General features: G+C 53.1%; 8 protein-coding genes across 17 annotated transcripts in view; 3 read left to right on the top strand and 5 right to left on the bottom strand.

The window, feature by feature from the left end:
- Positions 1–9,753, bottom strand: part of SLC39A11 (solute carrier family 39 member 11) — a 181,716-nt gene extending 171,963 nt beyond the window's left edge. For 2 of the 3 annotated variants that reach the window (XM_079798371.1, XM_079798373.1), the window contains exons 1-3: positions 9,649–9,753; positions 7,091–7,209; positions 1,910–1,948 (exon numbers count right to left, since the gene is read on the bottom strand). In XM_079798371.1, coding sequence (XP_079654497.1) covers positions 1,910–1,948; positions 7,091–7,198 — 147 coding nt within the window. In that variant the 5' untranslated portion in view covers positions 7,199–7,209; positions 9,649–9,753. Of the gene's footprint in view, positions 1–1,909; positions 1,949–7,090; positions 7,210–9,054; positions 9,173–9,648 lie in introns of those variants that run through there. The other variant, XM_079798372.1, reaches the window with a different exon arrangement.
- A 34,682-nt stretch (positions 9,754–44,435) lies between these two features.
- On the top strand, positions 44,436–45,545 carry SSTR2 (somatostatin receptor 2; the record flags this gene model as incomplete). The annotated part of the gene is made up of 1 exon (XM_079798141.1): positions 44,436–45,545. The coding sequence occupies one exon, from the start codon at positions 44,436–44,438 to the stop codon at positions 45,543–45,545; it is 1,110 nt and encodes a 369-aa protein (XP_079654267.1).
- Positions 45,546–55,711: 10,166 nt separating this feature from the next.
- Positions 55,712–67,510, top strand: COG1 (component of oligomeric golgi complex 1). The gene is made up of 14 exons (XM_079798363.1): positions 55,712–56,063; positions 58,748–58,989; positions 59,133–59,314; positions 59,429–59,599; positions 60,470–60,626; positions 61,161–61,371; positions 61,682–62,473; positions 62,952–63,098; positions 63,554–63,715; positions 64,523–64,650; positions 65,122–65,230; positions 65,575–65,684; positions 65,762–65,840; positions 66,877–67,510. The coding sequence occupies exons 1-14, from the start codon at positions 55,749–55,751 to the stop codon at positions 67,009–67,011; spliced, it is 2,940 nt and encodes a 979-aa protein (XP_079654489.1). The 5' UTR covers positions 55,712–55,748; the 3' UTR covers positions 67,012–67,510.
- A 152-nt stretch (positions 67,511–67,662) lies between these two features.
- VCF1 (VCP nuclear cofactor family member 1) lies at positions 67,663–84,953 on the bottom strand. 3 transcript variants are annotated; one of them, XM_079798364.1, is made up of 4 exons: positions 84,706–84,953; positions 80,458–80,557; positions 70,957–71,016; positions 67,663–68,303 (listed from the first exon to the last, which is right to left on the bottom strand). In XM_079798364.1, the coding sequence occupies exons 1-4, from the start codon at positions 84,924–84,926 to the stop codon at positions 68,064–68,066; spliced, it is 621 nt and encodes a 206-aa protein (XP_079654490.1). In that variant the 5' UTR covers positions 84,927–84,953; the 3' UTR covers positions 67,663–68,063. The 3 variants fall into 3 exon arrangements, with proteins under 3 accessions (XP_079654490.1, XP_079654491.1, XP_079654492.1); XM_079798365.1 differs by lacking the exon at positions 70,957–71,016; XM_079798366.1 differs by lacking the exons at positions 70,957–71,016; positions 80,458–80,557 and having other exon boundaries at positions 68,063–68,336.
- Positions 84,954–85,037: 84 nt separating this feature from the next.
- Positions 85,038–96,099, top strand: MTNAP1 (mitochondrial nucleoid associated protein 1). 6 transcript variants are annotated; one of them, XM_079797142.1, is made up of 6 exons: positions 85,038–85,167; positions 85,826–85,939; positions 87,544–89,067; positions 94,247–94,354; positions 94,899–95,003; positions 95,772–96,098. In XM_079797142.1, the coding sequence occupies exons 3-6, from the start codon at positions 87,570–87,572 to the stop codon at positions 95,795–95,797; spliced, it is 1,737 nt and encodes a 578-aa protein (XP_079653268.1). In that variant the 5' UTR covers positions 85,038–85,167; positions 85,826–85,939; positions 87,544–87,569; the 3' UTR covers positions 95,798–96,098. The 6 variants fall into 6 exon arrangements, with proteins under 6 accessions (XP_079653268.1, XP_079653266.1, XP_079653270.1 ...); XM_079797140.1 differs by lacking the exon at positions 85,038–85,167 and adding an exon at positions 85,257–85,330; XM_079797144.1 differs by lacking the exon at positions 85,038–85,167 and adding an exon at positions 85,282–85,330 and having other exon boundaries at positions 85,858–85,939; positions 95,772–96,099.
- CPSF4L (cleavage and polyadenylation specific factor 4 like) lies at positions 95,754–107,225 on the bottom strand (the record flags this gene model as incomplete). The annotated part of the gene is given in 9 exon segments (XM_079797146.1): positions 95,754–95,810; positions 95,812–95,841; positions 99,337–99,348; positions 99,351–99,384; positions 101,831–101,924; positions 102,785–102,880; positions 105,728–105,880; positions 106,639–106,689; positions 107,123–107,225. Coding segments are annotated over 9 exon segments (630 nt in total).
- A 10,141-nt stretch (positions 107,226–117,366) lies between these two features.
- Positions 117,367–117,643, bottom strand: LOC307115522 (NADH dehydrogenase [ubiquinone] 1 alpha subcomplex subunit 1-like). The gene has a single exon (XM_079798726.1). The coding sequence runs from the start codon at positions 117,632–117,634 to the stop codon at positions 117,422–117,424; it is 213 nt and encodes a 70-aa protein (XP_079654852.1). The 5' UTR covers positions 117,635–117,643; the 3' UTR covers positions 117,367–117,421.
- A 1,679-nt stretch (positions 117,644–119,322) lies between these two features.
- On the bottom strand, positions 119,323–138,335 carry CDC42EP4 (CDC42 effector protein 4). The gene is made up of 2 exons (XM_079798183.1): positions 138,176–138,335; positions 119,323–122,090 (listed from the first exon to the last, which is right to left on the bottom strand). The coding sequence occupies exon 2, from the start codon at positions 121,984–121,986 to the stop codon at positions 120,922–120,924; it is 1,065 nt and encodes a 354-aa protein (XP_079654309.1). The 5' UTR covers positions 121,987–122,090; positions 138,176–138,335; the 3' UTR covers positions 119,323–120,921.
- Between the last annotated feature and the right edge of the window lie 839 nt (positions 138,336–139,174).

Raw genomic sequence — 139,174 nt, 5'->3', positions numbered from 1 at the left:
AAATGCTAAGTAGTCTTTGCTATAAGAAGACAGTCAGGCATCAATTTATTTCTAGTTTACTCTGTCTTATCCTTTATTTAACGGAAGATGGGGAAAGCAGATGTTTTGTTATAATAATGTCATTTTGTTCTCTGAACTCCTTCCAAGTTACAGCCCCAAATCTCATTGTGGCCGATCATGGACATTGCCTTTAAGGGCCTCTCTGCTAACAATTGGATTAGACGCACATCAAAGGGCAGGACGGCAGCTGAACTGCTCCAGGACCTGCGGGCAGTGATCAGCGACAGCATCCCCCACTTTCTCCTCGCCAGCCCTCGGGGTCCCTGTTTCTGTGTGGAGACCGTGCTACCCAGAGACACGGAAATCAGGCGAGGACGTGTCTTTCTTTTTTTCTTTTTTCTTTTTAAATATTTTATTGATTTTTTACAGAGAGGAAGGGAGAGGAATAGAGAGTTAGAAACATCGATGAGAGAGAAACATCGATCAGCTGCCTCCTGCACACCCCCTACTGGGGATGTGCCCGCAACCAAGGTACATGCCATTGACTGGAATCGAACCTGGGACCCTTGAGTCTGCAGGCCGATGCTCTATCCACTGAGCCAAACTAGTCACGGCGAGGACGTGCCTTTCTTTTGGGAAATGGGAGAGGGCTACTGAGCAAGGGGGCCTGGGAAGGGAGCGCCAGCCGTCAGTCAGGGCCTCTCTGGCCGGGCAGCGCTGAGAAAGAGGACAAAACCGGGAGCCGAGGACCCGGATCGGACTCTGTTAACACTCTGGGGCACCTGTGTAATTCTGGGCGTTTCTCCACGTGCCCTCAACGGAGCTGCTGACTCAGAGGACCTCTGAGGGGGGTGCAGGGGGGGCAGGGGGTATGTTTGCAGATCACAGGACTATTAAAACAGGAGAAAGGGCTACATCCCGATCAACCAAAGGGGAAACCGCAGGTCACACGCCTTGTGATGGGACTCCCACGGCTGGAATACACAGCACCACCATGGCATGCTCAGGCCCGGAAATCGGAATCCCAATTCATCCAGCCTCTAGGTCTCACTCGGGGCTCAGCTCGCAGGAATGTGGGCTGGGTGTCGGATCACAGTAAGGAATTATTGTTAAAGCCTTGGTGACTGTGCTTACAAAAATACAAGGCAGCCTGGACGGCGGGGCTCAGTGGTTGAGTGTGTCGACCTATGAACCAGGAGGTCAGGGTTTGATTCCCAGTCAGGGCACCTGCCTGGGTTGTGGGCTCAATCCCCAGTCTGGGGGGTGCAGGAGGCAGCCGATACATGGTTCTCTCTCATCATGGATGTTTCTCTCTATCTCTCTCCCTCTCCCTTCCTCTATGAAATCAATAAAAATATATTTTTTAAAGAAATACAAGGCATTCTGGGCGTACTGAATTTACAGGTGCTGTTACTTGTCTGGGATTTGCTGTTACAAACTATTCCCACCTCCCAAGAAAGTTGGGGGAAGACAGACGAAATAAGATCACCGAAATGTCAATAATGACTGAAGCTGGCTGGTGGGTACCTGGCGTGCCTCATAGAATTCTCTCCACTTTTCTACATGTTTGAAAATGTCTATGTCAAAAGGTCTTTTGCAGGGGAAGAGGGGGAGAGAAAGAGGAGTTTAATTAGTGCCCACAAAGCCCTGGGCTAGGCCCTTCCTACATGCTATCTTGTTTTACAAGTCCCCGGCCAGCTGCCCAACAAGCTTCTCTCGCTGTCTAAAGAGAGGCGGGGCCCTAAATACACACTGGGAATAAACCGGGTTGGTGATAAGAGGGAGCCCCTAGCACCCGGACTTCAGAGATGCATCCTGGTCACACGGGGAGAGACCGGAACAACCCGTCAGCAGAGAAATGTCAGTAAACGCGCCTCAATTTACATTCCTCCTGTAACGTGCCACTTACCCCTGCAGCGAAGCCAAGACTTCCATCTAGGATCCGCCTCTGCAAATGAAAACAGGACGTTTCAGTTTCTAAGGGATTATTTCTGGGACGACGGGGAACCATAAACCCTAAGAGGGCCACGTGAATCAAGACCGGGCCACACCTGGATCAAGTCCACCGGAATCCGAGCCTTTATAAAATGGGCCAGAAATCAGCTGGGGGAAATGTTTACCCTCCCATCCATCCCACAGCCAATCAGAGTCTTCTCTCAGGGCGGCCCGCTTGCACCGGCCCACGTGCTGCCTCTTTCTGTGAATCATGACTGTGAGCCTTTAGGGAGCCGCTGGCCTCAAAGAGAGAAATTGACAAGCGTTGGCGAGGAGCATGCAGACACGCTGCTGGTGGGGGTACACACTGGCACAGCCGCTGGCAGTGACCACGTGACCCAGCGGTGCCACTCCTGAGTCACTGCCTAACAGAACACGCACTCGAAGTCACCAAGCACGTGTACAGAAACGCTCCTGCCAGCGCTGTTTGTGAGAGCCGGACACTAGAAACTACCCAAGTGGGTACATCATTAGGATATATTCGTACAACAGGATACCATACAGCAACGAGAACACACACAGAATACATATGGATGGAGTGCACCATCAGTCAGGGACAGCCAGGAAACCGGGAAATAAATGGGGTGAAATCAGCCGGACACCAGGAGTACGTACTACGTACCGTATTTTTCCGTGTATAAGACGCCCCCCCCCCCCCACGTTTCCCACCCAAAATTAAGAAATCAATATTTTAAACATGTTGCTGGTTTTCCTCTTAAGGCCTTCTTTTTTGGCATCTTAAGGAGTTGTTCTTCCTGTTTTCTCCACCGTCTGATCATACACTCAGTGGGAGGAGGTCCAAATTGTCTCCGCAGCTCTATTTCCATGCTCTTATGCACAGCTGATTGCATTCAGGTTGAATTTTGCAGAGTAAGACAATCGCTTACAGGTATTTATCTTTTTATTTTTTGACATCTTTATGGGGTCAGAACGCTCCAGTCCCTGTTGCATCTGCACACTCTCCTCCTCCACCTCCAATTACGGCATCAGCTGACGTCAGTAACGATAAGGCTCGTGATTGGAGGAAGCCTGTTTGACAAGGTCTGGGCAGCTACGCACCCGAGCAGCACCCTCCTCGGCTGACTTCTGTGTATAAGACGCCCCTAGATTTTCAGTCTAACGATTTTAGAAAAAAACAGCATCTTATACACGGAAAAAAATACAGCATATGACCACTCCGTTTATATAATGTAGCAAAACCGAGAAAACAACTCTGCAGTTGGAGGCCAGGAGAGGGACTGCCTTTCACTGGAGGTTGGGGTGTAGGTTGTGATGAAAGGGGAACCTTGCCCTAGCCGGTTTGGCTCAATGGATAGAGCATCAGCCCGCAGACTGAAGGGTCCTGGGTTCGATTCGGATCAAGGGCACGTACTTTGGTTGCAGTCTGATCCCCGACCGTTCGAGAGGCAACCAATCAGTGTGTCTCTCTCACATCGATGTTTCTCTCTCGGTGTCTCTCCCTCTCCCTTCCACTCTCTGTAAAAATCAATGAAAAAATATTCTCAGGTGAGGATTAACAAAAAAGAAAAAGGAAAAAGAAAAAAAAGTGGCCTAAATTAGGGATATAATCTACAGCCATGTGAACATGTTACAGGCATGTTGAGGTGTTACTCATCTGACCGGTAAGATTCCCATTAGGACTGGGTAACAAGAGCCGTCAGGTCGGTCATCTCCAGCCACGAGCAGCCTCGTCCCCGCTCTGGGTGACCATGAGGCGGGTGGAAGGCTTGAACCCCAGTGAGCATACAGACGACATTCTTCACTGTAGGCAACTCCATGACACGAACCAAGTTAACCTAACCAACTCATGCAACCAAGCCAGACAGGGCCAATGAAGACGTTAGGGGAAGAGACGTGATAAAGAAGCCAGGGGCACGCATCCTAGCAGCATTCATCTGGATCTTCAAAGGAGAACCATTACACTTCTTTAAGGTCAATAAGCCTGCTATCCCACTTCTAGATATTTACTTCAAGCAACTAGTCACATGTGCTCAAAGATTTGTGTTCATCATAACATTCTTTCTAAAAGCAAGGAAAAAGGGACATAACCTAATGGGCCGGCAGTTGAGGACTGGATAAATGAATTGCAGCACATCTTTATGACGGATACCACACAGCCATTTAAGTAATCCAAATAATGAAAGTCATCAAAAAAAAAAAAAACATTTAGGGATATGAAGAATGCTATGACGTAAATGAGAAAAGCTGGTGGTAAAACATTATATACAATGTGATCCCTATTTCCTTAAAGAAAATAGACACGTATATCACTTATGCATACTCAAATACAACCGAACAAATTTGAGCAAATACGTCTTTTCCTTTCTACGAAGTGTAGGGAGTGGTTATAGGGTTAAGCCTCGGACTGACCTGCTGGCAAAGCCGCAAATAAGTCCCAGCTTAGAGGGCACAGCCCTCTTAGCATAATTAAGCTTGACCTTATTACGCTCCCTAGATCCTTCCTGGGTACCTAATGGGCTGTGCGAGGTGCAGCAAATGCTGCCAAAACAAGTGAAACTCACAAGAACATTGTAACTATGGTGACCACTACCTTGTTTACCTCTGACTATAAAATAAAGGCTCAGCTTGCCGTCTGGATCTGTTCTGTGGTCTCAGCCAGGCACAGAAGATCCACCTAGACCCAGCTTATTCTCTTTGTCTTTTCTTCATCCTTTGCCGCCCCCTCCCTCAGGCTCGCTGAACCCTTGGCTGTGCTGGCACGGCACACGAAGTAGGATTAGAAACTTTCTAAAGTAAGCTTTTAAGCTTTTCTATATTTGACACGTTTTCTAGAATTAAAACATTTTTTTTCTAAGTCCGGAAAACAAATGCTGAGTGAAGCTACACCAATGTTGATAACAGAAGCTGGTGTCTTGAGTGTCTCCTATCTCAAGTGATCCTCACCGCACCCCCATGTCGGTTGAATGAAAACTGGGGTTTGCGCAGGAGCACGGAGCGCACTCTGTGGACGCACACCTATTGCGGCCTTTGTCTCCCCAGGCCGTGCCCCTCCACGCTTCTCACGCACACCTCCTGTGCAGAAGAGTCAGCAGGGCCCACCCGAGCCTGCACCCTCCATCTCCTAACCCTAAGGGTGGGTCACGGTGCCTGTTTTACACACCCAGCGACTTCTGCGGGACACCTGCTTCCTTCTGCAAGTCTGAGATTCTGATAGTAGCGGTGGCCAGTGCCCAATAAGAACCTGAGTCTGCTGGCCAGCATGGCTCAGTGGTTGAGCATCGACCTATGAACCAGGAGTCAGGGTTCAGATTCCTGGTCAGGGCACATGCCCGGGTTGCAGGCTCGATCCCCAGTGCAGGAGGCGTGCAGGAGGCAGCCGATCAATGATTCTCTCACATCATTGATGTTTCTATCTCGCTCTCTTTCTCAGATCAGTAAATATATATATTAAAAGGAACCTGAGTCTCTAATGGGCATCCCTGGCTAGACTCAGCGAAATGGTCCTGGGGAAGGGCCACCGCAGGGCCGGGCAGCAGCAGCCTGTGCACGCAGGTCTCCAGAGTCTGCCTGCCTTTCCCTCGCTGAGCCTGCTGAGTGTCCTTTCCCGGAGCATTAGCTACGGGGACAACTACATGCCGAGTCCTGGGGGTCCTTCTAGTGAGTCAGCGGACGGGTGGGTGGTCTTGGGGGACGGCCTATATGCCTCCGCACCGGGAAAGGTGCAATTCCTCCTCCTGACCAGCTCCCAAGGGGAAGGGGCCCCTCTGGGATGGCTCCCCACTTCTGAAGAGCCCCACGGCGTTGGCCCAGGCCACGCGGGGCTGCGAGGTCCTACTCATCGCAGTGCTGCATTTACCTCGGATCCCGATGGCCAGCTAGACCCAGTGAGAGCATCTCAGGTCTCAGCTTCTCAAAGCAAAAGGAACTGGTAGAGTGACAACCTGGGCTGCTCTGCCCCAGGGGGCCCAGGAGCAGGACCGGGAGGGGTCAGGTAACCTGGTTCCCTGTCCGCTGGCCCCTGGCGGCTCCCATTCCGGGACTGGCTTTCGAATGTTTCACTACCTGTGGACAGTGACCTAGGAGCCAGGCTGTGTGCCGGCCTCAGGCCTCCCTGGGGAGGAAGGAGGTGCGGCGCAGGGGGGGGTCTGATCTTATCGCTGACATCAATACCTGCTGAACTGGTCTCTGACACCACCGTGACTTGCTCGCCAACTTCCCAGACACGGTTTGGTTTCCAGATCGCCTCACAGCGAGTTTAACTAGATCTGAGATCACTGACGCCTTAGCACGCCTACAATTTCGAAGATTGCAGTCATCAAGCGATCTGTGGATGGCTCTGGGCCAGGGGATGGAGGGAGTAGAGGGTTGAAGAAGAGTAAGGAATTCAGGCCCAGGAGGTGGGCATGGGCTGGGGAGGAGAGAGGTGGGGCATGTGGAATTGGGGGGGGGGGGGGCGGGGAGTGGGTTCTGGGTGAGGGTGCAGTGAAAGGGGTATGTGTAGAGGGGTGGGAGTGTAGGAGGGATGGAAGGTAAGGAGAGGGACAGATGTCAAGGTACAGGGGATACAGGGGTGCATGAGTGGGTAGGGGGCATAAGGCTGAGTAAAAACGGGTGGGGGTGGGGTGGACAGGCGTGGGGTCTGTAGGCCCATGGTGAGGCGGCTCGGAGTGTATTTATCCCAAAGGGGGTGGCGGAGGGAATGAGGAGCCCTGGATTTGGAGCAAGAGAGAGCGGGGACAGGCACCCTTCCTCTCCCCACGGTCTCTCCAATCATCCCAGATAACTCAAGGCCACAGGGCAGGGCAGTTACTTCCCCCCCACCCCCGGGGACCCCCCACCTACTGGCCACCTGCCCGAGGCCTGGGAGGAACTGAGGGAGGACAGAAATCGGCCAGGGGCTGCAGGAGGCTGAATCCCTGGCCTCTCACTCCCCCCTCCCGTGAGTCAGCGGGGAGAAGCAAGTGATGCAGGGTCACCTGCTCCCCAGACCTGGGAGGGACAAGGAGGGCGATGAGAGGAGAGAACGAGCATCACCCACAACCTGGAGGCGTGGCCACCCTGCTGTGCGGGCGCAGGCGCTCCAGAGCCTGCTGAGAGTCCCACCAACTCCCAGAACCCACGCAGGACAACTCACCTGCCCGCTAGAGAATATGAACACGAGAGCCGCCCCGGCTGCCGTCAGCCCCCAGGTGAAGAGGGTCCCCAGCAAGGCCTGGAACACGGCGCTGTGGCCTCGGAGCATGCTGGACACGGCTGTGTGCAGAGGAGCGACAGGTCAGTGCCCGCGGTGCCCACGGTCCCTTCTGGTGACTCGCACGTGTTCTGAGCTCTGACCCCCTCCACCTGAGCTGGCATGTCTGGGTTGGTGTATGCACCTGTCCACCACGCATCCCTCCGTGAAATCATCCTACTCTGGAAGGAGAGAAGTGGGGACACCCGAGGAGACCATGAAAGAGGTGACGACCCCGGGAAATAGGTCCCGAGAAGAAGCTCCAAGAATGTGGATTATGAGCTGGAGGAAGGGAGGGTCTGAGGGCAGCCTTCCGCCCATTCTGCCTGCTCCTCCTGCCCCTGCAATCTAATCAAGTTCATGTACTACCATCCAGCTCCCAGGAAGTCTGGGCCCCAGGCGTGGGGTCCGTAGGCCCATGGTTGAGGCGGGTCTGCGTGTACCTTGATTAGGATCATCGGTTCTCTCTTCTCCAAATACAGGTGACTAGCTCAGGTTCCTTCTAGAAAGTCATCCACTAAGCCCTGATCCAACCTTCCACAGCTCCCCATGGGAGCTCCCGTGGCCTGCCAAGGACATACTCCACCGACTGACCTCCAACGAGCCCACCGACAATTCAAGCCTGCGTTGCCATCACCAGTATGCCCTGGATGGGCACCAGCTCAACCGAATTATTGACGGCACCTGGGACAAGCCCCCATGGTCCTGCCCCAAGTCACTCTTCACATGGCTCCTTCCCAGAATCCCTTCTTTCCCAACCTCCAGGCATCGCATCCAGGGTACCCTCTGTTGCCCACCTACTGCCAACTTCGATTCCACACGTGGCGATCCCCTCCACTCCCGTCCCTGCACGCATCTTTGGTGCCTCCTTCACCTTTCCCATCATTAGCTGCCTAAGAACAGGGATGATGCCTTTCCACATTTGGTATCCCTGAACAGAAGGCTCTCTGGCACCCGAAAAACGCTTGCCGAATTATTTACGGCACCTTGGACAAGCTTATCTTGAGAAGGACCCTCCGCTCCGGTTTTTGCTCAGGGAGCCTCCTCTCGACTTGAGCGTGTTGTCAGTCCCAGCTCTGAGGTGACAGGGAACTGCTCGGACTCTCGCTGTGGAAAGTTACAGGCGGAGAAACCCACGTGCTGAAAAGCCCTGTGTTCTGTACACAAACATCGGGGCCCAGCCGCCTCGTCTCAAAGGGCCCATTCAGCTCCTCCTGGTCTGCCAGCTCCCACACGGCTGGGCTCGGCCCCACTGGGCTCGGCTGCCAGGCCCCGCAACCCGGGGCCAAAGACGCCGCCTCTCTCTCTGCTGACCCTGAAAGGAAACCCTGACGGGGGGTGTAAGGGGCCCTTAGGCCACGGGGCTCGGCAGCGTAACCAGGGTTCAAACCCAGGAAGGTGTGGGTCCAGGTGAGCCCAGGTGAGGAAACCGGTGCCAGGAAACCTCTAAGTCAGTCAGCACCTATAGATCCAGGCTGTGTCCCCACAGTCTAAATGGAGCTCAGGCTAGCGACTGCACCACACAAAGAAAAAGAAACTAGAACAACTTCGAGACCCAGAGTTGAGGAAGTGATTCTCCTGCCCTGGGAGGGCCTGGCCAGGCCCACGGAGTCCCAAGGGAACAAAGAGTTTGTTTCTCCAGCAGGTAGACCAGAACACTGGGGACAGGGCGTGTCAGCCCCCGGCCCCTCAAACGCAGCTTCCACAATGGGGCTCAGTCTTCCTGGGAGCTGGATGCTAATACATGAACCTTGATTAGATTGCAAGGGGGGTGGGGGGGGTCTTCTCTGCCCACCCCAACTTGAAAGGTGCCGACACCACCCCATGGGTGTGCACTCCACTACAGTCAGGGTGAGGGTTGGGCTGACCCGGGATTTCTTCCCTTCTCTCCCTCTTGGTGCCCTGCTTCCGAGGGTGGGCTGCAGGATGCTGGCCAGGCTGCAGAGTGGAAAGGGCGCTTCGGGAAGCGCACACACGGGCGGACTCCACGGGGCGGTCCACAGAAATGACTCGGTTTGGGCGGCTGTGACTGTGGGACAGTGCGGTCCGCAGGGCAGCTGACCCCGGGGAACGGGTGGGAAATGCACAACCCCAGAGTCCCGGTCAAGTTCAGGAGGTGCGCTGACCTCCGGGGCCGGTGCAAGGGGCACCGAGCAGCCGGGATCACAGCCACCTGGGCTCCCAGGACTGCGGGGACCCCACCGGCTGCAGGATCCCCGCCGTGAAGCCGGCTGAGGGGGGTCCTGGAGAACCACCGGCCCGGGGAGGCAGGTCCACACCCTCCCGCCGGCCCCCTTCTCCCTCCTCGGCCACCTGCCGAAGCCGCCCGGCTTCCCTGCAGCCCCTCCGGTCCCCAGGGCGCTCCCTTCCAAACTCCGCGGGGCCCTTCCGAGCCCCGCGCGCCGGCCCCGACGGCCCCGGCCCCCGCCCGCGGGCGCCGAAGGAGGGAAAAGCCGACTCACTACGCGGCCCTCTCACGCCCCCACTCCACTGCCATCGGCCCCGCCGCGCTGCTCGCCGGCTCCGCCGCCCAAGTCACTTCCTGCTTCCCTCCCGCACACGTGGCCGCGCCGCCAGGCCCCGCCCCGCCGCCGTGACTGGCAGGTCCCGCCGGAAGAATAGATTCTCTGGTTCACGGCCTCCGGCAGGCTCGGGAACAGATCGGGCGGCTGGAGCAGAGCCCCGAGGCCGAGCGCCAAGAGCATTCTGCAGCACAAGCCACTGCCATCTTGTTGGAAGCCACAGAATCCCAAAGCAACAGGCTCTGGAACATCCCTGACATCACGTGTGTCCCAGCGGAGTCCCATGCCCTGGGGGAGCAGATCAAATGTGTTGGAGAGGGTCTGAGGGGTGGGGGTGGGAGTGGGGGAGAGGGGGACAGTGCGGGGAGGCTGGAATCTCCCACCATCAGCATCATTCTCTAGGTCCCTGGCCCTCAAACCACAGCTCCCAGCAGAGTCACCAGGAGCGATGCCAAAATGAAGAAAGCTAGCCACCGGGCAAGGCTCAGTGGTTGAGCATCGACCTATGAACCAGGAGGTCACAGTTAGATTCCCAGTCAAGGCACCAGTAGGGGACTTGCAGGAGGCAGCCGATCAATGATTCTCTCTCATCATTGATGTTTATCTCTCTCTCTCTCCCTCTCCCTTCCTCTCTGAAATCAATAAAAAAGACATTTAAAAAAGAACAACCACGCAGAAAGCTAGCACCCTGAGAGGCTCCGGTTCTGGAAGTGTGGGTGCGTCCCGAGACTCTCTGTTCCGAACGAGGGTCACTCTGAGAACCAGGGCTCCAGGCCAAGAGCGTTGCTCTCAGAGCCTTCTATAAAAAGGGCACCGCTGCTAGATTTAGCCAAAAATCAAAACGGGATGCTTGGCTAAATTTGCATTCAGATCAACAACAAATAATGTTTTCCTGTCCATGTGTGCTGTGCAGTATTTGGGACATACTGTGCTAAATAACAGGTCATATTTGCTGGTCAGGAGAAATTCGGATTGAGCGTGGCATCCTGTGTTTTCCCTGATGGCCCTCCCAGCGGGTAACGTGGGCAGAAGTATGGCCCCTGATCACAGTGGTCATGACCAGAGGGTCCAATAGAAGCGGGCCTCTTTTGTCCAGTGGTTCACACTGATGATGGCGCCACATCCATATACTGCGTCAGGATGATGGTGTGGGGACCGTCGGGTGCTCTCTGCCCTCAGGAGCCGGTCAGGCCTGGGAGAGAGCCAGACGGGCTGTGCTGGTCAGCTGTGGCTGCCGTGAGAAATTCCTGTTGGGTACAAGCTACCCAGTCTGCGGATTTGGGTACTGCCAGCCCTGGGAGGGACAGACGCAGCAGACACCTGCTGGGGGAGCCGAGGATTTGGGAAGGAGGAATTCCAATTCCTAGTGGGAAGGAGCCACTAGGCAAGGAAGAAAGCAGGGCCCCCTCAGGCATCAGAAACCAGCGGGCCAGGACCTGGGGTTTCCGGTTTTCCAGGGCCCACGAAATGATAATGAATTGAAAACGATAAAAAATATTGGATCTTGGACTAAAAAAAAAAAAAAAAGAAGAAGAAGCTGTAGCAATTTAAATTAATAAATGTTTAACTCAATGCCTATTATACCTTGTTAATTGTTGACTTTGGTATTCATAAAATTTTAATTATGTTCAGAAAACAATCCGAGACTTAGCTTTTCTCACTTCAAGGGAACTCCTTAGTTTGCATAATAACGGCCAAGAAACGCAGCCAATCGTAAATTAAACAAGCTTAGAGCCAAATAATTTCAAAAGCAAAATTATTAAAATCTGATTATTTGTATGGGAGGGGGAAGGACTGGATGGGGCATGAGAGAGTGTTTTAACATGCTGGGTGCACGCCGGGGTGAGATCTCCAAAAGGCAGGGGTTCTTTAGGGGCCTGCCAAGATCCTAAGAGGCCCCAGGGAACACGGGAGGAGGCAGGCTTCCTCTCCCCAGGAACCCACAGAGGGCAGGATGGCGGGGAGGGAAGCCCCCCCAAGTACAGAAGAGAAGGCAGGGAGGTGGCCCCTCAACCATCGATAGTCAAAAAGAGGAGTAGACCTCAAGGCTCTCCAGACCCCCCTCGGACTGAGCTGGGGGACAAGACCAGGACTGGGAATGCGGCTGCTGTAATGAGGTCATCTGAGAAGTCCTGTGTAGTGGATTGAATGGTGGCCCCCCCAAAAGACCCTAACCCCTGATACCTATGGATGTGTCCTTATTTGGGGAAAGGGTCTTTACGGGTGTAATTAGAGATCTCGAGATGGGATCATCCTGGATTAACGCTGCGTCCCTCCCTGGGCTGGCAGTACCTAAGTCCTATGGCACATGGACTTATGAGAAACAGACGGGGAGAAGCAGGACACAGCACAGCAGGCCGTGTGAAGACAGAGGCAGAGATGAAGTGATGGGGCCACAAGGCAAGGAATGATTGGAGCTGCAATAGACAGGGAAGGATTCTCAGAGAGAGAGAGAGACAGAAACAGAGACAGAGACAGAGACAGAGACAGAGACAGAGAGAGGGAGAAGGAAGGCAAGAGGGAGGGAGGAAGCCATCTCTGTGTGCTAACAGGAACTATCTCAACCTAACAGGGAGGCAATTCAGCTCATGAAACCCGACAACCCATGGGCCCGTGCTGCCTGTCACTGCCTGAGCCAACTAAGCAGAGACAAGGTTGAATCGTATCTGAGCGTTGACTCCAATAATGCCGGCAGCACGGGAGAGCAGCAGGTCATCCACAGAAATGTGCCCCACCCTCCCCATAATCCAGCTGCTTGTCTTGGGTAGAAGGACAAAGCTTACGTGGGAAGTAAGAATTACAGGCATGGGGAAGTAAGCAAGGTCTAAAGATTACGGCTACAGGCAATGTGGGCGGGCGGGGTGGGGGGGGGGAGGGAGGCAGGGGTTTGCAAAGGGTGGGTGCCTCCAGGACGTACTGTTTCAGCAACAAGGTTGCTAATCTTTCCATGATGATAGGCAGCTCTGGAAAAAGGAGAAAGGAGGACGGACTGCCTGCATTCGAGGTTAACGCCTGTGTCCTGGGGCGCACAGCTCTCCACCAGGTTAGAATGCGCTTTCTCTAATCAGAACAGAACCATCACCGTGAACAGAGCTCATGGTTCCTATTTCTTATAATTATAGCTAGTCCCCTATTCTATTTCTGCCCCTAATACTTCCATAGGTTGAACTGTATCCCCCACAAAATTCACATGTTAGAGTGTCCTAACCCCCAATACCGCAGAATGAGACCTGCGTGGAGAGGGGTCTTTACGGAGGTGAACAAGTTACAGTGAGGTCATTAGGGTGGTCCCTAATCCAGCACCACCGGTGTCCTTGTAAAAAGGGGAGACGTGGACAGAGACCCGCGTAGAGGGGAAGTGATGAGAAGGGACACAGGGCGAAGACAGCCGCCTCCAAGCCAAGGAGCGGGGCCCGGACAGATCACAGCCTCAGGAGGAACGGACCCTGCCGGCACCCGGAGTGAGGGCTTCCCGCCTCCGGGACTCTGAGCTGGTACATTCCTGTTGGTGAAGCCACTCAGTCTGTGGTATTTTGTTTGGCAGCCTTACCAACGCAATAGAGGGCCGAAGGTCACTGTAGCTTACATCATAAAATGTAGTGCACCGAATAACCTCCAAAAGCTTCCGGTCCAAGGATCTCACATCACAGATGATGCAGAGCGTGGCAGGTGCCGGAGTAGGGCTGGAACCCACACCTCCCACTGGCCCCACTTCTCCCACATGTCACACAGCAGTGAGTCCCTAATCATCCCAAACTGTCGGACAACCGTGAAAATGATTGCTTAAGCAAGGCTGCCGGGAATGGGTCGGAGCACCAACGCTCGCATGAATGTTTTGAGTGCTTTCCGGGCACACCCACCAACAGACGACCAAGGTTCCCATTCCATGTCGTAACGCATCTTTTTTTTTTTTTAAATATATTTTTATTTATTTCAGAGAGGAAGGGAGAGGGAGAGAGAGATAGAAACATCAATGATGAGAGAGAATCACTGATGGGCTGCCTCCTGCACGCCCCACACTGGGGATCGAGCCCACAACCTGGGCATGCGCCCTGACCGGGAATCTAACCGGGGCCTTTTGGTTCATAGGTCAACACTCAACCACTGAGCCACACCAGCCAGGCAACATCTTGAAAACAAGAAGCAGGAATACCACAGGGATTTTCATGACGAAACTACCACTCTTGTAAAATGAGTTGTCATTGAGACTTCGCACAGATTCACACTGATCTTTCACCTAACGCCATCATAATTGGCAAGTCTCCATAGTCTTTCCACGTGGCCAGGAAGCCCCAATGGGGGACCTGCAGGAGAGAATAATACACAAAGCCTCACACTCAAACCATCACTGATCTAATTGAACGGACTGATGGAGTCTCCAAACCGCACGGTGCCCTCTGAGCTTGCTGATGGGGTTGGCCCGTCAAGATGATTTCCCAGGGACGTGCCTAATACGATGACTTAAAAGATGGGGGGAAAGATATTGGTCACTCTAACGCTGCCCAAAAGGATAGTTCAACAAATTACAGAACATAAATGCAGTGGGCTTCACGCAGTGCGTCAAAATGATAAATACCCTTGCAGCATAGGAAATACCAGTATTAACGATATCGTATTTTGTGGAAAAAGCAATAAACAAAATGTCATTTGTTATTACAATGGTAAAAAGTGCATGTTGCAGAAGACTGAAAGGGAATTCTAGAAGCTAAAGCAGTTGAGACACGGGGTGATGAGAGTGTAGAGGTTCCTCCCTTTCTATAATATTATGTCCCTTGCATAATGTTAAAGTATGCTAACGAGGTGTAAAAGAAGGTGAGTATAGAAAACGAGGCTCATTGGGCTGAAAAAGACCTCAAGTCAGTATTGAAACTCCTGACTCTCAGCCCAAGACTCTCAGTTAATAAAAGAAACGCCCACCCTACCCGCTTTGGCTCAGTGACTAGAGTGTCGGCCTACGGACCAAAGGGTTCCAGATTCGATTCCGGTCAGGAGCAGGTACCTTGGTTGCAAGCTCATGCCTGGCCTGAGCCCTGGTTAGGTCTCATGCAGGAGGCAACCAATCAATGTGTTTCTCTCACATTGATATTTCTCTCTGTCTTTCCCTCTCTCTTCCACTCTCCCTAAAAATCAATGGAAAAATATCCTCGGGGGAGGATTAACAAAAAAAGTAAAAAATTAAAAAATAAAAGAGATGCCGTGCTTATATCCAGAGCCACTTGGATGTTTCAAACACCCGGCTCTTTAGAGAGCCAGGTTCCCTTGAAAACGTCCACGATTTGTTCTAATCAATCATCTCCCCAGCATTTGCTGCGCCTCATTAGCTCTTCCACAGGCAGCTGCAGAATGGGGTAGGCAGTGTCCATGTGGCGGGACCAGAGCCCCAAGGAAGGGCCCTGCCTCCGTCCCGCCCCCACGGGCTCCCCCAGGAGCCCCTGGGCCTGCCTGTCACGTCGCTTGCCTCCCAGTTTCAGAGACAGATGGTTGGCGGGGCTTTGGTTCAGACAGGACATCTGAGCCCCGAGATGCCCACAGATGTGTGGGTCCCCATCACCTACCAGAGCGTCTCAAATGCTCCCCAGATACGGTCCGGGAACCACAGGCTCCTCTTCGTCCTGTCAGCCCCAGAAAAATACAAATACAGGGCCCTGGACACCGACCCAGCTGCCGTCAGGGGGACACCTGACAGGTGGACTTTAGAATGTTGTCTCCTGAGGTGCCTGCTGGGGTTGAGAGGACTGTGCCTAGTTCTTCCAGAACCTTCTATAGCCGTGGGGCAGCACTATGACTTGTTGATACTAAAATCTACTTTGTATTCATTTTAACAAGCATCAATTATCTAAAAGTAATCATCTCTCTGCTCACTATAAGTCACCTATTATTATTTCTCTAATAATGATAACATTTCTCCAAAAATAATCGTTTGCGTTTTTTCCAAATAAACTATGTTAAGTAAGAATTAATTCTTGGCCCTGGTCAAGTAGCCCAGTTGGTTAGAGCGTCGACCCCCTATGTCAAGGTTGTGGGTTCGATCCCCAGTCAGGGCGCACACAAGAATCAAGCAATGAATGAATAAATAAGTGGAACAACAGATCAGGGTTTCTCTCTCTCCCCCTTTCCTCTCTCTCTCTCTCTAAAAATCAATCAATAAATAAAAGAATTAATTGTTTTCCCCATTTTTAATCATCAAAGACACGCACAAGTAAGTACCAACCAGAGCTCCCCATCAACACGAGCCGCCAGCTACCGACCCAAGAGGCTGGCACTCCGGCCCAGAGCAAAGAAACTGATTGAATCTGCCTTTGCTTCATTTGTTCTTGGAAACATTAGGAACTGATGAACACAATACCAGGGGGTCCCTCAAGCTCAGGAACCCCAAGCTGGAACTCCCGGCTGCAGGGGGTGGAGAATAAGAGAAACACACAGTCCTCGGCTCTGAGAAACCAGGAAAACAATAATGTCGATACATCACGCAAACCAGGTAACTGTGTGAGTAGCTCCCGACCCTGCCCATTGCTGTTCTAACAGGAACGCACATTAGGTTTTCCAACCTAAAGGGAATTATAACAAATGTGTGCTCTCCCTCTGGTGAGCAGAAAAGACAATAAATATTTGTCAAATAAATGAGCGGTGACCTAGATTTTTTTGAGATTTTACTTTTTTGCAGGGTGCTCTCCCAGGCAAGACCTCTGCCACGTGATCTCACTAAAACCCCTAAACGCAGAAGTCACCAACGAAGTAAGTGCAGCTGCTGCCCCAGGAGGCTGCTGAGACTGGGGTGACCGGGCTGGAGGGGGGTCTGGGGAGGAGCTCGCTCTAAGATGGTCTCTCTTCTAAAGTGCTTATCCATTCTCTTCTCTCAAAGTGGCTTCCCCGTGTTTGAACCCTTGTCGGGCCAGATAGGTGACTACACAATTGGAAACCTGGGCCACTCGGATTCAATGTGGAAGTCTGAGAGGGGAGAGCATTGAGGGCTGGATGAGTGGAGGGGTAGGGAAGGCAGAGAGGAAAGGAGAGGGCTTTCTTGATCGAGAAACTGAGCAAAGGCCCAGGGGCGGAAATTAACCAGGAGTGTTCCGCCAAGCACATGAAAATGGGCCAAGCCATGTTGGGGAAGGTTAGACAGCGACCTCTACCCGGACTCCTCAGCAAACCCCATCTACACAGACCTTCCGTCTAGGCCCTTTACTGTATAAAACCCGGGGCCCTTTAAAGAAAAGATTCATGTATATTCGTCACCCACTGAGAATACCAGCTCCTTAAGAGACATCAGTGGGGGCAAAAGGAGACCTATGTAATACTTTCAACAATAAAGATGTTTTTTAAATGAGTGTAGAAATACCTCAGGCTTTTTGTCTATCCATTACAAAACGTATCTCCTCGAGGGCAAAAACCTGGAGACCTCTACCAGCCAGGAATCCCTGAAAGTTGCAGAGCCAGCACGGCCTGCTCAGAGGAGGGCGTGACCCTGGGGTCCGTGGCTACAGGGAGGGGAGGAGGAAAGTGGGGAGGTGGAGGGACCTTTGGCAAGGATGAGACACACACACAATGTGCCCCACTGTCAGGCCGTGAGGTTTCCTGGCTTCACATCTGCTTCTCTTCCCACAACAGGAGGGAAACAAAAGCACAAAATAAAAAGTCTTCTCCGAGTCCCCGTCGCGATGTGCTCAGAGCCTTCCTCGTGAAAGGCAGCGTGAAAGGCCCAGCCAGGCCTTCCCCGGGGGTGACCAGCCGTCCTGGTTCCAAAAGCCCGAGGGGTTTCCTGAGGTTGACCGGGCTATGCCTGGTTCTTCTAGAACCTTCCACAGCCATGTGGGGAAGCACCATGTGGGGAGGCGTGAGACCAAAGCAGGGCTGTTTTGAGGTTCCACTGGAACGGTCTGGACAAACCAGAATGATTGGTCACTCTCCATCCCATCACACGTGGGAAGGAGAGCTGACCATCCTGCCCAGAGCTTTGCAAAGGGTTCTCGCATTATCCACGTGGAAAAGAATAGTAGGAGCCATAACCCCAGTCCCTCCACAGGCTCAGGAACCCCCCAAGCACCTTGCGACCCGCTCTGCGACCTATGCACTCGCAGCGCATGCATCCCCAGGGGCTCCCGGGTGCTGAGTCTGGCAGAGAAGCAAACTCTCCCCCGACATGATGACCGGAGCCTGCACTGCGCCCACGTCCCCGGGCTAGTCCTCCTACAGGCGAGCGTGAGGAGCACAGGGCCTTCGGATGAAATCCGTCCCTTCGCAGCCTGTGTCTGCACGTGTGCTGCTTCTTGTATTGTTTCCAGATCAGGGGACCCACCCAGAAGTGCCAAGTGGGTGACAGCTTTCATTAGCAAGGACAGCATTGCGCTGCAGGGAGGCTGGGGTGGGGCTGCCGAGACTGTATTGGATTTCTCTCTTCCTTCTCATCTCCAGATCGCCAAATGTTTTAAGTGCTTTCCAGGCACACCCACCAACAGACAACCAAGGTTCCCATTCCATGTCGTAACGCATCTTTTTTTTTTTTTTTAATATATTTTTTATTTATTTCAGAGAGGAAAGGAGAGGGAGAGAGAGATAGAAACATCAATGATGAGAGAGAATCACTGATGGGCTGCCTCCTGCACGCCCCACACTGGGGATCGAGCCCACAACCTGGGCATGTGCCCTCAGTGGGAATCTAACTGGGGCCTCCTGGTTCATAGGTCAACACTCAACCACGGAGCCACACCAGCCAGGCAACATCTTGAAACAAGAAGCAGGAATACCACAGTGATTTTCATGACGAATCTACAACTCCTTTTTTTAAAAAATATATTTTATTGATTTTTTTACAGAGAGGAAGGGAGAGGGATAGAGAGTTAGAAACATCGATCAGCTGCCTCCTGTACACCCCCTACTTGGGATGTGCCCGCAACCAAGGTACATGCCCTTGACTGGAATCGAACCTGGGACCCTTCAGTCTGCAGGCCGACGCTCTATCCACTGAGCCAAACCGAGCAGGGCCGAATCTACCACTCTTGTAAAATGAGTTGTCATTGAGACTTCGCACAGATTCACACTGACCTTTCACCTAACGCCGTCGGAATTGGCAAGTCTCCATAGTCTTTCCACGTGGCCAGGAAGCCCCAATGGGGGACCTGCAGGAGAGAATAATACACAAAGCCTCACACTCAAACAATCACTGATCTAACTGAACGGACTGATGGAGTCTCCAAATCGCACGGTGCCCTCTGAGCTTGCTGATGGGGTTGGCCTGTCAGGGTGATTTCCCAGGGACGTGACTAATACGACGACTTAAATGATGGGGTGGGGCGGGGGGAGTAAGGGGGGCTGTCCTTGCTGACAGGACGCCTACTTAGCAGCACCCCCGGCCTCCTCCCACCTCTCCCAGGTGACAACCATCAAAGTCTCCAGACGCTGCCCAGTGTCTCCCAAGGGGAAAACGGCCCCCGGCTGAGAACCACCATCTCAGCCAAAGAAGAGACACTCTTAAGGCCACAGGGACCGGGGGAGGCATCCGGGCGCTTCTTCCTGCCAGGGCAGGGCGTTCATTAAAGTTTCGAAAACTAGGCCAAGCTGATCCCAGCAGGCTCCTGGAGAGAACCATCTGGGCGACCTCGGGCACACCGCGTCTGAGCGGACGCTTTTCTGTGGATGACACTAATGAGGACAAACGGCCCCTTGGCCTTGAACTCCACCGCCTGCCCCTCCGCATACAGCTGCTCGGCGTTATTTAACCCACAGCGCGCAGGGAAGACCTAGTCCCTTTTTATCAGAAAGCCAGGCTGCAGGGGAAAAAAAAAGACTGGGTCGTTTCTGTAAGGACCACAGAAAGAAACCGTCTGGCTCACTCCGGAGCCCGGGTAGCATGAGGCCTAAGACCAAAGCAGCCGGGGCTGTGGCTGCTCCGTCCCCTACTGTCCCCGTAGCCCCAGGAGGCTTGGGGACTGGGGGGAAGAGGGGGCCCCACTTCCCCCGCCACCAGGCATGTAGAGAAGGTGAACTACTATATTTTGTCGGTGCAGAGCTGCAGGAACCACGCCCCCACCCCCACATCGGCATCTCGGGGATCTGATGCATCCCCCAAGGTTACAGTTGCCACCAGCGAGGTGGCGGGTGGGAAGCATTCATCGCGTGTGAGGCGGGATCGCGCTCCCCCGTGGGAAAAGCAGGGGCGTGAAACTCACAGCGGGCCCTGGGAGGTGGGGAAGGCGCAGAGGGGGCTCTCTTGGCCCGGGAGAGAGAGTCACGGAGAACATGACGGGATAAGCAAGCCGTAGAGCTTGGGCTGTCTGTCTTTTTTTCTTTCTTGATAGTTTACAAAATAATGGTGCATCCTCCCTGGGGTGGATGGAGTCAATGAGACGCCGCCGGCTGCTGTCCTGCGTGGCTTGGGCTCACCGATCTCTCGTGACACAGTGCGAACCCTGTCTTCAGCGAGGAGAGACCGCGGTTAGCCACTCTGCTCCACGCAGCACTGTGCTGCCTGCCCGGCGTGATGAACGGGCCTTCTCTCGGCTTGTTTTCTCCTCCAGGCTCTTCCTCACGACCCCCCAGCAGCTCCATTCCCCAGGCCTCTCCGCATCCCTGTGGCTTCCTCCACATCCCCGCCAACCAGCTGGGGCTTTTCTTGAACGAAAGAGCACCTGCGATAGGAATGGGATACGCTGCCAGGCCAAGGTGGGTACCTGGAGCCCAGCCGCACGCTGCGGGCAGACGCTGGCTCTGAGCCCTGAAAATGAGCTGTGCCGGGGTATCAGGGAGGGCCTGCGAACCCCTCGGTGGTAGCCGGGACCCCAGAGTTCTCCAGTGAGCCCTGAAACCAGAGAGGGCAGTCAGCAGGTCAGCATGCCCCCGTCCCCTCCCCCCCCCGCCCCGACCGTGACGTCTGTGCTGCCAGCCATCAGCCCTCGGACCTTTCACCCAGATATCTCTCCGGAGCCTGTCTGAGCGCCCAGGTCCCTGGCGATCCAACAGGAATTGACTGGACACTAGAATAATCCCTTTATAGCCAGATAAAGACAACCTGGAGGGCTCGGCCGGCGTGGCTCAGTGGTTGAGCATTGATCTATGAACCAGGAGGTCAAGGTTCGATTCCCCATTGGGGCACATGTCTGGGATGCAGGCTCAAACGCCAGTGTGGGGTGTGCAGGAGGCAGCCAGTCAATGATTCTCTCTCATCATTGATGTTTCTCTCTCTCTCTCCCTCCCACTTCCTCTCTTGAAATCAATACATACATAGTTTTTAAAAAAACACACAGAGACAAAGGTGGACACCCCTGGTCTGTTGCCATAACTTCCTTTCTGTGTGTTCTTCCAAAATCCTGCTCAGCAAATGCACACTTTCATCTACACGTCTCCTGGCAGCCGGTTCGCCTGGGACGGAAGTCCAGCGGTTCGGCCGGAACTTGTACTGCTCCTCGGTGACCTCTGGAGGTGACTGCATCCCCATCTCCTGCGCCCACCCCCTCCTTAGCCTGCACTTCCATAGGAAAGGATCAGCAATGAGAGTCACACCCGTTGTCATCCAGCTGCTACCCTCATCCCTCACCTCCATCCCCCAATCCAGAGCCGAGAAGCCAAAGGCAGCCCAGTCAGCCACCCACAGAGCAGGCTCCTCGGAGAGGAGCTGGTGTTGGAGAGGAACAGGACCAGCGTGGCTTCAGGATGATTTTCCCACTGGGCGCAGTGACCTTTTGTGCCGTGTTTGTTTGGTAATGACCTTTAGAGAGCAACCAACGAAAATGAAATGCTTCAAAGGAATAAATTAGATCATGCAGATGCTCCCCGGTGGGAAGGGACGTCCAGGGAATACGGGGGCCCCATAAAAGCAGCCCGGCCCCGGGAGCCACCGTCGAGTGTGCCCATTAGACTAATAATACGTGGATGCGGAGTTCTCGAAAGCCTTTTCAATCCGACCGCTGAGGACCCGGAGCCAGGCCGACCCGGGCAGAAAAGATGATTATCTCCTGAATTGAACCCAAATTACCAGTTGACATTTCATTTTGGTTCCCGTTGGAGCAGAGGTAACCTGCATTACTTGGATGCCCAATGAGTGATTTACAGTGTGGGGTAGGGGGGGGTCCCAAAGGTTTGGGTCAAGCGGCAGCTTGATGAGATCCGCGTCCCAATGAACGACACATCCATGCAAACCAGCCATTTTCAGCGGGTGTGCCCCCAAGGACTGTTAAAACATGCAGCACCTCCATCTCCAGCCCCCCCACCCCCATCTCTGAAGAAGGGGCAGGGGGAGTGAAAATTCCAAGCTCCCAATCAGGGCTTGGTCTTTCTGGAGACCATCCCTGCCCAGGAGTCACCCAGAGTCATCCCATTAGAACCAGAGATGCGCTTGTCACACAGTCACAGGGTTAGGAGGTCTGGGCCAGGAATCGGGGTGGGCGGTGGGGGTGGGGGTGGGGGGCAGAGACCAATCTGTGCATTTTCTATTACCCCGCAGATGGTTAATTTTGCGTTATATTTTTTTACCACGATTTTTAGACCACGTTACAGATGAACGTGTGATTACGTGTCTGTAATCTTTCTTCATTAGTGGCTCCGTGCGAGGGCGGCCGCACCCACGGGAGGCCTGCTGCCTGGTTTGGAGTGGGGGCCGCCCTGCTGGGGAGGCTTTGGGCGGCATGGCCCCCGAGGAGCCGTCCGGGGCTCCATCTCCTGTCCCCAGGAAGCCATCGGCACAGATTGGAAAGCGTTCCATCGCCGGAGGCAGATGCAGGGGGACCATCCACACGGGCTTATGAAACAGGAGTCGTGAACAAGGAAAGGCAACGGGAGCGCTCTGTGCCAAGAACGGGGCTGCACCAAACGTGGCCAAGACGCTATCCAGATGGATTTCCAATCGGAGTGGGGCTCTCCTAGGAGGCCCGGGGACCCCCGGAGGGGCTGCGCGCAGGCACGGGGCTGGCGCCCCTGCCCCGTTCGAACCTTTCCGAGGAAGGGAGGAAGCAGGAGAGCCCTGGGCTCCCGAACTGTCATTCAGGGGGGACACACTAGAGCTCCTGGGCCGAATCCGTTCACCGCCTGCTCTCTGGAAATAAGGTTTTTTTGGAACACAGCCTCAGTCACTCTTTTATGAGCTGCCTGAGGCCATGTTGCTACCATGGGAGAGGCGAATGGTGACAACAATGAGGCCACAAGCTGAAGATGTTTTCTCTCCGCTGTGGGCACACGGCCATGGGCAGAGGAAGTCTGCCGGAGTCAAAGAGCATCCACTGCAGGGGAGGGCAGAGGGCTTTGCTCCGGGCTCCAGGGCCAGGGCCCCTGAGGGCTTCCTTTGTGTTTTTTCTGCTTTTCTACATCCTAGTGCAGCCAGCTCCCGGCTGTGCGTGCCAGGGCACAGGAATCCCAAGCTGCGGATAACGGGAAAGCACTTACAATTGGTTTTCGGTGCTAATAGGCGTCGTCCCTCTCCCTCTGCTTCCCCGAGCAGATTTGCCTTCCTCATCATGCGTGACTCAGGCTGACGCTAGGATGCACCCACACTCCCAGAGCACCCCCTCCCCCCCGCCCACCGGGTGCAAGGCGGCCAGGCCAAGGGGAACTCGGAGATGATCTAAAGCAGGGGCTCCCAACCTCTTTTGGCCACGCCCCACCTAATCATCTCTAAAATCCTGATGTCCCCCCATCCCCGTGACATACAATTCTTTTTTTTTTAAATATATTTTATTGATTTTTTACAGAGAGGAAGAGAGAGGGATAGAGAGTTAGAAACATCGATGAGAGAGAAACATCGATCAGCTGCCTCTTGCACACCCCCCACTGGGGATGTGCCCGCAACCAAGGTACATGCCCCTGACCGGAATCGAACCTGGGACCCTTGAGTCCGCAGGCCGACGCTCTATCCACTGAGCCAAACCGGTTTCGGCGACATACAATTCTTATTATCCAAACAGTGAACTCCTATTCACATAGAGGAAGCCTAAAAGGCCATTAGCTTGGTCTAAACAAGCTTCCAAAGAACATGGCATCCATGAAAGAGAAAAATAAAAGAATACAAGGACAGTTGAAGTACTGAGGGGGAAATCACTAAGAGACTGTTAAAAAAAATAATATGAAGTGATACGAAAAATTAGCAATAAACATATAATAGAGAACTGAAATGCATAAATATGTCACAATATACATTTATATACTGTATGTGAGGCCCCTAGAACCATAAGAAATGCAAAATATTCACTGTTAATAACGCCATTCTCGAATTGTCCCCCTTAAAAATCAAGTTGCCCCCCTGTGGGGCGTGTGCCCCATGTCCGGAACCACTGAGCTAAAGGGAGCTGAACTCCAAGGAGACAGGCTGTGCCCCACTGTGAGGGGACAGAGGGCCTCACTAGCGTCCGAAGGCAAATAAGAGATAGGAGTTGTCCCTGGAACACTCGTCAACTTAGTTAGAGACTCCTGTGAAAGCTGACAAAAATCACGGAGGAGCCCTGACCGGTTTGGCTCAGTGGATAGAGCGTCGGCCTGCGGACTCAGGGGTCCCAGGTTCGATTCTGGTCAAAGGGCATGTACCTTAGTTGTGGCACACCAGTAGGGGGTGTGCGGGAGGCAGCTGATCAATGTTTCTCTCTCATCCATGTTTCTAACTCTCTATCCCTCTCCCTTCCTCTCTGTGAAAAATCAATAAAATATATTTTTAAAAAAAATCACGGAGGAGTTCCCTCCACAAAAATGCAAGCGTATATACATATCCCAACTTTGCATATAAATTCATGGCGTTTGCAATGCCTTGAAACATATGGATAGACAGCAAGTTGCTAACCCTACATCTAGACCAGAGGCTTTAACTGTTCTTTTTTAAAAAATATATATTCTTTTTATTTCAGAGAGGAAGAGAGAGATAGAAACATCAATGATGAGAGAGAATCATGGATCTGCTGCCTGCCTCCTGCACGCCCCCGACTGGGGATCGAACCCGAAACCCGAGCATTGAACCGTGGAATTGAACCGTGACCTCCTGGTTCCTAGGTCGACGCTCAACCACTGTGCCACACCGGCCGGGCTTTAACTGTTTTTTGATGCAGTCAAATAAGATCGCACAGAGAGGCCCAATATTCAAAGTATCTTAAAGCAGGGCTGCTGTCGCTGGCACCCCTCCTTCTGTCACCGTGGCAGCTCCGCGGGCCGTCCTTGCAGAGCCCTGCAGTGGGCTGACAGCTTGGTGGCTGGTGGTCTGACTCTAGACCAGGTTCGATGGACCCCTACCACACTGCCTCTACCTTCCAACAGCCCTTTGACTATGTCTCTAGTAACGCATTTAATACACTGCCTGGTATTTAGCAGCCATGCATGCTGATTTCCTCCCTCGGAAAATAAACTCATCGTATTCCTTGTAACTGCTTGGGGTTGACACAGCTAGTTGTCTTCAGGAATTCCTTCTCCTCTTCATCCCCAACTCTTAGCTGGGAACAAGGCCACCTGGGATAAAGACTACATTTCCCAGGCTCCCTTGCAGCTATGTAAGGTCATGTGACTATGCTCTAACCTGAAAGTGTCCTCAAAGGAGAAAGCAGGCCCTTCTTCTCTGCTTCTTCTCCTTCTGGCAAGAATGCTATGCAATGGCTGTCCCTGTAGCAACCCTCTTGGACCACAAGGGACCTCGGGGATGAAAGCAACAAGACAAGGGACCTCGGAGCTGAAGAGCAAGAAGACAGGAGGAACCTGGGTCACTGACACTATGGAACACAATACCAGCTCTGGACTACTTATAGACTTTTTCTACCTAATTTAAAGCCCCTGTTCTTCTGGGTTTTCTATTGGAGTTTAACTTAATTGTAAGTAAGTCATGGCCTCAGCACCTAGAGCAGTGAGGCTGCACTTCAGAAGGATTCAGGGAATGTGTGCTAAAAGGATCCTTGCTGCATATGTGAACAAGTCCCTGCATTCTATGTTATAGCCTGTAAACCTTGTTGTGGGGTCGAACCCTGGAGTCAAAAATAAGACCACCGGAGGCTGCTGATTGATTAAAAAAGCAGGCAAGGATTTATTGAAACTGGCCAGCACGGCCGCGAGGGCACCACACACAGGTGGCCACCCTCACGACCGCACTGTCCCAGGTGTAGGCAGTCCTTTTAAAGGTCCAAACCACAAAAATTTTCCTTTGTTCTAAATTCTAAATTCTAAAGTCTGGGAACAGCCTGCAGGGGGGTTCCCAGCCCCTGCTGGACATTATTGGAATGTGGCCCTATCTTGGGAAAGCAGGTTTTTACAGAAGCAGACCCAAGCGGACTCAGTAATCTCTAAAGGTTATCTACAGTTTCTACTCCTGGAGCTACTGAGTCAGTGGGAATCGATCTCCTGTAGTCCTGGTCCACAGGCACAGGAAAATTACCTCTGTGAGTCTCCAGGTCTCAGTCTGGAAGCTGAGGTAACCACCCTATTGTCCAAGCAAGCAAGAGTGTACAGAAGCCAGAATAGCAGGGTTAAAATTCAAACAGCAGTTTTTACCTAAGTATGGTTGCTACCATACTTCAAACCTCCCTCGCTAACCTCATGCAAAACCCCAATGACATACATGGTCAAAAAAATGACAAAATCCTTGACCTAAGTGCATCTATATGTCGTTTGATACTTTTGTGAAGAAGGGAAGCGGGGCTGGAAAAAGAATATTTTCTTTTTCTTTGGATATTCCCCAAACACTGAGATTTCAATAGTGTGCGAGGATAAGTTATTAATAAAGTAATATTGGACTAAATGGGTTAGAATTGCAGCGACATAGAAAATCAAAAGACTTCAGCACAAAACTCCTACAATTATGCAAATGAACCACCACTCGGGAAAATGACTAAGTATGAAATTCATTATAAGTAATGTTTTCATCCCAACCTTCATGGCCCTTGGAAACTTTAGATATATGACCCAATTTATTAGCTCAAAAAATAAAAAAAATAAAAAAAGATCCCTCTAGAATACTGTTCCGTGAGTTCCATAAAATGTAATCTTAAATCACTCATAAATTATAAATCATGCAAATATCTTGTATTAATTTTTAAAGCCCCGAAACTCTGAAAATCTCTTTTGATCTTTAATGCATTCCCTGGCCCTGTCATCTTTTTATTGCTTAAAGAAATTATTGGGTTAAAGATATACGCGGTAAACATATGGAAATAAATGGTATCGCCTGTGCATCCATCAGGTTTTAGTTGCGTGTAATAGAAGCTAACTCTGATTTATTTAAATAGAAATACAATTTCCTAAATGGTTATTGAGTCGCTCGCAGAACACTCAGGAGGGACAGAGGAAAACAGCCAGGTACCACCCTATCATTACACCATAGAACCGGCCCGGTGAGGACAGGGGTGCTGCTGCAAGCTGCCTCACCAGCACCCCGGGCTCCTGGACATCATTTCCATAACCACCGCCACAGAACCTTCTGGAACCTGGACATAACCATCGCCGTAGCTGTTACCCTCATAAGAATGGACTCAGCATGCTCCCTGCTTCTGTCTGTCACCGGCTTCTCATCCAAAGCCATGTGTGGGCACATCGTAGGAGGATGGCACCCACGCCCGGTTTTAATGGAGGCTAGGAAACCCCATAGGTTATTCCACACACGAGCTTTGTCTCATAAAGGGAAATCCCCCGCAAAGAAGCCAGTTCCCAGGTGGGCAACCACAGAGAGGAGTATCGGGCACGACTGTCCCATTGCTCTCCCCAGGCGTTAGTAGTTCTGGAACATCCTGGGTGGTTGTATAACACTTTATCTTGTCTATTGATTTCACTCTGTTCTAACTTGTGGTTTCTACTTCTGATTTTTGTCAATCAACTATTTCCAGCTCTGTGCAAGTTAGACGCAGCCGCGAGGTCCACCGGCTCATTAAAATGAATTAGGGTGCATTACAAAGTAACACAGATACCAACATACGACAGGAATACATACTTGGCGACTATAACGACTTGGCAAATGTTTTCCATTGGCAAAGCACGGCCCAACTGTGGAGCAGGAATAATGAGATGAAAGTGGGTTGGAAATTTTTAAAACTCTCTGCATTCTAAAAAAGAAAAATTCAGACTTTGATCTGATTTCTTTCTCTATCTTTATATAGTTTGGGGTGGGGTTTTTCTTCCCTATTGCAAAAGCAATGTGTACATGTTAAAAGTAAGAAAATACAGACAATAAGATGAATATAAAAACACCAGCAATCTCACCGCCCAAGGCCAAACACTGTGAGAGCCAGGCCAGGCCAGTGGCTGTAAGCTCCGGCTCTAGGTTTAAACTGTCCGAGCTCCAACCCCCAGGACCTTCCTCCAATTCCTGGGCCTCTCTAGCCTCCGCTCTCGCATTTGTAAGGAGAGGGTGTTAAGGTCCTTTCCCTCCTCGGGCTATTCATGGGTTACATGAAACAAGCCCTGAGCAGACGCCTGGTGTAACTGAGCTCTGAAACACTGGCTGTTATTCAGAGCTTGGTCCCTGCTTGGATCTAGTTATTTCTAGAAAAATGGCACATCTCACCCACATCAAACCCAGGGGGTCTCCAAATGTAACGACTGCCAGGAGTACACAGGAGGAATTATTTGCAAAAAAAGCACAGGGAATTTTTTAAAAGGGAGGCAGTCATCTAAAGGAAAAGAAACTGAAAAACAAAAACTCCTTTTCAAAATATTTGTAAAATATTGTGAAACTAGAGGCCCGATGCACAAAATTCGTGCAAGAGTGGGCCTCCCTTCCCCCGGCTGCCAGCACCGGCTTCCCTCTGGCACCCGGGACCCGGGCTTCCCTCCAGCCGCTGGCAGGCACCCAGGACCTGGGCTTCCCTCGCAGGCCCGGCTTCATCCGGAAGGTCGTCCGGAAGGATGTCTGGTCTAATTGGCATGTAACGCTTTTTATTATTAGAGATGGTCCACAAGAATGTTCAGTTCAAACAGGTGCCGTGTATGGCACAAACACAACACTTGGCCCAGCCGGTATGGCTCAGTGGTTGAGCATCGACCTATGAACCAGGAGGTTAGGGTTCGATTCCCAGTCAGGGCACATGCCCGGGTTGCGGGCCTGATCCCCAATAGGGGGCGTGCCAGAGGCAGCTGATCAATGATTCTCTCTCATCTTTGATGTTTCTATCTCTCCCTCTCCCTTCCCCTCTGAAATCAATAAAAATATATACTTTTAAAAACCACAAAAATAATAGCCCTCTCAACCCAAGTGTTTTTGACCGTCTCTCCTGCTCAAATTGTGGAGGCCCTGACATTGACCTGCCATAGAAAATGCTCGAAGCGCCCTGGGCACAGCCCGGCTGGGCGAGGAGCTTAGGGCTGACGTCGGATCTGTGGGAAACTCCTCCAGCGTTGCCCAGCGATGCGGCCATCGAGCAGGCTGCCCCTGTGGGTCCTGCCGCTGGCTGCCTGCCCAGCACAAGCTCGGCAAACACGGGCCTGGCACAGATAGACCGTAGGGGATGACCGATGGGTGGGGCAGGGGTGATGCAAACTACTCACCTACGGGAGATGCACCCCGGAGCCCCACGAGCCGACACATGGCTGGCTCGGAAGGCTGTTTGCTGTCTGTACTCCAAGAAGACCACCCTTGTCTGGAAATGGGGGGAGGAGGGGGAGAAGAATGAAAAATAAAGAAAGCTCTGGCCCCAGCCGGGTGGCTCAGCTGGTCGGAGTGTCGTCCCATACACCAAAAAGGCTGCAGGTTCGACTCCCAGTCAGGGCACATACCTAGGATAAGGGTTTGAGCCCTGGTTGGGGTGCATTGGGGAGGCCACTAACCAAGGTTCCTCTCTCGCATTCATGTTTCTCTCCATCTCTCTATAATACCTTAATAAAAAAAATTAAAAAATAAATAAATAAAATAAAATAATAATAATAATAAATTCAAGAGCTCTGATGCCTGGTTTTTCTCCCCTCGGTTCTCTGGCTCCTTTCCCGCCTGGGGCACATTTTCCTGGTGACAGCTGGGCAGGAAGACTGAGCCACCCCACAACGCACCGCCCTCCTCTTCCCGGGACCCCTCCTCCAAACCACCTCTGGACTCTCCCAGGCCCTGGGGGGTGGCGCAGGCGGGGAGGGCAGGTCCTCTTTCAGCTCTGCTTCCAGGACCTATGTCTGTCTGGGGTCTGTCCATCAGCTTCGCGATAACCACAACCTCCCTGGACCTCTGGGAGGACCTCGAGTCTCTCCACGTGGGTTCCCTCAGCGAGGGGGGGAGAGGGATGCGAGCCGGAGCCTAGGAAAGTGGCTCCAATTCCGCATTAATTCGAGGGGAGGCCTGAAGGAAGTCACTGAGCCGGCTGAGTGGGGATGGGATCCGGGCTCTGGCAGGACTATTAAACGTGGGACTTTAAAATGTGGCTTTGCCCACAATGTGGACAAAGCAAGGAGGCTGTTATTCTGCCTCCCATTCTAGTATCTAAACCACGCTGCCCAGCTTCCTGCGGCCCTGTCACTTCTTTTTTAAATTATTTAAAGTTCTCTTTCAGAGAGAGAGGGAGAGGGATAGAGAAATCTTCTTCCTCATCCTTTCAGACCTCGCTCAGGTGGGCACCAGGCCTCTGGTAAAGGCTCCCTGACCCAGCCACTCCGGGCAAAGGCAGAATTCCAATAGCATTTCACACGTTGGTCTGGCTGCCCCACTAGACAGTGAGCTGGCTAAAGGCCCGGGTGCGTTTTTCATCTCCTTATTCCTGGCCAGAAATCTGGTGTCTAGAACTGAGTCAACAGTCAAAAAGTGTTGGTTATATGGATGACTTGGGAGCCAAAAAAAAATTCTCTGAAATTCCCGCTTCTTCCATATGCACCCACACCCACACCCACACCCACACCCACACCCACACCCACGCTACAGGCTGCCATCACCTCCAGACCTAAGAGCCTCTCCACCCACCATGCGAACGAAGCCCTGACGCTGTCCCAGTCCATCTTCCTTCCCATCTCTTCCATCTCCTGCTCCCTCTCTCTCCTGCTACGTATATATGACATGTACCGGCGTTTTAGAGAAACCTCTTTGCAGCCGTCTGCTTTCCCTTAGCCATCGCTTCTTCCTCCTCTCCTCACTCGGCTGCTGAAAGAGCTGCCTGCACTGGCCACCTCCACCACCTCTCCCTCCTCACTGCCTCCCTCCTGAACGCCCTGCCATCTGCCTTCTGCCCACACCACGTCCTGTCCCTGTCCCGAGGCACCAGTGACTTCCTGGATGTGAAATCCAGCACTCACCTTCCAGTCCCCTCTTTCCTGACCCTCCTTCCAGCCCTCCCTCCCCGGAGACTCGCCTCTAGCCACCCAAGACAGCAATCAGCCACAATCCCCGCTGGTTCTTACAGCCCGAGGTGATGGGGACTTCTCTCCCCGGCACTGGAACCCTGGGCTAGGGCCTAGTGTGGGGCTGGGACCCCTTGCTCCTCGCGGGAGGCCTCCTCAGCCAAGATACCCCTCCCGATGAAAACCACACCTCACCTCCGCCCCTCCACCCCTCCACCCAGTCTCAGTGTGCTTTCTTCTTTAATCCTCTAGCTGTAGGACTTCCATCCAGGCGGTTCTGAGTGATGGTTGTTCTGTTGTTGTTGTTTTTTCTTTATTATTATTATTATTATTTTTGTTCTGTGTTTTAGTTGTAATGTTGACATGATTGTAGGAGGATTCAGTTACCGCCTTTACCTATGCCGCAACCTTGGTTCCTCCCCCAGAGGAGATTTTCAGCTCCGTCGGAATTGGGGGATGGGTTTTTGATAGTCACATAGAAAAGTAAGCAAGTTTGTGTGTTTTTTTAAAGAGATAATCATTGACCCTCGCCAGGTAGCTCAGTTGGTTAGAGTGTTGTCCAGATATGTCAAGGTTTGGGGGGTGTTTTGTTTGTTTTGTTTTTTAAATATTTTTATTGATTTCAGAGAGGAAGGGAGAGGGAGAGAGAGACAGAAACATCAATGATGAGAGAGAATCATTGATCGGCTGCCTCCTGCACGCCCCACACTGGCATTGAGCCCGAAACCCAGACATGGGCCCTGACCGGGAATCAAACCATAACCTCCAGGTTCAGTGGTTGAACCTGGAGGTTATGGTTTAATAGAGAAATCTTCTTCCTCATCCTTTCAAACCTCGCTCAGGTGGGCACCAGGCCCCTGGTAAAGGCTGAGCCACGCCAGCCACTGAGCCACGCCAGCCGGGCAAGGTTTCAGGTTTGATCTCAGGTCAGGGCACATACAAGAATCAACCCATGAATGCATAAATAAGTAGAATAACAAATAGATGTCTCTCTCACCCTCTCTCTCAAATCATTTTTTTTTTTAAAGAGGTAATCATTAACTCCAGTGGAAACAAAAGGCTCTGCCAGAAGAAGAGGCCAGCGGAGAATAGTGCTGGGCTCAGCTCTACGTACTATTTACATAGCTGTAATAATGCAACACTGACCGCTGGCCTGACCAAACAGGACGGCAACACTATGGAGCGGGAACGGGGCAGGGAGGTTCACCGTGCAAATGGTGAGTTGGGGATTTGTTCTAGTGGAAAGTGCAAAGAATCTAAAACAGAAAAACCAAGAAATCGAAGAATAAGTGTGTCATTATGAACATGGGAGGTTAAATAAGGAGAAAAAACAGCCACAGGAATGGGCGTGTTTGCCCTTAGGGAATGTATCAGAAATGGAGAAGGGTGCGCCCTCCCCGGTTTGGCTCAGTGGATAGAGCAGCAGCCCACGGACTGATGGGCCACAGGTTCGATTCCGGTCAAGAGCACTTATCTCCATCGAAGGTTCGATCCCCCAGCCCTGGTTGGGGCGCATGCCGGAGGCAACCAATAGATGTGTCTCTCTCACATCCATGTTTCTCTCCCTCTGTCATTCCACCTCCCTTCCACTATCTCTAAAAATCAACAGAAAAACATCCTTGAGTGAGGGCTAACAAGAAAGAAAGAAAGAAAGAAAGAAAGAAAGAAAGAAAGAAAGAAAGAAAGAAAGAAAGAAAGAAAGAGGGAGAATGGTGTATTTTGCTATTTTTCATTAGAAGCTTAGTCCTACTATTTGACTTTTTGGAGATTTTATATATATATATATATATATATAAAATCACTGGATAAAAATTAAAATTAAATTAAAAATAAAAAGATTTCACTGGCCAAACAGCCTTCTACCAGCTTGTACTAAATAAAGATCAGCATGTGTTATCGGCACCTCGTTTACTATCTGGACTTCAAATGACAGAGAATGGTACCCAGTTGAGGACATTTACCAGGCTGAGTGACTGGAGCCCGCCAGGCAGCCTCTGTCCGCTCAGGGCCCAGGGCTGCCCCCTTCCCCACTAAAGAAATGCACCAAGTGCTCAGAGAGATGGGCACCACTAACTGCTTTTTGATGGAGCGCCAGCTTTGTGGCAAGATACCAAACACAGGGACAAAGACCGTTTTAGAGCTGACAGCCCTTCGGAGCCTCTTTGTTGTGTGGGATGTAAGAGGCTAGGAAAGAAACATCTGACATCAGCAAGGTCCACGAGGCACAGCAGATGCAAGTACTGCCCTGCACGTGTCTGGAGCCCTTGCTAAGGATTTAGGACCTGAGGTGGGCATTCTGAGGTCCCTCCCCCTGAGAGGACACTGTCAGAGGTTTTCTCTGTTACCCTCTGTTCGATTATTGGATGGGTGGGTGGATGGATGGATGGATGGGTGGGTGGGTGGATGGATGGATGGATGGGTGGGTGGGTGGGTGGATGGATGGATGGGTGGGTGGATGGATGGATGGGTGGGTGATGGATGGGTGGATGGATAGATGGATGGATGGGTGGGTGGGTGGATGGATGGATGGATGGGTGGGTGGATGGATGGATGGGTGGGTGGATGGATGGGTAGGTGGGTGGATGGGTAGGTGGGTGGATGGATGGATAGATGGATGGATGAATGAAGGTTGCATCCTCCTGTAAGAGCATCAGGTACACACATAATCTTCAGAAGCACGAGCCCATTGTCAGGTGCCTGTTTTCCATTTCTGGCTTGTTTCTTTGTGCCAATAACATCCGAATTTTACATCAAAGTGAGTTCGGGCTGTTTCTAAATAGCCTCACAGATTTCTCACAGCGCTCGAAAGTGCTCATCTTGGAACCCTAAATATGCATTCAGCATCGCCGGTGCCAGATCATTTTTAGAACTCCTCTTTGAAAATTTCACTTTGGAGTCCAAAGCAGAATGTTTAGAATAGACGCATCGGTGCCAAATCATCGTTTTTTAGGGATGAGTCTGATGTTTAGAACCGGCCATATTCTAGTGAGTCATTTAAAATGTGTATATGCTGTGTACACGTAAAAAAAGTGGCATGGAAAAAAATGAAGCTCTGCTGAAATGAGTTTATCATTAAAAGAACCTAAAGTGAGTCCTCCTGCCGTGTCCCTCAGTGATACACAGACCCGCCTCCGTCCCTGCTCCGTCTGGTCCGTTAGGGCCCCACAGTGAGCTTCCCCACTTCTCCTGGGAGCAAACAGACCTCCTGGCCCTGAGTCCAATTATCCAAAAGGGTCCCCCGTTCCAGCAGGCTAGAAACCAGGCCCAGGGTCGTGCCAGGGAGAGAGATTGGGTGGTCTGAAGTGGCAGAGGAAACAGCCGTGGGGCCAATGTGTCCGAGAAGAGGTCAGGCTGCAGGAGAGAGGGGTGGGCGCCAGGGAGGAGGAGGAGGAGGAGGAGGAGGAGGAGAAGGAGGAGGAGGAGGAGGAAGAGGAGGAAGAAGAGGAGGGGGGAGAAGGAGGAGGAAGAGGAGGAGGAGGAAGAGGAGGAGGAGGAGGAAGAGGAGGAGGAGGAGGAGGAGGAAGAGGAGGAAAAGAAGGAGGCGGGGGAGAAGGAGGAGGAAGAGGAGGAAGAGGAGGAGGAAGAGAAAGAGGAGGAAGAGGAGAAAGAGGAGGAAGAGGAGGAGGAGGAGGAAGAGGAGGAAAAGAAGGAGGAGGGGGAGAAGGAGGAGGAAGAGGAGGAGGAAGAGAAAGAGGAGAAAGAGGAGGAAGAGGAGGAGGAGGAAGAGGAGGAGGAGGAGGAGGAGGAGGAGGAGGAGGAGGAGGAGGAGGAGGAGAAACAGCAGCAGCAGCAGCGCTGGGGGCTGTGAGAACAAGGGGAGACACATGAATGACTTGTGGGGCCTGGAGGCCTCCGCTCCCCCTCCCCCGTCCAGCCACCTGCTCTGGGGCGGGTGGGCAGGCATTGCGAAGCTTGGGGGCTGGCAGCCGAACAGCAAACAAAGCCAACAGGCTGGCTCCCACAAGGGAGAAGGCAGAAGCCGCCCCTCCACTCCCACTCGGAAAGCGGCCCATCTCATCGCTGGGGCCTCGCCTGGCCCAACGAAGCCCCTCCTGGCGCTGCGGCTGAAACCGGTATCCACGGCCACGGGTCGCTGCTTCCAGAAAAGAAGGAACTCTGTCCTCTTTACCTTCCAGACAGGCTGTCCCGCTCAGCGACAGCTCACTAGGACCCAGCACACAGCCCAAGACCAGGCACAAGCTCCCTGAGACAGCTCTTCAAGGCCCCCGGAAAGCAATATTAGTAATAATAATGGTATGCACGGCAACGGTTGAGAGGACTCAATGAGACAACCAGCGCCCCCGGCGCAGAACGGATACGTAATACTTTTACAGTCCATCTGGCTGTAAAAACCCCTTTGCAGAACTTGCAGCTGCCCTCAGCCCCCCTCATCCCCCTCATCTCAGCCCAGGAAAGGCTGCGGGAAGCTGCGGCTGCCTCGTTCCCAGTAAGACCACCCTGATCTCCCCGAGGGGCCCAGGAAAAAGTGATGCCAGAGGGGACACACGTCCTACGGAAGGGAGGACAGGCATGCTCTGCCTCTTCATGAAGACTTCCGAGTCAGCTGCAAATGACAGGTCCCGGGCGCTGTGATCAATCTGATTCTATCGGGGCTTCATCCCACCCCCAGAGCGGCGGGAGGATGGGGAGGGAAGAAAAAGGAGGAAAGAAAGGCCGAGGGGTGGGCTGCTGGGCCCCATCCTGCGAGGCCTGGCGCAGAGGCCTGACTGGGTGGTGAGTTCTGTGCGCTCACCCCACCCTGGGGCCAGCGAAGGAACTGCAGCCTCTGTGGAACCCCTGTAAATCAGCTGCCGCTTCTGGATGAACCCCGCTTTCGTTTCTTGGGGGACAGAGGCCCTTCCGCAGCAGAAATTCCTGACGCTCTGCGCCAACATCAGGCCGGCATCGCCATTGGAGAGCCTCTCCTGCGGCTTACGCCTCCCCAGATCCTTCCAAAGGCAACTATGCTAGGTCTCATTAACGATGAGCCATCACTGTGGCCACTGGGGCAGGAGGAAGACGCCGAGGAGAATGACCTGAGCCAGAAGGAGTGATCAGTAGAGAAAGGACGGGTGGGACTCCTCACCAAGGTCCCAGGCTGCTGGGATAAACTGAAAAGAGAGCGAGGAAAGAGCTTAAAACAATGGAAAGGCTGTTCATGGGGACGAGTCCAGATAAATCGGTTTCTTCACTGTAAGACTTCCCAAAATAACAATGTGAGTAATAATAACGTGAGATAAGGGATGTGTGGAACAACCTGCTCCCCACGCACAGAGCAGGTTCTTAAATGCTTCCTGCCAGTGTGATTAGGAAGCCTGGGGGATCTCCGAGGGCAGGAGGCAGCAGGCCGAGTCCCCAGACCCCTCTCCTGAGCGGCTGTGGGTCAGTGCTCCAGGAAGCACTCTGAAAAGATCGAGGAGGGGTGGCCACGTGGGTTCCGACTCCTTGTCAAGGGCGGAGAGACAGGACGGCGGCCAGGAGGAGAGCAGTTGGCCACCGGGCTTCACACTCCCCGGGGCGCTGTCCCTGTGGAAGGCGCAGGTGTCTGCGGCCCCGAAGAGCCGATTCAACCTCGAGGCTGCCCCACCCTTCCGCTGGGTGACCTCTCTGCGCCTGGTGTCTTCGCCTGCAAACTGATGGGATGGGGGCCATAAGCCTGAGCCTTTCTGGCTCCCGGATTCTCTGTTTATGGGCGTTTCTGCGAAAATGGGGAAGGGAAGAGAGACAGGGAATACCATCGAAGCCCTGGTGTCCTCCGACCATGAGCCCTGGCTCTAGACTTGTTTGGGGCGGTTTCCGGAGAGAGTCTAAGGCTGCTCACTCTCTTAGCCAGTGTGCTCCCCGGGGACCCAGGATGCGAACGGAGAAAAACGGTGACGTGGCCAGCCAGACTCCTACCTGCCAGGGGCGGGGGAGAGAGAAGCGAGGGAAGGTCCCACATTAACCTCTCCTGCCTCTGAAGAGACCATCAGATCCGCTACGCCTAATGGCCCCAATTTTTTTTTAAATGTCGAATGACCATATTCCACATTTTCCAAACGCAACGTCAGGACCCACGATGTCGGAAAGGATGCTGCATGCCACCAGCTTCTAGACCTGGTCTCGGAGACAGCACGTGGGACCGGACCTCCTGGTGTTGGTAAAATGCAGATGGTTGGTGGGTGGGCACAGGAGTGTCCCAGGAAGGCCAGGGAGCGTGTTCACGATGCCGGGGACCTTCCCTCCCTCTGCACATCGGTACACCCTTCCCACTGCGATGGCCAGCACCATCCCCGGCATTCCCCAGGAGACTGGCTGCTTGGATTGGCGCTCGCAGTCCCAACCCGGTCCAACCCACGCCTGGCTCTCCGGCTTCCTCCAGGCACCATGGCCAGGCTCGCTTCCAGGAAACCGGTGGCAGCGTAACCATTTCCCGTCTAACTGATAAAGCCGCCGAGAGACCCACTGACCCACTGGGGCTGGGCGCTGCCCCGGCGCCCCCCCCCGGCTGCGAACTCGCCCAGGGCGGCCTGGGAGCAGCGTCTCCCCCGCTCCGGGCTGAGCACCAGCCTGGCCCTTTGTCCTGCTCCTGCTCTTAATTTCCTGCCGTCTATTGCCTCTCTGATAACCGCTGGAAGAGGGAAGGGTGTTATTTAATTGCTTCAAAGATAGCGAACAAGCCAGTGCGGAGGTTATCTGCTCCGCAGCCCCTCGATTTTTCTGGCTCAAGGTTTGGTTACTTAGTTACCAGCTGAGCGGAAGGGAAGGAGAGGCCGAGGCGATGCTGGTGTGGCCGCGCAGACTTCGTCCAGCAGGTGGAGGGACAGTCACAGAAGAGCCCTTAGGAGGCAAGTAGGAAGGGACCGAGGGCGGCTGCTGAGTGCAGGGGCGGCACAGTCAGACCTCCTAAGGCCGTGGTCGGCACACCGCGGCTCGCGAGCCACATGTGGCTCTTGGGCCCCTTGAGTGTGGCTCTTCCACAAAATACCACGGCCTGGGCGAGTCTGTTTTGAAGAAGTGGCGTTAGAAGAAGTTTAAGTTTAAAAAATTTGGCTCTCCAAAGAAATTTCAATCGTTGTGCTGTTGATATTTGGCTCTGTGGGCTAATGAGTTTGCTGACCACTGTCCTAAGGCGTTCTGGGGGAGGGGAGGTCTATGTTACCTGTACAAAATCAACAATTATTCTCATTACCCATGTTCTGTCGTCAAGGTCAAGGCTGTTCAGACCCCATTCGTCCAGCCCTGCAGCAGAGACGGTGAGCGTGAGGTGGCTCGGGCCCACCCACTCTGACTCCTGGTGGCGGCGGGGGGGGGGGGGGGCGGGGGGGTGGGAAGAAGAAGAGGGACGACATCACAGAGAAAGGCTTCGAAGGGGGACTTCACCGTATCGGTTCATCCAAGGTAAAGAGCTTTGTGGGAGGAGGTCACTGAGAAGACGTGACCACCAGGTGACCCGGGAGCTGGACCCAGAGGTCAGAGCCTCCTCCCCGCTCTCTGGTCCTCGGGGTGCATGTTCCACACACTGTTCCCACACTAGGAGCCGCTTCAAGGACTCAGCCTGAGAGCGCATATCCTTCCCCCTCACCCCGGATGGTCACGTAACGGAGCCCCGTGAAGGACTCTATACAAACTTTTAAGATGCCGACCGGTAAGGGTAGAGATTACTAGTCTTAAGGCCGCCCAACACGAGCTTCCGGTGAAGGCTCCCCAGCTCAGAGAACTGCCACCCACCAATCAGAGCCGTCTGTCCTTTCTTCAGTCTCTCCTGGCCCTTCAAGGATGGTGGGCGGGGTTGGGGGAGGGGTTTCAAATTTCACCCGGAGAACTCCTGGGGTTGCAAACCAACACCTCAGAGAGGAACGCCCATGAAAACCCCTGATGTCCACCCCTCGCATGGGGACCCCAGGACACAGTCTGGCCCAGCTGACTGCTCCCTTCCCCAGAGGTCCCCTCCCCCAGTCACTCGCCCATCTGTGGGGCTCACCCTACCTGCTAAAAAGCCTGGGACTGGGACTTCTCACTGGCGAATTGGAAATCAGGGAATAGGATGGGCAGGCGAAGGCAACTCAGCCCACTGAGAAAACTAGCTGGTGTTCGCCTTCTCTGAACGTGACCTCAGGAGTGTGTGTGCGTGTGTGCGTGTGTGCGTGCGTGTGTGTGTGTGTGTGTGTGTGTGTGTCCGTGCCTGTGGAGGGCGGTGAGAACGGAGAGGCTGCGGGATTGATTATGACTTATTAAACTATTGGAACAGAGGCTGAATCATCACAGTCAAAAAATAAACAGCTGCAACTTGATGTGCCATCCCTCCCACTTCTTGCTGGTTTCCCTTTGCTCCCTGGCAGCGGGAGGAGGAGGGGCCTGGCTGGCTGGGACCAGCGGTGCCTGCTGAGGGGACGAGCTGGGTGAAGCCTGAAGCCGGACAGGCTGTGTGAAGGCGGGCCGGGCCGGATGAGCCTGAGCCTCCGCCTGCAACGTGGGAGCCTGAGTGCCTCGCACACCGCGGAGAGGCGCTGGCCACTGCAGGGAGGCGAGCTCCCCCGGGGGACCCAGGTCTCGCTGCCCTTCCCGGGCCTGGCGCCCAGGGCCCAGGGCTGGCCCACAGTAGACACAGCTCTGCAAACTGGGCCGGCTGAGAGGTGCCCAAGCGCCCCTGGGTTTCCCCGGGCGCCACCCCAGCTGCCTGGAACATGCTGGGTGACACAGCACAGATTCTGTGAAACCGGAGGGTAGGGAGTGCGTGTCCCTGCCACGAGCCTTGGGGAGGCCGACTGAAGTCGCTTGACCTTCCCCTCTCACCCTGCATGCGCCCCCCCCCCCCCCGTCCCCCTCCCCAGCCCGCACCCCAGGCCTACGGGCACAGCCCGCCCGCCACCGCCACCGGCAGGATCCTCCACAGGCTCACCCCCGTCCTCCCACAGGACCCGACGGGCGGAGCGAAGCTGCCGTGACGTAAGGGGGGGCGTGGGGAAATGTGCCGAGGGGCTCAGGCTCCGCAGGCCAGTCCCGGCGACACAGCCACCAGCGCCCAGAGCGGAGCGGAGCCTGGAGCAGCGCGCACGGTCTGCGCCCCGCCAGCCGCTCTCCGCGCAGCGAGGCGGGAGCCGGAGCCGGCAGGTGGGGCCGCCCGGTGCGGGGTGCCGGCCGAGCTGCTGCTGCTGCGCTCGGGCACCGGCTGGGCTGGGGACAGCCGCTAGGTGCCAGCAAGCCGAGCTGGCGGATTGCAGGATTGCAGCGGGAAAGCAAAGGTGAGGTTTTCGTGTGTGTGTGTGTGTGTGTGTGTGTGAGAGAGAGAGAGAGAGAGAGAGAGAGAGAGAGAGAGAGAGAGAGAGAGAGAGAGAGAGAGAGAGAGACCCTAGCACTGGGGCAGCAGTGTGCATCTGCGCTGCACGGTAGTGCGCACCTGGATGGCTGGATGGGCCGGAGCGTGGGTCCCAGTGCGCAGCTCCCCGTCCTGGTGCCACTCAGGGGCGGGTTGGGTGGGAATGAACGCCGGCGAGTGTCCCCGGCGTGAGTGCGGGACTGGGGACTGTGAGCGCTGGAACCGACGTGGCTGCACGGCGCATGCCGGTAAGTGTGGCGTGCGCCCTGGTCCAGTCTCCGTCCCCCCCGCCGAGCGTCCAGGTGGTGGGTGCGACGGGACAACTTCCCTGTCAGCCGCCTTTAAAAGGGTCGGAAGGGAGGAGAGCAAGCGAGCGGCAGGGGTGGGGGCACTGCCGGGGCTCCCGTGGGCGTGCACCCCGAGATCCGAGCCCGTGAGGACAGCTGGCAGAGCACAGAGGGGCTTCTCTCTGTGGCTCCTCTCCCGGCCTGGCCGACGCATCCCTGACGGTCTCGGGCCCCTTCCCTGGCGCTCCGGCGGAGAGCGCACCCTGCTCCGCCGCCTCTTCGCAGACAGACCCTGGGGCTTCCAGCATGACCATCTTCAGTCTTCCCCGGTCCCCCTGGAAACAGCGGGGGATCCTTTAGGAAACCGTGGGTCTGAGGGTCAGCGCAGCGGGGGTGAGGGGTGGGGTTGGGGGGGGGGGGGATGGCGGATGATTTTCTGTGCGAGTGCCGGAACCAAGCGAGCGCCGGAACCAACCGGGCTGTCCCGAGACGCGCCTCTCCCCCAGCCCTTGGGCCAGCGCCGCCTGCTTTTCCGGGGCTCCCTGCCCTAGCGTGGCGGGGCAGCACGCACTTGGCGCTTGGGGATAGTCTCTCCCCCTGCGAGGCTCAGGCCCCAGCCAACCCGGGATCCACTGGGGTTTAGCAGGCCCCAAGGGAATTGGGGTGGGGCTGAATGAAGAAACGATATGGGTGAGAAAGAAAAAACTGAAGCACAGTAGAATTGGGGATCACACACACACACACACACACACACACACACACGCTGGTCTCCATCCCAATGGCCAGTTCCTAGGCTGGTAACCACAGCCCCCCCCTGGGAAGGGGAGGGGCGGGCTGAGACCATTCTAACCTGCTCCCCAACAGAGCCAGGACTCAGTGCCAGAGGAAACCAACAGCCAGCCATTTCCAGTGTCTCTGGACGCGTGGGCTGGAAACACCAAAAAGCACCAAATCCAACTTCCTGTGCGTTTCACTGAAGCACAGTGCCAGGGGCTCTGCCTGCCTGGCCCTGGACTCCACCTTCAGTGCCGCAGCCGTCACTCGGAGGCCCCAGGCCGTGGCTTTACTGTCGATGAAGTGAGAGCCTGTGAGTTAAACCCATGTCTTCTTTGAAGGCGCTCTCCCACTCCGGACTGGCTCCCCAGCTCTCTGCCACCTCTCCAAGCTCTGAACCCTGCCCACTGCTCTCTCTCTCACAGGGGAAGAAAGGCTACTTCTCAGCCTATTTCAGAAAAAACAAACAAACAAACAAAAAAACTGCCCCCATACTGAGTGAGACGCCACCCAAAAGGCAGTGGGGGCTGGAGGGCAGCACTCCCTCCCTCGCACGTCTGCACCAGCAGCACCCCTGTCCCAAAGCACCAGGCAGAGGTTCTGCCACCCACACGTCTTCGGTCTGACCCAGACATGGGAGCGTGACCAGGCACGTTAGGCAGACGGGACCCTGGAAAGGCTAGTGATAAATTACGCTCCAATGCCGGCCGCGTACACAGGCGTCTGGGTCTGTAGAATTCAAATACCTGACAAGAAGATTAGAAATGACAGTGGAAATAACCCACGTTTATCGAGGGATAGAAAAACGTGTTCTTCACAGCTTCCCTTTGTAATAGCTGCCAACGGATGCCTTTTACCCAGTGCAGACACTACATCCAAGGTCGTCCCCCCAAGCACTGTGCAGAAGGGTCAGCCACGAAGCCCAGACCAGTTTAGAGAGTTGTGTGGTGGGGAAATGAGCACAGAACTGAGACACAATGCGCCTGGACTGCACAGCAAATCAGAGGCAGGAGTGGACAAGGCCCCCCAACTACTTGTGGCTAAGTCCTCATCAGGAGTCTCCCCAAGAATAAAGGAGGAAGCTTTCTCTCTCTTTTTTTTTTTTTTAAATATTTTTTATTGATTTCTTACAGAGAGGAAGGTAGAGATAGAGAGCTAGCAACATCGATGAGAAACATCGATCAGCTGCCTCTTGCACACCCCCCACTGGGGATGTGCCCACAACCAAGGCACGTGCCCTTGACCGGAATCGAACCCGGGACCTTTCAGTCCGCAGGCTGACGCTCTATCCACTGAGCGAAACTGGTTTCGGCAGCTTTCTCTTAAGTATATATATATATATATATTTTTACTTCAGCGAGGAAGGGAGAGGAGAGAGAGATAGAAACATCAATGATGAGAGAGAACCACTGGTCGGCTGCCTCCTGCACGCCCCCTACTGGAGATGGAGCCCACAACCCAGGCATGTGCCCTGACCGGGAATGGGACAGTCACCTCCTGGTTCATAGGTCGAGGCTCAGCCACTGAGTCATGCCAGCAGGGCAAAGGAGCTATCTTCCGTCTTCACTCAGGCAGGAAAAGTGCCCTGCTCAGTGGAAATGCGTCCACCAAGTGGACTATTCCCACTTAGTGCTAAACAAGACCATCCTTTTACCACCTTCCCGCCCTGTTCATATATTCAGGACCCCACTCGAGCACTCCCCTTCCGAAGCCCCCTCGGAACTCTCCAGGGGCAGAAGGCATTCTTCAGTCCTCTGTTCCTACCTCAATTCAGGTCTCCCCCTGTGTGAGCTGGCTTCTTTCCCCGGCTCCCCGCCTAAATGATCACCTCCTAGAGGCACCAGCCTTGTCTTGTTCAACCCTGGTGTCCAGAATAAAGAAGCCCCCAGTGATGGTTTCTGAATGACTGCAGATAGATTGTTGAATTATGTGATGAGCTATTGCTTTATACCTTAGGCCAAGCCAATGGTTACATTTTCTCAGCTTGGAGAGGGAAAAGGGGAGTAAAAGTGCAGAAGAGGTGGGTATCCTGTGTTCAGATCCCAGCCCCAACCGATTATGGGAGCAAGTCACTTAAACTCTCTAAGTCTCAGTCTCCTCATCTGTAAGATGGAACAAATATCCCCACCTCCAAGGGTGGCTGGGAAGATCGAGGGGGTGTGAATGAGCTGCATCAGTGTTTGGAACCTTCTCTTCAAATCTGAGAATGAACCTAGCTTCTGTTTTTGGCAAATTCTCTGGGGTTTGAGAAGACAAGTATTCTGGAGCATTCCATGGAGGGACTTTAGAAAAGAGTTCTCCTAGGCATAGGGTATTGGAGAAACAAAAATAAACTAAGGCATACATTTTTAAAATAAAAGCCAGCCAGATTTTTATTTGTTTAACACTTAAGACTATACATTGGTTCATGATGGAGGCAGATTTCAATACATTAGAGATAAATGAGATGATAGAGGGGAGGATGGGGGGGAAGATAACAGTTATGGAGCTCCGATTATAAGCCCAGCACAATGCTAGGCGTTTTCACATACATTTCATCATTTAACCTTCATGGCACCCCCATCTTAACAAATGAGAGTTCGAGCAGTTAAGTACAGGGCAGGGGGTCCCATGGGCTCCGTGGTGGAACCCTGGTTTGTTTCACCTCCAAAGTCTGGGATTTTTCCACACTGGGTTTTCAGAATGGAAAAACTCCAAATAAGTCGGCAGGTCCGGGTAGATTTCCTCGTAGGAAAAGGCCAAGAGTGCCAGTGTCTGACCTCTCTGCCTTCTCCCAATTTGGACCAGTTAACTGTTCTTAGGGATCAAAGGACATTCGTTTGCAGCCACATCCATCCCCCACATGTGCGTCACCAAAGATGACAAGATAAACTAGGATGGCTTAACCCCAACTCTTCGTCACTACTGGAAAAACTCAAACATTCTGCACCCCGATGAGACGGCGCTGGTAGCTCTACGTTGATGTGGAAAGATAATGCGCCTTTCAGCTGAAGAGTGTGTCTGCGAGGGTAAACCAGAACTTGGGAAGCGGGTAAGCGTTTACGTGGCCTCTGACTGATGAGCCAATCTTCCCTTTTCCCCTGCAGATGCCACAGTGGACCCTCTGCCTCCAGGACCCATTAAGGTGAGAGTAAGATCTCTGGCTGGTTGGAACGAGCCTAAGACGGCAGGCAGCCATGGATACAGCCTATGGCCTGCTCAACGGCAGCCAACCATTGCTTTCCTCTCAATTCGACCTCAACGGCTCAGTGGCGGCAGCCAACAGCTCCAACCAGACGGAGCCATACTATGATCTGACCAGCAACGCAGTCCTCACGTTCATCTATTTCGTGGTCTGCATCGTTGGCTTGTGTGGCAACACACTGGTCATTTACGTCATCCTCCGCTATGCCAAGATGAAGACCATCACCAACATTTACATCCTCAACCTGGCCATCGCCGATGAGCTCTTCATGCTGGGCCTGCCCTTCTTGGCCATGCAGGTGGCTCTGGTCCACTGGCCCTTTGGCAAGGCCATCTGCCGGGTGGTCATGACCGTGGATGGCATCAATCAGTTCACCAGCATCTTCTGCTTGACGGTCATGAGCATCGACCGGTACCTGGCGGTCGTCCACCCCATCAAGTCGGCCAAGTGGAGGAGACCCCGGACGGCCAAGATGATCAACGTGGCCGTGTGGGGACTCTCCTTGCTGGTCATCTTGCCCATCATGATCTACGCGGGGCTCCGGAGCAACCAGTGGGGAAAGAGCAGCTGCACCATTAACTGGCCGGGCGAATCTGGGGCGTGGTACACGGGGTTCATTATCTACGCCTTCATCTTGGGGTTCCTGGTGCCCCTCACCATCATCTGTCTTTGCTACCTGTTCATCATCATCAAGGTGAAGTCCTCGGGGATCCGCGTGGGCTCCTCCAAGAGGAAGAAGTCGGAGAAGAAGGTCACCCGGATGGTGTCCATCGTGGTGGCGGTCTTCATTTTCTGCTGGCTCCCTTTCTACATCTTCAATGTCTCCTCCGTCTCCGTGGCCATCGATCCCACGCCGGCCCTCAAAGGCATGTTTGACTTTGTGGTGATCCTCACCTATGCCAACAGCTGTGCCAATCCCATCCTGTACGCCTTCCTGTCTGACAACTTCAAAAAGAGCTTCCAGAACGTTCTCTGCTTGGTCAAGGTGACCGGCACGGACGACGGGGAACGGAGTGACAGTAAGCAGGACAAATCCCGGCTGAATGAGACCACGGAGACCCAGAGAACCCTCCTCAATGGAGACCTCCAGACCAGTATCTGAACCGCCCGAAAAATCAATGTACGGCCGAGCTCTGCCAACGGGCACTGGGCTCCCTCCCCCGACCCACTTCCTTCCTGCCCCCCCATCACTCCTGGCTTCTAGAATAGGGAATTGTTCAGTATGAGTCCACTTCAGAGAACAGTGCTTGAGTCAGCTGGTCTGAATGAATGACTTGTATTCAATTGATTGACTCCCTCTTAAAGGGAACATTTCAATGCCAACAGACAATTCAGAGTCTGGACAAGAGGTAAGCAGGCCTTTGAAATGTGGAAGCTCAACAAAGATAGAAAACTGTCTCTGTGTGTTTGTGTGTTTGAGACCCAAACTGTAATCTTGTGTTCTCACATTGATACCTGTATATTCCCATCTGGTTCCTGTACAGACGTGACCTGTATTTCCTGTGTTCATATACGCGAGTAGCAAATTCACATGTGTACAGTACCGATGGACACATTACAACCTGGAACCCGCAGCCATGGACTATCTATGAAGCCAATAAAGTGCAAGCATCAGGGATCGCGCTGGCTTGGGTGGTATGTTCACATGACCATATGTTTTTATAAAAAGATAAAGGAAGATATTTGTGCATTCTTGTTCTTAAATGGCTCCTTAAGCCTCCAGCCTCACAAAAACGTGCCCTGCCCGAGGGCAATGGCTTCATTCACTTCCTATGTCTTAGATCCAAGTAAGAAGGGAACGGGAGAAGGTATCTGAGGACCCAGAACATAAATTCATGTTTCTTCCTCTTAGATATAATCAAAGAATTATTCATTGACCCAAAAGGACTTCAATGATTATGGTCATCAGTCACTGCATTTATAGGCAAGACCTGCTTTGTTATAAGATTGCATTTTTTTCATGTCAAATCGCTTACATTTTTCCTTTTTTTAAAAATATGCTTTTATTGCTTTTTAGAGAGAGAGAGGGGAAGGAAAGGGATAGAGAGATAGAAACATCCATGAGAGAGGAACATCATCGATCGGCTGACTCCTGCACGCCCCCTTCTGGTGATCGAGCTGCAACCCAGGCATGTGCCCTGACAGGGAATCGAACCCGCGACCTCTTGGTTCCTGGATCAATGCCCAACCGCTGAGTCACATCAGCTGGTGCTTACATTTTTCTTAGGGAGCCAAGGAAAAGGAGGGGTGGGGATCACTAACATGAAAGGCAAAAAATAGACTATAATTCTTATAGGGAAGCGATTTTAGTCTCTCCACCATGGAAACAAATGAATGAGAATGAAACAAGACCCCATCTTTACGGGAAACCGAGAAATTGTGGGTTTTGTTTGTTGCTGTTTTTATGCCAGACGTGGCTTCCTAATACAAGGAAATGGAAGTGCCATGCAGCCTCGCCTCCAAGGAGTTTTTTAGGAACTCGATACGAACTCCATACGAAGCTGGGCACAGGGACTCCCAGGCCGGCGAAAGGCCCGAGGACACTGTTTCCCGGGCAGGAACCCAGGCGCCAGCCAAGGAGCAGGCAGCACCGCAGGTGCCAGGGCTGGAGCGAGGCCCTCCTCCAGGTATGGCCACGCCCCCTCCTCGCCCACCGCCCCACAGTCAGCATCTGGCCTTCACTGCCACAGACTCCGCCGTTCCTCAAAGCACTGTCATAGGCACTTCGCACCATCAGTGGCTTCTTTTATTGGGGGGGGGGGGGGAAGGGAGGGGTTGAAATTGTCATTGGGCTCATGTACCAGTGATGAGAAATGAAACAATGCCACGTCATGGGCTGATCCCAGTTGCCAGGGTGTGAAGAAGTATACAGTCAGGTGTGTGTCACGATGCCATCATCTCCGGGCTTCTGTGAAAACCTCCCTCGTGGTGCCGCACGCCCAGATGGCACCCCAAGTAAAAAGGAGCCTTCCTCCCCTCGCCAGGGCTGCTCGGCTGTGCGGGTGACCGAGGACCCCTCTGTGGCCGCGGCTGCTCACGCGCTGCCTCCGTTCCAGCCTCCACATTACTCACACCACCTCTTTCCCAGAAGTACTCGCTGTGGCCTGGAAAAACATGTTCACTAAGACGTTTGAGAGCGAAATCCATGTCAAAATAAAAAGAGATCATTCTGAGACGAGCCTACGGGGGAAACGTGTTACATAAATTTCGTGCGGTGAAATCCCGCACCGCTGCTGCAGGAAGGCCAGCGACAAGTTCAGCTCGGGGTCCCCGGTCCCGAGCCTGTTCCAGGGCGGGGGCGGGAAGGGCTGCGCTGCTTAGAGATCGCGTTGCCCTGTCCTTCGAGAAAGGCCTGCTGAGTGAGCATCAGGCCCGCCTAGAAGAAATCTGCAATGGCTTCCCGCCCCGGCCGCTCCAGTTAGTCGATGCCTGGGGCCTCCGGTGGCCTAAGCAGCGATGACGGTCCCTGGACAGGGAAAGGGGGCGCACTATGGACCCCCAAGGAAGACTGGGTCAGCCCTGGAACAGAAGGAGACACAGGTGCGCCAGGTCCTGACAAAGAAGAGATTACAACGTGGGCAGTAGGGGAGGCCCGAGGGGAAACTGCCCATCTCAAAAGGGGAAGACCATGCTCAGCTCCACACGACTCCCTGTGACGCCACCAGGTACCGCCGCGGAGCAGCGTGTCACTTGGGGACATGCCCCCTACCTGGCAGGTGGTGGTGTACCTGGGAGGGTTCCTGTCCCCAGGCCAGGGAATATGGTCAGTACTGGATGAGCTGGCATTTTTTCTCATGGGTTTTATTTCCTAATGTGAAACCCAAATGGTTCTCGTAGGACATAACACAGGCTTAGCTGCTTTTTAAACATTAATCAGCATCCCACATTCAGGAGAATGGACCGGATGTCTAAATCTCTCAAGTTATCCTTCATTTTCACGGCAGCTGGTGCCATCGAACACACACACACACACACACACACACACACACACACACACGCGCGCGATGCAAGGCACACGTGTGAGGCAACAGAGCCCATGTTTGATTTCAGAGAAGGGAGAGGGAGATAGAGAGACAGAAACATCAATGATGAGAGAGCATCATTGATTGGCTGCCTCCTGCACGCCCCACACCGGGGATCGAGCCCGCAACCCGGGCATGTGCCCTGACCGGGAATCGAGCCGTGACCTTCTGGTTCATAGGTCGATGCTCAACCACTGAGCCATGCTGGCTGGACTCGATCTATCTTTCAAACAGGTTCTCTCATATTTACAGTTAAAATTTGCAACTTAAAAAAAAAAATGCCTTCTCTTTTTGAGAAGTCCACAATGCCCCACCTTTGAACAATGAAAAGGGACACTTGGTTTTCAAAAAATCTGGGTGGGAACTGATGGTGAAGGACACGGCCAGCAGAGGCCCGGGGTCCTGCGGGGGTGACCCAGAGCCAGGCCTCCTTCTCTCCCTCCACCCGACCCCCCTGCGGGTCACTGCGCAGCTCCGGCTCCGTGAGAGGCTCCGGCTCCGGCTCCCAGCTGGAACAGGCCACTCAGGAAGCCTGGCTCCCAGGGCTGCAGGAGGAAATCAGCCGCCAGCCACACACAGAGGCGCCCCAGCAGCCGCCCAGCTCGCCCTGCTCATGCTGAACAAAGTGGCAGCGGACAAGTCAACTCCCAGAGCCGTTCAGAAGCCTCATCCCCGGGAAAAGTCTGCAGGCGAGTGTCCAGGGGCCTGAGAGCCGGCCCGGCTGGAGAGGTCAGAGTGCGCGTGTGCGCAGGTGACGTTTGGAACCCTGTTTAGAGACAGTTTAATGTGCACAGTGCATTTTTGCTGAAAAACATTTACTCGTGATTTCATAGCCTCCCATCACTCTGGTTGTCAGTCACCGATAAACAACAGCGAGTTTTTACAAACAATACATCAATCATTATCCAAGGAGACGGAAAACTCCCTTCTCTCTCCCGCCCTCCCTCCACGCCCACCTCTGCCCCTGTTGAAGGTGGTGGGGGTCGTGGCATGGGAGCCTTCGGGCGCTCTGCCACCCGCCTCCGAAGGCTTGGTGGCGTCTTCTTTCTCCTCCCGTGCCCCGTGGACACCAGGAAACCTGGGACATCCCGTAAAAGCCGCCAGCAGTCCCAGCTGCAAGAACAGTGTCAATTACGTGACGTGATGGATGGCTTTAATATGTCAGGAATAGGTGTGCACGTAACTTGATGTTCTTGTTATTCTCACGGTTCTTGTTAACACGGCATTCCTGCATGCCCAGCGCTCAGAAAACAGCAGCTAAAACGGCTTTTGCTTTCAAATAAGCGGCAACTGACTTTGAGTCTGTTTGTTTCTCTGTCAGCCAATGTACCCTTGCTGTTCTGATTGATTGTATGTACTTGGAAGCAAAATGCAAACATTTCTTTTCAGCGACTTTTTCCTTTTGCAAGTGTCCTGTTTTATAAACCACCTTCTCATGAAGCCCTACACTCAACGGGAGGGACTCAGCCTAAAGCCTGTTCCTGAGGCCAGCTACGTGAACTCGCCTGTGAAAAGACGCCACGTGTTCGGGAAAAGGGGGGAGTCTGAGGTGACATAACCCACACTTCCCAGGTTTCCTGAAACACTGGCCTGGAAACTTAAGAATTTTACAATTTGTTTTAAAATCTAAGCCCTACGAAATGTCTTCTAGGTGTCTTAGCAATCACTGGTTTGGTAGCAAATAACAACAATAATAATAATAATAATAAGCTTAAAAACTGACAGCCACTGGTGAGTTCCATTATGTCCACAGACTGATTTTTTAAAATTTATCTCTTTATTAAAAACTAGAGGCCCGGTGCACAAATTCCTGCATGGGTGGGGTCTGGCCGGCCGGGGGGAGGGGCTGCAGGAGTTTGGCCAGCTGGCCACGCCCGCGATCAGGGCCAATTGGGGCCTGGCCAGGCGGGAGGGCTGGGGGGGGGGCCTCGGAGGTTAGCCAGCCCTGCCCCTGATGGGGGGACCAATCGGAGGTGGGGCCAGCCAGGGGAGGGGAAGGGGTGGTTGGTCGGCTGGCCCCGCCCCCATCGGGCTGGTTGGCTAGCTGCAGTGTGCGTCATAGCGACCAGTCGTTCCGGTCCTTCTGGTTGCTTGGCTTTTATATATATAGATTTTTTTTTTTTTAGTTCAGAGAAGAAGGGACAGGGAGAGAGAGAGAGAAACATCAATGATGAGAATCATTGATCGGCTGCCTCCTGCATACCCCCTACTGGGGACTGAGCCTGCACATGCCCTGACCTGGAATCAAATCGTGACCTTCTGGTTCACAGGTCAACACTCAACCATGAGCCAAACCAGCTAGGGTCGCAGCCCAATTTTTAATGGCCCTGTCTGATTTCTTCCCAATTTTGTAACCTTGATCAAAGAGCACGGCTAAGTCACTGTAAAGCAGATGATGAAACAGTGCTCTGAAAATGCCACAGAGACCTGCCAGGTCTGGCTGACAGCAAAACCGGTCAGAGAAAAATGTCAAGATTTTTCAAATTAGGTCAAAGAAAACAACTATTTTAAAAAATCATCTTCTCATTTTTCCTTCACTCAAAATCAAAACATAACAGAAATGTCCAACTGCTTACAATGGAATCCTAACCACAAATTCGACTGCTAAAATCCAAAAAGAGAATTAGCACACTGTTTGAGTGCTCAGGGTACCAAGCCCTGTTGGAAGCACCTTCTACATGCTTCCTCTCTCTCATTTCAATTCCCACAGGACCTCTATGAAGTAGGTACCGTTGTGATTCCCATTCTACAGATGAGGAAACTGAGGCTGATGGAGCATACGTGTGTCTCTTGCCGAGAACCCACACCTTTGCTACAGAGCACTTCTTTAAAAAAAAATGTTTATTGATTCTAGAGAAAGAGAAAGGGAGAGGGTTAGAGAGATAGAAACATCGTTGAGAGAGAAACATCATCCATCAGCTGCCTCCTGCACACCCCCCACAGGGGATCGAGCCCACAACCCGGGCATGTGCCCTGACCTGGAACTGAACCGGCAGCCTCTTGGTTCCTGGGTTGATGCTCAAACAGCTGAGCTACACTGGCTGGGTCAGAACCATTGGCTTTCAATCAAATATCTTTTGTATCCTCCTGAGCATCCAGCACAGGACTGGTTAACATGTTAAAGACTCGGTCACACGCCAGTCAAGGACATCAAGTTTGGAGTGTGAGCTTCGCGATCACCTCTGTCAGTCAAGGTGTTGAGAAGGTGTGGAGCCCGGACACCCGGTCCCCTCCATCAGCTGCGATGCCTGCCTGGCTATTTGTTGAAGGCAGAGGCTCGGGGTATCTGCAAACAGGTAAGTCAAATAGCCGCCCTTTCTACCACAAATGTCCCCTCCAGGGGACACAGGCTGACAAACACTGCCATAAAGATAAGATGTCAAGACGACTGCATTAGCCTCTCAGTCCCGTCGGCATCCCGGCCGAGAGCAAACACCGAGAGTCTGAATCCTATGGGGCAGCAACATAGAATTCAACCTCCTGTCCAGCCCCGTCTGTCCACTCCTTTATGGACACAGCCTGCCCTTCACCAGATCGACTCTCCCTTTCTTTTCTTCACTCTCTGTCACTTGCTGTCTGATCCCTCTCCTTTTCTTCTTTTCTTCCTTTCTGCTTTCTCCCTTTCCATTTCTCCAGCTCAGGAGAGTTCCATTTTCTATTTTCATGTTCCTAGGTCATTTTGCCTTTCCACGTGTCAGCAATGCCCCGTCCTCACCCCATCCTCACATGTGAGAACACAGGCCTCCCTCCGGCATCACCGGGGCTCAGGGATAAGATTCGGCAGGTCACGGTCCAGAGGGAACAGGGAGGTGCCACTCACGCAGCCGCCTGATTGGAAACCAGGCATTGCCACGGGCGTGGTGTGACGGGGCACTGTCTTCCTGCGTTCAGTGTCCCAACGGTTAGGCAACTGCTGGCCGAAGACCCTTTGCCTTTCCTGGCTCATCTTTTGAGCCGCGACTCTGTGACGGTGTGACATACACGCATGACACCATCCACTCACTTTGCCAATATTTATGGGATCACTGAGTTTGGGAACCAAGGTCTGTGGGGCCCTCTCCCAGATGCTAGACTGCATATCGCATAAAGGAGAGAGAGCATGCAGTGTCTGCCAAAAAAATTAAAAATATCTGTGAAAAACCCTTCTAATTTCAGGCAGCATGCTGGCGTGGCTTTTCTATTTCTATTAAAACGTAAGCAGAAGCCTAGCCCCTCAATGTTCAGAACGAGAGACGAGTTCCCATGGGATGAGCAAAAGTAAGAATGTCAGAATATGTCCCCACTTTTGAAAGACAGCCCTCCAGCATGCAGACACTCGCCTCCCAGGCATGGCCACCCCATGTGCCCTCTGCCCCCAGGCCCCTGGAGAGCCACCCCAGCTTGAGTCCCCAAACTGCCATACCTTTATCTTTTAACATATATTTTTATTGATTTCAGAGAGGAAGGGAGAGATAGAAACATCCAAGAGAAAAAAAAAAAAGACTTTAGTTCTCATCTCTGCCCGTCTGTCCCTAGCACAGCACCCAGGCTGGCTGCTGAAGCTGAGCTCCTCGCCCAATCCTGCTCTGACTGGGAGAGAAGGCAGAAGGCAGAGGACAGGGCTACTGCTGCTAACTTAGAAAGGAGCCGGGAGAGTATCAAGTCAAAGCCCGTTCCTTCGTTCGAGGCAGCTAGATGCTGGGTTCTGCAGGCAGAAGAGCAACAGTGGCATCTACAGGGCAGCAGATGAACTTGGCCGGGGAAGCAGAGAGGAAGGTTAGGGAAAGCACTGCCTTCAGAACACACCCCCACAGTGGAGAATCAGCTGGCGAGCTTGCCTCTTCTCTATGCACCTGCAATGACAGGTGTGTGCGCCCGTGCAAGCCACCGTAAACAAACCCGTAGGTCCCCACACCCTAACTGATGTGTTGGCATTCCTTGCTCTGGCTGTTAGAAAGACATCAGGCAGCCCGGCCAGTGTGGCTCAGTGGTTGAGCATCGACCCATGAACCAAGAGGTCACTGATTCCATTCCCAGTCTCTCATCAATGTTTCTATCTCTCTATCCCTCTCCCTCCCTCTGTCTCTAAAAAACAAAACAACAACAACAAAAAAAACATTTTTTTTTTAAAAGACATCAGACAAACTCATGGAGCTGGAAACTTGGGGAGTGTGTCAGCAAAGTCTCTAGGGCTGGCAACCAAAACTGATTTTTCAAAGAAATGAAATTTGTCATTAAGTTGTTAGACAGCTCGTAGAATCTCTGGGGAAGGTAGGGAACTGGGCTCAGCGGGCAGAGAGGAACAAAGGGAGCTAAACATTCAGAACCCAGTCAAGGCGTGCCACAGGGCGGTTCCGGTGAGGATATCATTGCGTCACCCACAGCTGCCGCCAGCTCTGGAGGCTGGGCCCTGCGGCTGGATGTCTCAGAGAATGGCTGCTGCCGGTGCCCCTCTGCCAACAATGAGATCTGCATTGTCCCTGCTTCGTGGCACCACTGGCTCTCCATTTAAAGTCCCAGGGGGCTGTGTCTGATTGGCCGGTAACAGAGTAGCTCTAAGGGGAAAAGATCTTGCCATACAGAGGCGACTTCCCCAGACACAGACGTTCAGCAGGGCGGCCAAGCACAGATGAGGGTCCCCTACAGAACGGGATGCAGTGACGGCAAATTGCAGATCCATCACCAGGGAGTGTTTGTTGAGTTTGTGAGAAGCTGTGTGACAAAGTAGGAGAGGAATGAGCCAGGAATTCAAAATTCTAGGTCCAAGGGCTGATTCTGTCACTTATTAGCTACGTAACGTGGGCAGGTATAAATAAGCTTTCCGGGTTTTTGTCCTGCAGAGAATAATTATTCCTACCTACCTTGAAGACCAGATCATTCTGTTGAACAGGCTTTGAAAATTATACTATTACTGAGTAAATCCATTTGCCTCTGAGGGTCCCGGGTTATCCATTTGTAAAATGAGAATATTCCCTACATTGTAGGGCTACTGTGAGCTAAAGTAGGATATTATAAAAGAATGGCTTGTTTACAGATTGAAACTATTTTATGTTTGGGGTTTGCATCAAAATAATGGAGGTGATGGGTGAGAGAGGAAGTGGGCAGCAATATAGATAAGACTGACCTTGAGTTATTACACCTAGCTGGTGGGCAGATTATGCCATTCTCTCTACATTAGTATAGAAATCTCCGATAAATGTTTTGTGTGTGTGTGTGTGTGTGTGTTTAATGAAGTGTCTTGGAAATACCTAGAAGAAACAGGCCACACTCTCCAAATTTTATTTTTGTGTCGGTGTCAGGTGACACCTCCGCCATCACCGCCCTCCTGGGCATTTTTTTCTCAGGATTGTGGTCTTCCCTCTCTCCCATTCCCTCCTCCCCGGACAGGTGGATCCAAGGGAAGCCTGTATCAGGGAAACATCTCCAGTGGCAAAACACTAGTTTGGAAACGAAAACGAAAACCCCAAAGAACTAACCAACGTATTCATCAACAATAGAAAAACAACAAAACGAGTGCGCACACACCCCCTTGAGGAGGGCAGCCCGTCCCCGCGCTCCGTCCCGGCAGAGAGCACCCGTGAAGTTCCTCTTTCCAAAGAACAAAGCGGACTCACACGTCTCTTTTCCCAGCGTGGCATTGCCTCTTTCTCTATGCACCTGTAATGACAGGTGTGTGCACCCGTGCAAGCCACTGTAAACAAACTCACACCTCTCCTTTCCCAGCATGGCATTGGGCTCAGGACCACGGAAAGGCATCGCGAAGACACCACCGCAGGCTGCAGCAGGGAGCACCGTATTCGGGCTGCACGCCAGCCGCAGTCCAGGACCAGCGGTCGGCTCTGGGCGTCCCCCCGGCTCCGGAGGGCCCAGGACACCGGGAGCCTGTGGGGTTCCGAGGGAAAGGGACCGATCGAGAGTGCCAGCGCCTGGCCGCAGGGGAAAGACCACTGTCCGGGGTCCTGACAGGCCCGGGAAGGGACGGGAGCACCCTGAGACTTCACCACCGGACGGCGGGTGTTCGATTACGATCTTTAACTCCGACGAGGAAAGGCTCCGCCTGCGCTGGGAAGGGCTTCCGATCGCCGTGAGGCTGGGCCCGCACACAGCCCGTCAGCCTCGGCGATCTGACCTAACCACGTGGTCTCCCTTTTTAAAAACGCCGCGCGGGGCCAACGCCGGTCAGCGCCCGCCGGAAACAGGCCTTGCTGCCAGCGGGGCGGAAGTATTTCCGCCCCCAACCAAGATGGCGCCCGCGGCGGGGCCGCCGGGCGGAAGTGACCTGAGGGGCGGCTGACGGGTCCATCATGGCGGCCGCGGCCACCTCCGCCGCGTTCAAGCGGCTGGATCTGCGTGACCCCGCGGCGCTTTTCGAGACCCACGGAGCGGAGGAGATCCGAGGGCTGGAGCGCCAGGTTCGGGCCGAGATCGAGCACAAGAAAGAGGAGCTGCGGCAGATGGTGGGCGAGCGGTACCGCGACCTGATCGAGGCGGCCGACACCATCGGCCAGATGCGCCGCTGCGCCGAGGGGCTGGTGGACGCCGTGAAGGCCACCGACCAGTACTGCGCGCGTCTCCGCCAGGCGGGCTCGGCCGCGCCCCGGCCGCCGCGGGACCCGCAGGTCAGTCCCGGGCCCCGCAGCCCCCGCGCGCAGCCTCCCGCGGACCCGCCGGCGCGCAGCCTCACCTGCTTTCGGGGGGAGCGTGCGCCACTTCGGGGCTCCTCCGCTCGGGGACGCGGGCGGCAGGCCTCCCGCTGGCTGCTGACCCACCCGCCAGGCCATCTGGCTCCTTCTGCGGGAGCCTCCCGACTTCCGGCCGGGAAGCCCTCGTCTCCTCGTGGGTTCCACGGGCTCCCACGTCCGACGTTAGCGGGAAACGCCAGGGGTCTCCCTGGCCTGACAGCTCGGCTTTCTCCCTGTGTGACATTTCCCGACGTTCTTAGCACAGATTTCTCCACGTTGACATCGTCCCCCCAGTCGTTCATTCCTCCTACCAGCCTTCCCCACCCAGTTCCCCAGAATCACGTCCGCAGTCCCAAGGAGCCAGGTCACCCGTGGCTGGAGGGTCGTGCATCAGACGTGAGGTGGAAGGACGCGGCCCTGAGCACACCCTCAGGTTGGAGCAGCGTTTTGTGTTCTGTGCTTGGAGGACAGTGTTGACTTAGGGACAGTGACAGCTTGAAAAGAAAAGGGCGCGAGGGCGAGAAAGGTCAACAAGGATTTGTTCTTAACCTGGGAGAAGAACCTTACAGCGCCGTGCAAGGAGAAACTGCAAAAGTACCACTTAGCTCCATTTTGGAAGTTTTTAATACCATCCCGGTCTTAGAGGAAGTAGGTCAGTAGGCTGGGCTCCCACAATAGCAGGTTGGGGCGGCCGGTGTAGCTCAGTGGTTGAGCCTCGACCCGTGAACCAGGGGGTCACCCTTCGATTCTGTTTGATTCTGGGTCAGGGCACATGCCTGGGTTGCAGGCTCAACCCAAAGTAGAGGCTTGCAGGAGGCTGCTGATGAATGATTCTTTCTCATCATTGATATTTCTATCCCTCCCTCCCTTCCTCTCTCTGAAATCAATAATTTTAAAAAATGTTAAGAAAATAGGTTGGAAATAGCTGATTTTTGAAATGAGTGACCTCATTCCTCTGTAAGCTGTACACAGAGTACATGTCCCTCCCTACGTGGCCAGCCTCTGTTACAACTGAGCCATGCTTCAAGGTTTATTAGTAAATTAACTTGTACTCTTGCTTGCTTTTAGAAATGTATTTATTTTTATAGTTGCTATATCTGACTTAAACCCACCAAACATTGCCTTTCTTTAGGGCACAAAGAAATGGAAGTCCCCCAGTTCCTGCTCTGCCAGAGCTTACAATCTATCCCAGCTATTAAATCCATGAAAAATTGATAAGAAAAAATGTAAATAATGCACAGTAGCAGTAGAAAACATTTTAGCATTATGGTGATCAGTTCCCAAAATAATTGTGCACATTTACCATAAGAATTCCGAAGGAAGTCGTTTCAGACTCGGTCCTTCCTTCTCAGCAGAGAGAGGCCTTAAGGACAGATGAGGCTTGGAATGTGGGTCTGAAATATGTAAAGACAAAACTGGTAATGAATTTAATTAAAGCAGGGTTCCTCACCCTCGTGCTGTTGACATTTGGGGCCGGGTCATGCTTTGTGGGAGTGGCTGTCCTGTGGAAGTGTAGAAGCATTCCTGGCCTCCATCTGTGAGATGCCAGCAGCACCCTCCCTCTCCCCACTGTGATCATCACAGATGTCTCCAGATACTGCCAGGCGTTCCCTGGGAGATGAAATCGCCCCTCTGCCCCACACATGCAAACCAGCGGATTCAAGGGCCCCTGGAAGAAAGTAGTGGAGGATGGGAACCCTTGACTACCAGGCTGATAGAAGCAGTGAGGAGCCTTTAAAACGAAGCAAAGATAATATCTAAGTAGCTGCTGAAGAAGGCAAACTTGACAGTAAAGGAAAAGGATCGATTGGAGGAGGAGTGAATGAACACAGCACAGGCTAAATGTTTTTGGATGAATCTGAGTGCGAGGTGTTATGATGATGACCTGCATTAGAGTCGTGGAAGTGTAACAGAAACTTAGATGGCAAAGAGATCAAGAGAGCCCATCAGAAGGACATGACTTTGGGGAATTTAGCAGTAGAGTGTGATGTGTGCTAAGATAGGGAGGAGATGGCCAAGATTTTTGTGAGGGAGGTGAATTTAGTTTGAAGTAGACTGATAATGGAAGGGTAGTCACACCTAGCAGGCAGCAGCACAAAAGGCTGGACTGGGATTCAGAGGAGTGACGAGGACTAAAGATAAAGATGTAGTAGTGGTCTGCTTAGAGGTGATGCTTGAGGGAAGAGAATCCTGAAGTGAAAGGACAGACTGACAGGGGTGGATGAGGACTGAGACAAGTGAAGGTTCGGTGGAGGGCTGGTGAATAGAACAGCCAGCAAGGAAGTCCATGATGCACTTGAAGAAGCAGGAGAATGTGTATAAGGCTGAACATCTATCCGTGCCATTGAGGCATCACAGGAGCCGTGGTAACCAGACTGTGCGATGACCAGGGTAAGCGTGCCTCTCCCTGGGCCTGAGCAAAGCTGCAGCCACAGGTAGGAGAAACTGGTGGGATTGCGCAGCACGCCCCTCCAGGAACTCCATCGCACTGCGCTTCGGTGCCTTGCTGAAGGGCACTGCACAGGCTCCTTGAAAGCTGTGAACCCTCAAGTGCCCCCACACTTCAGCCTGCCGAACACGCCCTGCGTGTTTCCTCCTCTGACCCCGTGCCTTCCCTGCAGCCACAGCCATCCCGGGAGAAGTTCTACAGCATGGCTGCCCAGATCAAGCTCCTCCTAGAAATTCCTGAGAAGATCTGGAGCTCAATGGAAGCCTCTCAGCACCTCCACGCCACACAGCTGTACCTGCTCTGCTGCCACCTGCACAGCCTGCTCCAGCTGGATTCTTCCGGCTCCCGCTACAGCCCCGTCCTCTCCCGCTTCCCCATACTCATCCGGCAGGTGGCAGCAGCCAGCCACTTCCGGTAGGTGGACCCAGCGTGATGCTCTCTGGTGAGGGCTGCGCTTCACCACGACAGCTTTGTGGAAGATGTCTTCTTTCCTGGGGCCCCAAGGCTCTTGTCTCAAAATGTGCAAAACCCCCTGGTGACCCTTGTCATCTTTCTAGGACAACCATTCTGCATGAAAGCAAGATGCTGCTCAAGTGCCAGGCTGTGTCGGACCAAGCAGTAGCGGAGGCCCTGTGCTCTATAATGCTCTTAGAAGAGAGTTCTCCTCGCCAAGCCCTGGCAGACTTCCTGTTGGCCAGAAAGGCAGCTATTCAGAAACTTCTCAACCAGCCGCACCATGGTGGGTACCACGGGAATGGGGAAGGATGCGCTGAGGGAGACCGAAGCATGCAGAGCATTTTCTGTTACTAACGTTACTAGAGGGGAGTGTTTAAAGGGATGGTTTCTTCCGTAGGTGCTGGTATCAAGGCTCAGATTTGCTCGTTAGTGGAGTTGCTGGCCACCACTTTGAACCAAGCGCATGCTCTCTTCTACACTTTACCAGAAGGGCTGCTGCCAGACCCATCCCTGCCATGCGGCTTGCTCTTCTCAACTCTGGAGACCATCACAGGCCAGCATCCTACCGGTAAGCTCGTAGCCAACCTTTCTTATCTTCTGGTTCATTCAAATGATGGTTATGGAGCATCTACCATCTGCCAGCTACTATGCTAGGCTCTGGGATACAGCAGTGAACTGGACAAATACGGAACCCACCTTTGTAGAGGTAACAGTCTAGTGGCAGAGGCAGATTTTGAAGTCAAATACACACATACCTGTTTAATATCAATATTGGTCTTTGCTCTGAAGGTGGAGTAGAAGTTGGCTTGGGAGCATTGACATGAGGGACCTCACCAATGTTACCTGGAGAAGTGATATTTAAACTGAAACCTAAAAGTTGAGTAAGACTTAGTCCGGTGAAGAAGGCAGGGAAAAGAGTGCCAGGCAAAGGGAAGAGGATGTGCAAAGGCCCTGAGGCACAGTGAGGGGCCTCCCGGAGTCACACAGCGTGGCCTATGCCCTGCTGGAGGGAGCGGTCACCTCTGAAGAGCTATAACTCACTGATCAGGATGAGTGGCCATCAGTTCTTCCCTCAGATCTTTAAGGGAGGTTGGAGGATGGTGAGAAACAGGAAGCATCACCTTTTTGACAACTTGAGTTCTACTTTGCAAATGTCGTGGACTGCACAGCACCCAGGACTTCTTTCTCTCTTCCCCATCCCATTCCTCGCTTTCCTTGCCTTCTCAGCCAATAGGATGACCGGAGTTGGAGGGAAGCTGCCAGCTCCCTGATGACGGAGCCCTGGACATGTTCTGTGCTTCCCTTTCCCCCCTTTTTCAGGGCTCCAGTCTGCCCTGCCCAGAGGAAGACTAGATGGTCTGTGGAAATTCCTAGGTCCATTGTTTAACATGTTGTTCAGAGGAGGGCCCGGCTCCTTCTCACTTGGCCTTCTCTTTAGAAAAGGGCGTCGGTGTTCTCCAAGAAGAGATGAAGCTCTGCAGCTGGTTCAAGCACCTGCCGGCATCCGTTGTCGAGTTCCGGCCGGCTCTGCGGACCCTCGCACGTCCCATCAGCCAGGAGTACCTAACGGACACGCTGCAGAAGTGGATCCACATGTGAGTAGGCAGAGCTTTCCCGGGGCCGGCAGGCACCACCCTGGCAGCCTCGTGTGTGGCCAAAGGGCCAGTGATGATGAGGGACAAGCCTGACCTCCTGGATGACGCTCTGCACACCGCTCACTAGGTCAGGTCGGCTCCTCACTCGGCCACCTGTCGCCAGCTTCATGGCGGGATAGCCCCTACTGTGGGGAACCAAGAAGGAATCTGTCCTTCAAAATACTACGTAGAGGATTTTAAATTCTCTTTATGTATGAGTTCTGTCACCCTAAACTTTTCTTTAGTTCTTGAAGACACTCTGTAGGGCTCTCGACTTCCTTCCGGATGCCTCAGAGAAGCAAGGGTAGGCCGGTGAAAGGGCCACAGGGTCTCCCCCATTCAGCCAGAAACGCTGTGCTTATGCGTATTTGTAATTGCTCTGAGATAAGTATGTTTATGTATTAGGAGGTTTTCAGATGGAGGCCTGCTCTTTCTCTTAATAAAGGTGTGGAATCACGAATCCAATGAGGCCTAAGGAAAATGGCTGTGTTGCAGGTGCAAGGAAGACATTAAGAACGGGATCACCAACCTGCTCATGTTCGTGAAGAGCATGAAAGGCCTGGCGGGGATCCGGGACGCCATGTGGGAACTCCTTACCCATGAGTCCACCAGTCGCAGCTGGGACGTGGTGTGCCGGCGGCTTCTGGAGAAGCCCCTCTTGTTGTGGGAGGACCTGATGCAGCAGCTGTTCCTTGGCCGATTACAGGTACCGCGGGCAGTCGGTTTTACGGCCAGTCCTGGTGTGATCTGTGACTGTCTGGAGTGTGTTCTTTCCCTGCTGACTTACTTCAGGGAGTCCTAGCATGCCTTCCGGGGGGCTCTTCTGGATCTGCACAGAGACCCCGACTCCGGCGCTGGAAGAGCCCAGGCCTCTGTCAGGTGGTCGGGAACGTGTCTGTGTCCATCAGTGATGACTGTCCTCTGCCAGCGTCATGGCATCTGAGCCTGGAGGACTGCCACTTGGTCCTCTTGTGTTGAGATTTCTGAAAGGAATTGCTCTTCTCGTTCTGTTTCAGACGCTGACAAAAGAGGGCTTTGACTCCATCTCCACGAGCTCCAGGCAGCTCCTCACCTCCGCCTTGCAGGAGCTCGAGGGCAGCACCAGCAAGTCTGCTTCCAACAAGCACATCCACTTTGAGCACAACATGTCTCTCTTCCTCTGGTCTGAGAGTCCCGGTGACCTGCCTTCCGATGCCGCCTGGGTCAGCGTGGCGAGCCGGGGCCCGTTTGGCGGCAGTGGGCTCTCCATGAAAGCTCAAGCTGTCAGCCCTTGTGTACAGAACTTCTGCGCTGCCCTAGACGCTAAACTGAAGGTGAAACTGGATGACCTCCTGGCTTACCTTCCCTCTGACGACTCATCACTGTCCAAGGAGGTCACCCCCGTGCAAGCCAAGAACTGTGCCTTTGACAGGTACGCGGATGCTGGGACTGTGCAGGAGATGCTGCGGACTCACTCGGTGGCCTGCATCAGGCACATCACGGACTGCATCCGGGCAGAGCTGCAGAGCATCGAGGAAGCTGTGCAAGGCCAGCAGGGTGCCCTGGGCCGTGACAAGCTGCATGCGGTCCTCTTCATGGCCAGGCTCTGCCAGTCCCTGGGAGAACTGTGTCCTCACTTGAAGCAGTGCATCCTGGGAAAATCTGGGAGCTCTGAGAAACCAGCAAGGGATTCCAGGGCCCTGAAAAAACAAGGGAAGGGGAAAACGGAGAAAGTCCTACCTACGCAGGCCCAGTGGCAGGAAGTTAAGGAGCTCCTCCTGCAGCAGAGTGTGATGGGCTACCGGGTCTGGAGCTCGGCGGTTGTGCAAGTGAGTACAGGTAGCATGGCCGCGTTCTTTTCTCGCTCCCCACTCCTCGTCTCCCCGTCACTACAGTCCAGTCTTGCCGACCTTGATCTTTTAACAGAAAGGAAATAACAATTCTTACTCCACACAGAGCAAATGTCAAACCTCTTCCATTCATTTTTAGTCTGGACTTAGACAGAAACCCTGGTGATTTTTCCCTTCCATCTAATGAGAAAGACCATCTCTCTGGAGAAGGATCTGTATTTCCTGCTCTTCACCCTAAATATCACATTCCCTATAGTCTCTGCTGTTGTCTTAAGAGCTGACATTTGCAGAGTAATTAGCAACAACATCCCCATTGCCGATACCAGTAATTAGCCAAGAGGAGAGTGACGTTTGCCACTTGCCACCCCACGTGACCTAAGCAGCAGAAACTCTAGAGTCTGAAACAAACTCTGCAGGATCTGAGTGGCCTCTCTGGGCATCTGCCTTTTATTACCAGGTTTTAGCTCATGGATTTGCCCAGTCATTACTTCTAGATGATGCTGGTTCAGTCCTGGCCACGGCCACCAGCTGGGATGAACTAGAAATTCAGGAGGAAGCGGAGTCTGGCAGCAGCATCACATCCAAGATCCGACTCCCCACCCAGGTAAGCCAGGGCCCTGTCAGAGCCGGGCTGACCTGCTCTGGGGAAAGGAAAGAGCTTAGAAAGTCACTAATTGTCAGCTGCGGAGGGTGAGCTGCAAGTATAGTTACCACTTTCTGCAGGGGGTGCGGGAGGCAAAGTGGCCCTGGGGCCAAGTAAAGAGACTGCTCAGAGTCAGTTATGATTCTTCCCTTTCGTAGCACAGGCTCTGCTAATTAGAGAACCACTTACCCTTTAGTGAAAACAGCAACGTACAACAGTGCCACCAGCCAGGTCGACCCAGGCCACCAAGGGAATGACAGCAAATGTCACTCGGATCTGTTAGCTGGTCTGTAAGAGGAGCTGATTGGAGAGGTCAAGGTCTTGGTGTGAAGCCAGGATAGATGGACCCATATTTACTGCATCTCATTTACATAATTGGTGCAAGTTGGCGACTCGGTGCTCCTTTGTTCTTTCAGCCGTCCTGGTATGTGCAGTCCTTCCTGTTCAGCTTGTGCCAGGAAATTAACCGGGTTGGAGGCCATGCCTTGCCCAAGGTGACGCTGCAGGAGATGCTGAAAAACTGTGTGGCTCAAGTAGTAGCTGCCTATGAGAAACTCTCAGAAGGAAAAGAGATGAAGGTAGGTGTTTGAAGTTTTCTCCACTAAACACTGAAATAAACCTTAGCTTTTTCTGGGGTCTGGGCAGCGCACAGCAAGGACTCTGGGTGTTGAGGGTCACTGAGCTCAGGCTATCGAGTTGGTAGTGGCCTACAACTCTGCGAGTGTAATTACACCGCTCTCAGGGGTCAGGCAGGTCTTCATAAAAAGGCAGTCAGTACAGTGGGAGGAGGAAGGCCTCAGAGTAACAAAGACCCCTCCTGACCAGGCACAGTCACACACCGGGGTTTGGGGCGAATCATTTACATCTCAGTTTCCTCGGGATCAAATGTGGTCTCTTAAACTAAACGGCTCTGGGGCTGGGAGGGAGTTGGAAGGATTACAATGCACAGCGTGGGGAGGTATTTAAGAGTCTCTGCCTCCCAGCTTCCTCTCCCCTCTCACCCATGGTCTGGGAAGCATTCTGCCCTCGTGGCATATTCCCATTTCATTAGTAACACTTTTAAGACAGGCCCACCTCCCAATTTGGGAAGAATTCAGGTAAGCCTTCTCTTCTGAGCTTGCTCACAAGGCCTCTCCTTCATGCAAGGGGCGTTTTCCCTTTAAAATGACCATCTCCAGCACCCGAGACCTTTTTTAAGGGCTGGGTCCTCCCTGCGGTTGGGTTTTAAGACCAAGTTTCTAAGCTGTTTGTTGTGAGATTCAAGTGGTCTGAATGTGAAAAGCATCTGCTTCTGAAATAAGCTGGGACTCAGCCAACCCGTGACGCTGTTTCTTCCGTGCATGGAAGTCATCTCCCTTAATGGGCGGCGGGGCATTCGTTTGCAGAGAGAAGGTGCATTCCCAATGACCCAGAACCGGGCACTGCAGCTGCTTTACGACCTGCGCTACCTCAGCACTGTGCTCACAGCCAAGGGTGAAGAGGTGAAAAGTGGCCGCAGCAAGCAGGACTCCAGGTAGCCTCACCCCAGCTCTCCCAATACAGCCTCTGCCAAATGCAAGCAGCCCCTTTTCCCTTTCCCGGGGAGCCACCAGTAGCCGCGCTGCACAGTAGCTGTGCTTGTTTTAGACAGGAAGCTCTCCTGTTGCCAGCAAGATAAACACTGACCACCTGCTGGATAGATTCCATGGCCAGGCGGACTAAGTGGGCTCTCATTCCTCTTCTCGCGAGTCAGCCTACCAACTGCTGGGTATAATTGGAGCCTCCAGTGCCCTCCCTAAACACAGCATGGGAAAAAATGGACTTGACTTAGACATCACATCAGCTCAAAACTCTTGAGGATTATTAAGCACAACAGTTAGTAACAAGTGGTACTGAGCCAGCAATTAAGAATAAATCCAGCTCCAGGATTTCCATAGCATTCAAGTACCAGAAAATGGGTTTTTGTCCTAAAACTGTGGACTCATCATCCTAATCCTTTTTTCAGAATTGAGAAAGTGGCTGACTACTTGGAAGCACTCATTGATCCTTTTGACCTGGATGTGTTCACACCACACCTCAACAGCAACCTCACGCGCCTGGTGCAGCGAACTTCTGTAAGCCAGTCCCTGTGACAGATAAACCCGCTCCAGGAGGCAGGCTGGGAGGGGCAGGGCACGAGCTGAGGTTAGTTATAAAGACTGAGAGAGGATAAGTAAGATCTCACTGCTGAGATCTGACCCCTCTCATGGTAGGTAAGGGTTATTCAGGTTTATCAAGGCCTCAGAAAGGAATAAAGGAGGCATGTGACCGAGATTCTGACAGGTGGTAATTTTTAAGCATTAACACACTGAAAAGAATGTTCCCCAAAATGATGGTGATCACAAAGTATTCACTTACACAGCGGTTTTAACTGGCCAATAAACCCACCATGCTTTTGTACCCCCTTCTTGTCTGTCAGGTTCTGTTTGGACTGGTTACTGGTACAGAGAATCAGTTCACCCCCAGGAGCAGTACATTCAACTCGCAAGAACCCCATAACATACTGCCGCTGGCATCGAGTCAGATCAGGTAACGATTCCACCAGGCTTCTGCTGGCCCCCAGCTTCCTGTTCATGCCACTGAAATGCCTTCGTCTTGTCTTGGAGGTTTGGACTTCTTCCACTGAGCATGACAAGCACTCGAAAGGCCAAATCAACCAGCAGAAGCATCGAATCCAAATCCCAGGTTAGTGCAGAAATCAAGTTCATCCCTATGGATCCTGTCCCATCTCCCACCAAACCACCCAATCGGCTCCCCTTAAAGAATCAATAAAGAACTGAATGACAAAATGCACTAATGCTGCTTTTAATGGCGGCGCAATATAGAAGTACAGGTTTTACTAGCTTGAGCGGATAGGTTTAAAAGGTGCTCATTTACACTATCAAGTAGCCTCATATAGAAACAGGCCTCAGGCTGCCGAGGCTGGAGAAGAGCTGCAGGACAGGAAGGAGGTTGTTCTTGGGTTTTGTAGGATGAGAGTGAACTGCTTACCCGGCACTATCGTTATACTTGTTTGGGGAAAAAATGGTTGTTTTGGTGATGGTTTCATCTTCCATTTCTTTTACTTGGGTGGTAAATAAAAGGAAATTTGCTTTCTTGAGTTTTACATTTTCTTGTTAATACACATTTTGTTTCAGTAGGTTGCCATCCATTAGCCTGCAGGAGGAGTCCTGGGTATTTCTGCATTGTGTTGTATACATGTGTGTTTGAGAGCTCAAATGCTGGCTTCTTATAGCATTTACTTGTTTACTTTATTGCTAGACAAAACATGAGCAATGAATCCTTTCCATATTCCCTGCCACAAACCCATTAAGATCCAAAATCTTTGTCAAACATCTGGTTTTAAAACTTGGGAGATGGTAGTAAAAAAAATTCTTGCACAAAACATCCACTCCATAAGCATTGGCCTGTGCAGTAACTTCCCTCCATAATTCTAAATTTCTACTTCAAGTAACCGACCTTTAAATTCTGTCCATAGTAGAGGAACCACCGCGGAAAGGAGGTGTATATTTACCCTTTCCTACAGTGGTTCCCTTTGCAGTTTAGTCGTCCCCACGTCCTCTTCAATCCCCTGAACTAGAGCTGCCGTGCTTCTCAGGTCTGTGTGTGCTGTGTGCACTCCGAGTGGGGTGGGGCGGGGCGGGGTGGGGCAGGGCGGAGGGTGAGCAGGCAGGAGGATCTGGGTGGACTCTAAGGCACTTTCCTCTCCATGCCATGGCAGGTTGTCCCCCCGGCACTCTCCCGAGCAGATGACCCGACGCATCCCGGCTCCTTATTCAGACAGTTTGTCAGTGAGGACGAAGACTCTACACCTTCATTATTCAAACTTGGTTGGCTCTCTAGTATGACTAAATAACACGGGACATGGCCATCACTCTCTAAATAAATACTACTGCATCATTTCTACTAACGGTGCCTCTGCTCATCCGTTTCTAAGCCACGCTAGTCTGTCCAGTCTCAGTGGTGGAATGTGGCCCCTAGTTACTGGGGGGGGGGGGGGGGTCCACTTCAATTCTAAAGGGAATCCTTGGCCAACAGTCACAGCACTGTGACTTCAGACATCAGTTCAGATAACTTACACTCTGTCAACTTTCAACAACGCTGCAATTCTCGACACTACAGGGTAGAATTATCAATGAGATCACATAAGCTGCCGAGAGAACAAGTTTGTAAGACAAAAAATCATTACATATTTCTTGACTGTCGGAACTGCAATGTTTTCTACCAAATCGGAGATGTAGGCTCTGAGCAATGAGGTGACAGTTATCTGCGTAGACAAGAACCTCAAAGACATTCTCTCTGGAAATACAAATACACAACAGGGAGGAGACAGTTACGGGGGAGGGTGGTTCGCATACACAGCCTCCCTTGGATCTGACTCTCTTTACAAAGGAGAGCACTTCCCACAGCACAGCTACATGCTAAGAGGTAGTATGGCAATTTCAGTGCAAGACTGAATCAAGGTCTATATTTTGGAAAAAATGTATGTTTCTTCATGGAAACTATATACTCTTTACTAGTTTATTGAATTTAAAAAATTGAAGATCCCGCATTTTTAAAAGGCCTTTTTACATAAAGTAGAATTTCTAATTGACAGATTTGGAAATCAATCTGAACTGGACAAACTATGGACTCAACACGCAGATGAGATTTCCTTATACCATTACCTTGACATGGATTGGATACCCACCCTCAAAAGAATCCTATAAAAAATTGCTTCAAAGCCCCTTTAAAATTGCAATAGTGCAGCAAAACCACAAGTAAACAACTGCCTGTTAACCTGTTATTTCAAATATAGACTGAAAAGCCAACAGGCATTTTTTGTGCAATTTTTTAAAACATCGTAAGATGAAATATCAAATCTGCACAGCACTGTCCCTTCACAGAAGGCAAGAAACCGCCAGCCCATCATGTTGGAGGCCGGCCTCGGTGCTGAAGGCTATGAAAGTGGGCCTCCTTCAGGGTCTGGTTGATGTGGAAGTAAAGGCCTTGGCATAGTGCAGACTGCTCGGGTGCGGGCTGAGGGGTGTTGGGGCTGGACCCGGTGACGATGTGGTTCAAGCTGCTTTCTGGCCCACTGGCCCTGTCCGGGCTGTTGATACTGCTGCTGCTGCTGCTGCTGCTCCCGCCACTGTCACTGCTTGAAGACTGGAAAGAAAAAGAAACAGTTTCACGACGAGGCTATTGGTATCTTAAGAACTTCACTGTGGTTTAACAATATTCTTCCTACCTAGTCTGAGAAGTACCAGCATCAAAACATACTGAGTAGCCCGGCTGGTGTGGCTCAGTAGTTGAGTGTCGACCTATGAACCAGGAGGTCACAGTTTGATTCCCAGTCAGGGCACATGCCTGGGTTGCAGGCTCCATCCCCAGTAGGGTGCGTGCAGGAGGCAAACGATCAATGATTCATCATTGATGTTTCTCACTCTCCCTCTCCCTTTCTCTCTGAAATCAATTAAAATATACTTTAAAATATATATTTAAACATATATATATACTGGGCTTGCCCTAGTCAGTTTGGCTGTGGTTAAAGCATTGGCCCACAGACTGAAAGGTCACCGGTTCGATTCCAGTCAAGGACACATACCTCGGTTGCAGGCTTGATCCCTGGCCCCAGTCGGGGCGCACAGGGGAGACAACCAATCAGTATGTCTCTCTCTCTCTGTGTCTCTTCCCTCCCTTCCATTCTCTCTAAAAAATGAATGGAAAAAAAATATCCTTGGGTGAGGATTAATAACAACAATAAAAGTAACATATACTGGGCTTTACAGTTTACAAGTTACGTTCACCTGAGATATTTCATTCTAGCCTCACCACTACCCTGTAATGTCAAGTGGGATTACTGTCCCCATTACACATCCCTAAGTGGCAGGGTCCAGACTGAAGCACAGGCCTTCTACTGCAAACCCCTTCAACTACATCTTAACTCCTTTACATGCCTTCTCTATCTTGTCATTCATTCCAATAATTTCCAATAATCAAGGGAACAAGTTCTCAGCCTGTAAGGCAGGGGTGGGGAATGTCCGGCCCGGAGGCCAAATAAGGCCTGCGAAATCATTTGGTCTGGCCCTGCCCAGGCATCAGGGGTGAGCTAATTAAATGTTTGAACAAATGTAGCAGGCTAATCTTTAAGTTGATGATTTTGTATGACCCTCAAATGATGTTATAAAAATCCAAATGGCCCTTGGCAGAAAAAAGGTTCCCCACCGCTGCTCTAAGGTAAGTATCACTCATTGGTACAGGGTGTAAGAGAGGTATCCTCATAACAAATAAGAGGGCTTCTGGGAACAAGTTAAAATAAAATAAAAACTTGTGACAATTTGTGGTTATCTCAAGGACGTGAATGGTGTTCTCTGAATGCAGAACACACATCCTGAGATTTTAATATATTTCTTGTAAAGTTATATTAGCATTTTTACAGTTCGATGTGTGTGTATATGTGCATGTGCACGAACCTATCTAATATTTTAATGTAACTAACATGACTGGGTGTCTTAGTCTTGAAGAAGCTACTCAGAGATCCCTAACAAGAGTCACTCAGAAATCTCCTTCCACTAGTAGGGTTCTCAAAAGAGAAGGCAATGGTAAGGATCCTTTCAGAACTAGGGTATTACACAATTTTAATGCTGCATTTCTAATAAATGACAATGGCAATCATTTAATTAGCACTCTCCTCTATTTACAACTCAATACAATATTGTACTAGAAGGAATAATACATGAGAAAGTTAGAATTCTAGTAATAAATAATTTGGTGTAAAATTTTTTCTCATTAGCCTTTTGATACACCTAAATTTATATTCCCTTAAAGATATTGGTTTTGAAATGTCTGCTTACAACAATGTAAAATCTACACATAAGAAAAAAGCCTGGAAAGAAATAGCCCGTAGTACTAATGTTAAAATAGAGGGGTTATAGATCTTATTTTTCAACCCTTTACTATAAATTTTTTGCAATGTGGTTATTACATATTTTACATTATCAAAATAAATGTATAAATGTTATTTCAAGATAGATACTTTAAAAGTCACTTTTAAAATACCAAAAGTTACACCTAACAATACATCTATAATAATAAAAGTGTAATATGCTAATTAGACCAGACATCATTCTGGAGGACCTTCTGAACGAAGCCGGGACTGCGAGGGAAGCCCGGGTCCCTGGTGCCTGCTGGCGACCAGAGGGAAGCTGGTGCTGGCAGCCGGGGGAAGGAAGGCCTACTCTTGCACGAATTTCATGCATCGGGCCTCTAGTATATTATAATCCACATGGGTATATAGGAATCACATGAGTCCTTTTAGAGAAATTGCAGTTGTAATTGATGAAGGGCTACTGGGTTAAGGCCTAAGTAACTTTGATTCTACTACTTAGAAATATACACATTTATAAAACATGCCTGAAACAGCAAAGAAAGCATGTTCACTAAATGCATCGTCATTGATAAGGCTTGAACCAAGAGCTGTCATGGTCCATGGGTCACCTGGAGCTACTGAGCATAGGTCACATATCCTATTGCCTGTAGGTAGTAGGAGACAACCTAGCTTTCTTTCTACAATTAAAAAAATTCCATGAAAACATAAATGGGCTGAGTGGCATCAGACGGCAGTGTTAACAGCAACAATTACATTTACTTGAAGACTGAAGAAGTCAAAGCCAATTTAAATTAAGAAACAAGCACCTTGCTTTCCATAGTAGCCTCTCCTGACCTAGACTGTAACAACCTAGAACTGCCGCTGGTACACCTCGTAAGGCCGTGCACATTTAACAAGCAGGGAAGGTACTACACTAGGTAAGAAACCCACCGCGCAGAAAACTTTGTTTCCTCTTAGTCTGTTTTCTTTGTTTTTCGTTACAGGTAGTGTCTGAAAATTAAGGCAAGAACTAGAATCAGTTTCTAGTAAGTCAAGTTTCTGTTTCAAATTATATTTATTTCACAACTTAACAGCAAAGGTGATACTACTCTGAGAAAAGGTAAAAGTTTTTTTTAAATAAACAGGTTAGAAAAGATTTCTGTACAATGACCATTAAAAGGGGGGAGGGGGGACACAAATACACCAGCAATTCCTAGGCCATTTAAAAATTTTTGTAACGTAACTTTATAAAGACACATATAAAAATGTTTAGTGTGCCTGGCCTACATGGCTCAGTGGTTGAGCATCAACCCATGAACCAGGAGGTCACAGCTCGATTTCAGGTCAGCGCACATGCCCAGATTTCAGGCTCAATCCCTGGTGTAGGGCATGCAGGAGGCAGCCAATCAATTATTCTCTCTCATCATTGATGTTTCTATCCCTCTCTCCCTCTCCCTTCCTCTCTGAAATCAATAAAAATATATTTTTTAAAAAGTTTAGTGTGACCTTATTTAATTAAACAGCTAAAGTCTACAAACAACCAAAATGGGTTAACAATAGAGAAACTGGTTAAATTATAAATCCTATATAATAAAAGCCTAATATGCTAAGTGTCTGACTGTTCATTCGACCATTTGACCTGTCGCTATGACGTGCACTGACCACCAGGGGGTAGATGCTCCGACTGGTAGGTTAGCTTGCTGCTGGGATCCAGCCAATCAGGACTGGGCAAGACGGGCTGGACACGCCCTGGAGCCCTCCCACGGTCCCTCCCCAGCCCCGCCGATCAGGACTAAAATGGGCCGGACAGGCCCTGGATGAATCCGTGCACCGGGCCTCTAGTATGTATATAAAGTACAATACATGAATTATAATTCATAACAATGAAATTGTATTCAGCTATTAAAAATTACATATATACACACACATAAACACACCAAGATAGAAAGAAGCCTTCAACATCTTTTTTACAGGTTACAAAACAGTGTATATAGTACGTCAGCTCGTTTTAAAATTATTTTCTTTAACGTAAATATAAATATACTAGAGGCCCAGTGCATGATTGAATCATGCACGTGTAGGGTCCCCTACAAGCTTTCGCTTTTCGCGGTGGAGCTGGGTGCCTGTCCGCTGGTGCACCAGGCCTTTCAGAAGCCTCCGGCTCGGCGGAGGCTTCTGAAAGGCCTGGTGCCGGAGCAGACAGGCACCCAGCTCCCCCACTTTTGATGGTCCGCGGCCGCTGAGGGGGGCTACCCTGCTGTTGAGAGGCGCAGGGGGCGGGACTCCCGCCCCCTGCGCCTCTCAACAGCAGGGTAGCCCCCCTCAGTGGCAGCAGATCCGTGCCTCTCAATGGCCGGATAGGCCACCCCGAGTCCCACCCCCCAGCCTCCCACCGCCCAATTGTGGGCATAGCGGAGTGATGGTAATTTACATGTTACTCTATTATTAGATAGGATACTAAAAATATTCTGGAAGGATATATATGCCAAAATATTTGGAATCTGGACCTTCTATTTTTTTTTTACTATATTTTCTATAACTTCTACAAAAAGAGGTTTATTTTGTGGGAAAAATGATCATGAGTGAGAATATTGCTACAAAATAGAGGTCTTTAGTTAATTCTAAGACTTAAATATATAGATGAGTAGTTCCCAATCTTTTTTTGGCCATGCCCCTCCTGAACATCTCTAAAATCCTGATGGCGACCAACCGCCCTGCCCCCATGACCATAATTCTTCTTATTCAAAAAGTGAACTCCTATTCACATGGAGGAAGCCTAGAAGGCCATTAGCTTGGTCTAAATAAGCTTCCAAAGAACATGGCATCCATGAAAGAGAAAAATAAAAGAACAAAAGGATAGTTGAAGTACTGAGGAAGAAATCACTACGAAATTGTTAAAAAAATAATAATAATAATATGAAGTGATACGAAAAATTAGCAAATAAAGTTTCAAAACATATAATAGAGAACTGAAATGCATAAATGTCACTATATATTTATATACTGTATATGAAGTCCCTAGAACCATAAGAAATGCAAAAAATTCAGTTAATAACTCATCCTCAAATTGTCCCCCTGGGGGTGTCTGGCCCCCGTTGGGAACCACTGATATAGACAGATACTGTCCATAGGATTTCAGAAGGACTGTTTGGCCTCCTTGAGCTACCTAAGAACCTTGACAACAGCCTCAGTTGTATTCACTTGCATTGAGGAAGGCAATGATACCTTCAAATTAATAAGAGTCAGCCCATATAGAACCAAGGTGGGGTCCTTAAGTATCAGATATATACTAGGTTTGTAATAAAAGAAAACACGATAATTTCAAGAGAAATATCAAAATTGCTTTATTCAAAGTAATGTCCATTGCTAGCTACACATTTCCCCCACCTTTAGGTAATTTGTGGATACCGTCCCAATAGAACTTTTCTTGTTTTGAGGCAAACCATTCAGAGACCCAATTTTCCACTTCTTTGTATGTTTTAAAATGCTGCTCAGAAAGTGTGTGTGCCATCAATTGGAACAACTGGTAATCTGACGGAGCAAGGTCTGGTGAATACAGCGGGTGGGTTAATACTTCCCAGGCAAGATCTTTTAACGTGTCTTTAACTGGTTTTGAAGTGTGTGATGGTGCGTCATCATGAAGCAAAATTACTTTGCCGTGTCTTCTGGCACATTCTGGTCATTTCACGATCAAAGCGTGGTTCAAATTGATTATTTGTTGTCAGTAGCGATCAGTATTAATGGTTTCACCTGGTTTTAGATGCTCAATAATACACGACACCTTCCTGATCCCACCAAATGCAGAGCATTGTCTTCTTTCCAAAGCGATATGGCCTTGCAATCAATGTTGATGGTTGACCTGGATCAACCCATGATTTTGTGCATTTGGGATTCTCAAAATAAATCCACTTTTCATCGCCAGTCACAATTTGATGCTAAAAAGACTTTCTTTTGTGCCGTTGAAGCAACGTTTTACTGATGACTTTTCAGTTTCCCATTTGTCTTTCGTTCAGTTGGCGTGGCACCCATTTTCCTTCCTTTAAAATCTTTTGTGCGGCGTCCAACAGGGGCAGGTTTGGTGAGCCTGAGGAGTGGCAGTGAAGGATTAAAGCAGACGGACAAGAGAATACAGCGGGGGCTCGGTGGGACGCTGCTTCTCTGGAGAGACAGCGTCACAGCCTGCAAGCCGAGGCTTTATTTTATAGTCAGAGTACACAAAGCAAAACAAGGGAAGTGGTCAACATGTTTACAATGTTCTTGTGAGTTTCACCTTGTTTTGGCAGCACTTGCTGCACCTCCCACAGCCCATTAGCTACCTAGGAAGGAACTAGGGAGGGCTAGAAGGTTAAGCTTAATTATGCTAGGAGAGCTCTGCCTTCCAAGCTGGGACTTGTTTCTGGTCCTACCACAGGTCAGTCCCAGGCCTGACCCTATAGCCGCTCCCTACAATCTTTCCCATTGCTTGTTAACAATCGGAAATGGTTTGCTGAGCAACGTTTAATCTTTCTGCAAGTTGTTTTTTGAGTTTGACACACATCTTCATCCAATAATGCTTGTAATTGTTGGTCTTCAAACTTTTTCGGTTGACCTGGACGTTCTTTTGTCTTTCACATTGAAAGCATCACTTTTAAAGCGTTTAAACAAGCGTTCACAAATATCTTGAGATGGAGCATGTTCACCATAAGCTTCCCGAAGTATTCAGCAGCACTTTTCTTCAAAATAATGAATTAAAACTTTCCGCAAATGCTCTTCTTTTTGGCACAAAATTCGACAGTTTTAAGTGTAAAAATATCTATGATGTTAACACCTTCAGAAAACTTGACATATGAAGTTTTGAAGCTTGTTGTCAATACAAAAAAATAGTATACATATCAAATCGCATATATATCAACATATGTGTAACTCCGTCTACTGAAAAAAATCCGCATTAGTAACGGGTACACCTAGTACCACTGTCTTACAAGGTAAAAATGCATCTCTTTCAAGATCCTTTGGCTCTATTTTCTGCCAATTCAAGTCTTCTCGCTCTCCAAGAGGCTTTCTCAAGTACGAGTGTTTTTCAAATGGATGGTGAAACCCTTTGGTGGGGAGCAACCAGCACAGAAAAAGAAAACAGTGCAACAGGGGGAGGGAAATTGTGAAACTTTTTTTCGATTATTCACAAATATATTTGGTATTTACTGGGCCACACAATTAAGCATTTCTATGGGACAGGGTCAAAAATGTTTGAAAGTCATTGTAAGCGGTCTTATTAACACTTAGCCATCAAAGTGTTCGACTTGATGGGATCAAGACCATTTACTTTTAACCCTAAAGGCATAAAATGAAATTTTAACTCTATCAGTGCTTTAAGATATACAGAGATAAATCGTCTTATTAAAAAAAACCACACTTGAAATAGGAAAAAAAAAATTGTATTTCCCCCACTGAGTGGCACTTTTTCGTATCAAATCCTTGGGGTAGGAGGCGGGGGGCACTACTCGACAGCATGGCTTTGAGAACTGGTACGGTTTGTACCTCGTTACTATTCCTGCTTTGAAAGGCGTGAACACATTCTGTACTGAAAGAGTCCAGAAACTTTGGGGCTGAGAAAGATTCATCAACTAGGATCCCTGTTCCCAGGCTCCTGACTCCTTACAGACCATTTATCCAAATCCACGGTTACAAAGTGCATTTCTTTTCTCTGAATTTTCAATTTGGGCTGAGTGCTGACTCTGACCGGGTTATTTTCAATGACAACTTTGTATTACAAATCAAAAGACAGTAAGGTCCTGATCTGTGAAATAAAAACCCCTTGCAAATCCAGGTATACAAGCACAAAGTTAAGTTTATGAAGATTCTGATCGAGAGTCTCTCTTTCTAAATACACAAAGGCAGCTCACAAGAACCCTGTGGCGAGGAACTGTGTGAAAAGGGAGGATTCTAAAACCTATTGTGCACCCTGGTAACTGCAGATAAGACCCAGAAGAATGCAGTCCATGTTAGAATCACCTGTAGGCTTTTGAAAACATGCCAGGGCCCCACCTCGGGAGGCAGTGCACTGGGGCTCCCTGGTCATTTATTTACTAAGCTTCATCAAGAATGTGGTGACAATACAGCCTCTGCTAAGGATAGTACACAGCCACTGTAGCGACAGGAAATCTAGCAACAGGTGTGTACGAGGGAGCGAGGAGAGAGGCTCCTTAAAATGGATGGTGTCTGAACTGGGCCTAGAGGAGGAAGAATCTTTTTATAAGGAGGGGGTGACAAAATGGGAGAAGAAGCAAAATCAGGCGTGTTCTGGGGAGGAAAGGCTGAAGGTGGGGTGTTGGCTGCACCACTCCAGGAAGCATTAGTGAGACAAAATATACATGAGAGGTCATGGCTAGGTTATAGGTGTCCCAGTCTGCGGGAACAGTTTCTAAGCATGTAAGATGTGTTCAGATCTGCACTTAGGAGTGAGGAAGCTAGGGATCTATTGAGATGAACGAGGTCATGGAGATCAAGCAGGGGCCAACTGGTAAGTTTTCTAGAACATCAAGCAGGAGAGCAGGCCTGCATGAGGACCGTGGCAATGTCAATGAAGGGGTATGTGTCGTACCCCAGAGGGAGATGGAAGGGACACAGGAAGGAAATAGAGACATCCAAGTTGACACCAACCACTCAGGACAATGCCTGCCAAATACAGTTGATCCTTGAACATGAGGGTTAGGGGTGCTGACCCCCTGCACAGTTAAAAATCTGCATATAACTTTTGACTCCCCCAAAACTTAACCACTAATAGCCCACTGTTGACCTGAAGACCAATAACATAAACAGCCGATTAACACATATATTGTATTATTGTATATTAAATTATACTAGAGGCTCGGTGCACGAAATTAGTGCACTGGGGGGGGGGGGCAGTGTCCTTCAGCCTGGCCTGCGCCCTCTCGCAGTCCGGAGCCCTCAGGGGATGTCAGACTGAGGGCTAAGCCAGCCGTGACCCCAGCTTCTGGCTGAGCGGTGCTCTCATTGGAGCGCACTGACCACCAGGGGACAGCTCCTGCGCTGAGCGTCTGCCCCTGATGGTCAGTGCGTGTCATAGCGACTGGTAGTTCCGTCATTCGGTCGATTTGCACATTAGCCTTTTATTATATAGGATTATTTTATATTATATATTATATTCTGTAATCCTATAGGGTAAGCTAAAGAAAGGATATTAAAAATTATAAGGCAAACACATTTACAGTACTGTACATATTTACTTTAAAAAAAGAACACATACTAGTAAATGGACCCACATAGTTCAAACCCGTGCTGTTCGAGGGAATGTCGCTACCATTGTATAGGACTCAAGAGGAAGACACAAAGTGATAAATCATTTCACTTCTTGCTCATCAAGAGAAAAACATGCCTAACTTAGCCACTGCTAACATGATTCATACAGAATGGCTTTACAGAAAAATTTTATTCCTATAGTAATAATATATATCTCAATTTGAAAAATAGCATCCTAAGGCTCACAAGTCATTAAATCTAAGTCATTGGAGTTAAAATTCAAGGTCTTCAAACATCAATTACATTTTTGAAAAAACAAAACAAACAAACAACCACCACAAAAAATACTAGACCACAAAGTCTCCATTTATTCCACATGGATAGAAATCGAAAATGGTTTCTTGCTAACACCATGCTATAGCACTGACTTGGGAACACGTTCCAGCTACTCTTCTGTTTCTCTGATTTCTGCCATGTCGAGGACCTAGCTGCCCCTGGATAGCTAGCACAGCTTCCCAGAACCTCCACCCGCTCTTCCGGGAGGCGGCACACCATGACGAGGAGCAAGCTGCTCAACAGTCAAGCTCTGGGGCTCACTGATGCTGCCTCTTAGCTGTGTGTATCTCTGGGCAAGTGACTTTATATTTTTCTGTGCCCCCAAATTTCCATCTGACAAGTAGAAATAGTAATACCTGCTAAAAGGGCAGGAAGAAAATGCACAAGCAGAGTGGAAGTTTCTTTCTACATAACTCATCTGGCAAGTCAGTGCACATTCTTTGGCCCCATGGTGTGTAGGAAGAAAGAGGCATGAACTGGCTCCAATTTTCAGGCAATTTCCATTTACTTGTGGCATAGTTTAATAGTTTAACAGAAATCAAACACCTCAAAAAAAAAAAAAAAAGAAACAAACAAACCACCTCACATCTTACTTACTTCACAGTGCTTCCAATATTATTACATTTAGGAGAAAAAGATAACTTTGGGGAATTTTAAATCTCTCTTAGGATTAAAATTTCCTTCCAAATGGAAGTTCTTCAAGTCACAAAAAAAGGAATTCTAAAATTATTTAAGTATTTCAGGAACGACAAAGGAAACCATTTCTCTTAACTTAGTCTTAAGGAAACTTACCTCTGCCCTACCTTAGAATTAAAAAGTAACATTTTCATCAATAAGGTAATTTGTCATGTAAATTAATAAAATAATCCATTTATAAGGAACCATTTTAGTGCTTCCTTTTATATGTCAAAAAGCAGCCAAATAACACTAACCTTGCTATTTTTGTGCTACAAGCATGATCTATTCCAGTGGTGACGATTCAATTATTCAGGGCCTAACTTTCCGCTTTGAAGACTTTCCCCTGCCGTCTGCTTCTCTAGCTCTCCCTGGGTTCGCAGGCCTCATTACTTGTTAATGCCACCGCTGGGGAAGCACAGCACCACAGGCCACCCGCTCAGGCGGCTGGTGGACGTCCAGCCAGCATAGCTGAGACAGAGGGTCCAAGTTACCCTTAGCAAGTTACCACTGCCCGAGAGGGCTACTGGTGCGTGCAGATACCATGATGGATAAGGAGTACCTGCACTGACTGTAAATTAGAACAAAGACAACCTAGTCCACCCCCAGCCTAATGATTTACATAGCTGCTTAACAACTGAATTTCTCTGGACAAGTAAGAACAAGACATAGGAACCTACAGGTTGAGTAACAACACACTGTTTTCTTCTGTGATACCAACACACAGGTTTTAGAAAGAGAGTGCAGGTCATTTTCTACAAACAACAATGAAAACAAAACGAAAACAAATCCTAAGGAGTTTCTCTAAAAATAAGAGATCAGAAATGTTTAATTTTTTAAAAACATAACAATTTATATTCCTGTTCTCAGGCATCAAAAATGTAGGTATCAGGGGAAAAGACCTATACAAAGAATTAGACTTACTACTATACCTTCAAAGAACTGTGAATATCATACAGCGGAATTTACATACAGATACAAGTAAAGAAATATTCATGCCGACACCATGAACGTAATCACTGCATCCTCTTTTAAGGAATAGCCTTATAATTTCCCGGGAGGAACACACCCTGCCTTTCCCCCTCCCCCCAGGCCCATACCGTTAGTAAAAAAAAAAAAGAAAAGAAAGAAAAATGGAGACTCAATTAGTGTTAGTGTTTTATCATCAGATGCTCACGGTAGCCTCTAAAGTCTGGTTTCTTTCATCCCTGAGATTCCCCAATTACCACTTTAAACAAAGGTCATAACTTTTTTGTTCATCCTTTTTTAAAAAGGAAGAAAAAGTGTAATAGAAAAAATTTTAACAGGGATAAAAGTTATAGAAACTCAAATCTCCATGTAGAACAAGCATGTCAAACTCAAAGGCTAACATGGGCCAAATAAACGAGGCACATGGCATGTGAGTCGCAGTCCACGAGTTTGACATGCTTGATGTAGAAGGATCTAGCTACTCTTTTCATTAGTTGTTCCTGAAAGAGTCTTCCCCACATGACAGTTACAGAGCCCCACCCTGGGGGGAGTTACTTTGGATTTCTGGCAAAGACTGGATATAAGTCAAGTCCTATCATCAAGAACTAATTAAAATGCAAATTATCTGGGTGTGCAAGAATTGTGATATACAGAATTCTGCTTGAAGTTCTGAGGCTTAGGAGTCTTTGCCATTGAGGAGTTTCTGTTAGGTGGTACCTGTCAAGGGTCTAAGTCCTTAGGCACCTAATTTATAGCAGCATCACTTCAATGTGAGCCCCCCTTCGGCACCGTGGCCAGCCTTCCGAGGACCTCTCCCCGCACGCTGAGGAGGCACTCAGGAAGCCAGAACCTTGGGAGCTCTCTCCCACTCCACGCTACTCTGCCGCCTGAGCAGCTTTGTGAACAACACAATGAAAGGGTGGAAACACTGAAAAACAGGATTCTGCAAACATATACATTATGTATTCTTAAAGATATGTGCATTGAAGCAACAAAATATGCTTAAAGACAACAATGGGTCATAAACTATTAGAAAATAAGTTGGTTTGTGAAATATCAAATAGGGGGTTCAAAGAAGGGCTTGCAAAGGTTCATGAAACTTCTAACAAAACAGGTTGGGGGGTGGGGGGCGTGCCTGACGAGGGCAGACACAGACTGTTTTGCTGGGGAAGGTGCAAAGCTTCCTCAAAGGGGCCATGGCTCAAAAAAAGGTTGAAACGCCGCAATCCCTACCTCTGTGTCCCAGGAATCGTGAAAGACAGGGTTTCTGCTACTCCTTTTGGTCTGTGGGGGCAGATGGTGGTCCTCCTCATTGCCATTCCTTCTCCTTTTCCTGAAATTAAATCACGAGGAAAAAAAATCCAACAATTCACCTTTCAGACACTTACAACTGTAAACAATGACAACATACAAATTTGTCCTCTTGCCTGAAAAAAACAGAACTCAGCGTATGATAGCCCAATAGGTTAAAACTGGAAGCACACCATCGCTAGGCACGCTGAGAGCAAACACATCAAACAGCAGCAGGAAGGTGGGGCTTAAATTGGTGTGACTGATTTTGCAAAAGAAGCTTTTTAAATGCCTACAGTAAATAAATAAGAGCAGGAAGACAGTAATGATTGCGCTTTTTAAACTCCACCTAATTAAGGTTATGGCCTTTCTACATTTCCTGAAATTCCAAGTTACTTTATTTTGCTTCCTTCCATGTGACAACACCTATTTTATCCTTAAAATCCATATGAAAATGGTGCTACCCAGGAATATCCATAGAGGTTCAGGGTAGCCGCTAATGTTTAGTTTTTCTTCATCCCTGATTTTCTCCCATTTGTCACATTAAACAAAAGCTCAAAAGTATTAAATTACTTTTCTGGACAAACCCTGGAAAAACTGCTCTTGAACACAAACTTGATTATTCTGGCTACAGCACCTAGTGTATGATATAAATTACTTGACCAGATTGTTTCTTTGAAACTATGGCATAAGCTGCTTAAAACGTACAAATTTAAAGAAAAATCAGACACCTTTCTCAGTTCCGTGTGTTCTAAGATGTGCAACAGAGACAAAATTTGTATGCTTTCTATGCAAGAACCAAGTATTGTCAGAAGAACTTCCAAACCCCAGTTAGAAAAGAGAATTAAATTATAGGAGGTATAATTTTAAGTCAAATTGCCTGGAACTGTGCTGTCCAATATGGTAGCCACTAACACATGTGGTTATTCAAATTTTAATTTATTACAATGAAATACAATTAAAAACCCAGTCCCTAAGTCGCACTAGCCACATTTCAGCTAGTGGCAACTGTACCGAACAGCACAGACGAGAAGGTTCCCATCACCGCAGACAACGCTACAGGACAGTGCTGCCTGGAGGCCAAGCTACACAAGGCAGCAGCACCTACTACAGCGAAAACTCTTAAAGGTCCCAATTTTTAGAGCTAGAGGAAAAAACAGCTTTTTGGAAAGTACTGAATTTGAGCAGAGTATCTTCTTATGTGAGTAGGGCGGCTTACTGGGGCAGGCCCTTAATCCAAAAGTTTTGAGTTGAAGTCTGGACAGTGAAGAAACTTTATCCTCCTGCACTCAGTTCCTGTACTCTGCAGCAGAACTAACGTTATGAATGAGTTTGGATCCAGTTTAGGGTAAAGAGTGGGTGTGTGGTTCTGATAAAGCATGAACCAACCAACAGGCAGAGGGCTACGCCACTTATCTCATTCTAAGGCTCAGCTGTTTGTAAAGTAAGATCATCACTTCTGCTTCCTGCCTTTCTCCCAGGAGTCTGGGTCATATCTACACAGTGTTTTGAAGTACTCGGAAGCTAAAAACTAGATGAATACCAGGTTTTAATAGTCATTAAAGATGTTATTAACATAGATTTGAGCCAAGAAATTGCTACTTCCATCCTCATATGACCAGAGAATGTTCACAGGAATATGAAGAAGTTACAGAGCAATGTCCAGTGGAAGGCCAGTGGACACCCAAAGAATCTCATGAAACGCAGTATGTTGGTCCCCAATTCTACTTTTATCAGTGACAACAGCTGATTGTGCTTTGGGCTGCTGAGTCACTCTTACCAAACTTAGGAGCCTGACCAAAACTTTCCGATTTCCTCATTTATAACGGGGAGTATATCTTCCCAGCGACAAGAATGTGAATGTCCAGAGGCTGCTAGGACAAGAGCGTAAGAACAGAGGATGGGCTGGTTTTGCCGATTTCACTCAACTCTGGGAAGGTCACAGCAAACAGCCCTGCCGCATTCATCTTCAGCCGGTTTCTCAAAGTACCAGAACCCTCTTCACCTGGCGGGGGCCCTCTCTTTTGGATGGAACTGGGTTAAGAATGAGCCCTACTTGTTCTTCAATTCACTTTTTGTCTAGACTCTATGCAGATTCTGCCCCTGAAACATTCTTCTTTCAACATTATCATTAATAACTGGAAAGATTACAGCTTCATGCCCAAGCCTACCCACACAATCAGTCAGATTATAACTTTCAACATTAAGGCCACAGACCAGGTTATAATTTTAGCAGCCACCCTGTCATTGATCATATTCTCCCTAGCCTTCTAGTTAACAGATCATTGTTTAGCATCTACTACTTCTAAGGATGGCTGATTCCATCACTTTTCATCATTTCATTTCTCCCCAATCTTCCTGTCATCTTCTAGAGACTGGGCACAGAAGTAACAGAACCCTTCCTTAAAGGATCGGTATTGGTGAAAGAAAGGGCTTCCTTGTGGCTATTTCACTTCAATACCCACTCCTCTACCGCCATCCCAGTATGTGTACCACCATCTTTGACCAACGCTTCACCTGAAAGCTGAGGAGAGACCCAGACGTGAACTAAAGTGGAGATGCCAAGATAGCTGGAGCTGGCAGAACTGGTCCCTCGTGCACCGTGGGACTTGGGGTGAAGAGAAAAGCAGGTGAGAAACCCCGGTCCACACCGCTTTTATAGTAACAAGTGACCAGTATAAACATGTTGGCCTTACTTGTGTACCAGCGGAGAGGAAACCTGCTACCAGGATAAACAGTCATCTGCGCACAGGGTTGGATAAAAGAGAATCTTTCTGTAGGAAATATTTTGACTTTTTCAGATACGTGAGATAGCCCAAGACACGATCCAAAAACGGCACACCGGGTTTGAGAAGGGAAAGAAAATGGCAGTCGGACCAAGCTGACCATAGGCAAGGGCTCTGCTACTAATTCCGCCAGGTCAGTGGTCTCTGGGCCCCTAAAGTCAAACTGAGCGCACTCTTATCTCCTATACAGAGGCGCTCCAGGCCTCTCTCCCGGCATGGCCGGAGGAACCACAGCTTCTCACTGGCGGACCAGACGACCTCAGGACGCCTTCCAGAATTTTGACCCTCCGGAGCTGGGTCCTCGGGGCAAGACGGTCCATTCCATTCAGCGCCCATGAAAACATGGAACAAGAAGGTAATCAGCATCCTGTGTCAAGGCGATCCTACCTATTCACTTAAACCTCAGAGGCCGTTATGGAGCAAAGGGAAGCCCCGGGAACCTGAGGGACGCAACCCAATCAGCCGGCCTCGTCTTGTTTGTCTCAACAGGAAAATGGAAGAGGTGGACTGGGTGACCCATCGGTTTGTCACCTCCAACTCCCCGAGGAAGGCTTTTTCTCATTTGGAAATGAAGCGGATCCCCTCCATTCGGGGGTACCCAACCCCAGTTTTCTCCTCTCCACATTGTTCCAGGGGTTGTTACTCAGAAGAAGAAGAAAAAAGGACCGCAGCTGGGTCCGGACTCGACTCGAGCACGTCAAGCAGGCCCAACCCCCCTACCCAGGCCTGAGGCCAGGCTCCGGGGGGGAAAAGCATTGCGTCGCGGCACAACCCTCCCTCCCTCCGGCCTCCGGAGCCAAACGGCTCCGCCTCCAAACAGTTTAGAACCCGGTCAGTTCTCTCCGGGCTCCGGCCAGAGGGGCCCCACCAGCCACTCTGGGCATCTGCCCTTCCGTGTTCACAGCCGTCCAGGGCCCAAATCCTTCCGTCAACATAACCCCTCCCGGCTGCGGGGTTAACCCCAGTCCTCCTTCCTGACCTTGGGGAGCCGGCAGCCCCGCACCCCGTTCCCCCTCTCCCCCAGATGCCCTAGGAGCTCCCACTCGGAGATCAGACATTCCTCCCCTCCCCCCACCCTCCTAAATTTAGGACAGGGACGCCGTAGGGCCCGCGTCTCTCTTCCGGGACCGACCAGACTTCATTCCAAACAGAGGAAGATGGGGCGGGGGGGGGGGGGTGAAGACGGGGTAGTGGGGAGATTTGGACCCTGGAGTCACTCCACCAGCAGCCTCGGGGGTCAGGTGCCGAGACACACGCACAGCCCGCTCCCCTCCTCCCCCTGACTGTAACACCCGCAGGGCCCGCGCCGGCTCGGACCCCGCTTCGAGCGTCCTGTCGACTCCGCCCTCGGAGAGAAAAGCGGAGAGAGGCTGGAAAGGAACGGTGGGGTCCCCTCTGGTCTCACCTGGGGCGGAGGCGCTCGCTCATGGCAGCCGGTGGAGGGGAGCGACGCGGAGGCGCTCCGCGAGAAGAGGGGGCCGAGGGTGTGGTGTTTTGGCGGCCGCCACGCCCACCCCGTCGGGCCTTGGCTCTCGCCGCGGCACGGGTGGACTCTGCCGGTGGTAAGTACCCCTCGGTGGGACCCGTACCACGGCTACTTCCGGCGTCTGCTCCGCGCCCCCCCATGTCGCCGCCGCCGTGGTACCGCCCTCTCGCGGCTGCGCAGTGACGCGTCCGGGCCGCGCCGACCAGTAACCCCGCCCACGGGAAGAGGCGGGCTTGGAGGGGGAGGAGCTACTGAGAACCTCGGGGAGAAAAGGACCTCATTAGAGGTGTCTGGAGCGTTCGCCTGTTCGCAGCCTAGCGAGGGCGGTGTAAAAGTCGAGCCAGAGTTAAATGAAATTAACTTATGTCATAATAATACGAAGTAAGTATTTGAGTTTAGGTCCCTGTGAGGTAACAATTTTTTTAAAAATAGCTTAGATGCATCAGGCAGTTATGTAGACGCGACCGGGAGTTGGGAAGCGGCTCGTGGGATGCTCTGGGGGGTCTTGTCGCGGGGGCTTCCAGGACTTTTTAGGTCTTGGGAGGTGAGGACGCTGGTCTAGGGGAGTCTCGACGGCGGGGTGCCGATCTAAGAGCGACTATCGTGAGCCGAGAGGGGTGTCGATCGGGTAGCGGGACAGATGGAGGGCTTTCCGGAGCCGCAGAATGAGTCCCCTTCGGCGTCCCAGCGGCTCCGGCGCCTCGGGCCAGGGCTGCGGGGAGGCCGGCCTCGGACCTCGGAGCTGCCCGGCGGTCCCCGCCCACTCCGCTGGAAGCTGCCTGACAGCTTTCTGAAAAGTAAGGGAGCCGGGAGGGGGGACGGGAGAGATGAGGCGGCCGGGGAAGGCAAGGTCCGCTGGAGAGCGCTGGAGGTGAGGGCGAGGATTAGGGTAACCTTGAGATCGGCCGCGTGCCCGGGAGGCTGGGGAAGTCTTAACTCTCGGCTTCCCGGAACACGGAAGGAGAACGGCCGTACCGATCACCCGGGCGTGTGTGTGTGCGGTTCAGTCGACTGACTGCTCTGATTGTGTCTTGCACAGGCTGACGTTAAAACCTAATTTGATTCTGTCAGACGCGGGGTCGGCGATCGGGAAGCATGGAGATCCAGGAGAAACCACCGCAGAATTAGCGCCCTTGTACAGAAGGAAGCTCGGGTAAGGAAGCAGTCGTTAACTCACGATAAGACGTTCCCGTGCGTGGACAAAGAGATTGTTCTAGCAACGTTAAGTGTGAGGGTGGAGTACTGTAGAGGCGGCAGTCTAACCAGAGGCCTCGAAAAGTGATTAGCCTAAGGCGCCGGGATTAGCCTAAGGCACAGGGACTGGCCTCACGTGTGTGTTTTTGTAAACAAACGGCCTGTAACTTTCATTCTATTGTCAAAGGGGTTGCCTCCAACTGTAAGTCTGCTGACAGAAAGCAGCTTTGCCTGACTTCACGTGGGATATGGTGGGTTGGTTACTTTGATACACGCAACGGCCAAGGTTATACCTCCTTATTTTGTAAGCGGTTTTGGAGTCTCACTCTTTGACCTAGTGGTTAGAAGATATTCATACTTACAGCACTTGAGAATGATACTGGTGTGTTTATGTGCGGAGAAAGTTTTCATTGAGCAAATAGCACATCCAGGCTCAGTGCGAGGTTTTGAGAACACAGCTGTGAGCAGACTAGACATGTCCTTGCCCTCTGGACCTTCCCAATAGGTTAAATGTTAGTAGAGCTTCGTTTTTCATGCTTAGACAATGGGAGTTGTAATATTTTCTTCTTGCAACCTGTGATTCTTCCATATATTTCACTTTAGAAACCACTACTATAATCAACCACCTTCAAATCCTGGCCTGAGTTTTTTATTCTTCACCATTATTTGCTTGAATGATGTGTTTAAGGGTTTTTAAAAAATATATATTTTATTGATTTTTTACAGAGAGGAAGAGAGAGGGATAGAGAGTTAGAAACATCGATGAGAGAGAAACATTGATCAGCTGCCTCTTGCACACCCCCTACTGGGGATGTGCCCGCAACCAAGGTACATGCCCTTGACCGGAATCGAACCTGGGACCTTTCAGTCCGCAGGCCGACGCTCTATCCACTGAGCCAAACCGGTTTCGGCAAGGGTTTTTGACAGGTGTTTTTTTTTGTTTGTTTGTTTTTTACACTCATGTGATACCCAGTTGACTTGCTACAACCTTAAATAGCAAACCTTTTATTTTGACTGTTATTTGGACATCTTTTCATACACTAACCATTAATTCATGCTATGGAAGTCGGTCTTCCTTACCTCCTCGTCAGGGACGTGGATTGGATTGTATTCTGCAACGATTGCTTCCTAGAAAACTTCCTAATGTAAATTAAGTGGTCCTGAAAACCAACCTGTGTCTTCTATTTTCTAACTTCCTAAGACAGTGGTCGGCAAACTCATTAGTCAACAGAGCCAAATATCAACAGTACAACAATTGAAATTTCTTTTGACAGCCAAATTTTTTAAACTTAAACTTCTTCTAACATCACTTCTTCAAAATAGACTCGCCCAGGCCGTGGTATTTTGTGGAAGAGCCACACTGAAGGGGCCAAAGAGCCGAATGTGGCTTGCGAGCCGAGGTTTGCCGACCACTGTCCTAAGAAAAAGAATAGATCAAAACAAACTTTAAAAAGTTATCTTTAACCTAGGTAAATTATCTTTAACCAAATGAATTTAAAAGGTATGAAATGTTGGCATTTACAAATTATGTGCTCATCATAATCTCATATGTACCTTTTTCAGGAATAGGAGAGTGAGAGTCCACCAGAATGGAAGTGTGTCCTTACTGTAAGAAGCCATTTAAACGATTAAAATCCCATTTGCCACATTGTAAGATGATAAAACTAACTATACCTGCCGATCAAAATGTTTGTCAGTCTGAGCAGGCTACACTCCCACATGCTAAGAAAAGGAAAAGTCCAATCAAAGACTTAACTAAAGCTAAAGAGAGAGAGTTGGGGACAAAGAGTGAGAAAAGAAATAGTAAGTTGATGAGGGACAAAACAGAACGGACTGCTGAGCCCTTTCCACTACCAGCTATTGGTTTGGAAAGAGCAGGTGATACAAAGGCAAGTGATGATGACACCAAGAATCAAATTCAACTCTCCCTCAAAACGGTAAAAAATCCTGAACCAAAGGTTACTTTCAAGGAAGAAGCTAAGGCTCAGTTTTATGCATTAAAGAACGCTACTCCTAAAAGGGAACTGGCAAAAGATTTGCCTCAATCAGGGGAAAGTAGAAGTTATCCTTCACAAACGAAAGCATCTTTACCTTTTGGCCCAGTGGAACCTTCTTTGTCAAATCAAGATAGAAAATATTCCTCAGCCTTACCTAATGATGCACAAGCCACTTCTGCTAAGTCAAACTTGGACACAATTGATCCCTCAAAACAGAAGCTTCTAGTAAAATTACTAGATATGCCTACTGGTGATAATCATAGTTCTCCCATGAATCTCAATTATGGAGATAAAAGAGAAAGAACGTCGTTTTCGAGTGATGAGCGAGATTCCAAGGCCAAGGACCACCTCTCAGAAATGTATATTGATGTTAGAGACGCTGAGAAGGAGAAAAAGAACATGGAATCACCAATTTTAGATTTTCAAGTCAGCCCCTTAGGCAAAGTCCAAGTCAAGGAGAACCCGGGAAAAGGACTTGACCTTGGAGTAGAGGCTTGTGGGAGCAAGGGACACACAAAGGAAAGTGTATCTGTGACGGAAATGCAGGAGTGCCCTTCCAGGAGCGACAGCTCTAAGAACTTCAGTATGGATGCGCCAGCCACAGAGAAGAAATCTCGAGGGGAAGGTCCCAGTTTAGATTTGTTCATGCCAACGCAGACGGTTTGCAATGAGTTTCTTTCTGTATCCCAGCCACGTAATCAAAGTCTGGCCTCTCTGGCTATAAAATTTCTACAAGAAGAGAAAGCTGAAGCCTGCGATCCTAATCGAGTCCCTGATGGAAAGGCATTGATGGGAAGTGAGGGGCAAGCCTTCCTGGAGCCCAGATCTGGCTGTGGGCCCCAAGCCTTGCACCCTGAGTGCCAGTGGTCTTTACCTTCAACCCAGCGTTGTACTTCTAAAACTCTCTTCACCGGGCAGATGGAAACTGCCGACAGGAAGACCCTTCCTAGCTCCCTGGGGCTGGAGTGGTTTCCAGAACTCTATCCCGGTTACCTTGGACTGGGCGTGTTGCCAGGGAAGCCTCAGTATTGGAATTCAATGGCCCAGAAGCCTCAGCTCATCAGTCCCCAGGGGGAAAGACTGTCACAAGGTAAATATGCTCATTTTCCAGGGCCATCCAGCTCATACAGACTACTCTGTGCCTTTTGAAGTAAGATTCAGAATACTAATATTTGCCCTCAGTTAGCTTATTTTTACCTGGGCATTTAAGTGCACTGGACTTAGAGTTGCTTTGAAAATAATACTTCTTTCTCCAAGGGTAACTGGTTTATCACTCTCCCTTCCGCTCCACCAATAGTTGAAAGCCAGGCTGGCTGGTGATGGGGATAGTTGAATTTCTACGTTAGGGAGAGGCATGGCCAGTAGAAGAAATTGGGTGGGTATTCAAGCCGAACAGACTCAAGCACAGAGACTTCAGAGTCCACCTCAGAAGAAGAAGCACTGTTCAGATTTCAGTCACAAAATAGGTTCCAAGTTTATGGTCAAATGCAACACCTGGGAATTCAGAATAGCAAAGAAGGTACAAGCAGACACTGTTTTTGGATTTGGGGGTGGGCTGGTATTAAAACTGTTCAGGGAGGCACGCCAGTCCAGGCAGACACAGGGGAAGTGGAAGGTTGGGAGAAGCGCACCAGGAATAGAGGGTGTTACAAAAAAGGTGTGGAAGTCCATGCACTAGAAAAATTAGTCCACAGAGAATAGGACCCAAGAAAGTCTCTTCATTTTCCTCATCAGGCGGCTTTGGGTCTTTTCCCCTTTTTTAGATTTTCTACAGGCGGAGTTAAATGTAGCTTCCACCTCTTTGGTATATTCTGTAAATGATCACATATTCACGAAACACCAATTTATCTGGTCTCAAAAGCATTTTCTTTTGTATTTTAAATTATCCCTTTCTAAAGATTTTAAAATGGAAGAACATTAGGTAAGGCGTGTTAGCTAAAGCTCTAGTTTCTTCAACTGCCTCAGCAATGACTGGTTTTTCTACAAACAGTCTAACATCTAGGCTCTCTTTACAGAGTTGTAGTCTCAAGCCCCTTCCCCATGTTAAACGTGGAATGAATATTAACATTTGTGTTGTTTGGTGGGTTTCAGAGTGCTTCCATCTATTTTCTTACTTTGGCCTCATCGCTCTGAGAAGTGGGCAGTGATTTTATCTGTTTTGCACAGAGAGGATAAGGGATTTGTCCAAGGCCATGCTGCCAGTAAATGGTAGAGTTGCAAGTAGAACCCGGTCTCCTGAGGCCTAGTTTAATCCTTCCCACTAAACCATGTTGTAGAGAACATACCATCACTAGAAACATAAGTGTTCATTATATCTCTGTACTTCTCTGATTTTCAGTGCATAAACATACAGCCCAGAGCAAATCTCTCTAGCATGTAGGACTTGTTTACTTTCTGTTCTGCCTTTGATAGCACTAAGGAGCGTCCTTGAAACACCCCCTTTTCATTTAAGAAGAGAAAGGGAGGAACCGGTGTTTGTCAAGTGATGCCTATTTCAGTCATTGTGCTAGGTTAGGTCCAGTACATTATTATCTCAACTAACCTCATAAGAACTCTGACGTGATGTCACTGACCCGCCCTCTTTAGTAGGTGAAGAATCTGAGCCTCAGACATCTTAAGACTTGTCCATATTCATTCACAGTAAGTGGCAGTCAATTCAAATCCAGATCCATCTCACTTGTACATACATGGTCTTTAAACTGCCTCAGGCTACTCTTTGGGGCACTTAGTGGTTGATGTCATGGCTGATATAAGTTATTAGATGACATACTCACTAATGGGTCCCAAGAATACAGTAATAATAGGGTAAGAGATACAGTAACATGTCATCAAATCACTAGGCTTGTGAGATTGAGGGAGAAATACAATCCTTCCTTCAACAATAAGTTCCTCCACAATGTGGTTAGGAACTGTTTTGTTCTCTCTATAGTAAGTGATTAGTTTTATTTCTATCAGACAATGTGTGGCCATCCCAGGGCCTCTAGTTCTGTTATAAGTTGAGAAACTAGAACTTAATTTCACGACTAATGTTCAGAGTTTGATGCTGCCACTGAATGAGACCCTAGGATCTCAGTCAGGTCAGGACCTGATACCTCAGTTGGCCAAGGACTTCAGCAAGGCCATCTATATCTACAAGAATTAAAAGGCAGTGTGGCTCCTCAGCTTTGTTATTTTGCCAGACACTGGCTACCTCCAGTGATTGCAAATTAAAATTGAATTTTCATGGAATCTTTGCAGCAGTGTGAACGATATTCCCTTGCTCAGGCAAGACCTTTGGTAGACCATTGGCCTTGATCTCAGGAAACCAACTCATTTCTTTGCTGCAGGCAGGGCCAGTGAGCTAACAATGACTGAGTTTACTCTATGTCAGCTATAATGCCTGCATGTCTACCAGGCCTGGGAGACTGGTCTTAACCCCTTTTATAGACAAGGAAACTGAGTTCCAGAGAGGAAATAACTTGCCCAACATCAAGTTTCAGTTGGTGGTTGTCATCACGTTTCAGTTGATGGTCTTTGCCAAGCTTTTCTAGGCAGCATTTCTTCTGTTGGACGTTGGGTTTCAAAGTGGTGTCCGATCTGCTTTCCTACATAGGGAAACCTGTAACAGCAGTTAGTCCTTCCACACAGGATACCTGGGTGAACCTAGGTAAACTGATTCCACCAGATGAAAAGGTACCCAGGGCCTTGAGAGGCATCAAAGACTACCTTATTTTGATGACGCAAGGTGGAACCTAAAGCTCTCAGACCTGATGAAAAATGGGTATATTTTGGTGGCCAGGGCTAGGAGGTCCCAACGCAGACTGGTAGTTCTGAGGATGCCACAGAGTTTTAGTAAGTCAGGAGTAAGAATTTGGCTTATGAATTCAGCAATAACTACCAAAAGCAAAGCTTGGCTGATGGGGGCACCAGAGGTAAAAGTGAGGAAACCTGATAGGATCATGTGCTTTTAAAGGCATGTAACAGCTAAATAGAGGCCCTTCTCTAATCTTCAAACAGCATTTCCATCAATAGGGTATCCGTGTGAGATGTCTGAAATGGGGCAAATGTGGGGAAGGACTCAGAACCTGAGCAGGAATATGAAAAGGTACTTACATTTTACCTGTGCCTGTTTACAGCCAGGATTAGGTCCCCTGTTAGCCAGAGGAGTCCATGAAAAGGGGTGTTTTAGATAAAGGAGCACGTGAATAATCAACAGCCAGAGATTTAAGGGGCAAGTCAAATCCTAGGTCTTGGATTCCAGAGGGATGATGGGAAATGTTAGAGGTCTAGAGGGTGGCTGAGGGTTTTCCGTGGTTGTATTAGAGAGTGGGGCCAATGTCACTAAGAGGTTAACCATATTCATTGGGTTTAAATATAAGGACATGGACACTAGCAGGTAAATGACAGTGTGTAGGAGATGAGATGGCAAAGGCAGTGGATCTTAGCAGCCCCAGGCCCAAAGGGATGGAAATCAGAACCCAGAGTAGCTGGGCAGCAAGAAGACATAGAAGAAAACTGTCAAAGGACTGTGGATTCTGAACTGATCTCCTGGGCTCTGTATCCCAGCTCAGGGCCTGAGCTGATATGCACATAAGTCTGGCAGCCTGCAAGGAAGTCAGTAGACTCAGCTGGTTGGAGAAAGAACAGAGTAGAGGAGCCACCCATACCTGCTCAGAAAGTTGTACAATTGCAATTTCATGAAGTTGCTTCACCCCATCTTTTCAAATTTTTTCCAAGATGAATGGATTATACCCTGCTTTGTTTTTTGGTTTGTTTTTTTTTTTTTTTTAAGACCCTAGTCTTCACCTTACAAGAGAGTTATCTTCTGTATCATTTCTTGGAAGCTAGCACTGTTCTTTTCATTGTTACTTAACATAAACTGACTAGTGTTGCCTGGTGCACGAATTTGTGCACATTGAAAGGAAATTAATTGGAAGAAATATTTTAATATCACTATTCTCCCTTTATAATAGAAGTGTCAACCAAATTCACAATCAACAATGACAGATGGAAACACATGTGCGATTGGCGCCAGCAAGAGCTTAATATGTATCGCTCATGTACGAGTCAACTTAGCCTTTTTTATATATATAGAATAAACTTGCTTAATTAGTCCTGCTTTCTGATTTAGCTAAACTTTTTCCAGCCTAGTGAAGCACCCCAACTTCTCTTTCAGGTAATTGTCAGCAACACAGCAATAAATATCAACACGAAGCAGATTATTATTGTAGATCACACAGGGAGAACAAAGGGTAAAATATTTAACTGCAGCAGTGTTTGACTATATTCTGCACAGTAAGAAAACCTGAAGTCATTTTCAAGGTCCACCATTTCTTATGTCTATTCAGTCGGGTCAAGTTTCTAAGATTTTTAAATCTCTATTTTCCAGCTAATGAAAAGAAAATAGGATTCCACCAAGTCTCCTATCTACCTACTCTAGGACTTCTGTGAGGATCAAATGAGATGAGGCCCGGGAAAACGCTTCACAGACATTTGGTTAAAGTGTGAAATGTTTCCACCTTACTATAAAGCAAGTCATGTTCTTGGGCTGAAGAAACTGCAAGGAGGCTAGTCATTAGGGAGAGGAAGCCAGGGTTGCTACGTGACATCATTACCCGGACGGTTGGACACTTAGCATATTAGCCTTTTAAATATATAGATGACCATTTAGGTAGTATTTTTACATCCACATCACCTTTTACCACGCCTGCTAAATTGGTCATAATATTTGCTTAAATTGTCCTTTATCCTGATGAACCAAACCAAGACCAGAGAACCAACCATAGAAGAGATTCCCTGTCTGTCATTAAACAGAAAAACAGGAACAGGAAAAATGTAAATGCATAGCGTAAACCCTCCTTGTCGGTTCTCCTTTAGTTAGCCATGTATTGAACATAAATAAGAAACGTTGCTGTCAGCAGTAGTGATGGGCTGCTGGAACAGACCTGTTGACTACAGATACAGTGACAAGTAGCTGTAGTTAATCTGAGAGTAGACAGTCATGCTTTTTGCTCAGATGTTTTAGCAGATGATAGAAAATAAGAGCAATTCATTTCATTCAACACATACACATAGGTCATCTGGGCAGAATATTCATCAGATCAGAAGGGAGCCTTTTTCTGACCTGCGAGGTGCTGCTTTGACTTGGAGCACTTAGTGTGGCTGCAGCCACAGGCACCTCTTTAGGATATGCTCTTCCGGAGGCCTAGCCCTGGAACCTTGGGTACTGAGTGTGGGGAACAGGGTGAATTCAGATGAACTATCACTGTGACTTCTGTTTGGGACCGCAGTTCCTTTGTTGGAAAGAAGTTCGACTGCTCTGTGGAGTTGGGAACCCCCGACCAGGCTTACCACCTCCAACGTCTCTCTAATGCGGCTCTTGGGAGCTGTACACAAAGGTGAGGCGCAGTCATCACTTGTTGGGGTCTGTTGCTGGTTCCAAGCTTTGGGAGAATTTTCTTTCTTTAGCTGTGACTGTTACTTAGCACACGGCTAAAGGAAAGAGAAATGTGCCTTCTTCCTGCTCCTGTTTGCTTTCATCCTGGAGTCTGACGTCGTCAAAAGCACCAAAGTTAATAAAGTAGTAGCTGCCATTTATTGAACAGCTTTTTGTTTTTAATGCCTACCCCGCCTCTCTGCCGCCTACACCATGTCTCCCTCGCCCACATTGATCGTCCCAAAGCCAGGAGGACTCTAAACCTTACGTTAACCAATCAGTGGTATTAGCCTCCTCCTCAGTAAGGATTTTAACCAAAATCCCAGAAGCAAGAGTAACAATTTTTTAAAACTGAGGTCTTCTAGACTTTAGCCTTTTCATCTGTTTACATATCTAACCAGTGCTGTGTAAATTCTTTGAATTACGGTTCCATCGCCCCAGCTAACGGAGAGCTCGCAGGTCAACCTCAGTCACAGGTCCCGGCATCACTGTTTCTTTCTTAACAGGCTGGATCAAGTGCAGCACCACCGTGAAGAGTGGAGTTGGTGGCGTCACGATGCTCTTCACTGGATACTTCCTTCTTTGTTGTAGCTGGAGTTTCAAGCATCTGAGTAAGCCTTTCTATATTTTTAGCCTCAATTACAGGTCACATCCCATTGCAGGGACCTCCAAGCGATCCTCTGACTGCTTTTTATAGCATTACAGCTTGGCACTATCTGAGTGCCCTGGTGAATGAGGTGGTGCCTGAGGCCCTGGGGTTCTTTTTATTAAGAGCTTTGGGTTACAGTGGCCTTTGTAAGACTTGACTAGATTTACATAATTGCTTTTGTGCTCGGTTAAGGTTGTTATGGAGATCTGTTTGCCTCCTGGAGGATGGGGCTCTTCCCAGGGGTGCCTTTTTATTTCCTACCTGAGAACTTCTTTTTAGGATTGAAACTAGCTTTCTGCCCCAAAAGAGAGAAGGAGAAACAGGATACAGCTGTCAGTCACCAGCTTGTAGCTGTCGCAGGCACTTCCCACTGGATAAGCACTTCTACTTGTGCCAGATCTTACCAGGAGGAAATGCTTGGTTCATTTCTCTTTCAGCTTAAGATGACTTTTGCTCATTTTTTAATGTATTCTTTTATAAAAACATATGTTTATAGTTAAAAGTTTAAAAAAACATGGAAAGAGCCCAGTATTTTTCCACAATTAAAAGCAAAAGAGGCCCAGCACTTTCAGATGGAAACTTTTGGTGTAAAAGTACAAGGTAACCATTAACACTAATAGCCAATAGAATTCCCAAACATCTCAGTTTAACAGCATGATCTGTAGAGATGAGAGATAAAGAGTCGATTCAAGTGGCCTCCCAATCCTTACATTTATCTGTTTATCCAAAGAGCTTGGCTGGCGGAAGCAACGTTGACCCGAGCGCCACGAAGAGTGCACTGGAGAGGATTCTGGAGACGACTGCAGGGCATGGTTCACAAGTTCAAGTTGTGTCGGGGCATAAAAGGGAGGGAAAGAATAAATTATTGAATGGAAAGCAGTCATTTAGGAGTATTTTTTTTACATGTGAACAGATCTGGTTCTGTCTGGATATTTCTTTGGCTTGCTCTCAAAAGTCACTGAAAGTTACTGGGAAAAATCAGTTTATTTGTTCATAAAGGCTGATGTTATTAAAGGAGACGTAATGATGACAAAGTTTATCATTAAAATTTTTAGTGATTTCCCAATTCTCTGTGAAGACTAATAGCTCAATTTTAAGTCTCTCTGCCTAAAATTCTCTACACTTTGACATATTACTGCTATTCATCTAGACTACATACTGAGCTACAAGTATACTGATATAGAGTAACTAGTGGCCCGGTGCACAAATTCATGCACATTGAAAGGAAATTGGAAGAAATATTTTAAATCGCTATTCACCCTTTCTCTGTAATAGAAGTGTCAACCAAATTCACAACCAACCATGACAGATGGAAACGCGTGCGATTGGCGCCAGCAAGAGCTTTATATGTATCGCTCATGCATGAGTCAACTTAGCCTTTTTATATATATAAAATAAACTTGCTTAATTAATCCTGCTTTCTGAATTAGCTAAACTTTTTCCAGCCCAGTGAAGCATCCCAACTTCTCTTTCAGGTAATTGTCAGCAACACAGCAGTAAATATCAACACGAAGCTGATTATTATTGTAGATCACGCAGGGAGAACAAAGAGTAAAATATTTAACTGCAGCAGTGTTTGACTATATTTTGCTCAGTGAAAAAAGCTGAAGTCATTTTCAAGGTCCACCATTTTCAGTCGGGTCAAGTTTCTAAGCTTTCTAAATTTCCATTTTCCGGCTAATGGAAAGGAAATAGCATTCCACCGAGTCTCCTATCTACCTACTCCAGGACTTCTGTGAGGATCAAATGAGATGAGGTACGGGAAAACGCTTTACAGACATTTGGTTAAAGTGTGAAATGTTTCCACCTTACTATAAAGCAAGACATGTTCCTGGGCTGAAACTGCAAGGAGGCTAGTAGTCGCTAGGGAGAGGAAGCCGGGGTTGCTACATGACATCATTACCCAGACGGTTGGACACTTAGCATATTAGCCTGTTATATATACCGATAGCTGCATTGGCAGAAAATCTGCATACATTGGCCCTTCCCCTCGGGAATGGTTTGGCCCTCAGATCTTGGCAGGTGTGAGAAACAAAAGCAGAGTAGGGGTGGGTGCAGAGTTGCTGGTGAGCCTGTGAAAGGTTCTTAAGAGACTACAGCAGAGAGCAAATGGTTTCAGTTTATCCTGTCTTCCTGGAAACGTGAGTCCTGCCCTATCTCTGCTCAAGAACATTCCTTTCCCTCTGTTAGGGTTGTTTGGGGCTGGTGGCTTTTCTATGACTCTTCCCCCATCAAAATACTCAGTTTTCTAATTTTATGACTTCTGTTTTGGCTCCTAGAGATTAACTTGGATACTTACAGAGAGAAAAATCTGTCTATAAATATTCAAAACAGATAACTTTCTTCAGCCCCTTTTCTAGCACAGGGGGTGATTATATCACATAGATATGCATATACCTAAAAAGTATGTTTATGTATATATGTGTGTGTGTGTGTGTGTGTGTGTGTGTGTGTGTGTGTGTGTATTATACAAAGTGTCCCCTCGGGAGTTCCACTGGGAGATTGGGAGTTCGATCGCTTGCTATGATGTGTGCTGACCACCCACAGGGGGCAGCGCGAAACATGGTGAGCAACCAGCGGCAGCAGTGGGGCTCTGAAGGAGCGAGGGAAGGGGGAGGCAGGGAACCTGATTGCCGGCCAGGCCTAGTGACCCTACCCATGCATGCACGAATTTCATGCACCGAGCCTCTAGTATATACACTGAGTGGCCATATTATTATGATCTCTGAACGCATAATAATCTGGCCACTCAGTGTATATCCATCTAATAAAGGGCTAATATGCAAATTGTCCCCTCGACCAGGAGTTCGACCAGCAGGCAGGCCAGCCAACCGCCCATGTCCCTCCCCCTGGCCAGGCTGGCCAGACCCCACCCATGCACGAATTCATGCACTGGGCCTCTAATACACACACACACACACACACACACACACACACACTGAGTGGCCAGATTATTATGCATTCAGAGATCATAATAATCTGGCCACTCAGTGTATATAAGTGTGTATATATGACCCCTGGTCTGCCATTTCTTGCTGATTTGTAGATTTTCCTAATTACTCTCCATACTGCTTCCACCCCATGCTCCTCTGTTCTGATTATTTGCCTCTTCCTGTGTCCTTGGACAAGACCCTCACCTGTGTCCTTGGGCAAGTTACCTCCTTGGAGCCTCCTTGGTCTAGACTGAAAAGTCCTACTTTACAGAGATTTGGTGAGATTAGAAGTCTGGCACCTGTTAATTCCAGCAACGTCTGACAGTAGGAGTTAAAATAACAGTTCTTCTAAAGCCTCTGCTGGTGTCGTATTATGTTCAGATTCTAAACTTGAACTGAGCAAGAGAGACCCCACCATAACCCACACACAGTGCAGCTGCCTTGGGCACTGGCCCTGTCAGAGCCAAGTGCTGTGTGGGCTCCTTAGTGCGCTCCCTCCTTTCCTGCACCCCGTGAGGCAGGGGCTGTATGCTCATTTTCCGAGTGAGACTTGGGGAGGGTGAGTCAGGTGCCTGCACAGCTGTGTGGTACCTGTCACAGAGCAGCCCCGGAGGAGCTGGCAATTGCACCTCCAGGCCCGTCTCCCAGGGCCCGCATTCTCTCAGGCTCAGGCGGCCTCACCCTTCGCTCCAGCTCTGGCAGGTCCCTGTGTCCACCTGCCAAGGGAGGCCTAGTCCTACCGCACGCCCTGTATTGTAGCTCTTTCCTCCATTTGCCCAAAAGGCACAGCTTCGTGCCCCCATCCTCCCAGCGGATTCAGTGCCTGGGCGTCAGCATCTACAGCCTTAAACTTGAGTTCCATGTCACGTCCTGCCTCCCTGTACAAGGATAAGCCTTGTTCGTATAGCTACCTCTCTGTACGTCCCCGCACCAGGCAGGCACGCAGATAGCCTTAAACGGGAGCCACGCAGGGACGCAGCTGCCGCTAAGGAGCACCGCCGCTTGAATGGCCAGTTGTAGCAGCAGCGGAGGCCCGTGCACAGGACCTGCCCGCGCAGCCCCGACTGCTGCAGGGCCCGGAGCGGAGCAGAGACGGCTCCCGGGTCCTCGAGCTCCTGCTCTTGCACGCCCGTTTCCTGCCGCTGTCACTGCCTCCAGTCCTGGGGGACCTCTGGTAGCCCATTCACTGACCGGATGGGCGGGAACAAACCCACGTGAGCAGGCCACTCTGCGCCGCACCCTGCTGAGGCCGACAGCGTGCTCTCGGGACGTTGGGGACAGGAGCCCACGGAACAGGCACGGTCCTTGCTGGCAGGCCCCACGCTCCCCACAGCCCCGGGGCTGCGCTCTGAGAGCTCTCACCTGTGCAGTCGGCCTGCAGTTGATGGCAGAGTGGCCCGTTGTTTCACACTGAAAGAGAAAAGGTCAGTGGTTTTTGTAAATTCCGACCCGAAAGAAAAATCCTAAGTTGTCCAGGGAGCCAGAGGAGAAGGCTGGCTCTCTGAGGAAGCTGGTGGCTTCCGGCCCCAAAGAGGCCTGGAGATTCAGGCCGGGCACCACTCACTACCCGGAGAACGGGGCTGTGGGCGCGCACAGGCCAGGAAGTCGGATGTGCGAGGAGGGCGAGGGTCTGCCCTTACCTCTCACCCTGACGGGACTGACTAGCAGAACAGAGAGGTCAGAGTTCAGCAAGGACAGCAAAAAAAAAAAACAACCCAGGTGCTGCCTTCCCTCCCTACCCACTCTGCCCCCCAAATCCTATGGGCACTGTACACAAATAACCCCAGAGAATTCGTAGGCCGCAAAATAAGACTGGAAACTTACTCGCCTTTTTTTTTTTTTTTTTTTGATATATTTTATATTGATTTTTACAGAGAGGAAGGGAGAGGGATACAGAGTTAGAAACATCGATGAGGGAGAAACATTGATCAGCTGCCTTCTGCATGCCCCCTACTGGGGACCGAGCCTGCAACCAAGGTACATGCCCTTGGCTGGAGTCGAACCCGGGACCCTTCAATCCGTGGGCCGACATTCTGTCCACTGAGACAAACTGGTCCGGGCCTTACTAGCCTTTTAAAGAAATGTGTCTGGCAGCAAGAATAAGATTGGGCCCGGCTGGCGTGGCTCAGTGGTTGAGCGTTGACCTATGAACCTGGAGGTCACGGGTTCGATTCCTGGTCAGGGCATATGCCTGAGTTGCAGGCTCGATCCCCAGGGTGGGGCATGCAGGAGGCAACCGATCAATGATTCTCTCTCATCATTGGTATTTCTCTCTCTCTCTCCCTCTCCCTTCCTGTCTGAAATAAACTCAATTAAAAAAAAAAAAAGAATAAGATTGGGCGGCTGCCACGTCCCTGTCGTACACTTGGTGTGCCAGGAGTCCCCCGCCCTTCACTCCCACTCCCAGCCCAGGTGCGGGTTTCTTTCTTATCTGGCAGGAGAGGAGTCACACTTTGTGCAGCTAATCACCCGCCCTCCAGCCCTGGACAGAAAACAGCCCAAACTCCCACCCCCCATCCTGCTGAAGGGCCCTGACCCCCAGGCAGGAGAGCAGCTGCTCCTGGGGCGACATCGGAAGGGGGAGAGGCAGGCACCCCCTCGGGAAAGGTAGAAGCAGGAGGTGCTGAGCCCCACGGCCAGGTGAGCTCAGATACAGGGGACCGGGCGGTACAAAGAGCTCCTACAGGCGTTCCTTGTGCAGACACAGCCCCTTCTCACCGAGGGGGGGCCCTGGCCAGGCGTTCAGGCAGAAGCCAGGCTTTGAAATGCCTTTATTTACCTTTCTCGTTGCTGAAAACAACATTTGACCAGAGTTAGAAATGGGCTTATGAATTCCCCACCTTCTAGGGGAGATGCCACTCAGAACCAGCAGGGGGCGCCCTCCTCCCGCCCCATTGCTATCCCAGCCCGGCCAGCTAGTGAACAGGAGCTCAGCAGCAATCATCCCTGGGTCCAGGCTGCGCAAAAACCAGGGGGCGGGGGCGGAGGCGGGGGCGACCCTCCTGAGGCCGTCATCCACACCTGGTGGCCGTAGGGAGTTCTGTTCCCACAGGGACCCCACGCCACCAGGGCCTGATCCACAGTGACTGGGCCACAAGTCCGGAGCTGGGCCGTTCTTTACCACCACCCCGCCTGTGTGAGGAGCGAAGGGGAGGGGGAGGTGTGTGTGGGCTGGGAGCTCGGGGCTGAGAGCTGGGAAGTCCCACCTGAAGCAGAGGTTACAGAGCTTGGAGCGGCCTGGGAGGAACCGCCACACGTATGTGCCACTCATGCAGAGGCGTGTGCCTTCCCCAGGACGGGGAGATGGCAGATGGCGTGAGAGTGAGGGCAGTGGGACAGGCAGTGCTGGGGGCTCCGAGGTCCCGGGCACACGTGCAGTAACCGGCGTGAGACAGACACACGGCCCTTCCTGCCCGCACTCACCTCGGGGCGTTGGGTTGAATAAAGGGACCATCTTGGGACTGAGGAAGCAGAGAGAGACATTACAGCCGGGCCGCTCGCCATCGCCTGCTCTAATGTGAGGCGCGTTCCACGTGAGGGCCCAGGAAGGAGCCCAGACCCTGTCCGGGGACGGAGGGAGGGCTGCAGAGGGTTTGGGCCCTCCCGGCATCATTTCTACCCTTATTTCTAGAACAGTCTGTGAAGAGCTACATGCCCGTCCCCGGCACGAACATACACGAACAGCCCGGGGCAGAGCTCAGTGTGGCCGAGGCAGGGGTGGGTGTCCAGGGAGCGATGCAAGGGAAACACCAGGCAGACGCTCCCAGGCACCTCATCCCCACCTGGGTCAGGAGCTGCGAAAAGATCTAGATGGGAAGCCAGAGAGTGGGCCCGGCACGCGGGGGATCACACTCACTGTGCGTACTGGCACTCGGGTCCCAGGGGGCAGAAGCCACCTAAGTAGTTGGTGCACATGACCCTCTTGACGTGGCGGTATTTACACAGGGGACCTGCCAGGCAGAGAGAAGCGGCCGTAAGCATCTGCATTAGCAAAGGGGGAACACAGGCCAGGGATGGCCACAGCATCCACGTCCCGGGTGTGACTTCCTGCCCTGTCCATACCGCCCCGAAGCACCTGGTCCTCGCCTCGTGACTGAGCTGGGAAGGGAACCCCGGAAGGTGTAGGGTCGGAAGTATCCCCAACACGCTGGCTTGAAAGTTGCAGACCGTAATCTGCCGTCTTGTATTCATTTAGCCATAGGAGGCGCAGCTGAGGCGAGACTCACCCCACATCTCACTCCTCCTTCAGCACCCCTTCTCTGCAATCCCCCCACCCCAAGCAACCCTGCCCAGAACTCAGAGCAACATGCCTGAAGGCACAGGAAAAGCAAGCACAGGCTGCTCAGAGCAGGGACCCTGATGTGGTCCCTGTCCCCCAGTGGCTGACTGTCATGGGGCAGGTGGAACCTGCTTAAGTGACAGGGTACCCCCAGGTGGGTGAACTGTGTGCCCTATGCCAACGGCTCCCCGTGGGGTCCCCCATGGGAGCGGCCGGCCACCCTAGGATGGAGCCGTCTTCTGTTTCCATACGTGAGGAAGCAAGCCGTTCAAGGTTGTGCAGCCGACAAGCCCTGAAGCCACTGGGGTTACACCCACGCCTCCTCCCAGAAGCCCGCCAGCCCACACCAGCCCACACCAGCCCACGCGTCACCATGTGACAGGTTCTCCTGGGAGCGAGCTGAGAACCGCGGAAGGGACGTCTGCTGGGATTCCAACCCAGGGTGGACCTCACCCCAACATGCCACCTCCCAGCCGGGAGACCGCCCACCTGGCCCCCACGTCCCCTTTGCCCCCTCTGTCGGGGCCTCACCGTCTTTGCAGAAGCCCTGGTCATACGAAGGACAGGCCTGGGCCTCGGAAGGTGTCTTCACGTGAAGAAAGTCGCACTCCTTGTTGCTGCACTCACCTGAAAACCCCAGCGTCCTCTTGGTCACGGTTACCTCCCCTCCCCCTGCCCCCGCCCACACACACACCGCATTGACCTTGCCCCTCGAATAGAAGCCCCTCACCTGCCTTCTGGTTGTTTTGAAGACGGAGGTGTTTCTAATCCTCCCTGCACTCTACGAAGGGCGGACCCCAACAGTACTAGTACTTGCTAAGCAGGGCTTGGGGTGATTGCACCCACTTGGAGCGGTGGGGTGGGGCAGGCCCGGTGCCCAGGAGGGGGACAGGAACTGAAGGCAGTTAGATGCCATCAGGGAGGCAGGAAGCAGGCAAGGCGGGACCCGGGGGCTGGCAGCTAAAGACCCAAGACGACCTAAGACACTGGAGGAGACCTGGCCACGCGCTGTGACCAAGGTCCCTGTTCCTCTCCGCGGTGAGGTGTCACGCCGAGTCTGGGGTGCAGCTCTGTGCGGTGAAATTGCCAAGAAGAGCAGAGCCTGCCTCAGAGTTGGCCCAGGGATGGAGACTGGGGGAGAGACCAAGCCCCTGGCTCCCCCGAGTTTGCACGCACTACTCGAGAGTCACTGGTGAGGACCCTCTTAGATGTCTCAGCGACCCAGGGGCTCTGAAGGCGCCGCGGGGCACAGAGGGGGGTGGGATTCAGCCCATCTCCCGCCTCACTCAAGTCAAGAGCTGGAGTTTCCAATCTCATCCTCCTTAAAGGTCTACGACTCTGCCTTTCGGCGCCGACAGGCGCTCCGTGGTGCCTATGCCATTGGGGTTCAAACTGCTCCCTAGAGACCTGTTTCGTACACTGGGCTTCTGCAAAGCAAGGGGTCACCGGGAGGAGAACCCACTGGCTGAGAGGCCCAAGCCTCTGTTCTTGCCCAGCCCTCTCCTTTCACAAACGAAGACGCCAGGGACCAGACAGGGCAGGTGGGCTGTCCATTTTCACAGGCTCCTCACATCGTAAGGGGGTTAGCTGTCTCATCGCCAGTGCGCATCTGACTCCGGGCTTGGGCCTTCTAAGGCATCCAAGGGGCATCCTTCCCCCCCCTTCACCCCCCTGCAGGGACTGGTGAACACCGGATAGATGGAGACAGCGGGCAGTCACCCTATGCACTGGGGTTGCCTTTCTGCCCTGGATGCACGACGCTGCATTCCTCTCATGGCCAGCAGGTGGCGCCCGCACCTCACCCTCCAGAGGCAGCAGGTACCTTTTTGATGGGCACAGCCAGGAACAGGGTCAAAAGACCAGGATTTCCTCCCCCGCTCCCCACTCCTACACGCCCCAACAATCCCTTTAAAAATAAAACGACTTACTTCCAACAAGAATGATAATTACTTTGGCATGCTACGAGAAAGAGATATTCGTTCATTTACTCCGAGAGCAAAAGCATACATTACGTAGTATTGCCATCACCGATTTACATGCCTGCCCCTCACAATGGGAGTTGAGGGCAGAAGGGGACCTGGGCCTATTCCCGTATCCATGTCCAGCACCGTATCCCCAAAAGAAAACCAGGGTTACTGAAGGAGTCAATAGTGGTACTTCAAAAGGAAAGAGGTTTATGCGATGACCGAGGGGAGCCAGGCCCCAGATAAACTTTGTCCTGTCCTTGAAGGCACGTGTGTGTGGGCAGGCCTCGTCCACTGCCACAGCTCTCAACTCCGAGGACCAGGCAGGAAACGGATTGGGCCTGGGAGGATCTCTCTCCAGGACCTCCCCACCCGCCCCCAATGCTGGCTCGGGTTCAAAGCCACGGCCACAGCCACCGTCAGAGACACCCCTGGAGGCTGTCCCAGCTCTCTCCCCTCCAGGTCACTCTTTTCAAACACACTTTCCACACCACTGGACTAGATCACCCTTAAGGCTCCTTCTGTTCTGGAAAGCACTGAGCTGTAGAATGCGAGGGAGAAGGAAATATTCCCAGAGTCCACGCCTAAACGAGGCAGGAAGCGGCCGTGGCTCCCCGCCCCGCAGCCCCTTGGTCGACAACAGGAGGACTGGAGGCCCAGACCTGACCACACAAGATAATTTTAGGGGGGCTCTGCTTCTGAGCCCCAGGCTTGTTTGTGTACAGTTGCCTTTTATTGCCAACGAGTGATGCTAGCTTTCCATTTACGGAAGAATGTCAAGCTTTCTTCTAAAGTGAGAGTTTAAAATAGCGAAGCCGTTGGAAAATTATACGATGGTGCCGGTCCAAGGACAAGTGCTTTGTGAGAGTGGCGAGCACGGGAGAGTGGCCCCCACGCGCCTGCTGCTGGGGAACCACTGGCCCGCCCCCCCCCCCCCCAAAACCCCGGACCGAGAGATGGCCCGTTCGAGGCTGTTTCCGGACAGTGAGTCTGGGTGTGACTGGACCAAGACTGCGGAGGGAAACAGCTCAGCCTTTGATCCAGCCGCACCCTCCCTTCCCTGGGGTGGGCAGCGTGTGCCCAAGCCTGGCAGGGCCAGATAAACCAGGACCAGGGTGCAGTTCCACTTTCTCTGGGCCCGTGGTCGGCAAACCGCGGCTCGCGAGCCACAGGCGGCGCTTTGGCCCCTGGAGTGTGGCTCTTCCACAAAATACCACGGCCTGGGCGAGTCTATGTTGAAGAAGTGGCGTAAGAAGAAGTTTAAGTTTAAAAAATGTGGCTCTCCAAAGAAATGTCGATCGTTGTGCTGTTGATATTGGGCTCTGTTGACGAATGAGTTTGCCGACCACTGGCCTAGGGCCTCGGAGAGGCGGGCGCCTGGGGCTCAGGCAGGCCTGGCCTGCCCCCCGAGACAGTGAGGCCTCCTTTGGGGGGTCCCTCCCAAGCATCCCATCCCAGAGCCGCTGCTGCCGCCCACGGGGGACCGGGCAGGAGCCAGGCGGGGCATTACCGAACGTGGCGTGGAAGTAGCACTCGGGCATCCTGGCGAGGTCGTACTGGTGCAGGAACCGGCACAGGTCGCCCTTCTTGCACAGCCCGCGCAGCCAGTGCTTGCACACCACCGTCTTCTCCCCGTGGTCGTGCCGGAACGGGCACAGCCGCCCTGGGGACCAGAGCGCCCAGCTGGGAGCCCCCGCCCACCCCCAGCCCGGGCCCCCTCAGCCCTGGGCTCAGACCCAGCTGCCCCCTCTAATCCCCTCCCCTGCACCCTGGGGGTGGCTAGAACTGGGGGCCAGAGGCAACAGGGGGGACCAGCTATGGTCTGAAGAGATGGCTGTGCCCACGACCACACCTTTGTCCAGACTTTCCTCTCTGCCTGGCGTGGTGCCCGTCAAACCCCAGGAAGCCCCAGGCTGTCGGGACACCCCCATGGCACCTTACATCCCCCTCTCCTCCAGGCTAACAGTGGGGCTCCCACCAGAGAGCAGAGGCATGATCCCGGGCCCGGCCCCTGCCCCCCACAGCACCGTCCCTATCACAGAGCACGTGCTCATTAAGGGCCTATTGGATTCACGTCTTAAAAAAAAAAAAATGATGCTTCCTGATTCCAGAGGCCTAATGTGACCATGAGTGAGGTGGCGTCCAGGCAAACCAATTGATGTGTCTCTCTCATATCTGTTTCTCTCTCTCTCTCTCTCTCTCTCTCTCTCTCTTTTTCTCTCTCCCCCCCTCCCCCTTTCTCTCTCCCTTCCACTCTCAAAAAGAAAAGAATCAACGGAAAAAAATAGCATCGGGTGAGGATTAAAAACAAAAAACTCTACCCCATCCCGACTTCCCCTCCCCAGGTGCGAATGCAACACCCAATTCGAGGCTACGCGGAGCCCAGAGCGGCCTAGACGCGCGGCCCACCTGCCGACCCACCTTTCTCACAGAGCCCCTTGGCGTAGAAGTTGCACACAGCCGAGCTGGACTCTGGAAGGGGAGAAGGAAACAGAGGCGCCAGCTTCCCCGAGGGCCCTTCCTCGGTCAGCAGCCTCCCCAAAGGCCCCGAGTCCTGCCTCTGGATGCTGGGCCCTAGAACCAGCCTCCAAACCCCAACACCTGAGCCCCCCAGTCTGCAACAGAGGCCATGGAGGGGGCCTGAGGCCAGCCCGGGAGCTGGGGAGCCAGCCCTATTTTCTGGGGAACCCCACACAGGATGTAGGAGAGGGGGCCTGAGCCCCTGGGAAGAGAGGGGCTAAGCAGGGAATCCCAGGCTGTGGGCCCCCAGCTCAGCCCCCTGGTGAGCAGCAGAGCAGGGAGCTGCCCAGCAGGTGCTGAGCAGAGGCCTGCAGAGCGGCGGGGGGAGGGGAGGGGAGGGGTGAGGGCAGGGCTGGGCGGGATGGCTGGCGGCCTCCTCACTCACTGTCCATGCCCAGGAAAGGCAGGGGTTCGATGCCCTTTTGCATCTCTACATCCTCCTCCAAGGTGAAGGTGAACCGCTCCAGCCCCGCAATGACCGCCTCCATCCTCCGTCTCCTGCGGGGGCTGCTAGAATCTGCCCGGGCCCCTGCAGGTGGGCCCTATAAAGCTCCGAGCCCTTAAAGGGCCAGGGGCCGGCCCAGGGGCCAGGTGGCTGCCAGGCTACCCGCAGGCCCAGCTGTGCGGGAGCGGGCCCAGCTGTCTGCCCCTCCCCACCCCATGCAGGTGCAGCCGCCCCAGGGCCCCTCACCCCCACACCGTGTAAGCTGGGGGGGGGGGGGGATCAGCAGAGCCCCGGGCGCGCATCCCTGCTTGTTCCCAAACCCACACACAGCATGTGCGCCCACGTTCCCAAACCCGCGCTCCTACTTTCACCATGAACACACAGCCCAGGTTCGCCGGGGGAGCTGCACAGACCAGCCTCAGCCAGGCTGCTGGGATTGGCAGGCCCAGGGGAGCCAGAGGGTGTGGGGGCGGGGCGGGGGCGCAGAGGGACGGAGGCCCCCCTGCCTCGCCCTCCCTCCCCTCGGGCCCCGGCCAACCCCTCCCTCCGGGACTCCTGACACCCCTTTTCTGGCCCGAGGGACGGGGCCCGAGTGCGCTCTTCCTGGGAGAGCGGGAGGAGACGCGGAACCTCGGCGGCGTCGGAAAGAGGTGGATGAATGGCGCTTTGTTCGCCTGGCGGCCGGGCGCACGACCGCACGCTGGGCTGGGGGCGGGGCCGGGCCGGGCTCCGCGGGGCCCCCCCAGCGCCTCCCCGCCCCGGAGAAAGTGCTTTGTCCCCGAAATCTCCATGCAAATGTTGTTTTATTATTATTACCCCCCTCCCCTGCCCCCTGGCCTGGGGACATCTGAACTGGCTTTCAAAGGAGCTTTGTGGGGCTCTAAGTGGGGGGGCCTCCCCCCGCCCCTCCCCCGGCGCAGGCCCCCTCGTTGGCCTTCCCCCTGATGGAGCCGGGGTTGGAGTCACGTGGGAGCCCCTGCCCACAGAACCCAAATGCCCTCCTTGGCGCCCGCAGGCAGAGGGGCGGGGCCCACAGGCATGAGCCCGCTGGCGCCTGGCTCCCGGGCTGTGCTCCTGGGTTGTTTGTTCTTTGGAACTCGGGGTCCGACAGGGAAATAGCTGGAGAGGTACACCCGGGGGCCAGGCGAGCCGGGACGGGCAGGGAGGGGAGCCAGAGCTTCCGGAAGGCAGAGGGCAGAGCTGGGGGCCGAGGGTGGGGGTCCCTGGAGAGATGCCCTAACTGTGTGCCCTGATTAGTCCAAGAAGACGCTCATCGGTCAACACAGGCTCCTCTGAGGCCCGCACCCACCTGGCAGGGCAGGCAGGCAGGGGAGGAAATGGAGACCCAGCAAAGCCAAGGGCACGTGGTTGGGAGGTGGCAAGAATGGAATTCAAATCACATCTCTTTAAAAATATGTATATTCTTATTGATTTCAGAGAGGAAGGGAGAGGGAGAGAGAAATAGAAACATCAATGATGAGAGAGAATCATGGATCGGCTGCCTCCTGCATGCCCCACTGGGATCGAGCCCACAACCTGGGCCTGTGCCTCTGACCGGGAATTGAACTGTGACCTCCTGGTTCATAGGTCAACTCTCAACCACTGAGCCACGCCAGCTGGGCAAAATCCACGTCTTGTGATGATTTCCTTCTATAAATCCCCGAGGAGCATCTCTATACTAGGGACCGGGGACCCCCAAACAAAGGACTGTGTCCCTGCCCCTCAGGGACCTCCCAGTCAAGCGGGGGCACACTCAACAGCACAGTTATACCAGGGGGTGATGGGTGACAGTGTGATCCTGGTAAGGGGGGGCCACCAAGCAGGGGCAGAGAGGGGTGGCAGGGAGGGCTCTCAGGGGAGAGTCTGGTGACAATGGGAGGGAACATTCCAGAAGAGGGGCCCGCTCTACCAGGCCCTGGGCCATGAAGCAACACAGCAGGCCGAGGGGACAGACAGCCAAGGGTTCAGAGAGAGGCCGAGATGGGGGACGAGACGGGAGACGTGAGCAGGACCTGGGCCAGGCGGGCCTCCTAGGACCCGGTTTGTATCCAGCAGGAGGCCAATGGAGGGACTGGGAAAAACTGGGAGAGCAGCACTCAGCCCCTGGGGAAGGTCTGTGGGGGAGGCAGGGCAGCGGCTCCTCGGGGTGATAGCTAATCATCAAGCCCTGGAGATGCAGCAGCTGGAGGCCCTCCCAGCCTGCTGCAGGCCGGAGCCTTCACCCTGAGGGCTGAGGGGGACTCTGCGCAGCACCCTCCCCTCTTCTGGTCAAGGCCTCGCCTCCGCCCACCCCCCACCCCCCTGTGCCCGGCCAGGTGTGGGGAGACCCCTGCCCCCCCTGTGCCCGGCCAGGTGTGGGGAGACCCCTGCCCCCCCTGTGCCCGGCCAGGTGTGAGGAGACCCCTGCCCCCCCTGTGCCCGGCCAGGTGTGGGGAGCCCCCCGCCCCCCTCTGTGCCCGGCCAGGTGTGGGGAGCCCCCCGCCCCCCTCTGTGCCCAGCCAGGTGTGGGGAGCCCCCCGCCCCCCTCTGTGCCCAGCCAGGTGTGGGGAGACCCCCCGCCCCCCTCTGTGCCCGGCCAGGTGTGGGGAGCCCCCCGCCCCCCTCTGTGCCCGGCCAGGTGTGGGGAGACCCCCGCCCCCCTCTGTGCCCAGCCAGGTGTGGGGAGACCCCCGCCCCCCCTATGCCCGGCCAGGTGTGGGTAGGAAGCCACAGGGACGGATGCCCTCCTCCGGAGGCTGCACCCTAAGAATGACCGCACCTGGCATTCTGGGCTTTGCTTCTGCAGACGCCTCCTGTGGTGGGTTGAATTGTTCTCACCACCACCCCCCTGCCAAAAAAAAAAAAGAGTCCAATCCCCACCCCCGTCTGCATGTGACCTTATTTGGCAATTGGGTCTGTGCAGATGCAGTTAAGGCTCTGCAGGTGAGATCACCTGGGAATTGGGCGGGTCCTCGACTGAAGGACCAGGGGGAGTGGTGAGACAGCCAGCAGAGGCCGAGAGGAGAAGCCCGCGGCCACAGGAGGGGGCGGTCAGCCGGTGACCGCGGGGGCCAAGGAAGGCCGGCCAGCGGGAAGCCAGGAGGGCGGCCTGGGCCCGCTGCTGCCTCAGAGGTTCCAGAAGGAACCAGCCCGCCCACACCCTGATCCCGGACCGCGGGCCTGCAGAACTGTGAGACCATCGATTTCTGTGGTTTTGAGCCACCACCGTGTGGGCAGCCCCAGGAAGCGAATTCATCTTCCACTGAGACATTCGGTTCGGGAAGACCCGGCCCCTCGTACAGATCAGCAAATAGAGATACAGAGACGTTGGGTGACTGCCAAGGTCCCTCAGCCGGGTGGTGTCCACTGGGAGCCTGACCTGGTCTCCCACCCGCAGGCCTCTGTCTTGCTCAGACCAGGGGGGCTGTGTCCCCCACCCCCCACTTATATGACCACCTCAGGCTCCCAGGTGAGCCGGCGCCCACTGTCTGGCAATGCCCTGGAGGATGGCTCCGGGGCGTCCCCTCTGGAACCTCACAATCTGCTCTTGGGTGCCCGGGAGCTTACTCCAGCCCTGTGTTTGCACCGATGAATGAATGACCTGGTGGCTGCGGAGTGGCGGTGTGACTCGCTAGGCACACGGTGGTGTCAATTTGAATCACCATCATGATGAGCCCGGCACCCAACACCAGCTGCAGGTTTCCCGAATCATCATGGGCTCCTTTCCCTTCACACACGAGCTGCCCCGAAAAGCAGGGGTGCGGGGAGCTCCAGAATTCTCCGGCCGCCAGGCACTGGCAGAGTCACTGTGCCCAACCCCCCCGGCCTTGATCAACCCCGGCCAGCGCTTTGCTGGGCAGAAGGTGGCCACACCCTCCCTTCTGGTCTCTGTGCGTCCGCCTCACTCCCCCCGGGCACCCCGAGAGGGTGCAGACTGTGGCATCGGCCAGGCCAGGGTCAGATCCTGTTGGTAAGTGGCGATAGGACAGCAGGGAGCAGTCCTCCCAGGAGGAACGTGCAGTGAGGCACCAAGAACGGGTGTGGCCGGTGCCCAAGGCCCCAGGTGTCCTGCCCCAGGTCCCTGATGCCTCCCCTCCTTCAAGCTGACTGTTCCTAAGGAGCTGTGTGTGGACAGGGGTTCCAGGCTGTTCGGATGCTATTGAAGGGGCTGCCCTAAGTCCACTAGGGGTGGGCCTGGCAGCTGGGCACCATGGTGTTGGGAGCGGGTGGGGGTCAGGAGGATCCCCAGTGGCCCTCAGCGGCTGCCGCTCAGCCCCAGGAACAGTGAGCCGGTGTGCCTGCCCTCTCCATTGCTCTTTGTGCCCCAGAGGGAGGGAGAGAGAGAGAGAGAGAGAAATCTGAAGATTCGAATATGCTACCCTCCTGGCTTTGACGATGGAGGGTGGGGCCCCGAGCCAAGGAAAGCAAGTGCCTCTAAAAGCTGGAGGGGCAAGGGCAGGAACTCTGCCCTCGAACCTGGAGTGAGGGCAGACCCGCTCCGTGAGAGCCATTTCGGCCTTCTGACCCCCAGCACTGGAAGATAAGAAATTCCTACTGTTCGAAGCTGGTAACTCTGTAGCAACAATAGGAAACTAAGACGGAGCGGAAAGTAACCATTCGAAGGGCAGTGTGGGAAATAGAGGTGTGTGCAGAGCTGCCAGCAGACCGCCGGCTCCCGCCCGCCCGGGCCTGGGTGTCAGGAAAGGTCTCTGGGAGGACGGAGGGAGACAGAGCGGTGGGCAGGCAGAGCGCTGCCAGGGCGGTGGGGACCCTGTTCCCAGCAGCAGCAGCCGGTCCACTGGGGAAGCCGCTCCTGGTTCTAGGGCAAGCCGGCTGCTGGAGAGGCTCATGGGGCTGGGAGCTGGCTAGGGAAGGGCCTCGAACCCGAGGCCTCGGGAGTCACCGAAGGAGCCAGCCTTTCTGCTTTGGGTCTGATTTGCATTTTAGAAAGAGCCGTCTAGCCCGGCTGGTGTGCTCAGTGGTTGAGCATTGACCTATGAACTAGGAGGTCACAGGTCGATTCCGGGTCAGGGCACCTGCCTGGGTTGTGGGCTTGATTCCCAGTAGGGGGCGTGCAAGAGGCAGCCGATGAATGATTCTCTCTCATCATTGATGTTTCTATCACTCTCTATCACTCTCTCCCTCTCCTTTCCTCTCTGAAATCAATAAAAAAACAAAAACAAACAAACAAACAAAAACAGCCCTCTGGCTGCAAACCTGGGGCCACTCCCCTCGAAAGGGCCAGAGAAGGGACTCCAGCAGCGAACAAAAGTGCCAGAATCCACAAGTGGCTGAGAAACAGCCGCAGGAAAGAGGACCCCACTCCATCCCCCAAGGCCCTGACGGATTCTGTGCTGGTAAAATAGAAAAATGTGGACGGTCCAGATAAGCCACAATCACCAGCAAAGCTCTCCTGTCCATCCCTAGGTCCCGCGGGACGGGCTGTGTCCCTCCTGGAGCGATGGACCCCGGAGGAGAGGGAGGAGGGTTGCTATGGGACACGGACCCGCCCCCTGGCCAGGGGACAGTCACGGATGAATTCTTTCAGCCTCAGCCTGGACGCTCACTTTGATGGATCGAGGGCCAAGGTCACACGTTTGATCTGCCTCTAGGTCCATTGAGTCTGCAGGAAAAGTTCATTTTCATCACCGCAGACTGCCCTCCAGCCTGTTACCTCTAAATGATGCTCGGGTCACGAGGCGGAGGGAGCGCGGATGGAAAAACCCTCCAGGCCTTGGCGGTCGACAGGGAGTCGATCGGGCCCATTTTGCGTTCCAAGCCCAGTGGCTGTGGCGGGCAAGCAGGGGGCAGCCCCTCCTGGGCCTCAGTCTGGATAAGCCACCCCCGGCTCGGGGCCGAGGGCCGGGGGGGAGAGACTGGGGGGCGCAGGGGGAAGCTCCCAGGCCTGACTTTCTCTCCTATGTTCGTCAAAACCATAGAGCTGCCCTGGGCCTCACGTCTCGGCCACGGATTCCGACCTAGATGTGCGGCTGCAGACACAGGGGGAGGTGCCCGCTGTCTCCGTCAATGAGAGGCGGGGGGGGGGGGGGGGTGGGGGGGTGGGGGGCAGTAACAAACAGCACAGGCCAGGGGTTTCAACCACGGACGTTCATGTGTCAGTTCCGGGGCCCTGGGTCATAGGTCAAAGGACTGGCAGATTCCGTTCCTTGTGGGGGAGGCAACCAATCGATGTGTCTCTCTCACATCGAGGTCTCTCTCTCTCTCTCTCTCTCTCTCTCTCTGTCTCTCCCCCTCCCTTCCACTCTCTCTAAAAACCAATGGAAAAATATCCTCGGGTGACGGTTAACAACAACACAAGTATCTGAAGAAAATACATGAACCTTTCGGTCGAAGAAAAAGTTTTAACATGTAACATGAACGCACTCATCTTGTTACTAACGTGGTTGTAAAATATCATTTTAATCACTTTTATGGGGGAGGGGGCCCGCGAAAGGCAGTGCCACCGGGGCCGGGTCTGTCTCATCTGCCGCCTGCGTATGCCCCCCCCACCCCCGCCCCCAGCCTCTCAGAGCGCTTGGCTCAGAGTAGGTGCTCAGTGACTATCTGATGAATCTGTGCTGTAAATTTCTGTTTTCAGAGAATACAGCCTCAAGCTCTCTGTCGTCAGCCCGGTTTGGCTGCGGCGGGAGGAACCTTGGTTGTAGGAAGTGACATGGAGGCAGCGGCATCTTCCAAGGGGGGGGGGGCGGAGGGGGGGGGGACACGGGCCACTCGCCGCCCTCCACCCACAGAGAGCAGGCCAGGACCCGGCCCCCTTCTCCATCCACACTCCCCTCGCTCTGACTCCAGCACAGACATTAGGGCAGGGGTCCTCAAACTTTTTAAACAGGGGGCCAGTTCACTGTCCCTCAGACCGCTGGAGGGCCGGACTATAGTTTAAAAAAAAAACAAAAAACTATGAACAAATTCCTATGCACACTGCACATATCTTATTTTGAAGTAAAAAAAAACAAAGCGGCAAAAACACCTGCATGTGGCCCGCGGGCTGTAATTTGAGGACGCCTGCATTAGAGAGCGCCTCTGTGTGGCTATTTCCCGAAGAGTACCCTCAGGTAACAATGCCATTGGCGTTGGCTAAAGAGATGGCGTTGCCAGTGTCCTCAATGAAGTGGGTAATTTAAGATGCATGAATATACATCTTCCCCAAGTATGCAGGTTTCATAAGTCTTTTTTTTTGGCTTTGAACCCAAAACATGTGTCCTGGAAACATTTTTGCCTTAAACTGGCCCTTATGGTAAAAACAAACAAACAAAAAAAGGCATCTCCCCATTCCTGTAAGAGCAGTGGTTTTCAGCAGCCGATGGGACACGTGGCCATGTCCGGGGACATGTTGGATTGACATGACGGGTTGCTAGGAAGCAGCTGGCGTCGAATGGGAAGCGGCCGGGGATGCTGCTCACCGTCCCACAGGGCACAGGACGGCTCCCGGCCACGGAGCGATGGGGCGCCCAGGGCCGATAGCGCGGACGTGGGGAAATCCAGCTCCGGCAGCGTCCACACGGTGTGTCTCGGGCGAGTGACGGGGAGGGCCGGGGTCTGGCCCTCCAGAGCGCTGGTTTTATTGGTCTGTGTCTTGGCCTCAAGCCTTCGCTTCGCGCCGAGCGGAAAAGCAGCCTCTGGGGTGTGCGTGATGGTCTCTGTGACGCCACTGGTGTGGCGACGTCGCCTGGAGCCCCCGCCCTGCCCCCTCCCAAGGTCTCACAGGACCCCGCTTCTCTCAGACCCCAGGGTCAGAAAACGCTGAGCTGCTTCTGGGGACGTGGCAAGTCTCACCATAGGTGGGTTTCCCTTTTTGCTTTGACTGACAGGAAGCTCCGAGCCCAGGTTTCAGCCCCCCTCGGAGAGTCGTCGAGGCCCACCCCGCACCAGTCCTCCTGGTTCTCTGCTTGTTTGCGGCAGCCCCGTCCTCCCTCTGATCTATTTTTGTCCTATTGTGACCTACCCCGTTTTGTAAGCGCCTCTAATCCTTGTTGGAACAAAGCAGGGCATCAAATCAAAACAAGCTCCAGCGGAGCCCTGTGGCCTTGGGGTACTTCTGAAGCTGCCAAAGTCATTTCGGGGTTGGAGTCCTGCCGGAAGGGACGGCCGCTCTCCTGGCCCCTCCTGGCCCCTCCTGGGAGTCTCATCTCGAACAACAACAGCAGCTCAGTGAGTTAGAGCAACAGGTTTTAGAGGCAGCGCCACCAGCACCCATCTGCCTGCAAATACCTTCCCTCTCCCCAAAATGTTCCCTCCAGCCTCCCATCTGGCTGCTGGCAGGCGGCCACGGGGCCCAGAGGAGGCTGCAGAGGGGAAGCAGACAGACCGGGGCCCTGTTCTCATCCCTCACTCTCCGCTCCTGCACCTTCTGTGGGAGTCAGGCCCTCTGGGAGGCTGTGTGTGAGGCTGAGGGAGCCAGGGAGGGGTGGGGAGAGCAGCACACACCTGAAAAGGTCACCCCACCCACCCCCGCCCCACTGGCCACCCCCACAACTACCACACGCCCGGCCCTGTGAGCAGCTGCGCCCCATACTGTCCGCCGGCTCCAAGCCAGCCCAGCCCCTTTCGCAATCTCCGCTCAGCTCCCTCATGGGACTTTGGCCAGCGCCTTCTTCTCCCAGCCTCCATAAAACGGGATGGGATGGGGCCCGGCCTGGCAAGACTCGTGGCTGAGCATCGACCTATGAACCAGGAGGTCACGGTTCGATTCCCCGTTTGATTCCCGGTCAGGGCATGTGCCTGGGTTGCAGGCTCAATCCCAGTGTGGAGCGTGCAGGAGGCGGCCGATCCAAGATTCTCTCTCATCATTGATGCTTCTCTCTCTCTCTCTCACCCTCTCCCTTCCTCTCTGAGATCAATAATAAAAAAAAAAAAATTAAAAAACAAAACAAAACGGAGGTGGGGGAGGTGGTGAACCCGACCCTGAGGTTTGAAGATGCTGAGAATCCCCTGCCTTCGTGTGCTGATGCCTCTTCGTTCTTGTCCACTTTCTCCTGGGGACATGGCGACCCTGGTGAAGAGGAGCGGGTGGCTGGGTGTGTGAGAGAAGGCAGTCGAAGGTGAGCACCTGTGGGACCGGGCTGGGCACCCGCGGGAACCTAGGCCCGAGGCTGCAGGCCTGAGAGCTAGGGGCCTGCGGGAGCCCTGGTCCCGCCCAGCGGAGAGTCAGCCCGGGTGACCCCGGAAGGGCGGGACCTGCCCCCCCCCCCGCCCCACCCAGCGCACCTGGCCTGGGCACTGCCTGCCGGGCCCTCAGGACGGGAATCAGCAGCAGCTGCTGAGAGGGGCCTGGAGCTCTCGGCACCCCGCCTACAGCATCTAGGAGCACCCCTTCCCCCGGCACACCCCGCCAGGCGGGCCATCAGTGACCCAGCCAGGCCACTGCCCCCCGCCACCCCCGGTCATTCGGGGTCCCAAAGTGTAAATCATCAGGTGGGGATAGTGGGTGTGAGGAAGGGCCTGGGAGCCCGGGCCGGGGTCCCTGTCCCAGCGCCTCCATGGACTAGCACCTGTGCTGGGCCAGGCCGGTCGCCTGGCGCTGCCTCACTCCTCACCGGTACCAGGAGAGGGACAGGAAGAGTATGGGTCTCAGAGCTGCTGTGAGAATTGAGGCCAAGACGGGAAACCGGCGCCTGGTACACGGCCGTCCTCACGGCTGACAGCCCTGATCACCCTCACAGTCCACACTGGTGGGGGCGGTGGAGGAGGGAGATGCACCCAGGATGGCTGGGCCAGGGCGGGGCTGGGGCGAAGGCTTCTTGGGGTGATGACTGCAGCTCCGCCGGGGGCAGGAGGCTTTGGGGTCCCATCACATCTTTGGAAACATTAGCTACGATCTGAGTTTAAATGGCTACATCGTTACCTAGAAAGAGTCCTGGAGGCTCCTGCTCTGAGTTGTGGGAGGTGGAGGGGGCCCACAGGACACGTTTAAGGTGAGACACGCTGTGTGAGGCCCCAGGTTTCTCAAGTGAACCTCACAGACCGACGGAGAGAAAGAACACCCCCCCCCCCGGAATCTACCCCCACCCAGGGAAGCTCTGGCTCAGCCTGTTATGTACAGGGAGGGGTTCAACCTACAACCTCGTTGCAAATAAAACTTCTGGTAAAAAGTTGAAAACATCTGAGCTAGTGCCGCCTTTTTTTTTTTTATTTTTTTTACTTTTTAACTTTTATTATGCATTACATAATACACTGCATAACCTTCTAGCAGGGGTAGATGAGCAAAACTGAGTTATTTTTCATTAATCAGGAAGTGCTTCCTTAATCAATATTCTCCAAACCCTTTGACGCATAGTAACGATTAACTCCAGAGATGCGCTTATCTCTTTCCATCAAAGACCAATGATATGAATAATAGGCAACCCTTTTTCCCTTGCCCCTGTCGCTGAACCTGTGAATGTGAGCGGTGGCAATTCCGGGGATGAGCAAGCACACGCCCATGACAGCGAGCCCGGGGAGAATCTCGAACCACATCGGGGCAAGGTTACCAAGGCCAGAAAAATACCTCCAGGTCCTTAAAAATGACCGACTTCGATAGTGCCACAGAGAAGCAGAAGCTGCCCAGAGAGGGACAGTAACTGGCCCAAGGCCACACAGCAAACCGGGATGAGAGCTGGTGTGGCCTGGCTCCTGCTGCCTGGTTACCCCACACTGGTCTGGCGGGCCTGCTGAGCCCCCACCTGGAATTCCTGCTGCTGAAGGTGTGGGTCTAGCGAGGTCTCTCCCCAGGCCTCTGGGGTGTCCCGAGTGGCTGGCATTTCTCCATCAAGTCCGTAAGCAGGCCTGGGGCTCCGGGCGACTGGCTTCTCCCAGGCCCTCAGGAACCCTGCGCCAGTGGCTGCCGGTGGAATGGGGGTTTACACACTCTGGGGAGCACAGCCCCCGCTCAGGTGTTCTCCCCTCACCTGCCTGGCCCCCTCAGCCCTGCATTCCTCTCTGCAAGGGCCTAGAGCTAGGCTGCAGTGCCCAGGGGACGTGCTGGGCTGGGGGTGTGCCCCAGTGCCCCGCCCTCAGGGCCACCACACCGTCCGCTCCTGACTCCTGTCTCAGCCAAGTCCCTCATTAGCTCTAATGAGCCAGTCTAGGGACAGGACATTTTAATTGTGCTTCTCACTGCTTCCCAGGACGAGGACGAGTGACAGGGTTTCCAGGGACTCAGCCACAGGGGCCCCCACATGGAGGGGCATTCGAGGGGCATCAGCTGGCAGAGCCAGCCCTGCCCAGGCTGATTCCTCCTCTCAGAGATGCCATGGCAGCGGGGAAGGCGGGTGCCAGGATGGGAAGGTGGTGAGGCAGGTGGGTGGGAGAGTCGCCGGGTCCCCACCCAGGGCAGACACACCCCTGACCTCACTTTCCCGAGCAATGGAGCTTCCTGGCTCCTGTGAGTGACATGGTGAATGTGTTTAATATATTTTTATTGACTTCAGGGTAGAAGGGAGAGGGCAGAGATAGAAACATCAATGATGAGAGAGAAGCATGGATCGGCTGCCTCCTGCACGCCCCCTACTGGGGATGGAGCCTGTAACCCGGGCATGGGCCTGACCTGGAATCGAACTGTGAGCCCCTGGTTCATAGGTCAATGTTCAACCACTGAGCTGCACCTTCCGGGCGCAGAAACGGTTTGAACCAGCCACGTCCTGACTCCATTACTTGGTGACTGGAGAACGTGGCCACATGGGCTCCCGGCACACAGAATGGGGACACCAGGCCGACCTCACTGGGCCGAGGCCGAAGGAGAGAGAACACGCCGCCTGTAAGTTGATTTTCCAGGTCAAAGGGTAAAAGGCACCTGCTGTGTCCTGGTGGTGACACAGCCCGTGTGTGTGGGCACCTGGGGCTTGCCAGAACACAGCCTCCCGCAGGTTAATCACAACATTGCCAACACCAGGCCAGGGACCACGTCTGCAGACCAGCCCCGTGGGAGTAGCAGGACCCCCACGTAACAGGCGAGGACGCTGAGCACAAAGCAGCTAAGCGCCCAAGGGCCCCCCAGGCCCGCCCCCCCCCAGTCCCAGAGCCCCTGAGGCCTGCCCAGGCCCCGAAGGCACGGCGAGAGAAGCCACCTCCGGCCCCAAAGACCCCAACCTGACCCCACCCTCACCCCTACCCACCCACAACCCGAAGTAAACCCTCCCAGAAACAGAGGTGAACACCAGACAGGCTACAGGGCTTTTTTTTATTGTTGCCTCGCTGTTTTAACAATTTCATGAAAAAAATATACAGTTCAGAATCTGGGACGGACCACCGTCAGGATGGGGTTCAGGGGCAGCCAGCGGAGGCTGGGCTACTGGAAACCAAGCACCCACGGGGCACTGGGATCGGGAACAAGTTAGTGTCTGAGTCAGGATCTGGCAGAAAAGGGGAGGCTGGAGCGGCCCCCCGCCCCCGCTGGCTGGATCCTGCGGTAGCCAGCCCCTCCCCCTCCCGGCTGCCAGGGGACAGAGGCGTGGGTCAGCCTGTTCCCAGGACAGAAAAGCCATCATCCCTTAACCCTGGGACTCACACCCGGGCTCCTACGCAATCCCCTTGAGCAGGGTTAGAGGACACCGGCTGACATGTGCATTTCAGAGGAACAACAAGTAACTTCTCAATATAAGTGTGTTCCGTATGGCAAGGGGGCACACTTATACCGAAAAAAAACACAAAAACGATCCTTTTGTTTTGTGGCTAAATCTGGCCGCCCTGGCACCTCTACCCTCAGGGCCCTTGCCTCAGCAGCTGGCGAGAGGCCTGGGAAAGGACGAAGTCGTTGGGGGCGGGGTGGGGGGGGAGGGGGACGGTGGAGAAGAGGGAATAACTCAGTCCAAAAAAAACACAAGCTTTTATCCCCCCCCCAGGGATGATATATTACTTTAAAGAAAAGTCATTTTTCAGAAATATTCTAATACACGGGTCGCCTTCTGCTGTTAATAGCTATCGGGGAGGGGGGCCTTGCCCGCAGGCACGCACCCCACACCATTCTACGTAAAGTTCGGAAGCACTGAGTATAGTGTCTGAACAGGTGTTCCCTCCGATGGCAGATCTATGGCTGCCCCTGATGCCGCCCTCGGAGATGCCACACACCAAGACAGAGCGGCAAAACCCCCAGGGGGCTGCGCGGCCACGACAGTCCGTGCCTAGTGTCCTCTGGCAAGGCCCCGTCCCCCAAATTCAAGAAGCCCAGGGCTTCCGCTCCCCGCCCTGTCCTCCTCCCCGGGAAGGGGCCGCGGTAGTGTTCAGGGCTGTCAGTCCGGCCTTCCTCCAAGGCGCTCCAGGCTTCCTGTGCTGGGGCAGGCGGGGGAGGGAGGGGCCGGGGCGCGTGCCCCCCCCAGGCCTCCGGTGACACACATTTACCGGGGGAAGTCACTGCCGGGCCACAGCAGGAACTCCGGGGGGGATGGGGGCAGGCAGGAGAGCCCTGTCCTTAGCCCCGGCCGAAGGTCGCCCCTGAGCCCACCTGCACCACTGCAGGCGGCAGGCGGGCACCCCGGTGGACACCTGGCCGCCCCCTGAGGCCAACGTGGAGAACAGGACACGGATTCCTGCTGTGAGAACACAGCCCCGTCCCTCGGAGCTCAGGGAGGCCGGGCTGCGGAACAACGTCGGGCACCAGGGCCAGCTCCCCAAGTCCTCCAAGGGCCCCAGGCCCGGCCTGCGCCCCTCCTCCGTGAGGCCCAGGGTCCGTGGCTGAAGCCAGGCTCTTGGCTGCCCCTGAACGGGAAGGGGGTGGGCTGGAGGCAGGGAGACGGGGGGCCACGAGCGGGGAGCCACCGCGGCCGGCCTCACACTCGGATCTCATCCTCCTCCTCCTCATCCATGAAGGAGAAGTCCTTGTCGGGCTGCCTGGGGAGAGGGGCCCGGGCCTTCTCCGGCCCCTGGAAGGCGGGGCTGCGCTCCTCCAGGACGCTGGAGGTGCAGCTGGACAGGGAGCTGCTGTCCCGCGTGGTGTGGCTGCCCGTGCTGCGGGCGGAGCCGGGGCTGGGGGCGGCGGCCGCCCAGCCCTCGTCTTGCAGAGCCTGGGGCTGCGGGGGCGAGTCCTGGCTGGCCTTGCCTTCCTGCCTGGATGGGAGAGGGGCCCCTGACCCAGAGAGGGGAACCTTGGGGAGACTGCCCGGCTCCTCGTCGCCGTGGTAACCGCCATCCTCTTCCTCTGGATCCCACTCCTCCTTGTTCATGATGCTCAGGACGTCGCCCAGCATGGAGGGCCCCAGGTCAATGTGGAAGGACATGATGGACTCGGCGTGCTTCAGCCCGAAGCCGGCCTTGGGCATGACGGGCAGATCCGTCAGGTCCCCGAAGGCCCGCTCGTCCAGGAGGGGGTCGAGGGAGTGGGGGGAGGTGGCCCCGTTCCGCCGCCGGGGCGCCTCCTCCACACGGGCCGCCTCGGGGTCACCCTCCCCGCCGTTGGCCTTCTTCACGGGGCTGGACGAGAGGCTCTTGGGCAGCTTGCCGGCGCCCCTCTCCGCGGCCTCCTTCTCGTTCAGCTGGGGCAGGGACATGGCGTTCTTGACAAACAGGGCCGAGTCCCGCAGCGAGCCCAGCATGTCCCTCTGCTCCCGGTCCCCCCGGGTCACCGACTGCGACCGCTTGCTGCCCCGGAACTTCCGGGACAGGAGGCCGCGCTTGGAGGACGAGGTGGACGCCTGCTCGTCCAGGGGCTCGCCCTCCAGCTCCCCAGCCTTGCTGTTGAGGAAGGAGGTGTCCCCAAAGGCGTCCCCCGCCCGGCCCACGTGCATGGTGTGGCGGAAGTCGCCCAGCGGCGCGCTGATCATCTCGGCCGTGAGGTCCACGCGGGAGCGGCGCTTGGAGTGCACGGAGCTGGACACCAGCTGCTTGAGGATGGGCATCGTGCCCCAGGGGGTGGAGGCGGGGCCTCCGAGGCTGCAGGTGAGGCTGGCGTCAGATGTGAGGTCCGGTGGGTGCAGGGGCCGGGGAGGAAGGCCTCATAGAGCTGCAGGGGGAGAACAGCAGGAGAGGGTTAACCTGGGCTGGCCTCGTGCACAAAAGCCCATCTGCCAGCCGTGGGCTGTTATTCCAACCCCAGCTCCCACCCCAACCAAACAATAGGACGAGAGCCAGCAATCAAAGCCATAAGCCCGCCCTCTTTCTTCATCCACAGGTTCTCAGGGGCGGGGACTGCCTTTTGCAAAGCTGTTTGGAGTTCAAGGAGCCGCAGACACACATTCCCTGAAACCTGAGAGAGGAAGAGAGAGAGAGAGAGAGAGAGAGAGAGAGAGAGCGCGCTTTCTTCCAAAGGACAATACCGGCTCCCGCCCTCCACACCTCCGCCCAGCCAGGATGCTGCCAGAGCAAACAGGACCGTGTTTACTAGTGAGGAGGTGGAGGTGCAGCCCAATGCCACAAGGCAGAGCAGGAAAGAGTCAGACAGAGCCCAGGACTCGGCTCCCCTGAGCAGCTCGTCTGGAGACACGCGGGAAGTTCTTCCTGCTGTCTGACCTCAATCCCTGTGAAGTCAGTGGACACCTCAACCTGAGTCACCGTCCGCAGAGGAGGGAGAGGACAGGACAGGCCCCAGGGCGCTGCTGCCTGGCACCTCAGCCTCCGTGGGCGGCCGGCTCACTTTCTGAATCAGAATTGGGGTGGGGCTGCAGGATTCACAGAACCAGCTCCCCAGCCTTGCAGTCCTTGTTGGGTGTCCCTCAAAGGAGGATCCCGCCTGCGATGTCTCCATCGTGGGGCCCAAGCTCTTTGTCAAGGATCCACCCTCTGCCCCTGGGGGGAGATCAAGACTGGGAGACTCTCTCCCAACTTCTTTAATCACTAGGGGTGCAAGGAGGCCGGGACCCCAGGTGACCCAGGTCCCTGTGATCTGCGGAACAGCAAAGGGCCACCTGAAAGCATGAGGCACCACCCAGGCAGCACCTGGCAAGCGTCAAGTTCAAGTTCAGTGTTGGAGCCAAACCGGCCCCTTTCTCTCAGGAGGGACCTGCCCCAAATGCTAAACCCAGCAGCATAGGACCGAGCAGGGTGGGGAGAGATGGGCGCAGGGACTTAGCAAAGTATGTGGGTGAGGGGGCTGCTGGGTCGCCAGTCCTGCTAAGAGCACCGTCTCAACAGCACCCTCATTGCAGGCCCATCTTTCCCCATGCCAAGTTCAACCCGTGGGTGCCCCCCCCCCCCCGAAATTCTTCCTCCCTTCCCACCCCCCGCGACTGCCCCCAAGCTAGGCCACCGCATCCCACCTGCCCCCTGACATCAGCCCAACAGGTCTCCCTGCTCCTTGTGTCCCTTCCTAGTCCATCAGCTAAAACAAAACCCTATCGGACTCCCCAGGGCAGACCCCCTGGTCCAGCCATCAGTCGCTGCATGCCCACTCGATGCCACCGCTCGCCGCTCCCCTACGCCCGCACTCTGACCTGGCCCCCGAGCCTCTCTCTCCGGGGCTCCAGGACTGGACACACGCAGTCCCCGCTGGGATACTGTCACCTGGCTCACCCAGCATCCTTCAGGGCTCCGCCGAGACGCCACTTCTTCTGGGAGACCGTCCTTAGCCAGGTAGAGTCCTGTCCCCCTCCTCCCCCTCTCCCGCCCCCCAGCAGGCACAGTTATCCTGTCCCACCCCTGCCGGCTGGACCGCAATCCCCCGCTGGGCTGGGAGCTTCCAGAGCGTTCCGACAGGACTGTTCACCGCCGGATCCCACCTTCCAGTGCACAGCACAGCGGGTCTCAAACACCTGCGGGAAGGCCCCGGCCTCCCCAACCCCGAGTTTCTCCCTTTCGCCTCCTCAAGGCCAAGGACAGCGCTGGCTTTGCTTCCACTGCCGACAGCCGGCTCCAGGCTCTCAGCCTGACCTCTCCGTGTCCTCTAACCCCATCCCACGCTCCCCTCCGAGCCCAGCTGCTGAGGCCAGTCTCATGGTTCCCTCTGCAGCCAGAGCCCCTCCTCCTGCAGGCAGTCACACTGCTGCTTGTGGCTCCAGCTCACAAAGTTCTCCGGGTGGGCGCTGGGAGCCAGGCCCCGGGGCGGCCCTGCCGCCAGCACAGGGGAGGACCGTGCGGAAGGCCTTGACGTGACCCACTGTGCCGGGCAGCGCTTCCTCCTCGCTCTCTTCTTCCTCCCACCCAGCCCTAGGAACAGCAGCTTCTCCTACCCTATCCTGCCCTGCCCCTCCTGCTGCCCTCGCCCTGGGACCTGACCTCTAAGCAATTAGCCGGGAGCAGCTAGACCAGGGATTGGCAGACGTTTTCATTTTTTAATACTTTTATTTATTTCAGAGAGAAAGGGAGAGGGAGAGAGAGAAAAACATCAAGGATGAGAGGGACTTATTGACTGGCTGCCTCCTGCACGCCCCCTACTGGGGATCGAGCCCACAACCCGGGCCTGTGCCCTTGACTGGAATCGAACCTGGGACCCTTCCGTCCCCAGGCTGGTGCTCTATCCACTGAGCCACACCGGCTAGGGCTATGGAGGGCCAGACAGCCGAGGTTTCAGCCCTGCGCCTAACAGTGCCTTTGCCGTAGCCGTGCAACCATCTCCGCCGTAGGAAAGCAGCGGCGGACTCCATGTGAACAAGGGGTGTGGCTGCGTCCCAATAGAACCTCATTTCCCACAACAAGTGGCGGGCCGGGCTTGGCCTGGGGGGCCATAGCTGGCTGACCCCCTGAATTAGACACACGAAGAGCACTGGCTGTGGGGTCCCGCCCTCACCACGGCTCCGGGTCCAGAGCTCTTTTCACTCGCTCCAGGCCTCGGGGAGGTGGCGTCCCTGGTCAGCTGGTCAGCTGCCAATCCCCAAGGAGCAGCCCCCCACTTCCGGCTGGAGAGGGAGAAGTCCAGAGAAGGGAGGAGCCTGGCTGCTCCCTGGAGAAAGTTCTAGTCTAACCCTGGAGCGGATTCCGGCCCCGGGAGCCTGACCATTCCGTGTGGTGGGGCTGTCCTGTGCATGGTAGGACGGTAAGCAACACCCCAGGCCTCGGCCCATCAGATGCCAATAGCATCGCTTCCCCAGCTGTGACAGCCAAAACGTCCCCGGAAATGCCAGGTGTCCCCTGGGGGGCAGCCGCACCCCTGGTTTAAGAACGGCTGCCCGGAAGTGAGAACACGCAGGTGAAGATGAAGCAGGTAAACAAACAGGAAGAGAAAGAGAGGGAGAGGGGCGGGAGGGGACATAGTCAGACTTGCGGGCACAGGGACGGAACGCCCCGCGTCCCGTGAGGGTTTCGATGTACGGGCAGGAATCCCCAGACCCAGAAAGCAACTCGCAGCCTGTGGTTTCCCATCTCAAGTGCTCGTTAGAGAACAAAAGGGAAACCACAGGCCCCGCGGCCCCGGGCTCAGCGGGATGACACAGACCCCGTGGCCACCCACAGGGATTGGGTATCCCGGCCACATGGCCACAGGACAGGGGGGTCCTCATAGCACATCCTCACGGCAGGGCTATGCAGGGGAGTGATGGGTCAGCAGGGAAACCCCTAGACCAGCTGCGGGACACCCAGGGCCCCGCACCCCAAGAGGGCAGAGACAGGTCTGGCCTCCCTGGGGGCGGGCACGAGGCTCTGTGGCGTGGGCCAAACCAACCATCTTCCCTATCCAGCGTGAAAAGGGCCCACAGCCCAGTGAGGAGGGGCTGCAGGACCCAGTGGTCCCAGGGAGCGGCTGGGGTTCCGCCACCCTAGAGCTGGAGAGCAGACTGGACAGGCCGGGCTTGAGGGCTGGTGGGAACTCAGGGGGCTGTTTTAGGCCCCCGAGTGACAACTTCATCCTAAGCTTCTAACAGAAGGATTTGGGGGTGAGGAGATGAACACGGGTTCAGATACAAGCAGGTGGCCCGGGCCAGGCCTGGGGCCAGTTCCGGAGGCCCTGGCGCCCGCCCTCCCCCACAAGGGAATCTGCCAAGGCAGCCGTGGCTCTGGGAGGGGGTGTGGCTCAGTGCCGTGACTCAGCTCTGGGGAAGTGGCTGAAATGGGCCTCAGAGGCCACGCCCCAGAGCCGGTCCTGGGCAGGACACCCCCACCCCACCCCGGAAGCCACATCCCACTCTCCTGGCAGTGACCGCAGCTCTCCGCCTCTCCCAGCCTCTGGTGGAACCAGATTCCTCTGCCCCCGGCCCCACTGACCACAGGACATTCCTTCAAGGCAGACGCAACTGAAGGCCAGGGCCCTGGTCGGGCCACTCAGTCCACACCCTGGGCTCAGCTCCGCTCCAATCCCATCCTGGGACCAGAGACTCACCCCCCGGTCTTCCCATCAGCTTGACCTGCAGCCAGTAGGCACACAGCAGGCCAAGTCCCGGGGCCTGACCTCTCTGTGTCCCTGGCAGCCTGGCCCGCGCAGGAGGTAGTCCTGGGGCAGCCAAGCAGGCCTCCCACGCTCCAGCTGACCCGCAGCTCACCCCGGAACACAGTACACATGCTGACCCCCACGGCCTGCCCAGCCCCCTCCACAGGTTCCCGGGCTGTTCCAGCCCTCCACCCGATACCCGCACCAGGCAGCGTGGTGGACAGAAGGGGCCTCGGGCACGGCGTCAATCGTGGCTGGAATGACCACAAGAGGCTTCATTCATTACTCTCTCTCTTTTTTTTTTTTAAAGATGTTTGTATTGATTTCAGAGAGGAAGGGAGGGGAAGGGAGAGAAACATCAATCGGCTGCCTCCTACACGCCCCCTCCTGGGGATGGAGCCCACAACCCTCGAATGTGCCCTGATGGGGGAATCGAACCGTGACCTCCCGGTTCATAGGTCGAGCCACACTGGCTGGGCCATTCATTACTCTTTCTCTGTCTCTGCCTCGCTCTTTCCCGCTCCCTCTCTCATTTGCTGCATACCCGTCAATTTTCCCATACTCCTCTGGGCCCTGGAGACACAGCAGTGAAAACAGGGTTGGCCATACCCCTGCTTTCCCCGAACAGAGTGTGTATGTAGGGAGGGGTGGGGGGAGGAGGGGGTAGGGAGCCAGGCTGTAAACAGGCAAACAGAATGGCACCTCGCAGTCCTCACTGTCCAGATGGAAACAAGGTGATGAAGGGGCACCTGTGAGCTGAGAACCGAAGGGTGAGGAGGAACGGAGGCTCGTCCAGAACATTCGGTGGAAGGAGCAGCAAAGGCAAAGGCTCGGGAGTGGGAACAAGCTTGTGATGTTTGAGGAACAGACTGGATACCCAGGGCCCAGGGGACCCAGGGCCTGCCCTTCTGTAAGCCAGGTAGGCGCCTGGATGGAGGGCCGGGGCCACACGGCAACCAGTAGCAGTTTCTAAGCGGGCAAGTCATCCAGGCTGCTGCTTCCTCTCTTTCTTTTTTTATATATATTTTTATTGACTTCAGAGAGCAAGGGAGAGGGGGAGGGAGATAGAAACATCAATGACGAGAGAGAATCACGGATCGGCTGCCTCCTGCACGCCCAACACTGGGGATCCAGCCTGCGACCCGGGCATGTGCCCTGGCCGGGAATCGAACCCTGACCTCCTGGTTCATAGGTTGACACTCAACCACTGAGCTACGCCGGCCGGGCCCCTTTTTGAAGGCAGAGGCACGGGGAGCTGCGAGGGCCCAGATGGAGGAGGAGAGAAAAGACAGAATCAAAGGACAGAATTTCCAGGGGTGGGTCTCGCCTGGGGGGCCATGGACCCTTCTCTCTGGGACAACCACCAGGTAGAACTTCACTCTGCCAGCACGGGGGAGGTCTGTCCGCTGGAACAAAAGGGGGTTGTGCAAGAAACTGGGTAACACCGGCCACGACTCTAAGAGGCTAGGGACTCGGGCTCTTGTCGCCAGGGGAAGAGCCGGCGCTTTCTGGAAAGCTCAGCAGCCTTATCCTGTGAAGATAAGACGTCTCCGGGCCGGCGGAAGAGTGTTTTATTCCACCAGCAGACAGGGCCGATGGCAGACGCGAACGGCGAGCCGTGTGACGCCCCGGCCCACAGACCCACACCTCGCCCTCACGAGGGACCCCGTGGGGCTGTGCTGGGCTTCTGGCTGACTTTAGTACTTTGCAGAATTTTTAGCTTCTGCACATGCTCTGCCCCAAACCCTTGAGTTTGAAAGTGTCTGTTTGCACCTGAGCCCAAACAGCCACAATTAAAAAAAAAGCTCAGGACGGGAAACAATCACCATTATTATCAAGCCTGTGCCACTACCTGTATCAGCATCTCCTTCAAACACCTGGGTGCGGAGCGACCACTCGCTCATAGACAGAGAGACTAAACGCAGGGACTTGCCCTAGGTCACGGACTGATGCCCAGCCTGTGTTCCCACACCAGGGCACCAGCCAGGCAAATAGCCACGGCACATAACCTGGAACACGTAATGCACGTGTGTATAAACATACGTCCACAGGTACCCATGCACACGTTTATTTTTACAGGTTATTTATGTGTCTATTGTCCCTCTGTGCATCGGTGAATAAGGCTTCGTCTCCCCGTTTTTTAGGACCACCCCATGCAAGGCGACGTCTTTTGAACACAATCACCGGTGTATCCGTCCCGCATCCCAGTGGGTTTTCTTGCACACCCCTGAGGCTGTTCATTACAGCATGCACCGTGTCAGGGGAAACCAGGGGGCTGAGGACACCCCAAAAAGGACTCACTCCCCAACAACTGCTTCCTGATGCCTGAGCCGCCTCAACTGAGCAGGAGATGAGATAACTCTCCACCCCCACCCCGGAGACGGGCCCATTTCCAGTGACACTGAAGCTCTAAGCACGGGTGACCCGAGGGGGGATGCTGTCCCAGAGGCCGTGGGCGGCTGAAGGCTCTGCTTCTGCGGCTTCTACAGGCCTGCTGGCGGCTGCAGGGAGCAGAGGAAAGGAGAAAGGGCGGGGGTCACACGGGACAGCCAGCGCCCCCATGCTGCAGACCACTCGGCCGAGCGCAGAGGCAGCTGCACACCTGGCAGTGCTGGGCCGTTGTAAATGCATGCCCCCATTTTACAGGAAGGGAAACCGAGGCTCAGATGGGGTGACTTCCCTCGCTCACTCCCACAGCTACTAAATGGTAATTTGAGCCCATTTCTGTCGGCCCTTGAAACACATCATTTTTCTGTAGGAGGTCACCCCGCTCCTGCCTATTCAATGGCCACAGTAACGAATGTGCACACAGAGGGAGGGGGTGCTCCAGGCTCAGACGGGCCCCTCCTGACCTGGATCTCATCCCAGCTTCCTGCTCTGAGGAGCCTCCCCGCCCTGAAGCAGCAGCCTGGGCTTCCCCGCCTTGGCCCAAGCCCGCACTTCCAGTGTCTTCCATGCCTGTCCCGCCCCAGTTGCCAGCCTGAGTCACTTGGTACTCCCACCTGCCAAGAAGACCAAAACCCTGACCCAAACGCTCTCCCGAAAATCTCCCAACCCCGGCGCCCCATGCGTGCTCCACCCTCCCCGCCTGCCTGCCAATCCAGACCTGGCCCATTGGCCCAGGGGCGCCCCTGGCCAGTCCCACGCTCCGGCACATCCCACTTCCTGGAGATAAATAAACATTCTCTGCTCCCGTCCCTCTTCCTGGAAGAAAAGGAAAGTGAACGAGGCCCCGGTTTCACTACCTGCTTCCTACTGCAGCTCACACACATTCCCCGGCAGGGATGCTGGGAGGCAGGAGACGGGAGTGTGACTGGGGAGGGCTGTGACCTGTCCCGGGTCATCGGGACATTAGGCTCTTGTCCGGCGGGGCTCCGGGGGTGCACTGCCCAGGGAAGAAAGAAACAGTCCAGGCCAGAACGTCTCAGCGACTTCCACTCTCCGCTGCCTCTCTAGAGGTTATTAAATAATTTACTCCTTCTGTCCCATATGGCAGCCCCGGCCTTACGTGGCTAAAGAGCACTCGAACGGTGGCCAGTCCACATTGACACGTGCCGAAGGGTATGCACTGGACTTCAAAGACTTAATACTAAAAGGAGAATGTGAAACAGCTCATTCACATTTTTATATTGATTACACATTAAGATGATAATATCTATAATAAAAAAAAGTATAACATGCTCATTAGACTGGGTGGCCAAACAGCAGAGCGACCGTCTGGACAACCTTCCGGATGAAGCTGGGGCTGCGAGGGCCAAGCCCCTTGCAGGAATTTCGTGCATCGGGCCTCTAGTTTGGAATATAATGGGTTACATAAAATGTTAAAGTCACCTATTTTGTTTTACTTTTTATGTGGCTATTAAGAATGTCAGCTATCCACGGTGCTTGCACGATCCTTCTATTGCAGAGTGCCGATTTAGACATTTCCCCCGTTTTTGGGACAAGCAGTGCTCTCCCCTGTAGATGGATAAATAAAGCCAAGCATTGTTTACATTTGGGTGAAAATATGCACATGTTAGTAAATCATGTTACAGTATTTGAGATTAAATCCTAATAGCCTCAATTTTACATCCAGTGGGCCCCGGGTGAATGCCAGGTTGTTTCCTTTGTGTCTGAACTCTGTAACAAAAATCCTTCCAGCTAAGTCTGCTCAAGTCCTTAACGATTTCTGGAGGATGCATACTTCCAAGTGAGTAGAATTACTTTGGTTTCTTCTTGTTGACTTGTTCCCCAGAAGGTTTTACCAAGTTACAGTCTCACTAACATGGGATGAACACAATCACCGCCACCCTCACTTGTAATTTGCATTTCTTTGTTTACTAATGAGGGTAATGAGCGCTTTAAAAATGGATTTTAGAGAGAGAGAAAGGGAGAGAAAAACATCTACACGAGAGAGATACATAGATACGTTGCCTCCCTATGTGCCCTGACCGGGGATCGAACCTGCAACCTTTTGGTGTTACAGGATGGCGCTCCAACCATCTGAGCCACACCGGCCAGGGCAAGCTACTTCAATTTTTGACCATCATATTTTGCAAAGATGTCTGCACATTTATCACCCACCCACTTACAGATGGTGATCTGGCTGTTTTCGTTCCCAGAGAGTGCTTATTTATTTTTGCATAGTCAAATCTGTTTTACCGTCTCTGGCTTTAATATCTTGAAGCAAAGACACCCCCCCCCCACTCCCAACTTTATGAAAATATTCACTTCTAAAACAATCAGGTAATTTAAAACTACTCAGAAAAAAACAGTCTGGAATGTAGTACACCAAACTAGAGATGCCTGTGGCTTGTAAAATTGTGGGTGGCTTAAAATAATAAAAATTAAAATGTAACAATAAAGTAATGTTACTGATTCTTTATAGAATTGTTATATGAGTTAAGTGTCAGATGTGAAATTCTTTTTATCTGGTAAGGTAATATCCAACCTTTTACGTTTTTCTAAAAATTTCTTGGCTTTGCTATTCCGGATGGACTTTAGAAATAGGCCATTAAGTTCCAAAAGAAATCCTGATGGGATTACACGGGAATTGAAAGGAAGCGATAAATTAAATCGGGAAGAACTGGCTTTAGCACAACCTCAAGTCCTCATACCGATCTACTCAGACATTCTCAGTTAAACTCGGTGGGTTTTCCTCCTCCGAGTCTCACCCGTTTCTTGTCATGTTTATTCTGGGTTATTTTATGGTCTCTTGTTGTGAATGGGTTTTGCATCCTCCCTCCCCTTGGCGTTCAACTTTTCTTTTTAATCCTCCCCTGAGGAGAGAGGTTCAGGGAGAGAGAAAGAGAAACATTGATCGGCTGCCTCCCACACGCACCCTGACCGGGACTCGAACCTGTGACCTTTCCGTGTACCGGACAGGACGACCCTCCAACCTAGCCACAACAGCCAGGGCTCTAATCAACTTCATGATTAGATGGCTTTGCATCCTCTGCAACCAACAGTAACTCTGCCCCCGCCACTCCTCACCCTTAAATTGTTATATTTGCTACCATTGCGAGTTCAATGTTGAATAATACCACTGAGTGGAACATCTCTAGAGGTTCAGGCATTTGACGTGATAATCTAACCCTCATTCTTCAGGACAGTAGCCACGAGCCGCACGGGGCTGTTGGGTACTTGAAGTGTAGCTAGTGAGACTACAGAACTCCGTATTTTATATTATTTAATTGTATTTATTTTAAATGTAAAAACGGATGCTTGATTTAGTAAATGGAAATCCCAAGTATGTTTAAAACAGCTCGAGTATGGGAATCTACTTTTCCAACGGTACATTTTAGGGACTCCGAGTTCTGACGGCCTATGAAACTGAGCATCCAAATTGAGATGTGCTATGGGTATACAACACACACTGGATGCTGAAGCCTTTGTATGAAGACATAACGTAAAATATCTGATTAATATTTTTCTGGTTACATGGTGCAATGACAATACTTTGGATGCACGAGGCTAAACAACACATTCAAGTTCATCTCCCCTGTCGGTAGTTCTTAACGTAAGAAAGGAGAGCTGTGGAAAAACACCTCCCGGAGGGGCTCTGAGAGCTACCCAGGCGGGGTGCGGAGGAACCCGCTCTGGAAAATGGCATCCTGGACCCTTCCCCGGGACCCCAGGCGGACACGCCCTCCCCGCTCCCCCCACGGGTCCCGGAGGAAGTATGAGAAAGGGAACTAAGTCATTGATTAGACTGCCTTTAAAAAAGTTTACAAGTAATACACTGTCTTGGCATTTGAAAGACTTTATCTCGTGTATATCCTTCCAAACAATCCCACGGAGTTCTTACCCTCACCCCTATCCTACACTAAGAAAACGGAGGCTTAGGGTTCAGTGATTTGCCCAAGTCACAGGGCTGCTGAGGGCAGAGCAGGGAGGAGTCCAGGTCGCCTGACTCTGACCTCCGGGCCTTTTCTCCTTTTTCCGTATCAGGGGTGTCAGGAGGGTCACAGCATTGGGCCCAGGCCTCTGAGGTCCGATGGAGGTTACGGTTGCACGAACACCCACAGGACGCACAGTTTTGCATAGAATTTCAGGTTAAAAATCTCTCTGGTCTGGTCACCCCCTTCCTCACCATTCCAGGGAAAGTACAGATAAGTCCTGGGAAATACAGATCACCCCTCCCCCTGCAGGGAACTCCTCCAGGGCTGGGAATGGCCCCTCTCCCCACTGTTCCTTCACCCTTGTCCCTGCATCCACCTCCCTCCTCACCCCAGAGCCCGGGCTGTGGGCCTGGGGGCGGGAGCAGCGGGAGGGGAAGGAGAAGCCCCCTCCTCACCCTGGGGGCCGGCGGGGGTGGGGGTGGGGGGTGCTGGCTCGGAAGAGAAGGGAAAGGAGTGAGCCAAGACCTGGGAGTGACAGGAAGCGACAAATCAGAAGTCAAGCCAATGAAGAGCCAGTGACTCAAGGACATTTGCAACTTCGCTTGTTTACAGGGCTCTTCCTGGAGAGGCATTCTCCCCGCCTCCACCCCCCCCACCCCGCCCCCAACTACCACTGAGCCCGCCCCACACAGGCCACCAGAGGGACAGCCAGGAGAGGGAAGGCGTGCCCGGTGGGGGCCCACGGCCTCCCTGTCTCCTCGCAGCTGGGTCTCCCTCCTCGGGGAGTGGCCCGGCTCCCCCTCCGCCCAGGGCCTCAGGAGGAAGCGGCTGGGCTTGAAATCGGATCCGCCAGGCCCGGTCGGTCGGTTTCACTTCGCTTCTCCTGAGACCCGAGTGCTCAGCTGAGGAGTCGGGACTAAAAGGACACTCTGGGGACTCCAGGGGGAGCTGGGAGGCCTGCACTCTCTCCAGAGCGGGCAGCCAATCTGGCAGGTCTTGGTCCTGCCAGAGCATATAGGGGGGCCGGGGGTGGGGCTGGGGGCCTGAAGAGCAGGGACCCCCGGAGCCAGACTCCCCGGGTTACTGGCGGTGGCTCAGCCACCTTGGGCAAGGTGCCTCCGTTTCCTCATCAGCTTTCAAAGGGATTGGTGACATGTTGAATGTCGGAGCCTTACTGTGAAGATTAAATAAGCTCATGTATGCCAAGCCCTCAGCACCCCGTGCATAAGGGCCACGGCGCTGGATTGCACCCTCTGGGCCGCTGCCCTGCATCTACCCCTTGAAAAGCAGGAGAAAAATTCCAGCATCTCCAGCGACACTCTGGCCATTGTCACTCCCCAAGTTCAAAGAGGACACGTTATTGACCTGGGACACGCACTTCCACTGTTGCCCGAGGACACTAAGCCAAAGTCTCCGGGGCTGACCCCTTTCCAAGTCCATGGGGGTCCCCAGGATGAACTGTGGGGGAGCCCAGGTGCAGACTGCAGCCCCCCTCTGGCTTCCCTCTTCCCCTCTCACCCTCCAGGAAGCAGGGCGATGCAGGGGCCCATTCCCGCAGGCAGGACTTAAACTCTGTCTGACTTCAGTTCGACCCGGATAAATGAGGTGGAGGTGAGAAGAGAGTTCTCCTCCGAATCTCAGGATTTTGGGGGGCCCGTGGGTGCTGCTACCAGCAACAAATAGTGCACAAAACCTCAGCACGCTCAATCCCCCAATAAAATACAGCCTTGTCCTTTGGACCTAACCAGGTTCTCACTACAGGTGTCTGTAAGTTATACTGCCAGCCAGCCCTTGGGGTTCTCTGTGCTCTCAGCCGCTCTACCCCCGTTATTTGAGTGTGCACCCGATGGGGAAGGGGGGAACACCAGTCCCCTCTGGATGCTTCAGGACCTAGGCAACATTCTTTACTTTCTTTTTTTTATTTTTTAATATATTTTTATTTATTTCAGAGAGGAAGGGAGAGGGAGAGAGAGAAACATCAATGAGAGAGAATCATTGATTGGCTGCCTCCTGCACGACCTCTACTGGGGATCGAGCCCGCCACCTGGGCATGTGCCCTTGACCAGAACTGAACCCAGGACCTTTCAGTCCGCAGGCCAATGCTCTATCCACTGAGCCAAACCAGCTAGGGCCCCAGGCAACATTCTAAGGAACGGCTGGGTGGAGACCACCAGTGCCCTATTCCCAGCAGAGGAGACCCTGGATGCCAGAGCTGCTACCCTGGCCTGGAGCCCCGAGCTGCAGGCTGGATGGGCCTGTGGGAGTCTCCTAACCTCCTCACTGGGAGGAGGCCCAAGGCTCCCCAAGAAGCTATTTTCAAGATGTGGCTCAGGGACACAGGGGGAGGGGGAAGGGTGTGAGACGGGGATGTGGGAGACCAATGGCTAAGCTTCCTTCACAAGGCGCTGCAAGCGGAGAAGGGCCATGTCCAACTACACACACACACACACACACACACACACACACACACACACACACACACACGAGTCCCTGTGCAGAGAGGGCCTGGGGGGCCCTCTGGAGCGCACGGTTCCTCTGGAGCTGGCCTTCAGGACCTCCGCCAGGAGCTCCAGGGTCTGGTTCCTTGTCCCAAGGTCGGAGAAGAGCCTTCCGGTACACAGGTCAGGAGACCTGAGCGGGGTCAGCGTTCTCGGCTTCCAGGGCACAGTTGCTCAACCCCGTCCCTCCGCCCCAGCCTTATCTCTGGCATCAGCCCAGATCCTGTTCCTGCGAGGGACAGACTCCGCCCTCCCCCACCAGGGGACCAGCTCCTGGGAGCCCGTGGGAAGTCCTGCCAAGGAGGCTGGAGTCACTGCCCAGCAGCCATCCTGGGAGCTCTGGCCTCGGAGCCTCCACTCCCAACCTAATCAAAGGGGGGGGGGGAGGGAGAGAGGGAGGGAGGGAGGGACTGAGACTGCTAACACCTTGCCCGCCACACCTAGGCACAGCCTGTCCTGGCCACAGAAACCAACCAGCCACTCCAACGTGGAGGGAGGAGGTGGGACTCCCTGAGCCAGAGCCAACCCCAGGCCCTTCTGGGAAGCTCCCTACGGGACGTGTCAAGAAGGGTCTCAGATCCTCTCCTCCCAGGTCAACTTCTGCTGTGCTCCCTCTGCCCCATTCTGTAGTTAGGACTCATCTGCGTGGGCCTCCCTGGCTGGGTCTGGGCATCAGCATCAGTAAGTGAGGGTGAGAGAGAAATGAGGGGGAAAGGGCAGAAATCCCAGAGCACGGACGGAAGGCACGCGCCAAGGAGAGGCCGCAGCTCGCCACGGAGAACAGGAGCCCTCGGCCGTCAATGGCCAGGGCCCGTGCGTTCAGAGGTATCTGAGGGGCTGCGAACTCCCCACAAACCGCCACCTCCTGGGAGCAGGCTCATTTTTTCATACTGACCACTGCCCCCCCCCCCACCCGCCCCAAGCCTGGAAAGACCAGGAGAAGGAGCTTGGGTGCCTCCCAAGGTCCCCTGAACCCCTGATGTGGGAAGGAGCAGCTGCCCTCAAGGAGGAGGGCAGGAGTGAAGTCCAAGTTGGGAGGAGATAAACCACTCTAATCTGCTGGTCACATGCTGTTCACAGGGCAGCGGATGGAAGCTGGAACCCCACGGCACCCCCACACTCACGGCACCCTCACACTCACAGCGGGGTCCTGGCGACCCCACGAGGACAGAGCTGCACCAGGGGCCTGCAGATCCCTCCTTTATTGTTTCGGGAACCCTGAGACCAGGGAGAGGTCTGGCTGGGCCCTGCCCTGGACCCACAAACTCCCCTTTGCAGGGGGGGGGGGGGGTGGCAGGGGGGGATCCACAGCGCAGCTCCCCTTTCCTTTGTGCCCTGTTCTTTGTTCTCTTAAAATCCAGTCCACCCTGGCGGTGGTCCCCTCCTCCACCCCAGCCTCCGAAAGGGGCGGAGGCGCGGGGCGTTATTAGAAACCCAGACTGTGCAAAGTTGCTTCGCGGAGGCCCTCCTGCAGCGGGCCGCTCATTGTTTCCCCGGGCTGAATGGGGAAGGCTCGCTCCGGTCCAGATGGCTGCCGGGGGAAGGATGAGGGGCAGTCTCCCCGAGCACCCCAAACCCTCCAGAGAGGAGCAGGGGCTTCACCGCTCGGGGACCCTGTCTCCATTCAAAGGCGCAGACACAAGGGCGAAGAAGAATGGGCCCCGTGGCCGCCAGCGGAGGCCGTGGGAGCCGGTCAGATTGCAAGGGGCGACAACCAGAAAAGAAAAAGCATTGTGTTCCCCTCCATTCTCCCGGGGAGAGAGAGAAAACTTGCAGAGCCCGGGCTGCAGGCTCTCCTCAGGAAACACAAGGAATCTGGTTTGAGTTAGCGGAGGGCACCCCTCCCCCCCGCCCCCGTCTCACGCACACCCCAGGCTCCGGCTGGGTCCTCTCCCAGGAAGCCCGCCCCGCCTCGGCCCCCCGCTCCCGGCTCCCACCCAGCGCTCTGGGCCCGGGGTAGTCCCCGGCGGCGGCCCAGCACGCGGGACAGCTGGGCGTGGGGGGGCGCACCCAGGGCAGGGGACCGTTTTGTACCCCCCCCCCGGCGGGGGGCGCTCCAGGGAGGGGGCGGAGCCAGAGACGCCCCAGCGCCGCCCCAGCGCCCCAAGCCGGAGATTAAACCATTAGCCACCCGCTCCGGGCCCGCCGCCTCGCCGGGAGCGCTTGGCCCCGGGAGCAGCCGGCGCGCCGGTCCCTCGCGGAGCGCCCTCCCAGGCTCCCGAGGGCCGCCCGCTCGGCCCGGCCCGGCCCCACCCCGCCGGCCTCTCCCGCCTCCGCTTCCCGGCCTTTCCGAGGAGGCTGGCGGGGCGCAATCGGGCGGGGAAGGAAGGGCTCGTCGGGGAAGGAGGCGGGAGAGCGTTTCTCGGACATTCCCTGCCAGGCAGCTCCTTCCCCCCGTCCCCCCTCCCCCCGGGCCGGTGACACAGGCCGGCGTGTGCTGCAGTGTGTGTACGAGTGAGAGCGCGCGCACACGCCTCCGCCACGGCAGGCGAATAATCCGGTTTTTTATTCACGGAGAACTCGGCGCGCACACACGCCCCCCTCGGGGAGACCGCAGGCTGCGCGCCGCGGACGCTGGTGCCGACACACACCCCGCGCCCGGGCAGGGGGTGGCCCTTAACGCGCGGGGCCCCCATCCCATCCCACCACACCCTCATCCCCACCCCACCCAGCCGCGCCGGGGAGCCCCAATCTGGGGAGGGGAAATCGCCCAGCTCTCCGCCACCCCGTCTTCCCCTCCAAACCCCGCTCGGCTCGGACACAGGGAGCCAGGCTCCCGGCCCCGGCCCAGCCACCCACGGACGGGCGCGGTGAGAAGCCGCGGCGCGGAGGAGGGGGTCTCGGTGCCCTGGTCCCCGCCCCACGCCCCCTATCGCGGCTTTCTCGATCCTTTCTGTCCCCCAGGAGGGTTCGAGCCCCCCCCACGCGGAGCGCACCGGGACCTCGCAGCGCGCAGGTGTCCGCCGCAGTCGCCTACCTGAGTCCCCGGAGAAGCGAGCGCGCGGCGGGCTCCGCTGGGCTCTGCGCTGGGTGGGCTCCGCGAGGCGCGGGGACAGCCAGCCCATGTCAGCGCCCGCGTCGGTTTCCCTCCCTCTCCGGCTCCCAGGGCCGGAGCCGCTGGGACACTCCCCTTCCAGGCTCCGCCCGCCTCCGCCCCGCACCCTCCGCGCCGACGACGCGGCGCCGCCGCAGCCAATGGCCTTTGGGAACCTCAGCCCAGCCGCCCGGCCTCCGCGGTTCAAATCTGCGAGCCTGAGCCTTTCCGAGCTCGAGTGGGGCGGCCCGGGCGGGGACCTGGGCTTTGGGGGAGAAGGGTTCGGGGGGCCCCCGCCTCGCTGCGCTCCCGGACCCAGTACCACCTGGGGCGCGACTCTCCCCGGGGGCTCAACGCGAGGACATCTCGAAGCTCTTGCCTTTCGGAGCAGCGACCAGACACCCATGACCCCGGCTGCTCGCCCCTGGGCCCAGGACCGACGGGAGATGGGGGCCCGAGGCGCCGTCTGGATCCCAGATTCCATCCCAGACGCACTGGAAACAGGAGGGGCCGAGGACCTGGCCTGGGGCGGGGTGTGAGGGGGCTATCGGTCTTTGATCTTCCTGCCTTTCAGACTGCCCTTTGCCTGATTGACTGCGGAGGCCAAGTTCTCCCAATGAAACTTTCTTAAATATATTTTTTATTGATTTCAGAGAGGAAGGGAGAGGAGAGAGAATCATTGATCGGCTGCCTCCTGCACGCCCCCTACTGGAGATTGAGCCTGCCTGTGCCCTTGACCGGGAATCCTTCTGTGACCTCCTGGTTCGTAGGTCGATGCTCAACCACTGAGCCACGCCTTCCCGCCTCCAAGTGAAACTTAAGGGGCTGAACTCCTGAGTCCCAGGGTCTGCATCCTAGGCAAAGCAGGCCTTGGGTTTGATTCTTTTTAGAGAAATAGCTTCCATCTGTAAAGGACAGCCACCACCCAAGGGAATATTGCAC

Source organism: Cnephaeus nilssonii (genome assembly GCF_951640355.1).
Source record: "Cnephaeus nilssonii genome assembly, chromosome: 19".
NCBI classification, from domain to species: domain Eukaryota; kingdom Metazoa; phylum Chordata; class Mammalia; order Chiroptera; family Vespertilionidae; genus Cnephaeus; species Cnephaeus nilssonii.
The sequence above is the reverse complement of the archived record's forward strand: the minus strand, read 5'-3'. Positions and strand labels throughout refer to the sequence as shown.

Bases quoted from the DNA above. Each gene is read 5' to 3' on its own strand.
- COG1 (XM_079798363.1), top strand. From the start codon at position 55,749: ATGGCGGCCGCGGCCACCTCCGCCGCGTTCAAGCGGCTGGATCTGCGT. The intron at 59,600-60,469 runs GTAAGCTCGTAG...CCTTCTCTTTAG, and splicing joins CACAGGCCAGCATCCTACCG to AAAAGGGCGTCGGTGTTCTC. The intron at 64,651-65,121 runs GTAGCCTCACCC...TCCTTTTTTCAG, and splicing joins CGCAGCAAGCAGGACTCCAG to AATTGAGAAAGTGGCTGACT.
- VCF1 (XM_079798364.1), bottom strand. From the start codon at position 84,926: ATGGGGGGGCGCGGAGCAGACGCCGGAAGTAGCCGTGGTACGGGTCCC. The intron at 80,558-84,705 runs GTGAGACCAGAG...ATTTAATTTCAG, and splicing joins AGCGAGCGCCTCCGCCCCAG to GAAAAGGAGAAGGAATGGCA. The intron at 68,304-70,956 runs GTGGGTTTCTTA...TTTTCTTTCCAG, and splicing joins GAAACAAAGTTTTCTGCGCG to TCTTCAAGCAGTGACAGTGG.
- MTNAP1 (XM_079797144.1), top strand. From the start codon at position 87,570: ATGGAAGTGTGTCCTTACTGTAAGAAGCCATTTAAACGATTAAAATCC. The intron at 89,068-94,246 runs GTAAATATGCTC...TTGGGACCGCAG, and splicing joins GGGGGAAAGACTGTCACAAG to TTCCTTTGTTGGAAAGAAGT. The intron at 94,355-94,898 runs GTGAGGCGCAGT...CTTTCTTAACAG, and splicing joins CTTGGGAGCTGTACACAAAG to GCTGGATCAAGTGCAGCACC.
- LOC307115522 (XM_079798726.1), bottom strand. From the start codon at position 117,634: ATGTGGTTCGAGATTCTCCCCGGGCTCGCTGTCATGGGCGTGTGCTTG.
- CDC42EP4 (XM_079798183.1), bottom strand. From the start codon at position 121,986: ATGCCCATCCTCAAGCAGCTGGTGTCCAGCTCCGTGCACTCCAAGCGC.